General features: G+C 41.6%; 4 protein-coding genes across 11 annotated transcripts in view; 3 read left to right on the forward strand and 1 right to left on the reverse strand.

Annotated features, from left to right (window-relative positions):
* Positions 1-1,748: 1,748 nt before the first annotated feature.
* ME2 (malic enzyme 2) lies at positions 1,749-55,343 on the forward strand. Of its 2 annotated transcripts, XM_079783963.1 has the most exons (17): positions 1,749-2,234; positions 18,826-18,907; positions 20,966-21,085; positions 27,122-27,255; positions 29,098-29,247; positions 31,524-31,599; positions 32,735-32,896; positions 33,214-33,317; positions 35,902-36,011; positions 36,111-36,208; positions 36,497-36,610; positions 41,114-41,228; positions 42,679-42,821; positions 45,193-45,295; positions 47,862-47,932; positions 49,659-49,757; positions 52,306-55,343. In XM_079783963.1, exons 3-17 carry the CDS (start codon positions 20,978-20,980, stop codon positions 52,471-52,473), a joined length of 1,755 nt encoding a protein of 584 aa, XP_079640089.1. In that variant the 5' UTR covers positions 1,749-2,234; positions 18,826-18,907; positions 20,966-20,977; the 3' UTR covers positions 52,474-55,343. The 2 variants fall into 2 exon arrangements, with proteins under 2 accessions (XP_079640089.1, XP_079640088.1); XM_079783962.1 differs by lacking the exon at positions 18,826-18,907 and having other exon boundaries at positions 1,752-2,234; positions 52,306-55,342.
* Positions 55,344-62,866: 7,523 nt separating this feature from the next.
* On the forward strand, positions 62,867-77,571 carry ELAC1 (elaC ribonuclease Z 1). 2 transcript variants are annotated; one of them, XM_079784376.1, is made up of 4 exons: positions 62,867-62,949; positions 68,761-68,925; positions 74,044-74,511; positions 76,160-77,571. In XM_079784376.1, the coding sequence occupies exons 2-4, from the start codon at positions 68,769-68,771 to the stop codon at positions 76,624-76,626; spliced, it is 1,092 nt and encodes a 363-aa protein (XP_079640502.1). In that variant the 5' UTR covers positions 62,867-62,949; positions 68,761-68,768; the 3' UTR covers positions 76,627-77,571. The 2 variants fall into 2 exon arrangements, with proteins under 2 accessions (XP_079640502.1, XP_079640503.1); XM_079784377.1 differs by lacking the exon at positions 62,867-62,949 and adding an exon at positions 67,568-67,881 and having other exon boundaries at positions 68,113-68,925.
* Positions 77,572-98,104: 20,533 nt separating this feature from the next.
* Positions 98,105-99,708, reverse strand: LOC307107308 (ubiquitin-fold modifier 1). Of its 2 annotated transcripts, none has more exons than XM_079784485.1 (3): positions 99,586-99,708; positions 99,331-99,489; positions 98,105-98,782 (listed from the first exon to the last, which is right to left on the reverse strand). In XM_079784485.1, the coding sequence occupies exon 3, from the start codon at positions 98,627-98,629 to the stop codon at positions 98,372-98,374; it is 258 nt and encodes an 85-aa protein (XP_079640611.1). In that variant the 5' UTR covers positions 98,630-98,782; positions 99,331-99,489; positions 99,586-99,708; the 3' UTR covers positions 98,105-98,371. The 2 variants fall into 2 exon arrangements, with proteins under 2 accessions (XP_079640611.1, XP_079640610.1); XM_079784484.1 differs by having other exon boundaries at positions 99,288-99,489.
* Positions 98,803-144,179, forward strand: part of SMAD4 (SMAD family member 4) — a 57,412-nt gene continuing 12,035 nt past the window's right edge. For 3 of the 5 annotated variants that reach the window (XR_013814213.1, XM_079784480.1, XM_079784483.1), the window contains exons 1-10: positions 99,883-100,021; positions 123,722-124,101; positions 124,971-125,145; positions 125,565-125,594; positions 127,498-127,710; positions 131,235-131,354; positions 131,448-131,564; positions 132,985-133,035; positions 141,592-141,775; positions 143,257-143,425. Coding sequence is in view for 4 of the 5 variants with exons in the window: in XM_079784480.1 (XP_079640606.1) it covers positions 123,853-124,101; positions 124,971-125,145; positions 125,565-125,594; positions 127,498-127,710; positions 131,235-131,354; positions 131,448-131,564; positions 132,985-133,035; positions 141,592-141,775; positions 143,257-143,425 (1,308 nt within the window). In the remaining variant the exon portion in view is untranslated. Of the gene's footprint in view, positions 99,121-99,882; positions 100,022-110,647; positions 110,744-123,721; positions 124,102-124,970; positions 125,146-125,564; positions 125,595-127,497; positions 127,711-131,234; positions 131,355-131,447; positions 131,565-132,984; positions 133,036-141,591; positions 141,776-143,256; positions 143,426-144,179 lie in introns of those variants that run through there. The other 2 variants (XM_079784481.1, XM_079784482.1) reach the window with 2 other exon arrangements.

Raw genomic sequence — 144,179 nt, forward strand, 5'->3', positions numbered from 1 at the left:
AATCCACAGAGAACTGGGGGTAGGAAACAGGTACCAGGCTTGGTCCCTGAACAAATCAGACCAACCACCAAAGTGACTAAGAATAACAAGTGAACCCTAGCTGGTTTGGCTTAGTGGATAGAGCGTCGGCCTACGGACTGAACGGTCCCAGGTTCTATTCCAGTCAAGGGCACATGCCCATGCCTGGGTTTCCTGCTGGGTCCCCAGTGGGGGGAGGGAGCATGCAGGAGGCAGTAAATCAACGATTCCCTCTCATTATTGATGTTTCTATCTCTCTCTTCCTCTCCCTTCCTCTCTGAAATCAATAAAAATATATTTTTTAAAATTAAAAAAAAATGAACGGGGTGGACCAGCCAAATAGCAGTGTCTGCCTCCTTGACATTAACAGATATTTCATTTTAGGAAGGAATTGACCTCAATTTAACCAAAATAATTCCCATCCATGATAGCTCTCTACAACCCTTCAACTTGGAATTATTCTAAAGTAGAACAAACTGTCTTTCAAAGACAAAATACTTTTACCTCCATCAATGAAGCCTTTATAATGTAATATTTGAAGTTCCTCATTCAGCTTCCTGCATCCTGACAATTTCTGGCATGCAAGGTTATTGTAGGTCATGCTAATTTATAGGCCCTCTTTAACTGCAGTGGTTATAGCTGCCATACCTATCATTTATCATCTAACTACAGTGTTCACAAACGGGCCCCACCCTTCCATCCGCAGACGGGCAGCGTTGCTCCAGATGTACATAATTGTCAAAGTCTTTAGGACGGGACAAGTCACTTTTCTCTAACTCCACGCAATTTTGTTTTACATTTCCATCGCTTTCAGTTTTCTCATTCCATTTGCCTTGCCTCCTTTTTTATCCTTTACATGTTTATTTTTAAATGATCATCACTATACTTTAAGAGTACACAAATTCAAAGAACTTTTGATAACATTTTCTGAAGAAAAACAGGAGTTAAGAGTAAAGAAATATCTTCCAATATCATAACCGTGGTTGGGTATAGGTGTATGAAGTTATGGTCCCTGCTTTTTTTAATTTTAATGGATTTTGAGAGAGAGAGAGAGAGAGAGAGAGAGAGAGAGAGAGATTTGTTGTTCTACTTATTTATGCATTCATTGGTTGATTCTTGTATGTGCCCTGACACCCCACAGCCCTGGCATATCGGCAGGACGCTCCAACCAACTGAGCTACCTGGCCAGGGCCCAGTTCAAGATGGTAATTTAGTGTCCTATTGCTTTCCTGAGCGAGAACATTGACTATCTGTTTATGGTGTCTGTGATGCTAGGGATCATGTGTCAATCCCCACCGGCCAATAACGGTGCCAGCAGCAGCGGCGCCCGGCGAAGAGGGAGTTCTAGACACACACACACACACACACACACACACACACACACACACACACAGCCCGGGAACAGCCAGCCTTCCTCCCTGCAGAGGCTCCGCACTTCCTGGGTCCCCTCTCCGGCGCCTCTCCATTCCCGGACCTGCATCCACCTCCTAAGTCCTCCATCCTCGCCCGCCCTCCGCCGGCTGTCCAGGGCGGCCCCCAGCTCCCAGCCTTCCTCGCGCCTCCGCCGGCGGGGCTGGGAGACTGGTACCCACCGACCGCGCCGGCCCCGCCCGCGCAGGCGCAGAGCCTCCTCTCGCGCGGCCGCGCAGCCACCACCAGCGACAACCCCACCCCGCCCGCCCTGGGATGCGAGGTCCGCAGCCAGCCAGCCAGCCTCGGATTCTGTCGTCGAGCGACGGGCGTCGCCTGCGTCTCCGGACTCGTCCTCATCTACACGGCCCCCTTCACGTCCCTCGGGACCAAGTCCACAGGGCGCGCGCTGGGCCTCCAAACAGGAACTCGGAGGGTCCCCACGCAGGAAGGTGCTGCGGGGCAGGCACGGAACGCGCGGCCGCCGAGCCCCGAGGCGGAGCCCCGCCCCCCGGGGCCGACGTCCTGCCTCCGCATTGGCCCGCGCGCCCGTCAGTCTCCGCCCATGGGGCCCGCCGGTCCTCCTCCGGGTCCCTCCCGCTCCCGGATCCCGTCCTCTCACGACGTTACTTCAGGGCCAGCCGGCTCCCGGGCTCGCCGCTCCCGCCGCCCCGCACCTGAGCTGGCGCGGCCTGCGTGAGACCCGGCGAAGGGGAGGGCCGGGCCGAGGCTGATCATCGCCCGGGCGGGGCCAGGTCCGCGGCCTCTCTGCCGGCAGCACCACCTGTCGCGGAGCGAGACGTCGGGTAAGGCTCCGGGCGGCACGCGGCGGCGGGCGGCCTGGCGCGGCGGGGCCGGGCTGGGGCTCCGGGAGGCGAGCGGGCGTCGGCCTCCTGCCGCCTGGCCCGGGGAGCCGAGCCTGACCCGCCGCCGGCTTCTGCGCGTGCGGCCGGCGAGGTCCCCGCTTGGCGGTTGGGGAGGCGGGGTACAGGGAAGGGGTTCGCCGAGGGCGGGGGCAGCGGCCCGGTCCGCGGAGCTCTAGTCCGGCCGACCGCCGCTCTTCCCCGGCGCCCGGTTTGGGGGCGTGACTTCCCCGTGTCTCGACTCGCTGGTCCCTGGGCGACCCTCTTCCCGCGCCCGAGGGAGGCCCTGTGGCCTCCAGGACGCGAGCATCGCTCCCTCCTCCCGCGCCCTTTGAAGACCGATGCTGAGACTGCAAACCTCTTTGGCAAAGTGACCTCTTTTTCTGCCGGGGTGAGTTAGGCGGCTGTGTGTGTGTGTGTGTGTGTGTGTGTGTTCATGTTCATGTTCGTGTGTTCGTTCTTCGCTGAAAGGAAGTTTGCTGCAGGCTGGAAAGTTCTAAGATCGGACCGGTTCTGCCCATTCATATGAAATGGCATCTGTGGACCATGGTTGGTCGGCGTTTGACGCTGGTGATAACCATCTCGGCTTGTGTGTGGTCCCATTCGTGGTCTTGGATTTGACTTTCTTGATTCCGAAGATAATTCTAGAAAATATGTGTTGCCCTTTCATGAGAGGCTAATCAAAATAATAAAACCTCAACAGAAGTGCTTCCCTACAGAAGTCATTTCATATCTGGTTTCATAATACTTGCGGCAGTCCCTTCTTTTAGTTTTGCAATTGATGATGGTAACAATAGAAGCACATATTGTTCTCTACCTGAATTGTTTCCGAATTACACTTTGAGGTAGTACTGTTATTCTGTCCAGTTTACAAACGAAGAAACTAAGTGTTAGGAAGGGTTAAGTAACTTGCCCAAGATTACAGGTTTTAAAGGGCAAAACCTGCGTTCAAACCCGGTAATCTAACATAATAGCTCTAGTCCCTACGTAACCCTGTAAAATTAATGGCAATGTTTTACTCAAAAGTTTTTCTCTTTAGTTGCCAAGCATTCTGGAAGGTAGAGAAGATACAGTTGTTTCATGTATACACATAGTTTCGTGTATATATATACATATACTCATTCATCGACACATACATGTAATAGTTACACAAAAGATAAATATATAATCTATTATGAAATTACATACGTGTATATATACATACATATATACACATGCTAGTTATAGTAGTTACACAAAAGATAAATATATAATCTATTGTATAACTACTATAACTAGTTGTTACATGTTGCTATGTTACATGGTTTGCAGAAATACAGAAAAAACAGTTTAACTGTATCTTCTAACATTGGACATTTAAATAATCAACTGTGAGCTCTAATTTTATAACCTATATCTGACAGTTTTATGGTAGTTATAAAGACTTAAAGTTAGACATGGAGACCAGAAATTCTGTTACAACCTTTACCATGCATTAATAGGAAATGTTGGGCTATCCTTTTGTTGACATTCTTCATTCTCTTGAGAATTAAAACATGCTCACTCAATAGTTACTCCTGTGAAAGAACTGCTAATGAATTTCTCCCTTAGAAGGTGTTTATGTATAATGTTTTTGTCTTTTTAAATATAAGAAAACACATTAAAATTTTATAAAGGAAAAACCCATGTATCATTACAGAATTTCTTTTATAAATTAACTCTTATATAAACTAAAATAAATTCTAATTTAATGTTGGTGAATTTCAGAAAAACTTAGTCATATTTTAAAATATAAATAACACTAAAACCTATAGTTTACTAAGGAAAATATTAGAGGAATAAATTCATACTAAATATAAAAATTACATTTGGTTTTATAAACAGGTAGCTATTTTATTAAACGCTCTTTTATTTGAAAATCACCATTTTCATTATATAACTATATTATACCTCCTTTGATCAATATAAACAAATTTCAAAAGCAATGAAAATATTGATTTTCTAGATATTGTTTAGGATGACATTTGATGATGCCTGCATCTGTATGTCATCCAAATTCTCATTCTTGACCTGGGGATTTAATTTGAAATAGTTTAAATAAATATTAACCCTGATTATCCTCATAGCCTCTTTTTTTTTATTGTTTAAAGTATTACACATAGACTTCACATTAGAATATGTTGATGCAGAAACTAACAAGCATTTAGAAAGCACTTCTGACCACCTATTAATAATATTAACAATGATGCTTAGTTAAGAAGTATAGAGCACTTAGAGGGCACTGTGATAAGCATATTACATGGATTACCTAAATTAAATCTTATAAAAGCCCTATTTGGTAGGTCCTGTTGTTTATCAACCCCACTTGAGTGATGAGATTGTAACTTACTCAAGATCACAGAGCTAGCACTGGCAAAGCCAGGATTTAAATCCAGCTGTTTGATCCCAGAGCTTGCTTTTGATGATTGTGCTAGACTGCCTGGATATGGATATTATTGAATAAACCTTCAGGTCAAGTAGTCAAGCTTTTTATGGTAATAAAGCTCTGAAGGTGTTTTATTATCTGATGATGCTTTATATATGTCATCATCACTGCACACCAACTCTGCAAAAGAGTTTTCCATCTCCTATTTTATTGATGAGAAAGTGAGACTTCTAAGTCAGTAGTTCCCAGACTTTTGGACTCCGTGGGCAAGTCAAAAAAAAAGGAAAGTCTGTGTATAGGGGGCTATTAGGACCAGACATAAGATCACAAACCTAATTCTGTTAAGGTTAAGAACCTATTTAAATATTACTACAATCTATCATCCCCATCCTTTCATAAAATAAAGGACATTGTTACCACCAAAAAGGTAGGAAAAGGTAGGAACATCATAATTACCACAGGAAAACAAAGACAAATTTAGTGTTATGAAAAACTATATTACATTGTCCTAGTTTTTCTTATTTGGTCACAGACCAATTCAGAGAGCACCTGGGATTGCCTGAGTGACACAGCTGATTCCAAGCTGGTTATTTGCTGAGTCCAGATTCGGACTCAGGTCTGTCTGACTGCAGAGTTTGTGCTCACTGCAGCAATTCATGACCTCTCTCTAATTTGCATCTCCAGTGTATTGACCTTCTCCTTTCTCCCCTCAGGTAGGGAGGGGGCCAGGGGAGTAGTCTCCAGCAGCCAGTGGCATGGCAGTTTTGGTCCCAGTCCAATTTATAAACAGCACTCAGAGAGTAAGTTCTACTGCTCCCCAGGGCAAGGCACTGGGAATGACACATCAGGGGGAAAACTACAGGTATATCTCAATATCCAAGAAACTCTCAAGTAAGCAGCTTGATTTTACATATTTATTCAGAATGAGAAGTCCCACCATTTTTGGTTTCCTGTTTTTACTTCACTCATTTTTACAGTTCTCTTTTCATCATCTATCCTATCTAATAAAAGAGTAATAATCAAATTGACCATCACTCCAACACATAAGACGGCCACCACAAGATGGCCGGCAGGGGAGGGCACTTGTGAGCAATCAGGCCAGCAGGGGAGGGCAGTTGGGGGCAACCAGGCCTGCAGGGGAGGGCGGTTAGGGGTGACCAGGCCTGCAGGGGAGGGCAGTTGGGGGCAACCAGGCCTGTAGGGGAGGGCAATTAGGGGCATCCAGGCCTGCAGGAGAGGGCAGTTGGGGGGGACCAGGCCTGCAGGGGAGGGCAGTTGGTGGGGACCAGGTCTGCATGGGAGGGCAGTTAGGGGCAACCAGGCCTGCAAGGGAGGGCAGTTAGGGGTGACCAGGCCTGGAGGGGAGGGCAGTTAGGGGCAACCAGGTCTGCAGGGGAGGGCAGTTAGGGGCGACCAGGCCTGCAAGGGAGGGTAGTTAGGGGCAACCAGGTCTGCAGGGGAGGGCAGTTGGGGGGACCAGGCCTGCAGGGGAGGGCAGTTGGAGGCAACCAGGCCTCCAGGGGAGGGCAGTTAGGGGCAACCAGGCCTGCAGGGGAGGGCAGTTGGGGGTGACCAGGCCTGCAGGGGAGGGCAGTTAGGGGCAACCAGGTCTGCAGGGGAGGGCAGTTGGGGAGGGGGGGACCAGGCCTCCAGGGGAGGGCAGTTAGGGGCAACCAGGCCTGCAGGGGAGGGCAGTTGGGGGTGACCAGGCCTGCAGGGGAGGGCAGTTAGGGGCAACCAGGTCTGTAGGGGAGGGCAGTTGGGGAGGGGGGGACCAGGCCTGCAGGGGAGGGCAGTTGGAGGCAACCAGGCCTCCAGGGGAGGGCAGTTAGGGGCAACCAGGCCTACAGGGGAGGGCAGTTGGGGGCGACCAGGCCTGTAGGGGAGGGCAGTTGGTGGTGACCAGGCTGGCAGGGGAGGGCAGTTAGGGGTGACCAGGCCAGCCGTGGAGGGCAGTTAGGGGCAATCGGGCCAGCAGGGGAGCAGTTAGGGATCAATCAGGCTGGCAGAGGAGTGGTTAGGGGGTGATCAGGCTAGCAAGCAGAAGTGGTTAGGGGCAATCAGGCAGGCAGGCAGGCAAGTGGTTGGGAGCCAGCAGTCCTGGATTGTGAGAGGGATGTTCCAGATTGCAGAGGGTGCAAGCTGGGCTGAGGGACACCTCCCCCTGTGCATGAATTTCGTGCACCAGGCCTCTAGTCTATATATATATATATATATATAAGGCTAATATGCTAAGTGTCCGTCTGGGTAATGACATCATATAGCAGCACCCAGCTTCCTCTCCCTAGCAACTAGCCTCCTTGCAGTTTCTTCAGCCCAGGAACATGACTTGCTTTATAGCCAGGTGACAACATTTCACAGTTTAACCAAATGTCTGTGAAGCATTTTCCCGTGCCTCATCTCATTTGATCCTCACAGAAGTCCTGGAGTGGGTAGATAGGAGACTCTGTGGAATTCTGTTTTCTTTTCATTAGCTAGAAAATGGAGATTTAGAAACTTGACCTGACTGAAAAGAAGAATGGTGGACCTTGAAAATGACTTCAGGTTTTCTCACTTCACAGAATATAGTCAAACACTGCTGCAGTTAAATATTTTACCCTTTGTTCTCCCTGCATGATGTACAATAATCTGCTTCGTGTTGATATTTACTGCTGTGTTGCTGACTGTGTGGTTAGTCAGTTCCCTTAACCCTCAAGTTATTCAAGTGTCATCTGTAAGTTTAATAGTGCCGTTAGAACAAGCAGGCATAAACAAAAATAAATAAATAAATAACTTAAAAAAAAATCCCTACCAAAATTCAATCCAAGGACTGAAAGACAGACAAGTGGGCTTAGGACCAGCTGGAGACAAGATGAAATGGGAGAGAGGGGAGTCACACCTAACTCTTATGTTATATAGATACTAGTGGCCCTCTGTTACAATTACCTGTAAGAGAAGTTGGGGTGCTTCACTGAGCTGGAAAAAGTTTAGCTACACCAGAAAGCAGGTCTAATTAAGCAAGTTTATTCTATATCTATAAAAGACTATGTTGACTTGCGCATGCGCAATACATATAAAGCTCTCACTGGCGCCAATCACATGCATGTGTTTCCACTTGTCATTGTCTATCATGAATTTGGTTGATACTTCTATTATAGAGAAAGTGCGAATAGCGATATTAAAATATTTCTTCTAATTAATTTCCTTTCAATGTGCACGCATTCATGCACGGGGCCACTAGTATCTATATAACATAAGAGTTAGGTGTGACTCCCCTCTCTCCCATTTCATCTTGTCTCCAGCTGGTCCTAAGCCCACCTGTCTGTCTTTCAGTCCTTGGATTGAATTTTGGTAGGGATTTTTTTTTAAGTTATTTATTTATTTATTTTTGTTTATGCCTGCTTGTTCTAATGGCACTATTAAACTTACAGATGACACTTGAATAACTTGAGGGTTAAGGGAACTGACTAACCACACAGTCAATATCCATATATAACTCAAGTCAGCCCTCCACATAAACAGGTTCTCAACCATGAGTCAGAAATATAGTTGACCCTTGAACAACGTAGATTTGAACTATGTGGGTCCATTTATACACAGATTTAAATCCATCATGGATTTAGGTGTGTTATTCAAGCATCAACTATACTTTTATATTTTACTGTTTACCACTTAGTAATAAAATAATAATTTGAGTGGTATAACACTACTTTTTAAATCTTTAGAATACTTTTTTGCATATCTTTCATTTGATCATCACAATTATGAGGTAGATTTGACAGATAGTGTTATCTTTATTATACAGGCTAAATTCAGTATTTGATAGAAGCAAAATTTTAAGCAGAGCTGAAAATAGATTTCATATATCAGAATGTTGATTTTAAGTTAACTACGTAAAGAAAATACTGCTTTTCCCTACTCACAAATGCAATTCTTCTGGCCACCAAATGTGTTTTTCCCACATCCAGCAATTCTCCAGTTCTCAGCAGACACTGACAAGGGTATGCTACAATTTAACTGCATTCTGTCACTGTCTGTCTGGAGATAGCCTCACTTTCTACAAGTTAAGGGCTCAGTCCCAAAAGATTGCCCGCACTGCAGATGCCATTCGCAAGTCCTAAGTTGTGATCTATACTTCAGACCAGCCACTTACAAACCAGGGCTTCCCACAACACCCTCCTCAGATTGGATAATTTGCTAAAATGGCTTAGAGAACTCAGGGATACATTTTACTTATGTTTACCAGTTTATTATAAAAGGGTACAACTGTTAACCTAAAAATAAAAGGCCAAAGTGAAAGGCAACAAACATTTATTTGATCCAAATGACTAGTTATTTAGGAAGCACTGATTCAAGTAGAAACCGAAATAGTGTTCCAATTAGGAGGCGAAGACAAGGGGTATTTGTGAGAAAGGGAAGGGCAACAATTACATAAAGAAGGAAGGACTTTCTATCGATGCAGGTAAGCTAACATAGTGATGCTAATTCTAAAGAATGTCTTTAATTTTCAGTTCATTAGTCATAAAGTTTGCTCTTGTTATCTGTACAAACAGTTGTTTGGGATACAGTTCTGCTTTAGGCTCAGTCCAAAGGTTATTTTGCCCAGTTTTAACACTCTAATGTTTGAAGAGTAAGACATGCAAGGCAGTTCCTCTGGAGTGGCAGCACCGACTCCATTTTTAAAGTGGTTCCATTTATATTTTTCACATTTTCCCCTTTTGATCAGTTCTTTCCTTGAAAGCATCATTGATCAGTCATTGGAAAGCAACACTGATTAGTTATTAAAAGCATCGTTGGTCCCTCATTGCCAGGAAGGCTCATTCCTAGTATGTCATGTTTCACATAGGAGGGAAAGTGGTTTTCTTAGGAGCCTTGAGCCACATCTGAGCAATAAGGGCACCAGAACTAAAGGTTTTACTGTCATGTTCCTTTCAGGTCAAATATCTATCATTTCTTGAGGTTTCTCATATAATGTCTCATAGGTCTTAGTGATCATCTCAGAATGTTGAGCAAACCATTACCTGAGTGGTGCATCAAGCTATACAAAACAAGATTTTATAACAAAATAATTCCTATAATGACAAATGAAATGTTAGGTCAGGAGGCAATACCTCAAGGCAGCCAGCTAAGGATATCAAAAAATCATGAGGTTCTGTATTTACCATTTGACTTGTGCCGGATTTTATCTAGTTCCATCTGTATTTCACCAGATGTTTATTCAAGTTCTACTAGGTGTACCAGTTAATAATGCGGACTTTTTTCAATAGGTGGAGTTACACATATGTTGATATATATGCGATTTGATATGTATGCTATTTTGTTGTATTGACAACAAGCTTCAAAACTTCATATGTCAAATTTGCTGAAGGTTAACATCAGATATTTTTACGCTTAAAAATGTCGAATTTCATGCGAAAAAAAGAGCTTTTGCGGGAAATTTTAATTCATTATTTTGAAGAAAAGTGCTGCTAAATACTTCAGGAAGTTTATGGTGAACATGCTCCACCTCAAGATACTTGTGAATACTGGTTTAAATGCTTTAAAAGTGATGATTTCGATGTGAAAGACAAAGAACGCCCAGGTCAACCGAAAAAGTTTGAAGACCAACAATTACAAGCATTATTGGATGAAGATGCGTGTCAAACTCAAAATCAACTTGCAGAAAGATTAAACATTGCTCAGCAAACAATTTCTGATCATTTACAAGCAATGGGAAAGATTTTAAAGGAAAGAAAATGGGTACCACATCAACTGAACAAAAGACAAATGGAAAACCGAAAAGTCATCAGTAAAATGTTGCTTCAATGGCACGAAAGTCTTTTTTGCATCAAATCATGCCTGGCGATGAAAAGTGAATTTATTTTGAGAATCCCAAACGCACAAAATCATGGGTTGATCCAGGTCAACCATCAACATCAACTGCAAGGCCAAATTGCTTCGGAAAGAAGACAGTGCTCTGCGTTTGGTGGGATCAGGAAGGTGTGGTATATGATGAGCTTCTAAAACCAGGTGAAACTGTTAATACTGATCGCTGCTGACAACAAATAATCAATTTGAACCCCGCTTTGATCGTGAAATGACCAAAATGTGCCAGAAGACACGGCAAAGTAATTTTGCTTCATGATGATGCACCATCACACACTTCAAAACCAGTTAAAGACACATTAAAAGATCTTGCCTGGGAAGTATTAACCCACCCGCTGTATTCACCAGACCTTGCTCCTTCAGATTACCACTAGTTCTGATCGATGGCACACGCACTTTCTGAGCAGCACTTCAAAACATACAAAGAAGTGGAAAATTGGGTCTCTGAATGGTTTGCGTCAAAACGAGAAAAGTTCTATTGGAATTACCTGAAAGATAGGGGAAATGTATAGCTAGCGATGGACATTACTTTGAATAAAGCAGTTTTGATGTTTCTCTTGAAATTATTGTGTTTTCTTTGATTACAAAATCTGCCATTATTAACCGGTACACCTAGTATAAGAGTTATTAACAACAAAGCAAACCCCACCTTGTTCAGCTGGGATATGGTCAAGAGCAATTCTGTTATCTAACACAAGTGTAAGATAATTTAATGGTATTTCTAGTAGGCTTTTACTTTGGTGATAGCTCCAGCAAATTCCTGTAAGGTTTATGATAAAGTTTCTAATTGTGTACTCATTCATTGCAATGCCTGCCTAAAGAAAAAGTTTTCTTCCCAATCTGGCACCTTTCCTGGGATTAACATTGCCAGACATTGAACACCCTTGACAATGTTTACCACCATCTGCATGTTTTTACTTGTTAACTAGGTTTAAAGGTAATGCCCAATGTTGAGTTATCTTTGCAGGTAGAAATATAAGGGAAAAAAGGAAACAGTAACTATTATGGTAAATGCTTTCCCTCTCGTATTATTTGTAAGATAGAGAGGAAATAAATTAAGGAAAAATGAAGGTGTAGATCCAGAATTTTGGGTTAGCTGCCACAACAGATATTGTTTCCATCACTTCCTAGTAATTTTTAATTTCAAATCTTCTGTTGGTTCAACAGTCCAATTAGGTACAAGGGATTTTTGTTTTGTTTTTAATTCTCACCCAAGGATGTACTTAGAGGAAGGGAGAGAGAAACATTGATCGGTTGCCTTCCATATGTTACTCTGACCAGGATTGAACCCCACTGCAACCCAGGTATGTGCCTTGACTGGGAATTGAACCAGCAGCCTTTTGAGTGCGTAGGGTGTGCTCAACCAACTGGTTGGGCTGCAAAGGCTTTCTTTAAATGGGAAACGTGAATCCAAGAGTCTACATCTGTAGACATGGCCTCACACAGATTAGTTAAGAGTGTACCTAATATGGTCCTTTCCATCTTGCTGGTAAAGAGTCCTTATGAAGTTGTCTTTTCCAGTTGTAAAATATTGTGTTTAATTTCATTTCCTTCAATTAAATGGATATCAAAAGCAGAGAATGCTGAATGCAAAAGTTGATGTGGTAAGGTTTTTGTGAATTCTGTAAATAAGGTACTAGACCGGTTTTCCCCAATTAGGCTTCCCTAAGTCAGTCTTTGTTCCTTAAGGCTGTCTAATCATGTCTGGAAGTATTCATGTTTTTCTAAAAAAAAAAAAATACCATGAGCCTTGGTAATATATCCATTGTTTCCAATTGTGTCCTGTTGCAAGGAGAACAGGTTCTTAATGAGCTTACATATTGAACTATGACAGTGGGAATACACATTTATGAAGAAATCCCCAATTCTGGAGGGATCAGGTAGGGAGGAAAAGATAAATGTTTCAATTCTGCTTATCCTATATAATAAAAGCCTAATATGCTAAGTGTCCAGTCATCCAGTCGTCTGTTCAACCAATCAAAGCGTAATATGCTAATGATATGCTAAGGCCTCTCAACCACTCGCTATGACGTGCACTGACCACAAGGGGGCAGACGCTCCAAGTGGTAGGTTAGCTTGCTGCTGGGGTCCGGCCAATTGGGACTGAGAGAGACTGGCCGGACACACCCTGGAGCCCTCCCACGGTCCTTACCCGGCTGGCCAACCTCCTGCGTCCCTCCCCAGTCCCAATCATGCACCGGTGGGATCCCTCGGCCTGGCCTGTGCCCTCTTGCAATCCAGGAACCCTTGGGGGATGTCAGAGAGCCAGTTTTGGCCTGATCCTGCAGGCCAGGCCCAGGGACACCACTGGTGCACGAATTCGTGCACTGGGCCTCTAATACCAAATTGCTGTATGTCTTAGGTAGTTTAGGAGAAAAAAAATTTCTTTATATCTGGAAAACAAAGATTAAAAAAAAAAACAGTAATAATTTCAAATAAAGTCATGGATATTATAATTATCCTTAAGTTCATTCAGTCCCATATTCTTATTGATCTTGATCCTTTTGTTAGCAGTTTTACGAATCCAGTTTTTCCTTAGTGTTCTACAGTCCTCACCCAGTTTAAAAATATGATCTGAATTGACAAAACAATTTGCTTTTCTCTGCAATACACCATTTTAAGATATCAGCTAGAATTATAAATGAAAAAGTTGTATCAGGACATTGTGGATTTTTAGACATTTTGTATAATTTTTAGAACAATAACAATAATTTCCCCTTAGTAAAAAACAGGAAGAAGGGAGGGAGGAAGGAAGGTAAGAGGGAAGAGAGTGAGAGAGAGAGTGGGGAAAGGGAGACAGATAGATCTTTTTTGAAATGGTGCAGGGATCCTTCTGAAAAAGTTTTTTCTGGTTAAGAAAAATACTCTAATTTTTGAATTTGTTAAACATACAAGTTTTAAAACATTTGATCAAGTAGGATCATAGGTTACTGTGAAACAATACTTAATTATCATGATGACAAAGAATACAGACAATACAGAAAGTTAAATAGTTGTTAGCAAAATTTTGCTTTTTTAAAAATATATTTTTATTGATTTCAGAGAGGAAGGGGGAGAGAGAGAGAGAAACCTCAATGATGAGAGAGAATCATGGATTGGCTGCCTCCTGCTCGATCCTCCTACTGGGGATCGAGCCCACAACCAAGGAACATGCCCTTGGGCAAATTTTGCTTTTTTAATATTAAGACTTGGTTTACCTAAGCAATCAAAGATCTGATGATAGAGAGCAATAACATACTAGTTGTACAGGAAGACTTTGTCCTTTCAGCAGATGAAATAACATTGAGTTTTAATTTTATGTAGGTACACAGTTGATATTAAAGCTTATAATACAGCCAAAGCCGGTGTGGCTCAGTGGATGGAGCATTGGTCTGCGGACTGGAAGGTCCCAGGTTCGATTCCGGTCAAGGGCATGTACATTGGTTGCGGGCACATCCCCCGGTGGGGGGTGTGCAGGAGGCAGCTGGTCAATGTCTCTCTCTCATCGATGTTTCTAGCTCTCTATCCCTCTTCCTTCCTCTCTGTGAAAAATCAATAAAATATATTTTTTTAAAAATAAAACTTATAATACATTCCAGCTTGATCATACACAAAATTTTCTTTCTCAAGATTTCTTTTCACAGCCCTAGCTGGTTTGGCTCAGTGGATAGAGCATCAGCCTGTGAACTGAAAGGTCCCAGGTTCGATTCTGGTCAAGGGCACATGCCTGGGTTGTGGGCTCGATACCCAGTGGGGGACTTGCAGGAGGCAGCCGATCCATGATTCTCTCTCATCATGGATGTTTCTGTCTCTCTCTCCCTCTTCCTTCCTTTCTGAAATCAATAAAAATATATTAAAAAATAAAATAAAAACAGCTTCTTACTCTCTTGCTGAAGCAGTGCCTCAACCCTGGCTGGTCAAGGCTTAAAAAAATAATAATAATTTTTTTTTCACATACCTACAACTTTCCTCGTGATTCCCTATATATGCATTTCCATATTTACCTTCTATAACTGAAAACATGTATTCTACTTTCCTGGTATTCCAAGTTGTTTCCCTTATTATTCCTAGTATTTTTTTTTTAACCTCACCTGAGGATATTTTTTCCATTTATTTATTTATTTATTTATTTATTTATTTATTTATTTAAGAGAGAGACTGGGGGGTGGGGGGAGAGAGAAACATTGATGTAAGAGAGATCCATCTATTGGTTGCCTCCTGTAATACTTTCAACAATAACTTTTTTTTTTTTTTTAAGTCTCAAGTCACCAAAAAATTCAAGGAAACTAGTTCTGAGCATCAACAGTTACTTGAAGTCCAAAAGAATAGCTGTATTACCAAGGCTTTGACTGAAATGGTATTGCAGGTCAAATCTGATGGCCAGCCATTGGCTTTGAGAGTTCAGTCTGAGATTCCTTATGAAAGGGTCCAGAAAGCAGTGTTCGAAAGAGATTATATGATCAGTCACTATTTTTGCTGCACTTATATTAACTAATTAAGCCAAGTTTAATGCAGACAAATTAGTTTTACTGTGATTATCTTTGGTTTTAAAAAAAGGAATTCTAGAGAAAAAAATAATGTTGGTACCTTTGTAGATACTAGTTTCTAGTCCCGTTGATTGTCTTTGAGGTTTTGTTATATACCTTTAAACTGGGCTGGATCCTGCCTTCTCCTTTCCTCAAATATCTGGCTATGACTGGCTCCAAAGTGCACTCCAGACAGTGGAATTATCCTGCTCCCAGTAATCATAGTAATCACCCCAGCACACTGTAGTCTCTCAGAGGCTTTAAGTGCATGTTCTCAGTGGCTCACCACCAAACAGATGATCTTCCTAAGCCTGGAACATCAAAAAAGAAATGAAGAGAATAACCAACTTAAAAATGAACCTGAAAAAAAAGAAAAGCAAGGGATGCACTGAAAAACAAAAATAGACAAAGTCCTATCTTTATGAAGTTTAGTCTAATTTTAAAGCCAGATATTAATTAATGATACAAAAATATAAAAATTATAATTATTTATAATAAAATAGTTTTCTATGAAAATTTAAAGTAGGAGGTTAGGTAAGGTTTCCTGGAGAAGTGAAAGCAGAAGCAAGATTTAAAGATTAGGTGGGTGGAGAGGAAGAGGAGGGTTAAGGGGTGTCCTTGCAAATAAAAGTTGTGAAAAGGCCTTTGTCTGCTTTGAAGATTAAGTAAAGGAACTGAAACAATGATAATATGGCATCAAATTATGTTACTATATAAGGCTAGAGATGTAGGTCAAAGCTAGGTCACAAAAGGTTTTTGAGGGCCTTGTTCGAGGTCTTGATCTTTATTAATTGGAATAAATCTGACTAATGGGAATCCATTGAAGAAGAAAAAAAAAAATGAACCTGAAGTCATGATCTGCGAATACCATAGAGAATCAGAAAAGAAAAAAAAAAATCACACAGGATCAGTAAAAGCTGTGAGAACTACAGAATAGTGGTAGCTGAGAGTGTGCAAATGCCTTAAGTTTTAATCACATCTCTCAGGCTGAGACTCTGAGCAAAATGGGTGAAATTGTTTAAATAAATAAATAGACAGATACAAAATAGAGTCACTTGTCCCCAGAACAGCAAATCAAGATTTTATTGTAGTTTCAATCTCTCCCAGGTTTGTGACCTTTAACCAGTCAATATGGCATTTCCTGATTAGGACTACTGAGGTGATCTGCATTATAGACCCCCTGCCCTTTCCCCAAAGGAAGGTGACTGACTTGCTTGTCCCATCCCCTTTTAGCCTTTAGAAACTTTGTGCTTCCTACAGCTCCTCAGAGATTTTTTTTGTTTGCTGGGTGGGATGCTGCCTGCTTGGTGAATCCTATCTAATAAAAGAGTAATATGGTAATTGACCATCACTCTGCAACGCCCACAGCCAATCAGGAGGGAATATGCAAATTAGCGGGACAAAGATGGCAGCAGCCATGGAGCCAGTTGGAGCAGGCAGGAGGTTTGGGTCACCCCCGGCGATGGAGGAAGCCAAGTTCTCACCTGCCTGGGCCGGCCACTGAATGAGGGGCCTATGGGCGGCAGCCACAGAGCAGGCCAGAGCGAGCGGGAGGCTTGGGTCGCCCTCTGGTGATAGAGGAAGCTTGGCTTTCTCTGTCGCCAGGGGGCAACCCAAGCTTCCCGCCCGCCTGGCCAGCTGCTGAAGGAGGGGCCTGTGAGCGGCAGCCACAGAGCCGGCCTGAGCGCACTGGAGGCTTGGGTCGCCCGGGCTAGCCGCTGAGGGAGGGGCCTGCAAATGACCCTCAGCCCCTCACCCAGGCTGGCCACACCTCCCCAGCAGGGACCCTCACCCCATGGGGGCGTGGCTGGCCTGCAAACTGTCCCAGCCCCTCGCCCAGGCCGGCACCGTCCCCAGTGGGGACCCTCACCCCAATGGGGGCATGGCCAGCATGCAAACCACCACAGACCCCTCTTCCAGGCTGCCCCGCCCCCCAAGGGAACCCCCACCCTGATCCGGGACACCCTTCAGGGCAAACCAACCGGCCCCCACCCGAGCACCAGGCCTCTATCTATACTAATAATCTATACTAATAAAAGGGTAATATGCTAATTAGACTGGGAGTCCTTCCAGATGTTCTTCTGGACAAAGCCTTGGTGGTGGGGCCAAGATAGAGGCTGTTAGGGGCCAAGAAGGGAGGGCAGTTGTGGGTGATCAGGCCAGGATGGGATGGCAGTTGGGGGTGATCAGGCCGGTGGGGGGGGGGCTGTTGGGGGTGATCGGGCCGGCGGGAGGGGCAGTTGGGGGCAAGCAGGCTGTCAGTGGGGTTCAGTTGGGGGTCATCAGGCCGGTGGGGGGGCAGTTGGGGGTAATCAAGTCTGCAGGGCGGGCAGTTGGGGGCGAGCAGGCCGGCGGGGGGGGGGGGGCAGTTGGGGGTGAGCAGGCCGGCAGGCAGAGTGGTTAGGGGCAATCAGGCAGGTAGGCAGGTGATCGGTTAGGAACCAGCAGTCCCGGATTGCAGGAGGAATGTCCGACTGCTGGTTTAGCCACTAGTCATTTAATAAAGTCAGAGTCTTCAAATTTACTCTGTTGAATTTTTGTTTTTTTAACATGTCCATCATGACATTAACATTTTTTTAAGAAAAGCAGTTATGTCTCATCAAATATATTTGACATATAACACTGTAAATTTAAGGTGTACATGTTAATTTAATACACTTACATATTATAATATGATTGCCATTGTAGCAATAATTAGCTCCTCTATCACTGCATAATTATCATTTCATTTTGGTGGTTGGCATAATTAAGTTGTAGTCTTTTAGCAAGTTTGACTATTATACTACAATATTATTGTCTATATTCACTATACTCTGTTAGATCTCTATAACTTACTTGCTACTTGTTGCAAGTTTGTACCCTTAAACCTCACCCCCATCCCCATTTCTTGTGATTCTTGATGTGCTTATGATTTCTTGGTTTTGTGGCCTTATTTAGGTACCACATTTATGTGAAGTATCTAGAATAGTTAAGTCCATAAAGATAGAAAGCAGATTGGTGTTGCAGGCACTGGAGGAGGGAGGAAAACTGCTTAAATGGATAGGTGTTTCCTTCTGGGATGATGAAAATATTTTGGAACTAGATAGAGGTGGTGGTTGCACAACATTATAGATTTTCTAGATCCCTTTGAATCATTCACTTCAAAATGGTTATTTTTATGTTATGTGAATTTCACCTAAAAATTAACTTTAAAAAATCCCAGGGTGTAAATGGTTTTGCTACATTCCCATATACAGACCACAGATTTCTCAGCAAGTAGAAATTTCATTAAAAAACATATTGTATGACAATTGCAGTGATTTCTAATGATTAAAATAATAAATATGAATTGCAAATTGATTTTTGGTGGTAGAATTGATATGCAGAAGAATCTATTATATTCCCATCATTAAATATTTAAAGTTTAATGTATTATGTACAGTTTTCCACTTTGAAAAATTCCCATGTTTGGGATGGATGTGAAAAGACAAAAATCCAATTTGAATGAATTTTTAATATTAAATAACAGGTTTTCTAAGAACAGAAAATTTAGTTAATTACATTTAAACATTAACTACGGTAGGTTAAAATTCTAAGTCAAGGTAAGAATCTGGATAGCTTCTCTTCCTCTGAATGTGTATAGTCCAGGTTTTCCTATTATTTACTTTTCACCTTCAAGCTAAACTCCCACATGGAACTCACTTCACTGTTTACTAAATGTTACCTTGTTTCTTTCCTTTTAAAAAAAATTTTAATTCTCACCTGAGTATATATTTTTATTGATTTTATTGATTTGAGACAGAGAGAATCATTGATGTGAGGAAGAAATCTCACTTGGTTACCTCCTGTACGTGCCCCAACTGGAGATCGAACTTGAAACCTAGGTATGTGCTCTGACCAGGAATCTAACAACCATTTTGTATACAGATGATGCTCCAACCAACTGAGCCACCTGGCCAGTGCTACCTTGTTCCTTAACCTCTCAATTCCTTTCTCTCATAAGTGGGAGATACATACCTTGCCACACTTGTGTGGATTAGAAGAAGGTCAAATGTTTAGCACACTATAATAGATACCTAAGAGTAGCGATGATTATCCAAGTATTTAAGAGTCTTGTCAGGAAAAGTAAGTCTCGGCCTTTACCATAATATTACTCTTGCAACCATTACAGTCTATAGAAACATAAATGTATTTTGAAAAATAGTTTTCACATGTATAAAGTTAAGCTTTCTAAATCTGTTTTTGAAAACTGAACTACATGCAGTTCTATAATATGTCTCTCAGCCGTGGTTTATAGTGGAACCTCAGTTCTCAAACTTAATTCGTTCCAGAATGCTGCTTGAGAAGCAATTTGTTTGAAAACCTAATCATTTTCTTCATTAGAAAATATTCACAGCACAATTTCCTGAGATGCTAACAATGCAAGGTTTAGTGGTAAACTGATTCATATTCTTGAATTCTCTCCTTTGTCACCTGCGTGATGCTGGACTTATCATACAGGTATCAACAAGAATACTAAAGCTTATTACGGGTTATTAAGTTGAGAACTGAAGTTTTGTTTGACAACTGAGACATTTTTTCCATGAACAACTTGGTCGAGAACTGAATTATTTGAGACTAGAAGCCCGGTGCACGAAATTCGTGCACGGCGGGGGGTTGTCCCTCAGCCCAGCCTGTACCCTCTCCAATCTGGGACTCCTGGAGGGATGTCCGACTGCCCGTTTAGGCCCAATCCTGGTGGGATCGGGCCTAAACGGGCAGTCGGACATCCCTCTCACAATCCAGGACTGCTGGCTCCCAACTGCTTGCCTGCCTGCCTGCCTTCCTGATTGCCCCTAACCACTTCTGCCTGCCAGCCTGATCACCCCCTAACCACTCTGCTGCCAGCCTGGTTGATGCTTAACTGCTCCCCTGCCAGCCTGTTTGCCCCCAACTTCCCTCCTCTGCCAGCCTGGTCACCCCTAACTGCCCTCTCCTTCAGGGTTGATCACCTCCAACTTCCCTCCCTTGCAAGCCTGGTCCCTCACAACTGCCCTCCCTTGCAAGCCTGGTCCCTCACAACTGCCCTCCCTTGAGGCCGGGTCCCTCACAACTGCCCTCCCTTGCAGGCCGGGTGCCTCCCAACTGCCCTCTCCTGCTGGCCATCTTGTGGTGGCCATCTTGTGTCCACATGGGGGCAGGATCTTTGACCACATGGGGGCAGCTATATTGTGTGTTGCAGTGATGATCAATCTGCATAGTACTCTTTTATTAGATAGGATAGAGGCCTGGTGCATGGGTGGGGGCCAGCTGGTTTGCCCTGAAGGGTGTCACAGATAAGGGTGGGGGTTCCCTTGGGGTGGGGGGCGGCCTGAGCGAGGGGCCTGTGGTGGTTTGCAGGCCGGCCACGCCCCCTGCCAACCCAAGGGGAGGCCCTGGTATCTGGAATTTATTTTCCTTCTACAATTGAAACTTTGTAGCCTGGAGCGGAGCCAAGCCTGGGGCTCCGGCAGCCATTTCTGTGGCAGTTAATTCACCTTCTACAATTGAAACTTTGTAGCCTTAAGCGGGTGAGCCCAGCCAGGGTGTGCAGAAAGCTTTGCTTCCCCTGTTGCCGGCGGCAACCCTGGCCTGCTCTCTCAAGCTCCATTCTGCCGCCATTTGTTTGAATTTGTTTACCTTCTATAATTGAAACTTTGTAGCTTGAGTGGAGGCTTAGGCCTGCAACGGCTATGGAAAGTTTGGCTTCCTCTGTTACCTGGGAAACCTTGCTCTCTGTGGCTGTAGCCATCTTGGATTGGGGTTAATTTGCATACTTGCCCTGATTGGCTGGTGGGCGTGACTTGGCTGGTGGGCGTGGCTTATGTAGCGGAGTGATGGTTAATTTGCATATTACCATTTTATTAGAGAGGATGGGAGATGTTGGAGAACTGAAGTCTGACTGTTTGCTTTGTTTTTCTCAGGTGAAAGAAAAGATGTTGTCCCGGTTAAGAGTCGTTGCCACTCCTTGTTCTCTGGCATGCCGGCATGTACACACAAAAGAGAAAGGCAAACCACTCATGTTGAATCCAAGAACAAACAAGGTTAGTAACATGACTAGTGACATACCTTGTCTCTTGTCCCAATAACAGTTTGATTTTATATATTTTAGACTGATAAAGTGAAACTTTTCTGTTTTGTAGCTTTACAATAAAACTATTCGGAGGTATTTGCTTTTTCTGCATGAACTTTTCACTTTTCTCCATAAGGCAAGAATCATGGCTGCGTTATACCTCTCAACTCACAACTTCTACCACCAGGAAAGGACTGGCTATTTCCTAGTTCTAGCTCAGAAAAACCCACAGAATAGCAGTCCAGCCAGGACTTTTGACCAGATGTGGGATATTTAGATTTACCCAGTTTAGATCAAGTACTCATCCTGGACCAATCAGATGGGCCCTTGGAAAATGGGGTCAAATTGTAAAATGAAATTTCATGCTGCCACACCTTCGCACAGCTTTTTGGACACAAATCATTACACGCAAGTGATTGTGCCCATTAATCACACTGCTGCTTCAAAAGACAGAGACCTCTGACTCCCTTTACATTCTTGGGGCAGAAGTGATGGGCAATATTGAGATCTAGTTGTGACTTTATTCCTTATCCATGCTGGGTTCAGTGGACATTGCCTCCATATTTTAGGAACAATTGTAAGTAAATGAAATAGTAAATAAATGTAATTCTGGAATGAGATTTTTTACAGGAAGCTTACAAGAGGATACATGGGTTTATTGCAATATATGAAATTTACCTTTCGAGAATGGTGCGTTCGTATTAAGGTGTCATTTATTTTAAAACAGTAAGAAATTTGCCAGTCCCATTTGTTTTCTTTTATGGGGTGGGGGGACAATAATTGGATAGTATGATTTGAAGCTTTTGGGGCCTACAGAGGGGGATTTGACTAAGGGTCACACAGAGCACTTTATCTTTGCATTTTTGGTACCTGGCTAGAATGAAAATTGAGCAAGCAGTTAGTGAAGTAAATGAAGCTTAATGAGGAATATTCTAATCCTCTCTTGTTTCTGTCGCGTCTCCACAAATCTTACTTGTTCTTCAAGATGCAACTCATTGAAAACCCAGTTCTGCAGAGCCTTTGCACACCCCACGGACTGGGATAACTGCTCCCTTCTCTAACCCATGTAGCAGTGTCTGTCTTCCTCTTCCTGTGCAAGTCATCTGGATGTCGGCTTTGTGCTTCTTCTCATGTCTTAAGCTGCTGTTGAAATAATTGATAGTATTTACATTTTCATGACTTCGTATTTTTTACCTATATTTCTGGTTCCTCTTGAGCAAGGACCGTTTAAAAATTCTTTGTATCTTTTATAATTTCATGGGCATAGTAAACATTTGATAAATATGTTGGTTTTCTCTTATTATAGAAACTATATAAACCTACTTTGTGGGGGTTGTAAGAAATTTATAAAGTATGTTGCAGGGAATGAATTTTAAGGAGGAAGATAGTCTAAATCAGTGGTTCTCAACCTTTCTAATGCCGTAACCCTTTAATACAGTTCCTCATGTTGTGGTGACCCCCAACCATAAAATAATTTTCGTTGCTACTTCATAACTGTAATTTTGCTACTGTTAATGAATCGTAATGTAAATATCTGTGTTTTCCGATGGTCTTAGGCTCTACAGCAGCAGTTCTCAACCTGCGACCCACAGGTTGAGAACCGCTAGCAGGGTTGCCTAAGACCATCGGAAAAAGGATATTTACATTACGATTCATAACAGTAGCAAAATTACAGTTATGAAGTAGCAACGAAAATAATTTTATGGTTGGGGGTCACCACAACATGAGGAACTGTATTAAAGGGTCGCGGCATTAGAAAGGTTGAGAACCACTGGTAAAGAAAATAAATTCTAATACTCTAGCCTTTTGAAATCTCTACGATGGAATAGCATCTGTATGGTTACCTCATTGAAGGACCACCCACTTCTGGAAATCTCGTAAGCATCAGGAAGAGATTTTTGTTGTGGTTTTATATTTAAGGAGGAACATAGACTAGTGATTCCTATTTTGAGGGTCATGAACTCCTTGGGGACTTACCACGTAAAGAAGTCAGGTTCATGCTTCAAACCTTGTAGTCTAAATGACTTTTTAAATGTTTGTAAGTACTGTTTTAAGAGTATGTTTTGGCTGTGATTAATAAGCTAGTAATTAAAGGCAATACTGAATTCTTAATCCTTTTTATTATTTTATTGTTGAGAGTTATTACAGATGTCCCCTGTTTTCTCCCTTTTTTGCCCCCCTCCACCAAATGTATGTCTGTAATCACTGTCTTCTTAAGGTATACCTGTTATTATTTCTGTAAAACTTTTTATTATGGTAAATTAAACATAATTTAAAAATGTGCAATTCGGTGACATTAAGTACATTCAGTATTGTGCATATGTTAACCACTATCAATTTCCAAAACTTTTTACTACCAAAATGGAAACCCAGTACACATTAAGCAGCCCTCCCCTACTTCCCCCTTCCCTCCTTAGCCCTGGTAACCACTACTTATTTTCTGTTTGTATGAATTTGAATATGAAATTTTTAATATTTTTTTAGAAGTCCTTCTACTTTAAAGGATTGGACATCATTATGGTGCAGACTAGATGCTAATTTGAGCTCTGCCATTTACTAGCCAGGAAACTTAGGAAAGTCATTTAAACCTCTCTAAGTTTCAGTTTTCTCACCTAAATAATGTAGTAATAATAGCATTTTGAAACATTTAAAGGGCTGTACAAGTGTACGGTTGGATTTCTCCTCTCCCCGTGCTCATTTGACTCACCTTCCTATTTTTAATTTTTTTTAATTGAGCTCTGCATCTTTTCCTCTGGGAAGTTTTCACTTCCTAATTTGTTTCTGGAGCTTTGGTTTTATGGTTCTCAGTTTTGAGGATTTTTGTTTCTTTTAATTTCCTGAGCTAGTTCTTTGAGAAAAACTAAATATTTATTGTGATTCTTACTTTTACACAAATAATGTTATGACAAATAAAAAAAGGAAAATCATATTTCTACCACGCTAACATATCATCTTTTTTTATTTTGCCATGATCCTCTTAAAGTTACTTTTAAAACTGTAGTATGCAGTTTTGCAGGCCATTTTCCAGCACTTTGAACATGTCAGGCACTGCCTTATGGCTGTCATGGTTTCTGGTAAGAAACTAGCTTGTATGATGCATATAAGCCTAACCAATGGACACAGACACCAGGGGGATGAGGGCGTGAGTGTGTGTGTGTGGGGGGGGGGGGGAAGGATGGTAATGGGCGGATAAGGACACATGTATTACCTTAATCCAGGCGTCCTCAAACTATGGCCCGAGGGCCACATGAGGTGTTTTTTTACTTCAAAATAAGATATGTGCAGTGTGCATAGGAATTTGTTCATAGTTTTTTTTTTTAACTATAGTCCGGCCCTCCAACGGTCTGAGGGACAGTGAACTGGCCCCCTGTTTAAAAAGTTTGAGGACCCCTGCCTTAATCAATAAAGAAAGGGAAAAAAAGAAACTAGCTGTTTCTCTTCCTGGGGATTCCCTGTATGCCTACTGAGTCTTTCCTGCTTTCAGTTTTCTCTTTTTGTGTTTGTCTTTTGACAGTTTGATGTGTGTAGGTGTAGATCTCTGAATTTTTGAGATGTTGAGCTTCTTGGATATGTGGGTTAATGTTTCTGATCAAATTTGAAACGTTTTTAGCCCATTATTTCTTAGATATTCTTTTTCTCCCCTGGCTTTCTGGGACTCGTGTTTTTCAAATGTTGGCACTCTTGATGGTATCCCGGTCTCTGAGGCTCTGTTCATATTTAATCATTATGTGTGTATGTTTTTTCTCAGACTGGATAATCTCAGTTGATCTGTCTTAAAATTTGTTGATTCTTTCATCTGTTAGACTCTAGCCCCTCTAGTGAATTAAAAAATATGTATTTTATTGATGTCAGAGAGGAAGGGAGAGGGAGAGAGAAATAAAAACCGATCAATATGAGAGAGAATCATTGATCGGCTGCCTCCTGCATGCCCCCTACTGGGGATTGAGCCGAAGCCTGGGCATGTGCCCTGACTGGGGATCTAACCATGACCACCTGGTTCAGATGCTCAACCACTGAGCCATACCGGCCGGGCCCTCAAGTGAATTTTTAAATTTCAGTTATTGTACTTTCAACTCCAGAATTTGTTTAGTTCCTTTTTTATATTTTCTGTCTCTTTACTGACATTCTCAATAAGTCTTCCATTATTTGCCAAGTGGCTCTGTGTAACATGTTGGGGCATTGGCTTCAGGACTCAGCCAAGGTGTTTACAACTCTGTCTCAGCCCTCACTTTCTGCGTACGCAGAGCCTCAAGGTTAGCCAGAGGTGGAGTTTCGAGCCTTCTTGAGTCTTTCCTGGGCATGAAAACAGTTCATGCACATGCCTGCTAGATGCTCAGGAATAAGTCCAAGGTTTTCAAAGCTCCTCCATAGGCATCGAGCTCCTCAGCTTGCCCTTTTTTTACTTTTTGGTTAGTCTGTTGTTTGCCTCATCTGTTTACTCCCAACTTAGGGAGTTGCCATGTTATATAATTGCCTCTTATTGTTTTTAACAAGCTCTTCTGAGGAAAAGGCTATTCACACTGGATGAGCTCCAAATCAAGTCAAATAAAGGCAGTCTTGCAAAAGGTTTCTTCCAGGGAACCACCTGACAGGTCAAAGAATGACAGAGCCCTGGAGTTTTAGAAAAATCTAACCCCTTCCATCCTCCAGTGGCTGCCAGGCTCTGGTTTTCAAAGTGATTATTACACAGTGATTGCTATTTTCTTTTTTTTTTTAAGGTTATTACTTTTAAAAATATATGTTTTATTGATTTTTAGAGAGAGAGGAAGGGAGAGAGATAGAAACATCGATGAGAAACATCATTGATCGGCTGCCTCCTGCACGCCCCCTACTGGGGATGGAGCCTGCAACCAGGGCATGTGCCCTGACTAGGAGTCCTACTGGTGACCTCTTGTTCCTGGGTCAGTGCTTAACCATTGAGCCACACTGGCCAGGCAGTGATTGCTATTTTCGAGGCTGCTGTGGAGTTGGTGAGGAGAGAGTGAATAAGGCAAGTTAAAAAGGCACGAAGCTTGCTAGTCTTGATGAAATTCAGCAGTTTTTCTTGAATAAATGCTCGCTATAGTTAAAGTCTTTGGTTTATTTCCAGAAATCTGAGGAAGTTTATTCTGATCAGTTGTCCAGTGTTCTTATTGCTTTTTATGGAGGAAATGACTTTTGGAAGTCCTTTCTCTGGCATTTTCACTGGCATCACTTTTGATTCAAAGAATTTAACCCATAGCTAAATACCAGAAATTGCAAAAGTTTTCTTAGGACATAGGTTAATTTTTTCTTAAGTATCATTTCTTCCTTCCTCCTTCTACTCAGCCTCACTCCTTTCTAGTTGGGGTAGCCTGTCTTACCAGCTTGTTTTATGTTCTTTCAAACCATATTTTGTTGATTTCATTTCTAATGTATGATGCATCTGTGTATATGTACTTTATGGGGGTTTTCTAAATAATGCAGTTTACAGTAAGTGTGTTTTGATGTGCAACTTGCCTTTTTTTTTCTCTCTCTTAACTGCGTGTCTGGGAGATCTTTCTATGACACACACAGATATACATTTAAGTGTGATGGTATTTCATGATATTGAAATACTATGGGTTCCCTAACTGTTCCATAATTGATGGTGTTTTAATTTATAATAGACAAAAGAGCTTGAAATAGTGCTAGAACAAATCTCTTTGTATATGCCTCTTTATGTGTGAATATTTATCTAGCATGGCTGTCTAGAGTAGAATTGCATTATTGTCGAGTATGTGTATTTAAAATGTTAAGATTACTTTAAAATTGTCTTCCCCAAAGCCTAAATAAGTTTACATTTCCAGCATGTATGTGAGAGTAACTGTTTTATCACACCCTCTCCAATACTAGATATGACCAATCTTACACATTTTTGACAGTCTGGGCAAAAATATCTCACTGATTTTAAAATATATATATGTTTAAATTACATTTTCTGGGACATCACTACTGCTACCCCAGTAAGTAATAATTTTTAATCTTTTTTTACTCCTTTTTTTTTTAGGGAATGGCATTTACATTACGAGAACGACAAATGCTTGGTCTTCAAGGACTTCTACCTCCCAAAATAGAGACACAAGATATTCAAGCCTTGCGATTCCATAGAAATGTGAAAAAATTAAGTTGCCCTTTGGAAAAGTAAGAATTGCTTAGATGTTTAGTTTTTATTGATGTTATGATGAGGAAAATTGGGAGTATTGTGGTTATGGCATGAGAAACATACAGTCTCATAATGAAGCTTGTGTTGTAGTCCATTCCTGTTATTTTTATAATGATAATGTATTTTTCATTGCAGTGAATGCTTCACTTGTTTTCCCTATTGTAAAATTTAGGGAGAAGGGGGTCCTACTATATGGTGACAGGAGATCTGATTTTGGGTGGTGGGCACACGGTGCATTATACAGATCTTGTAACATAGAAACCCACACCTGAAACCTGTATATTCATGTTAACCAATGTCACCCCAATAAATTTAATAAAAAATAAATAACCCCCAATGAAATATCCTTTTAAAGAGTCGCAGAAATCAGTTTTTTATGCTCAAAATCACAGAGCATTTCAGGTTTGAATGGAATATTAGAAGCAAAGCTATCATCTAATTTTCATCCATTCTATTCAATAACTTTTATTGATCATCTACTTTGTGTGTGCCACTATACTGGCCACTGAGGATATAAAGTGGGTAATATTCAATCCAGGACACTTTAGGGAATGAAAAAGAGGAGTAACTGAACCTGGCCGAGGCAAACTGAAATGTATGTCCTCTACAATAATGCACAACCCTTCCTTCTAGGAGCTCATCAGTAGATGGTTGTGTTTATGTCTGAACCACGCCAGACGGGCAACATTTCTGCTTTTTATTTCATATTCAGTCATTATAGCTCAATTGTTAGTTTTCTTCCCTGTGTTGAGAAGAAATCTCCTTCCCTTTAATATCTACCTATTGGTATTATTTCTGCCCATGGTAACTATATAGAAAATATTACTCCTCTTCTTTTTTTTTCTTTCTTTGCCTTGTCTGCAAGGAACTCAAATTATAAGAGAAAGTTTATTTAGAAAGTCACAGAGGTAAAAAAAAAAAAAATTTAAAAAAAAAAAAGGTGAGCCAGCTGGGCTGAATGGGCTCAGAAAGGAGTTACAGAGACAAAAAAATGGGCCCTAGGAAAAGGAAAGGCAGAGAGAATATACCTGTGGGAAGAAGAGGAGAGTGGTGGGTGTGCTCCAAAGAGAGAGAGAGCTTGCCCTGGGGAAAGAAGAGGGTGGGGAAAGGCATGGGCTTGCTCAAGAGAGAGAAAGAGCACGTTTATTATTCCTCTTCTAAATGGAATCTGTCCTCCCTGTTTATTCACTGAAAATTAGCACATCAGTTATATTCCACATACTTGGCTAGTGCCTGGAATTGTGGAAGTTTATAAAGTGATAGTCCCTAACTCATTATCTCATATAGCCTGGAGGGAAGACAGAAAGTGGAGTGAGAGTTACAGAAAAGGAGTAGGTTGTTTTGGGACCTAAAAACAGGAAACCTAATGTGACTATATGTGTCATGGGGATTGGGAACGGGCAGAAAAGGAACCGAGAGAGCCTTCCACCCTGAGCTGCTTTCGGAGAGCATGAGTATAGGACTGGGCATGAGTATAGGGTGTTCCAGGCAAAGGGGGCCTCGTAAGTAGCAACTCCCAGGTCAGAGCTGTGATGCATTGAGTAGCTGCAGTAAATCCATTATGAAGATAAGGGTGAGAAGTATTGGAGGTCTTGAGAACTATTTTAGGAGCTTAAACCTACTTAACCATTTTTGGAGCTTAAGCCTATTTAATTTTTGTTCATTTTTACTCCTGGGTGTTAAATAATGATAATTTACGGATTTGCTTTCGGGGAGGGAATTGGTCCTCAATTTTAGATGGCTACATTTACCTTTCAGAGGACAAAACTTGGAATGTATTACTGGCTTATGTAGATATTATTTACTCTGCTTAATTTCAGATACATCTATATAATGGGAATACAAGAAAGAAATGAGAAGTTGTTTTATAGAATACTGCAAGATGATATCGAAAACCTGTTGCCAATTGTATATACACCAACAGTTGGTCTTGCCTGCTCCCAATATGGACACATCTTTAGGAGACCTAAGTAAGGCTTATTTTTAAAAATATATTTGAAAATGATTAGTATGTAGGAGAAATATCACTCCATGACACTTACTACATTTCTGTTTTATTTGTTGCAGTCTTATCTCAACCACATTTCTCACCTCACAAAAGCTTAATTTGGACAAAAAGGGATTAATAAAAACCCAACACATTCGTTTCTTCCATTTTTGTAGAAATAGTATCATTCTTTCTAAACTTTCTTTAAATTATTATTGTTGGAGGAACTGTGCTTTGTTGTACCAAAAGGAAAGGTACTCTTTTTTTTTTTTTTTTTTCATAGTAGCAGATTCTCCAGAATTATCATTAATGTTTTTGACAATCTGGCCAAATTAAAAGATTGATTCTCATTTTTTTATCAGTTTTCATTTCTGTCATTTGTTGTTTTTATGGACGTTTATAAAGTTTTAATTTCACATAGTTCCAGCAAGCTCCAGTTATTTTAAATGGAAAAAGACTGGAATGGGTATTGACTCAGGTCTTTGAATAAGTGACCTTATCCCTCTGAATCTGTTTTCTCATCATAAAATAGTGATGCCTGTACCTACCAGAGAGCAGCTGGGAAGGTCAGATGAGGAAACTGGTGTGACTGCCAGCTGTTTGTAAACTTCTAAGCATTATATAAATGCTATTTTTACTTAATTTGAGTTTTCTTGTCTTGTTCTTCTGATCTATTATTTTCCTCAATCCTTGTATGTCTCCCATGTCTTACGCCAACTCTTCTCCTTTTAATTCCCAAGAGTCTGAAGAAAAAGAGAAAGGTCTGGAAGTCTGAATTTAACGAATATCATGGGTGGTGGTGGTCAGGTATTACTGGAAGACTCTGAGACCACTGTTCTATGTGCTGCCATCAGTGTGTCTGAAACATTCCTGTGATGGTATCCAGCTGTTCAGCTCTTTGACAGTTTCTTTTTCATGTAGAACAGTGGTTCTCAATGCAGATTAAAGAGCAAAGGGGAACATAAAAAATACTGATTCCTGGGCCCCCCTGGCGGAGATCCTGATTCATTTAGTCTAGAGTTGGACCCAAGTGTTGGCGTTTCATAAAAGCTCCTGGTGTGATTCTAATGTGCGCCAGAGATGAGAACTGGCGTGAAACATAAGGAGCATGGCTTCTGGATGAGGGCGGATACTGTGTCATTTTTGTAGTGTACTGCTGCAGTGGCTTTTTGTTTGCTTTTTACATAGAGGATGGTCAGTAAATCTGATCTAAACTCCACGCCAGTTAAATCAGAATTCATGGGGGCATTTTTAAAAAGCTCATCAAATGATTCTATTATGCAGTTATGGTTGAGAAACTGTTGAACTAAACTGATTTGAGCTAGGATAGTAAAGCCAAAAGTAAGATACCAATGAGAAAGTTAGTTATAAGAATCAGTTTAAAGGCACTTGAAACGTGTTGGACCTCATCTCTGCCTGCCCTATTTTCTAGAACCTGTGTTTTGGTTTTGGTTTCTTTCCCTCCCCTCCCCTTCCCTTCCCTCTTCTTCTTTTTTTTTTTTTTTTAATATATCTTTATTGATTTCAGAGAGAAAAGGAGAGGGAAAGAGATAGAAACATCAATGATGAGAAAGAATCATTGATTGGCTGCCTCCTGCACGTCCCCCAATGGAGATCAAGTCCGAAATCCAGGCATGTGCCCTCGACCGGAATCGAACCCGGGACCCTTCAGTCCGCGGGCTGATGCTCTATCCACTGAGCCAAACCAGCCAGGGCATGCTCTCTTCCTTTTTTGAAGTCTGGATTCATTATCTCAGTTGGATAGCAGTATACTGTGTGTTTACTAGTAAAATAACTTCACTTTTTCCTAATGCCTCAAGGATAATGTCTTTTATATGAAACCACTGTACTTCTCTTCCTTCCTGTTCCTTCACATTTCAATTTTTTTCAGTTCAGTGAGTTTTAGCAGTAGTATATTATGCTCTTCTCCATTGGTGGTTTATTTTTATATTGCTTTTTACTGGAGGTATATTGGGTTTATTTGAAAATGATACGTGGATGTATTTCTTCTTGTGTAAAATGATCACATAATTTAATAATAATCTTTGTGGCAACTACTATGTGAGCAATGTAATTACAGTTTGAAGTAGTTGAAAATGTTTGAAAATAAACCAGTGTGATTTAGCTAAATCTGCTTGGAAATTATACTGTGTCTTGATGTTTTATTAAAATACCTAAATATTCCAGTTATGAACAAAGACTTAGAAAAAAAAACAAAAAACTGTTGTGAAATGCAAAGGTGTTTTTGTTCTGTTGCAGGGGATTATTTATTTCAATCTCAGACAGAGGTCATGTTAGATCAATTGTGGATAACTGGCCAGAAAATCATGTTAAGGTACTAATAGCACAACCTTCCTTTTCACAATGCTATTTCTTTCCTTGTAACTTACCTCTAAATTTCCAAGAACAGTTTTTCATTGTTGCTCTGATTTATTTTGCACTTATATACATGCAGATTTAGTGCTCTGAGGAGATCATGATAGCAATAGCTACAAAATGGGTAACTGGTATAAACTTTGACTTTGGGAAAGAAATTGGAGCTAGTACACAAGGTGAGCTTGCTCACTGTCGATACCACTGGTGTCTCCTGCCTTCTCTTTATTTCTTTTCTATTTCAATTAGTATTAATGTTCCTATTTTATTTAATATTAACCAAGTAATCATACCAAATTATTAAAATAATATAAAACTTTTATTTGGTGGGTAGTGGGGAGGATTCATTATGTCTTTTTTCTTCTAAATCTAAGATAGATTTAGATCTTTAAGCAAATATAAAACTCTTAAAGTTTCAAATTTAGCAAATGTATTGGTCAATCTGTCTGCCTTTCATAAAATAATAAAACCTAATGACTTAGATCTTCTGTTAGGTTTTAGTATTTACTACATGCAGTAATCTTACTTGCTTTTATTACCTTTTCCTCACCAAAATAATATTTGATGAATAATCATTAGTTCTAATGATCTAAAGAAAATTTGGTCAGATCATTAAATTCACTATATTATCTTAAAATCTTGTGGGTAGGTATATTTTTTATTCTAGATCTTTTTCTCTTTCATCATTGCTAAGATTTTTCTTGTTTGGCCTAGATTATTTCGTTGGAGTAGCATGTTTATTTCTAAACTCTAATTTTTCTGTTATGGTTAATCTCTTTATCAGAAATTTGTTCTCTTTCCCTGTTTAGTCTTTGTGAGGCATTTAGTTGATCCTCCCGTCAGAAGCATTATGTTCCTAAACCAAAGATAGGAAGTCAAATCTAGTTAGTGCTCTTTTTGACGTCTACATTCTAGAAATACTAGAATTTTAAATATGCTTGGTTGGTTTACTTTGGAAGATAGTCAAGAAGCAATTTAATTTTTAAAGTGAGTTTAAAAATATCAAGAAAATCTTTTTAAAATGTTTTTCTTTAATGTCCCCCCCTTTTTTTTAACCACTTTTAATTAATTATTATAATTCTTTTTTTGTAATTAAGGCTGTTGTGGTGACTGATGGCGAGAGAATTCTGGGTCTTGGCGATCTGGGCGTCTATGGAATGGGAATTCCAGTAGGAAAACTTTGCTTGTATACAGCTTGTGCAGGGATACGGCCTGACAAGTGCCTGCCTGTGTGCATTGATGTAGGAACTGATAATCCAGTGAGTAAAACCATTTCCCCCGTCCGACCCTCCTTCCATATTAAAAAATATTTTTTATTACATTCCTCTTTTGAAGATAATAGAAGAAGGGAAATTCTTTGACTAGATGTTAGTCTTTGTCTCAAACTCCGCTTTTAATATTTATACAAATAATAGTAAATTAGCCTATTAAAAGTGTCTTGAAGTAGGGCAGGGCAGTAAGGTTTAAAAAAAACTATACTAATAATTTATTTTGCAATTATTGTTTTAAAAAATATGTTTAATATTTTTAATATGTAACAAAATAATTTTATTTTTACATTTGGTCTATTTTATAGGCACTGTTAAAAGATCCATTTTACATGGGCTTATATCAGAAACGAGATCGATCACAACGTTATGATGATCTGATTGATGAGTTTATGAAGGCCATTACTGACAGGTATTTTTTAAGTTTGAGTATATAATAGCATCTTTAATTAAAGAAAAAAGAAATCAGTTTTGTTTTGTTCACCTCATAAAGATAGGTAGGAGATTAAATTTTGAGAACTTTGGTTCTTTCCTGCTGATCAGATGTGCTGATACATGGTGATAACCTACCCACTCTGCCTTGCTTTCCCTGAGTTGTCCAATATATTTTTTTGTTGTTGTTAATCCTCACTTGAGAATATGTTCCCATTAATTTTTAGAGAGTGGAAGAGAGGGAAGGAGGGGAAAACAGATGGGGGAGAGAGAAACATCGGTGTGAGAGAGAGACACACACACACGGCCCCAAGTGGGGCCTGGGATTGAACCTACAATCCAGGTATGACCCCTTGACTGGGGATCGAACCCGTGACCCTTCATGGTGAAGGGCAGTACTCTAACCACTGAGCAACATCGGCCAAGGCAAGTCTGACATCTTGAGGGAAGTCTGCACTCACTGCTCCTATCAGAACCTCACTGTCGAGTTCTTTCAGCCCTTGGCATCACGCTCCTTTCCCCATTCTGGTGAAACTCCTGTGCCGCTTTCATGTTTTAAATTCCCTGACCATTTGGTCCTCTCTGTCCACCTGTCTGCAGCATCTCACCAGGTTTTGCAATCCTCGAAATTCCCTCGTCCCTTGACTACCAAGATTTTCCTAACTTGGTCTTTCAACCACCTTTTTCTCTCTTTAGTTATCTTCATTGGTTCTTGCTCGTTTTTATTACATGTGAATGAGTACATGGTAAGCTATAAACTTTATGCATGTGACTCCTCCCCCCATGAAAACCCATCTATGCAGTCCCACCTCCCTCTGAGGCCTGTATTTCTAACACCTGGAATTCTCCATCCAGACATTCTGTTGCTCTTTCATATTCGTGTCCAAAACAACTCCTTCCCATTCCAAACTGCTTATTATCTTCTATGTATTCAGCCTCTATTAATGGCAGTAACCTTCACCCTATTGCCAAACCTTTAAACTTGGTGTTATCTTTGACTCTTCTCCTTCTCCAGTCCTCAAATCCAGTTGGTGGTACCACTCAGATGCCTCAGAAATAGATCTCCTCTCCCATTGCTACAGTCTTTCTGCAGATTCTCATCTCTCTTCCGGGTTTTTCTAAACCATTTTCCAATTTCTCTCCTTTCCAGCTCTTCTCCACATTACCACCAGATTAAATTTTTTTAAAACATGTACTTCATTATGTCATTCTTTTGCTTGAAATCTCTAATTGGTTTTCTATTGACATAGGGTAAAGTCTAAACTCTTTACTTTTATGACAGAGTCCAAACTCTTTACATTTATGACCTAGCCCTACCCTGCCTTTTAAATTACTGGTACATAGAAGAAATTTAAAAATTAAAAAATTTTCAGTCAAAGTTGACACATCTAAAAAAAACTAAACTTTTCATTATCTTAGAAATTGCCATCTCCCCTACTTTTCTATCTTAGACAGTCAAATGATCCAGGTTGCCTTGGCATTTTAACAAACTTCCCTCCTTAATTCCCAGTTGGCCTCATCATCAAGTTCTGTTAGTTTATTCTAATGTCTCATAATCGTCCTTTTTACTTCCTATGGCTTCTGCTTCCGATCTTTTGGTCCTCATGCTAGAGCAGCCTCCTCGCTGCTTCTCCTGGCTTTCTCATTTCTCCCCACACCACTCTGTGCTGCACATTAATGGCAGGTGCATCATTCCTAAAGGGAGTTGTACATGAATTCTCTCCTTCTCTAAATCCTTCACTGATTCTGCACCAGATACAGAATGAAGTCCCCATTCCCTAATTGCCATGCAAGATCCTCCTTTATCTGGCCCAACTCACCTTAACCAATTTCTCCCTTATCTTTTCATATAAAACCAGACTGTTGAAAATTTAGAGTCACCAAAATATATCTTGCTTTTCTTCCTACCTTTTGACTTTCTGTTCTTCTTTAGTCACACCTCCTTTTTAAACCTTCCCTTATTATCCCATCTCACCAAGATGATTGACATCTTTTTCTGAATGCTCATGAACTCATGCTATATTAGCCTCCTAATCTTGAGTGCTTCAATTATACATAATTTAAAATAATAGTTGTTTAAAAAATAGCAGACATTGTGCTAAAACTTTACATTTGTTATTTCATTTAATCTTCTCGATTATTTTCTAACCTTTTATGTATATACTTCCTGTGTTGCTATTTAACTGTTAATGTAATGAGTATACATAGCTAATATTATACATTTGAGATTCAGAAACAAAATCTCTCTTTTTTTAAGAAGTTATTTGTTGCATTTATGTGCTGGGCACCCTTATAGGCACTTGGAAATAGTTTATGCAGATTGATATCCCATAGGCTCACCCTGGTACTACGTTCATTTTAAGCACCCTGTAAATTTTTTTTAAATCTATGAGAAATAGATTTCTACATTTTGAGTCTAGTCTTTCACAGACTTTGAAAATGGCCATATGGCCTTAAATGAACTAACATCATATTTTGTAATGCTATTATAAGGAAGATTAGACAGGAAAACTGTTTAGTAGTGGCTTTTCAACACAACCATTATGTGTTTTGCTGTTTTTTAGGTATGGACGGAACACACTTATTCAGTTTGAAGACTTTGGAAATCATAATGCATTCAGGTTCTTGAGAAAATATCGAGAAAAATACTGTACCTTCAATGATGATATTCAAGGTAAAGCAAAAAGAGAACTTTGGGATTTTAATTTCTATTTCTTAAATCCTTTTTATATGACCACTTTTTTATTTTTAAGCATCTTTATTTTTCTTGTAGGGACAGCTTCAGTAGCTCTCGCAGGTCTTCTTGCAGCACAAAAAGTTGTTGGTAAATCACTCTCAGAACACAAAATCTTATTTCTTGGAGCAGGAGAGGTAAGTTTCTGTAAGCTATTTTGAATTTAAAACCAACACTCATCTTTAGATTTGGAAAATGGGGCATAATGAGCTTATAATTTTGAGATAGATGAGATCTTTGTAATTCAAAATTTCTGTTGTAAAGTAGGTAATTTAAAATATGCTTAGAGAATATCACAAAGAATCAGCTTGTGTGTGATTTGTAAGGGAAGAATAAACCAAATACTCCTCATAACAAAACATTATAATTCAAGCATTGCATCATATTCTCGTGTTTACTTTTTGAATTTTTGTTCTGTTTGACAGGCTGCTCTTGGAATTGCAAATCTTATAGTTATGGCTATGGTAGAAAGTGGCCTCCCAGAAGAAGAGGCACAAAAGAAAATTTGGATGTTTGACAAGTTTGGTTTATTATTTAAGGTAAGGTATTTAAAACTTGGAGAAGCAAACAATGTTGTTATAATGATATTTTTAGTTTGATTTTTAAAACATTATCAATTTTTTAAAATTTATATCTCACTCAACTATCCAAATTGTACTAATTGGGGATCTTACAGTATGTTCTCAACAGAAATCCTCCAGTCTAAAACTTTTGTCTTTTATAAAGACTCTTGCTTCGTATTCAGATCATAGTGTCTGTGTTGGCATCAGACTTACTCCTTCCTCGATTTCCAGACTCTTAAGAGATCAAATAATCATGCAAATAATACTGTACTTGACCCTTCTAAGACTAGGTTTTTAATTGGAACTCAGACTATTCTAATTAAATTGTTAGCAGGACATCTGATATTTGAACAAAATTCGTTAACCCTTTGGTGGTCATAATCCTCTTAGCAAACTAATAGAAATATATGGACCCTCTCCCCAGAAAAAGGCACTTTTTTTTTTTTACTACTTAAAAAAAGTAATTTTTAATTGTTTTTAGGGGGGAGGCATCAATTTGTTGTTCCACTTATTAATGCATTCATTGGTTATTTCTTGTATGTACCCTGACTGGGGATCCAACCTGCACATAATCTTGGTATGTCAGGATGATGCTCTAACCACCTGGCTATTCAGCCAGGGCAAGGCATATATATTCTTAAGGCCAATTCATGGATAATGAAGAGCTTCTATCTGAGATTGATTTAGTGTCCTTTGACATGCCTGCCTTCCTAGCGTTGATTGTCATTTTATTAGCTTAAGAAATGCCTTATGGCTTATATCTGTAACACATTGAAATGTAGGTAAACTATATCATAATTGAACCTATCCCTACACAGTATTGTACTTTTGCCTTGTATAATGATATAGCAGTTATTTGTCATTTACATCTTTGGAGCAAACTTATCTCAATGTACTTTGCTCCAATTCTGTAATCTTTTCTTCTTAACTAGTACCAATATTCTATTAGTACATTTTATCAAAAGATAAAATGAAAAAGTGTGTGAGTAAAAAATCTTGAGTGGTTTAATTATACATAATAAAATAATAGTTGTTTAAAAATATACCAGACATTGTGCTAAAACTTTACATTTATTATTTTATTTAATCTCAAAAACCATATGAAGCCCAGCCTATATGGCTCAGTGGTTGAGCATTGACCTATGAACCAGGAGGTCACGGTTAGATTCCTGGTCAGGGCACCTGCCCGGTTGCGGCTCAATCCCCAGTGGGGGCTGTGGATTGATGATTCTCTCTCATCATTGATGTTTCTATCTCTCCCTTTCTCTTCCTCTCTGAAATGAGTAAAACTGTATATTTAAAAACAAAACAACAAAAAAAACCACTTCCCTAGCCAGTTTGGCTCAGTGGCTAGAGCGTTGGCCCACGGACTGAAGGATCCCGGGTTTGTTTCCAGTGAAGGGCATGTACCTTGGTTGCAAGCTCGATCCCTGGCCTTTTTCAGGGTGCGTGTGGGTGGCAACATTGATGTTTCTCCCTGTCTCTCCCCCTCCTTTCTAGTCTCTTTAGAAATCAATGGAAAAATATCCTCCAGTGAGAATTAACAAAAGAAAACAAACCTGTGGAACTTTACAAATGAGGAAACTGAGGGTTAGAAAGGTCAGATGACTTTTTCAAGGACATCAGCTTATAAGTGATGGAATTAGGATTCGTACCCAAGTAGCCTATGAAGCCTGTGCTCTTAACCATTCAACTAAGTTCCCTCTCAAGTAAACTGTAACTGCTATGTTAGCTTGTATATAAGATGCAAGGATTATAAGACATACTTCTGGAAAGCTATTGGGAGGATATGTAGTTTTACTGGTACACAGTAGATGGATGTTTCTTTTTGTGATGTTGGTTTTCACAAATGTGATTATCATATTTGTAACTAGTGGCCCATGTAGAAAAGAAATTAAATTAGAAGAAATATTTTAATATTGCTATTCGTCCTTTCTCTATAATAGAAGTGTCAACCAAATTCACAATTGACAATGACAGGTCAAAACACAGGAGTGCGATTGGCACCAGCGAGAGCTTTATATGTATTGCACATTCGCAAATCAACTTAGCCATATATATATATATATAGAATAAACTTGCTTAATTAGACCTGCTTTCCGATTTAGCTAAACTTTTTCCAGCCCAGTGAAGCACCCCAACTTCTCTTTCAGGTAATTGTCAGCAACACAGCAGTAAATGTCAACACAAAGCAGATTATTATTGTAGATCACGCAGGGAGGACAAAGGGTAAAATATTTAACTGCAGCAGTGTTTGATTATATTCTGCACAGTAAGAAAACCTGAAGTCATTTTTAAGGTCCACCATTTCTTTCTTCTTTTCAGTCAGGTCAAGTTTGTAAACTTTCTAAATCTCCATTTTCTGGCTAATGAAAATAGGATTCCACAAAGTCTCCTATCTACCTACTTCAGGACTTCTGTGAGGATCAAATGAGATGAGGCATGGGAAAATGCTTCACAGACATTTGGTTAAAGTGTGAAATGTTTGCACCTGGCTATAAAGCAAGTCATGTTCCTGGGCTGAAGAACTGCAAGGAGGCTAGTTGCTAGGGAGAAGAAGCTGGGTGTTGCTCCATGACGTCATTACCCAGGCAGACACTTGGCATATTAGCCTTTATATATAGATTAGAGGCCTGGTGCACAAAATTCGTGCACCAGGTGGGAGGTCCTTCAGCCCGGCCTGCACCCTCTCGCAGTCCGGGAGCCCAGCAATTGATCGCCCCGCAGAGGGAGGCCCCGCCCACCACCGCTGGCCGGGTAGCCTGGGCCTCCCTCTTTGGGGCAGTCACAGAGCCCACTGGCCAGTGGCCTGGGCCTCCCTCTGCGGGGCGATCGTGGGGCGATGGCGGGGCCCCCCAACCAATCACATCACACCCGCCTTGGCTACGGCAGTCAGTGCTGGGTCGCCACAACACCCACGACCCAGGAGGGACCGAGAGGTCAGCAGTTCAGCCCGCTCACCAGTCCCCGCCCACCCGAGCCTGCTGCGCGCGCAGCCTGGCATTTGGTCGACCATTCGGTCGTTTTGGACATTACGGACTCTGGCTCTTTATATATTAGGATGAGTCAGCTCTAGAATGCATATAGTATTGGTTAGCACAGTGAGAAGCCCCTCCTGTTCATCTGCAGGTTCAGAGTGTATTTTCCTTTTAGTCTGTTACGTCGCTTGCCCTAATGATTTTAGGCTTCCAGTCTCTCCTGGTGTCCCTAACGCTGCCCTCCTTGTTGAGACTGTCCTGTTGAACCACTGTAGTGGAGAGCTGTGTTTCTCCTGGAGACAGACACAGCATAGGAAGCCATTATTCTGAGGACCTCCACCTGGTGAGGCTGTGTCTCAGCCCTTTCGTTCACTTCCCAGCCAGCTGGCAGTGCTGTGCAGATATTCCCAGCCCTGCTGGTTTTTATCTGGGTTATTCTGGAGCTCTGATGGAAACATTTGCAGGGGATATCTTCTCTTTTGCCAAAGTCAAGGTACGGATTTCTCAGCCTGGCTAGATTTTCATCCATGTTTTGCCTGCTTTAAATCATTGAGAAACGTTTCATTGTTTTCATTTGTCACGGGTGCCTCTCCTGGCTTTGTGGCACTGCTAAGAATTTGACACTACTAAGGGTTTTAAGTGGGGACTTGGGGAGTAAAGCCTGTTTCTTCAGTCAGCCATCTTGAACCAGAAGTCTCTGTTCCTCTTGTTTCTGAAGTCTTGGGAGTCCAGGTACAATTCTGAAATTCTAAAAGCTCTGCATCCATTTAGTAACATCTGACTGACCTGAACTTCCCTGGTAACAAAACCAGAGAGGTCATTTGTAGTCTTCACCTTTTGTGCTTGGCATGACTTTTCTTTTTTAATCCTCACCCAAGGAGTGAGGATATTTTTTCCATTGACTTTTAGAGGGAGTAGAAGGAAGGGAGCTGGAGAAAGAGAGACAGAGAGCAAATCATCGATGTGAGAGACATGGATTGGTGTTCTGCCACACTGCCCTGACCAGGGGTGGGAATCGAACCTGCAACCCATGTATGTGCCCTTGACTGGGAATCGAACCTGCGAAACCACACAGGTCAGGGCGTGGTGTGACTTCATAAATTTTGTTCAGTTGTGGAGTACCCCTTGGGAGGCATTTGTAATATTTTATATATTGATTGCCATAATACATTTCTAAAATACGAAAAATTCTGAATTCCAAACTGCATCTAGCCCAGAAAAGGGATTGTCGGACTTGTACCATATTGAATTTAGGAGGACTTCACAAGTAAATGAGCTGTTAGAGGGATTACAGTTTCTGGTTATAAGGAGATTGGATTTATGTTTTATATTGGGGTTTATGGACACTGTGAAGATAGAATTAGAAGATTTGGGTTGAAGAGAAAAGTAAATGAAAATACATTCCTATTGTAGAAGCAATATGTGACTCATAATGATGTCTTTTCACTTAATCCTCAATAAGCATTTACCAAAAATACTGTATTTTTATGTAATAATTCAGGGGCGGAAAGCTAGAATAGACAGTCATCAGGAATCATTTGCGCACTCAGCCCCAGAGAGCATACCTGATACTTTTGAAGATGCAGTAAAGATACTTAAACCTTCAGCTATAATTGGTAAGTAAAGTTGTTGCAGATTATTCTCTTACTTAACTGTTTCTTGCCAGTCATAACTTACATGCAGGATTACTAAAAAAGAAATGGTAGATTTTACCTAGCTTTCTGCATATATGATGTTTTTCATTATAGCGCTTTTTAAAAACATATATTTTATTGATTTTTTTTACAGAGAGGAAGGGAGAGGGATAGAGAGCTAGAAACATCGATGAGAGAGAAACATCGACCAGCTGCCTCCTGCACATCCTCTACCGGGGATGTGCCCACAACCAAGGTACATGCCCTTGACCGGAATCAAACCTGGGACCTTTCAGTCCGCAGGCTGACGCTCTATCCACTGAGCCAAACCGGTTTCGGCAATAATAGCTTTTTGATTACAGTGTGTAATGAAAGTTCAGTTAATGTATATTGCTTGTATTTTTAAGTGTAGAAGCTGTGGGATTTTTCACACTTTATTTTTAGAGTTGGTATAACTGTTGGGCTCAAAACTTAAAAAGACCAAGGTCATTTGACACACTGTACCAAGAAAATCCTATGCAGAGTCCAAGATTTTCATTGGCAACAAAGCTGAAAGCATTTGGTACCTTTTGAGTCAGGCATTGCATAGCTGACATGCAACTATGACAACATGGCATTAAGTTCACAGCAGAAAATGTAACAGTCTTTAAAAGGGGAACTATTTTCTTTCCAATGTAGCTATAAGATTTTGAATCTATCATTTTCTTTTAATTGTATCTATTTCATGTACGAGCCCTATTGAATGCTAAATAGCCACAAACAGTAAGTGTCTATGGACAGGAAAATATGTCTTTTTAGCTTCTTCATTGATTAGAACTCATCAGTAAAATCATACAGTATGTCTTTTTGTGACTGGTTTATTTCACTTAGCATATTATCCTCAAGGTTCATACATGTTGTAGCAATTTTTAATTAGACATAATGATGGAGATAATCTTATACTCCCCCCCACACACACACAATTTACTATGTCTGGGGTGGACAATAAATATTTTAAGTGGAAACTTAGCATTTTATTGTTTTTCTTTTCAGATTTGAAATTGTATTCGTATAACATTATTTCAGCAATGCAAAATCCATCTTTGTAACAAGAGTTCACCTATGCTTTTGTTATGTTAAACCTGTTGTAGAAATGCTGTTTATAAGAATTTCTTTTAGCCCAGCCAGTGTGGCTTAGCAGTTGAGCATGGACCTATGAACCGGAGGTCACTCACTGTTCGATTCCCAGTCAGGCCATGTGCCCCGGTTGTCGGCTCAATCCCCAGTGTGGGGCAGGCAGGAGGCAGCTAATCAATGAATCTCTCTCATCATTGATGTTTCTATCTCTCCCTCTCCCTTCCTCTCTGAAATCAATAAAAATATATTTTAAAAAAAAGCATTGCTTTATTTTACCTGTAATGAAGTTGGCTGTTTTTCCCCTTATTTATTTCAGGAGTTGCAGGAGCTGGCCGGCTTTTCACTTCTGGTGTAATCAAAACCATGGCTGATATCAACGAAAGGCCTATAATCTTTGCATTAAGTAATCCTACAACAATGGCCGAGTGTACAGCTGAAGAAGCATATACACTTACAGAGGTATTAATCAATAATAATTTAATGAATTAGTTATGTCTTATTTTCCCTCTATTACCCTGTTGGTTACACGTTTTTGCATAATTTTTATGGTTACTCTGGAGATTACAACATACTTCCACGGATCATCAAATTCTGGTATTAATTATTGCTTGTAACAATTCTGGAAAGTAATTACCTCATAATTCTATTTTTTAATACCTTTATGCCTTTTGTGCTGTTTTACATTTTTTAAAATATATTTTTATTGATTTCAGAGAGGAAGGGAGAGGGAGAGAGAGATAAAAACATCATTGATGAGAGAGAATCATTGATCGGCTGACTCCTGCACGTACCCACGAGCCTGCAACCCGGCCATGTTGCCCTGACCGGAAATTGAACTATAACCTCCTGGTTCATAGGTCGATGCTCATCCATCAGCCAGATGAGATAAAACATGTTTCACAATATTTATAACTTTGAAACTGCTATATCTTTTTTAAAAATTATTTTTTAAAAGCATTGCATCATAGTTTAATTTTATGTGATTTCTTAGTGTTACATAAAATAATGACATATTTATGTATTTGCAGTCACCTCTTAAATTTTTAGTTCCTTTGTTTTCAGTGGAGAGATGTCTTAGCGTTACTCTAACACCCTTGACGTTTAGTGAGAAAGCAGCAGTTTCTTGTAGAACAGAGAATAGGTCAGCTTGGGCCTCAGAATGACAGTACTGTTACCATTAAGAACTGGCCACATTTAAGCAATAGGTAGAATATGACGGGGGAAGAACAGATGGTTTGGAGAAGATGAACTGCTGTAGAATCTCACCATTCTAGAGAACGTTCCCAAGATCTTTCTAAATCTCCAAATTTATTGGTATCATGTGAATATAACACATTCCCCATAAAGTACTATATTGTATAATCTGCTTTATGAAGCTATTAAAATTAATGGTGCCCCTGTAATTATTATTATACACACTAGAGGCCCAGTGCACGAAATCGCATTTTTTTAGTATCATGGCACATATAAACTAATTACTGAAAGTCTGCAGCATACCAAAAATATATTTTTTGCTGATCTGACAAAAATAATAAGTATAATTTTGATTCATTCACACTGGGCAGCTATTGTTGTGTTGTGGCTATTATCATTTTTTGCTCTTTGTCTTATTTTTTTGCCAGAGAAAGGTGGGGGTGGTGGTATTTGTTGGGGGGATTTTATATATAAAGGACTTCATTTTATAAATTAATGTTTAGATGCTCTTCAATTTCACAGGCATTTACTTGTCTTAGAAATACAGATTGTACCAATAACATTTGCTATATACTATTATAGAACACTAGAGGCTCGGTGCACAGGTGGGGTCCAGCTGGCCCGCTCTGATCAGGCCGATTGGGCTGGGCCTGCGGGGGGAGGGGTCATGGGAGGTTCGCCAGATGGCCCTGCCCCCCATAGGGAGATGGGGCAATCAGGGGTGGGCCAGCCAGGGGGAGGGGCCGTGGGCAGTTGGCCGGCCAGCCTGCCCCCCTGGTCGAAATCCTGGTTGAACTCCCAGTCAAGGGGAGAGTTTGCACACCAAACAAGTCAGTCCAAGACTAATGACATGGCAATCGGCTGCTAAAATATTTGCTGCTAGTATTAGTGGAGAGAATGGTACGCCTGCACATAAGGCACATAAGGGAAATGAATGCAACACGATTATAGTAATCAGTCATTAGCGAACGTTGTAGTTCGTTATTAATAATTATGTATTGTAAAAAAAAAAGTTACAAAATTTTTATTAAAATGTTTCTTACATACCGTTATATTGGCTGGGCCGCAAAAATATTTGTTGTGGGCCACGTGCCGTTTTGCCACAAGTTTGACATGCTTGTTTTAAAGAGTACTTGAAAATATCTAAGCCTTCGTTTTCTCGTTTTATTTTATCAGTGAAATCAAGATAATGATAACCTCTAAGGTTTTCATGCAGGCTAAGTTCACTGAGTTAACACAGAGAGCCCCTGGTACCGAGACAGCAGATGTACAGTAAATGGTAGCAGTTCAATTTTTGATGTTTTCCCCTTCATTCACAGATGTTTACATAAATCTTTAATATTTTGGGATGGTATTTATTGGCCCTCTACATGTTTAAATTTTTTTTTAAGGAAATGGAAGGTGTAAGGTTTTTGAAAAATTATTAATGGACATTTTTCAACTTTAGAATGTATGCATAAAACACACTTCATTCTAATAAAAATTAAGTGACAGGATTATGTTATATAGTAAATTATTTCTGCTTGCAAATAACATGTTGGTCTGCTTTGCTGTAGGATTTAATCTTGTTTGAGTTTGCCTCTATTTCCTAAGCCACAGGAAGTAACAAGGTCAAGGCCGTTTCGTTTCTTCCCAGGGAAGGTGTTTGTTTGCCAGCGGCAGTCCTTTCGAGCCGGTGAAGCTGAGTGATGGGCGAGTGTTCACGCCAGGCCAAGGCAACAATGCGTATATTTTTCCAGGTAAATGCCACCATTATTTACGTTTTAGAGTAATAATTAATGACACATAAATACTTCAGAAATTCTGTAGAATTTAAGATTAAAATGAACAATGGAATTTACAGGATTTTGGTATGAATGCACAGGGAAACTCAAGAAATTCAGCAGATCCAACTTGCTCTATTTCCTCTGAAAATGTGTTTATTCATACAGGGGTGGGCAAAAGTAGGCTTACAGTTGTAATACAGATAAATAATTCAACAATTACAGTTGTGAGTATGCGAAACATAGTTTATTCTTGTATTATTAATTATTTTATTATTTTCCATATAAGCAACTGTAAACCTGCTTTTGTCCCACCCATATAAGAAAACAGTCATTTTTGCCCCAAACATTTAAATAACTGCATTAAATGTAGATGGACCAGTTACTCTTCTTTAAAATTTTCTATATTTTCCAGAGGCTGGATTAAAATAAGGAAGCTATTAACCATCTGATCTTCCCGTCCTCCCCACTCTATTGGGGAAGTCTTTGAATAGTTTAAAACAAAACCTCTAGACTTTGAGACAAAAGACATAGTTGAGGACAGAGGTGTCAGAAAGTGGGATATTAAAAGCAAGATCATAGTGACAGTCAGAGTAGGCAGGCCCCATCCTTGGGTTTATAGCTGCCAATTATTTTTAGTTACGAACCCTTGCATATGAGAAACAGTCAAAGATTACTGCCTGGCTCGCATGGCTCAGTGGTTGAGCATCGACCTATGATCCCGGAGGTCATGGTTCCATTCCCAGTCAGGCACATGCCCGGGTTGTGGACTCCATCCCAGGCAGGGCATGCAGGAGGCAACCAGTCAGTGATTCTCATCATTGATGTTTCTATCTCTCTCCCCCTCTCCCTTCCTCTCTCTATGAAATCAATAAAATAGATATATATTTTAAAAGATTACTAGTCCTATTTGGGAAGAAGGAAAATTAAAAACTATCAATATCATTATGGAGACAAATGATTGCATCTCTGAAACAAGACTTATTTTTTTTAATTAAAAAACAAAAATAAGGTCTTCAAAATGAAAATTTTAGTAGCAGAAGGATTAGATGAAGAAGTTGAGGAAGTCACCTAGAAATAGAGCAAAGAACAGAGATAGAAATAGAGGAGAGGATTAGAGGAATAGTCCAGGAGGTACAAGAGCAGAAAATAGAAATTTTAGGAAGAGAGCACAGGAACACGGGTGGAAGGGCATTATCCAAAGCTTTATGAACATTTCCCCAAATGGAAAGACTCAGGTTTCCAGATACAAAGGGCCTGCCCACTGTGTGCCAAACACCTCAGTGAAAATGATGCACCTCACTGCATATCATGAAATTACAGAACATTAGCTACACACACAAAAATATCCTATATACTTCCAGAGAGGAAGTAAAAAGATAATCACTGAAATCACATTGGCACTGGATCATCACCAATAATGTGGGAAGGTTATTTCTAAACTACAATGCTAAACTCAAACTATCAAAGTGGAAAGTAGGAAAAGAAAAACAAAGAAAAAGAAAGAGATGGTTGAGGAATGTAAGAATTCAATGTAAGATTTCAAAAAATATACCTCCCATGCACTGTTTTTCAGAAAACTATAGGAGAATATATCCTATCAAAAAGAGGTAATAACAAAAAACTAGGAAGAAGTGGGATTTAGGAAATAAACTCAACTTAGAAGCAAAGAGAATCCCGATGATAGAGGGATTTTCCAGCATGACAACTCCATATCAAGTGGATTGCAGCCAGATCAGATTTATTCTAAAGGATGAAATTAGAGACTGCATGCGGTAGCTGAAATATTAGAAGAAAATTTAGACAAGTGAATGGATGTTTTGGCATGAAACTATTTCAAATTCCAAAAAAACACTAAAGTCAAGAAAAAAATATGATAGTAACTTGAGGGAAAACAAAGTTATGCAGAAGAGGAAAAGTAGTCATGATACAGTGTTAATGGATAGCTCAGCTGTGAATAGCATTTATGAAGTCATGGTAAACACTAAATGTTCATTCAATCAAAATGATGGGAAGAAGAGAAAAGGCTGGAAATGTGACAGAAAGCTAACTTATTTCCCACAGGAAGGAGTCAGTGATATTTAAAACTCAGAAGTCAGTCAGAACTATAAGCAAGCTGTTTAAGAGTGAGAGAAATGAATATTGAAACAATCAGCTAAAAGAATTGCAAGTAGTTGTCTCTATAGAGCAAGAAATGGAGGGTTAGAGGTCTGTGGAAATAGTGTTTTTTTGTAACAAGTGTCGATAAATTGTATGCATTTGTAATTTTGATAAATGTAAAAACAATATTGGGGAAAACTATTTGATATTTTCTAAAATATTTTTTCTAGTAAATAAGAATTATAGTGGTTAATAAAGATCATTGGATTGTAACTCTCAGATTTCTGTGTGTGTTTTTCTTGGCTGCTTGGGGTTTTTCTGGAGGTGGGTATTCAGAGGGGATGGCTTGCCATTCACTTGCTTTAAATCTGGGAATTTATTTGGCTCCTTTCACAATTTGAAAAGTAGCCTTACTAAATAAACTGTTTAAACTGTATTCTAGGAGTGGCTTTAGCTGTTATTCTCTGTCACACCCGGCATATTAGTGACCATGTTTTCCTAGAAGCTGCAAAGGTAATTATTTTTAACTAGAGGCTCAGTACATGAAATTCGTGCACGGGGGGTGGGGTGTCCCTCAGCCCAGCCTGCACCCTTTCCAATCTGGGACCCCTCGAGGGATGTCCTACCAGGATCGGGCCTAAACGGGCAGTCGGACATCCCTCTCACAATCCAGGACTGCTGGCTCCCAACTGCTCGCCTACCTACCTTCCTGATTGCCCCTAACCACTCCCCTGCCAGCCTGATTGATGCCTAACTGCTTCCCTGCCAGCCTGATTGCCCCTAACTGCCCTCCCCTGCCAACCTGGTCCCCCCTAACTGCCCTCCCCTGTAGGCCTGGTCCCCCCCAACTGCCCTCCCCTGCTGACCCAGTCACCCCTAACTGCCCTCACCTGCCAGCCTCATTGCCCCTAACTGCTCTCCCCTGCTGGTCTGGTCCCCCCCCCTCCAACTGTCCTCCCCTGCAGGCCTATTCCTCCCCCCCCCCCCCCCCGCCCAACTGCTCTCCCCTGCAGGCCCGGTCGCCCCCAACTTCCCTCCCCTGGAGGCCTGGTCACCCCCAACTTCCCTCCTGTAGGCTTGATCGACCCCAACTGCCCTCCCTTGCAGACCTGGTCCCCACCAACTGCTCTCCCCTGCAGGCCTGTGTCCCCCCCCCCCCCCCCAACTGCCCTTCCCTGCAGGCCCAGTCGCCCCCAACTTCCTTCCCCTGCAGGCCTGGTCACCCCCAACTTCCCTCCCCTGCTGGCCATCTTGTGGCAGCCATCTTATGTCCACATGGGGGCAGCTATCTTGTGTGTTGGAGTAACAGTCAATTTGCATATTATTCTTTTATTAGATAGGATATTGTTTAGTTATTTTATAAAGGATGAATTATAAAGATTAAAAGCAGAAAGAAAAAGAATGAGTTAAATCTGACTTATGAATGTAAAGGAAGTTACTCATCCATTGCTCTTTTGATTTGCCCATCTACTTTTGCATAAAATTATTTTTTAGCATGATTTTTCAAATGTGTGATCGTAAGCTATGAATCCTTTCATATTTATAACTCATCTACTATACCTGTATTATATGTATCTGAAAGTAACATATTGTGACATAAAATATAACTCCTTGTGAGTTTGTAATGACATATATTTTATTGTGACATAAAATATAACTCCTTGTGAGTTTTTAATGACAATTACAGATTTATTTGGAATAATTGCAATACCAGTTATTGGCAGTATGAGTTTTGAAGAACTCACATTAATACAGATATTTATGTATTTTCTTTTTTTAAAAATATATTTTATTGATTTTTTACACAGAGGAAGGGAGACAGATAGTTAGAAACATCGATTAGCTGCCTCCTGTACACCTCCTACTGGAGATGTGCCCGCAACCAAGGTACATGCCCTTGACCGGAATCGAACCTGGGACCCTGCAGTCCGCAGGCCAGCGCTCTATCCACTGAGCCAAACGGGTTAGGGCTATGTCTGTTTTCATAGTGGCTGTTGTAATTATGCCAAACTCTGTATGTTAAGTAGAATATATTAATAAGTCTTTAAATCTGGTTATTTCTTTATTGTTTAGTAGTGAACAGTTTTAATTTCTGCAGTAGTTTAAGTGTATTCCTGCTAGAAATAGGAGAATTATATTATTTGTATTTCTGCTCCTCAACCCTTTCTATGTTTCATTAGGTCTTTATTATTCTGTGTTATTTAAACAAACAAACGTACAGTTCTATTTTTCTCTTTAGGCACTGACAAGTCAATTGACGGATAAAGAGCTAGCTCAAGGGAGACTTTATCCCCCTTTTTCCAATATTCAGGAAGTTTCCATTAACATTGCTATTAAAGTAAGTAATAGTTTATACCTCTTCACATAAATTTTAATAGAATTTTCTTATGTAAGTAACACAAGTTTATTAGAGAAAAGTTTGAAACATTTAGAGAGCGCAAAGAAGAAATTTTAGTTCACCCATATTCTACCAGAATATAACCCACATTATTATTTTGGGTTTGTTGCCTTCTAATTTTTTTTCTTCCCAAACTCATACATATATAAGCACACACATGCCCAGTCATCAGTACCTATTTTTATAATTGGGTTGTCACTGCACTTTTTCCCACTTAATGTATTATAAGTCTTTTCCCATGTAAATCAATAATAATTCTCTCTTTGTTATTATGTCAGAATTAGTTTAACCATTTCTCCTTGGACATTTAAGTGTTTTTCATTTTGGTAGAAATAAGTCTTTATGTGCATTTGTGATTGTTTTTCCTTAAGATAAATTTCTAATTATAAGGATGAACGGTGTTAACATGCTAAGGCTACTGATTCATATTGCCAAATATTTCTTCAGAAAAAAGTACTGATTTACATAGTACCTATTAGATATGAGTGTATTTGTTTTCCCACACCTTTGCCCATACTTAGAATTATTATTTTTAAATCTTATATATTTAATAGATGAAAATTATCTTATTTTTATTTAAAGCACTTATTTTATTATTAGATTGAAGAATACTTTGTGTTTAGTGAGCAATCATACTTTTTTGTGAAATACCTATTCATGGCCTGTGCTTGTTTGTATGTTAAATGTCTTTCTACTTTTTTTTAAATATATTTTTATTGATTTCAGAGAGGAAGGAAGGGGGAGAGAGATAGAAACATCAATGATGAGAGAGAATCATTGATTGGCTACCTCCTGCACACCTCACACTGGGGATCAAGCCTGCAACCCAGGCACGTGCCCTGACCAGGAATCAAATCATGACCTCCTGGTTCTTAGGTCTACACTCACCACTGAGCCACGCCAGGCAGCTCTTTCCACTTTCTGATACTGACTTATGAGAGCTCTTTATTAAGGACTAGAGGCTGGATGCACAAAATTCAGGCAAGGGTCTCAGCCCTCGCAGTCCCAGCTGCCCCGGCCGACCCTCTCAGCCCCGGCTTCATCCGGAAGGTCTTCTGGACGGTCATTCTGTTATTTGTTCTAATTAGCATATTAGCCCTTTATTATATAGGAATAGAGGCCCGCTGCATGAAAATTCATGCATTGGAGGGGGTCCCTCAGCCCGGCCTGCCCCCTCTCACAGTCTGGGAGCCCTCAGGGGTGGGAGGCCACCCGGTGATCAGGGGAAGGTGACGCCCCCCTCACTGCCAGCAGCGCAAGCCTCAGCCCGCCCTGGTTACCTGAGCCTTGAGCAGCCCTGGGCAGCTGGGCAGCCACCATCTGAGGCTTGCCTGTACCTCGGGCATCGGCTGGGCAACTGCCATCCAAGGCTTGTCCGCGCCTTGGGTGTCGGCTGAGCAGCCGCCATCCGAGGCTTGCCTGTGCCTCAGGCTGGCCCTGGGAAGCTGGGGGACTGAAGGGACTGGGAGACTCCGGAGGCAGGTGTGCAGCATGGCTTGCCCTGCCTGGAGGCAGGCCCAGCCGTGCCATGGGCCTGCCTCCCTGGCAGAGCTGAGGGAACTGGGCGCCACCATCTTGTGGCTGTGGGTGCCTCCATCTTTGAGGGTGTGGCAGTCAATTAGCATATTCCTTTTTTATTGGCTGTGGGTGTCGCCATCTTTGTGAGGGTGTGATGGTCAATTAGCATATTCCCTCTTTATTAGATAGGATAGTGATCCTTCTATTTGCTGTGGTTCAGGTGTCCCATTGTCAATTATTCTAAACTTAGAATTGTTTTATGTACCATTTTTCAAAAGCTTTTTCATGAAATTATCTGTTAATTTATACATTGTTTCTCATCTTTATAAGTGTTAATGCCTTCTCCCACTCCAAAATTATATAAATATCTACCTGTGTTTTCTAATAACATAAAACTTTTTAATCACACAGGTTTATTTTAGTATATGTTGTGAGACAGAGAAACTTTTTTTTCTGAGTAGTAACCAGTTGTTTCGCCAACAGTTGATCGAGAATACTGCTTTTATTAGCATACAATTTTTTAATCTGTTACTGGGAATCTGTTCCTAATCATATTTATCTATCATTATGCACTGTTTTAGTTACTATATTATGTATAAAGTATATTATTTGATACTATGTATTTTCTGTCATTATGGTTTTTCAGTATTGTCTGTTCTCAACTCTTTATTCTTTTGGATGAATTTTTATATCAGTTCTTTGAGTTTAAACAAAACCCTGCAACTATGTATACAACTATGTCATATTTATAAGTTAAATAGGTAAAATTGAGTCTTTCAGTATTGACTCATCCCCATTTAGTATCTCTCTCCACTCAAGGTTTTTTGGGTTTAAGTCTTTCAATATACTTCTGTTGTTTTCTTCACCTGAATGTGGCATGACTCTTATTATTTTCCTAGATACTTAAAATTGTTTGTAAATAAGATTCCTCGCTGGTCATTTCTGTTATATATTCTTATTTACTTTTCAGGTTACAGAATACCTGTATGCTAATAAAATGGCTTTCCGATACCCAGAACCTGAGGACAAGGCCAAGTATGTTAGAGAAAGAATATGGCGAAGTGAATATGACTCCATGCTGCCAGATATGTATGAATGGCCAGAATCTGGAATAAGCCCTCCCGCGCTACCAGAATAGACGCACCTACCAATAAATACTGTCTGTGCTTCAGGGAACCCCTTTTTTCAGACAAAAATATAATGTTCTCAAATTTATGGGGATTTTTTTCTGTGTTTTATTGTCCCCCACTGCTTTGCCAGACTTATTTTTCCCATGAATCTACACTTCTGTGTGGGTAGATGTGTCGACTACATTGTTAATGCCCACTGGCACCCTGCCACCAAATAGCCATAATGCTTTCATTCTGATTTGTAGCTCATACGACATCAAAGAGATGTTAAAAATGTATTTTAAATGTCTTCACCTGTGCTCTTGATCACACTTGCCCAAGTATTTGCTATTTACTATTCTCTATATATATAAAACCCTAAGCGACCGAACAACCAGTCAACTGGTTGCTATGCCATGCACTTACCACCAGGGACATATGCTCAACACAGGAGCTGCCCCCTGGTGGTCAGTGCGCTCCCACAGCCAACCTCCCATGGCCCCTCCCCCTGGCCGGCCAACCTCCCACAGCCCCTCCCTCTGGCCAACCTCCTACAGCCCCGATCACCGGCCAGGCCAAGGGACCCCACCTGTGCACGAATTTGTGCACCTGGCCTCTAGTAGGTAATAATTTCTCACCGAGCTCTTTTGAGGGCTACTAATATACTAACTGACTTCTGTGGAGATGAGTACACAGTATGAGGAAAAGGCCAAATTTAACCAAATTCTAAGAACAAATTGTCTATCTAAACTTTTTTTATTTCTTCTTCATGCTCTGAAATTCCTTTCCAGTATATAGAGCTAGAGAAATATGAAAAATATACCCTATTATTTATTTCCTAAAACTAAATTAAGGCTTAACTATAACATTGTAAGAGAGAAATGGGAAACTACTGCTGCTTTTAGACAAATAAAAAAATAGTCATTGAGCCTGTAATAATGTCAACATTAAAACATTTAATTTAAAAAGTCATTGTTTTTAACAGTGTATAAAAATCATAGTGTAACTTTTATTTAATAAAGGAAATAACTTCAATTTAATTGCTTCAATTATGCTATTTTATTGCTCAGGTAGAAATTTAGCTTTGCTTATTATGAAAAACATATTTTCATCTTAATTTCTAGATGATTCTAAGGAGAGGGGTATAGGATGCATAAATTATGATTAACATCATGACTTTTAACAAATTAGTCAGATGTTTCACATCTAAATGAGTCATATTTAACTGAAGAAGTCACACCCCTCTTCTAATAGTGATGCTCTACTTGAGATAATTTTGGAATATTCCTACGAGACATTCCTTTGAATATCATTAGTGACAATTCTTTCTCCATTAAAAATGAATTTAATTTTTTGAAGCCATCAAAATTAATTTAGAGCTAAGTGGGATAAATAAGGTAGGTGTTCAGACCATTTTTAATAGTCCATTTTCAATCCAGTAAAATGGATAATAATTGACTAGTGAGACCAGTTTTTTTCTGTGGCTTACAAATTGGAGAGTTCTAAAGGAAAATCCAGAATCATCTTAAGAAGTAGTAGTATGTCTATATATGTGCCTAACACAGTTGCTTTGAAGAAACTAAATTTTTAAATGCTCATTCTACAGTATTACTGCAAAAAATTATTCACAGCTACTTATCAGCATGCACATTATTTGACATTTCTCCACAGTCCTTGATATGGTAAATATAATATTCTGTAGAGAAAAAAGGGCTTTGTATTTATTTTCATATTTTCCTCTACCTATAGCCAGAGATTAATTCACACTAATTTTGAGTAAATTCTTCATTTTAAGAATGCTCAAAATGGCTTTGCCATTTGAAGTATGGGGAAATGCAGTTACTTAATTTGTTTAACAGATGAGTAAAGTCGGAAGTCTGTTACATAAATCTGTTTCATAAAATAAGCTACTAGGTCACAATTTGTTTCTTTTAATTAAATATGAAAGGTTTATGTTTTTCATATTACCTTTGTCAAAACACAATCACTCCCAAAAATATTCTCTGAAATCTTGATTTTAGTTTAACTTTATAAATATTATTACAAACCTGATTTGTGCTTGCCGAAGGTATGAACATATGCTGAATTTTACTTAGTAATTTGATAAGATGTTCACTTATTAATATGTCTAGTACAGGCCTCATGGGAATTATCAGTATTTCAAGGAAGAAAAACAAGGCCAAATAGCATATTGCTTTTTTAAATAAGAGAAATCTTATATGTATATATTTTTAAAGCTACTTAATTCTCGTTATGTATTAATTAGCAACCAGTATTTTTAAATAAGTATCAGATGTAAAGTAATGAAACCACTTTTAATATTAAAGCTAAGAAAATAGAGGCAAGAATTCTCATCATGGTGGGAGGGGGTGGCATAATGGCATCAAATTAGAAAATAAGCTGAAACATTTTATTTCTGTGGAAACATTTACCTAGGAAGGAGGTCATTGTTTTGAAAAACAGGAATGGAGAGTCATTTTAATGCTTTTGAGTAAAGAAGAAATTCTGTAGATTAGTCTGTCAGAAATGATTAAATAGGAAAAAGTGGCGATGCGTTTTTCTAACCTGGTAGTATCACCTGTGGTGTGAAACAAATTGGATAAATAGTGAGGGTGCGGTTTATTGACTACAATGGGAAAAGCATTAAAGACTCTGGTTAAAACATTTCTGAAGGGTGGATTCTTACCAGAAAGTTGCCTCTGAGTCACTGTGAAGCTTCTTTAAAATGCAGAAGCCTTTGTCCCCTCCTCCAGGCCCCTGGACCCCCTGGACAGAGTCGTGGCAGGTGTATTCTCAGCACACACTTCCCCTGTCCTCCCTGCCACTGCCTTAAAGCAGGTGTCTGAGTCTCCAGGAGAGCTGACCCATTGCTCCTGAGGATGCCCTGGGCCTGGGCCGGGGGCGGGGGGCGGGGGGGTGGCGCGGAGATTCTGCACTTTTGACAAGCTCCCTGGTGATGCCCGGTGATGCCCGTGCTGCTGATACAGAGAAGGCCTGAATGGCATTGCTCCAGAGTCCTGGGTGGTGTGCATTTTGAGTTCAGTGCTCACAGAGTATTACTGCACATGAAAAAGATAACAAATTATGTTCTTACAAAGAATTGGTTCCATTTCTGTTATGTATAGTTTTTACAGGATGTTTATAAGAGCAAAAAATTGATACAGAACTTTTAAACAGATTTTTCTAAAAATGCATAACTTGATTACTGTTTAATTTCAAATTGTTGATTTTAAATGTAATTACTAAAACCTAGCAACCAGTTTTCATTTATAAAAGATTAGCTATCAAATGAATCTTTGTTTCTCCTCTATTTTTGGTTGTCTCATGCTATGACTTAACCCTATCCTTTGTCTTTTCTTTCTCTAAATTATCAGCATCTGGAGAAATAAGATTCTGTATTCTCCTTTGCAAAGGAATTACTAGCAAATTAATACCAACACGTAATCATTATTAAGGGTTGTGGAGCATTATTTACTGCTCTCAGATAACTAAGAAAGTCCTAAGGGGATGGTAGGTCGAGGCCGGTTTGGCTCAGTGGATGGAGCATCGGCTTGCGGACTGGAAGGTCCCGGGTTCGATTCCGGTCAAGGGCATGTACCTTGGTTGCGGGCACATCCCCGGTGGGGGGGCGTGCAGGAGGCGGCTGGTCGATGTTTCTCTCTCATTGATGTTTCTGGCTCTCTATCCCTCTCCCTTTCTCTGTGTAAAAAATCAATAAAATATTTTTAAAAAAAACACAAAGGGGATGGCAGGGGAGTATGAAAAGCCTTGCTTTAGAAAAAAAATACTTCATCCAAATGCTTCTCTAGCTTTTTTCCTAAACCCATCCAGTATCCCTCAAAGATAATTTCTTCATACAGTTGAACTGCTCTCGTGTTCTGTTGAATTCACCAAAACGGAATCATCTCTGTTGAGCATACATAATACTTGAGAACATTAATATAAATCTCAAGGCTCTCTACGAGGGTTCTATTTAAAGGGACTGTCCTAAAGAATGAAGTAGAACCAATGTCATATATCCTTCCCAGACAGGATCACACCTGTTCCGGTGCAGGCACATTGTGACTTCATAGAAAGCCACATTCTATTTGGCTCTCGACTGATTTGTGATTTGCAATTTGATGTGCATCTAAACATTAAATGAAAGAAATCCTCTACAGACAAGCTAAATATTTAATATTTAAAATAGTCAAGATAATTCAACTGCAGAAAATCTACCCCTCATCAGAAGTGAGGATGAGATGTTTCCATTAAACAACGAAAAAACTCAATGCTTTTGTTTCAAATTTTAATAAATTCAACTGGGCCTAATTAGGACATGACTCTTAGTGCCTCATTCCCTTTATCCTTGCCAGGAGTTACTCAGATAAACTAGTGAGTAGATATTAAAACAATATTTTCCTTTCTTGGACAAGGAAAATTGTGCTTCTCAAAGAGAAAAGTAAGCCAGTGTATGATTCAAAAGGTGTTCATAGTTCAGTTGCATAAAGCATACAAATGAAGGTAAATGACTTTTGGATGCTTTGCATCTGCAACAGATTTTTGCCAATAAACTTTCATATGATTATTTAATCTTGCTTTTTTCAAATAAATACTTGCCACTTTGCTGTTTGGGAAGTTATCCCCACATTCAGCATACTTTTTAACGTTTTAAGACTACGGAGAAATCTATTCCCCAGTTTTCAGTAGGTTGTAGAAAAATTGTTTTTCCTTTCCTAATTTTAAGTGTTTATTCTAGCAAATCATTGATTCCTATGTAACCATTGAAATATCACCAACATGTTAGGTATGCAGTTAGCGGGTAATGATAAAATACATTTTATGAATAGCACCTACTCTGTGCCGGGCATTGTCCTAAGTATCCTACATGCACCATTATATTTAATCTTCACGGTCACCTCTGTCACCCCACCTGTTCTAGAGAGGCCTCCCGGCCAGGCTCCCCAGGGCAAGTGGCAGAGCACAGGCTTAGCCTTGGCCCCTCTCAGGGAAGACGGGCCCCTGCGCTGGAGGACTTTATCTGAATCTTACGTCCTTATCTTCAACAATTGTTATTTCAGATGACAGTCGTCACCTATTCCTTCTTCTTATTTATTTTATTTTATTGGTAATCCTCTCCTGAGGATATTTTTCCCATTGATTTTTCAGAGAGGGTGGAAAGGAGGGGAAGAGACAGAGAAACATTGATGTGTCTGGTTGCCTCCCACACACGTCCTGACCAGGACCCGGGGTCAAACGTACAACCGAGGAACGTGCCCACAAGCCTTCAGTCTGAGGGCCAACACTAACCACTGAGCAGCCAGGCTATTCTTATAAGATTAGTCTTAGGTCTTTTTAATGCGATTTACCAGTTCATTTGATTTTTACTTTGTTCCCATTTATAACTCAAACACAATATAAACATTAGTCTTCAGCACTTTAGGTATCGGATGGTAACATAAAAGATGTGGTTTTGAATATGATAAATTACAACAGATTCTCAGTAGCCAGTTCACGAACATCTTTTGATTTGGTCATCTTCACAGAACCACCAACTGCTATCATTTTTGGGCAAATTGGTTTCAAGAATCTGCCAATGTCAATGTGAATTTGAATTGTAAGGTTTATTTTAAATGATATCTATTGTAAATATATATATAAAACTATATATATAACTTATATATATAAATATATATATATTTAAATATATATATATAAAACTTCTTTATTAAAAGGCGAGAACAGAAAGTAGTAACATGTGTATGTGTGGAATTAAGAATTTCTGAAGAGACCAATTTTAGCTAAATATTTGACCAAGTAAAATTTTTGCCTAAGGATTTATTATCTAATGACCTTTAAAAGTAACTGAACTTAAAACCATATTTTTGCAATTGATATTGTGTTCCTTTTGATAACATACCCAGCATTAAAGATTGACTTCAAGGAAACCACAAGTTGCAAAAGTCACTGCTTAGCCTTTCTTACCTTTATATTTAAGATAAAGAGCCCAGCCGGTGTTGCTCAGTGGTTGAGTGTTGACCTCTGAACCAGGAGGTCACTGTTCGATTCCTGGTCAGGGCACATGCCTGGGTTTCGGCTCAACCCCCAGTGGGGGGTGTGCAGGAGGTAGCTGATCAATGATTCTCTCTCATCATTGATGTTTCTATCTCTCCCTCTCCCTTCCTCTCTGAAATTAATAAAAAAATATATTTTTTTAAAAAGATAAAGAGATGGGATAGTCTTGCTGTAATTGCTTATGGGAATGCTAGTTAAGGGGAATGCCTGTGTAGAGTATATTATACCAGATCAACTTGTTACATGTGGTTCCAAGAATCAGTCTAAACACTTCATAATGATGTGAATTGTTTTTTCCCTTTTGTGATATATTGTAATGAGATGTGTGTATTTTCTTAATAAAATTTTCCTATACATAAAAAATGCATTATGACTTTGTTTTTATTTTTTTCAACTGTTTAAAATATGACTTTTTTTGTGGTTTTTTTTTCTTTTTATTGAATTTATTGGGGTGACTGGTTAATAAAATTATATAGATTTCAGGTGTACAATTCTATAATACATCATCTGTATGTTGTATTATGTGTTCACCATCCCATGACCTTGTTTTTAAAGGTATTATTAAACCCTAAAACAGACACACACACACACACACACACACACACACCTCCCAGACTATTTGACGCCATGGGAATATGTTGTTAGACTTAAATTCATAAGTGGAGCACTAGTCGAGTTCCTCATCTTTTTATCTCCTTTTGTTCAGCTTCCTTCTCTATTTCTCTCCTTATTTAATCATAGCAGTAAGGGAATTACTTCTCACCTCTTCTCCCCACGCCCAGCACATACATATTCCAAGACCCTAATTATTAGAAGACTAAATCAGAAAGTACTCAGCATCACCTATGAAGCCGACCTGCCAAAAAATAGACCCTGAATCAGAACAGGCCACTAGATCTAAGTCCCATGTGGTGGAAACACAGAGGACAGAGGAACATGTTAAATGATACTCTGGGGGTGCCATCAGCCGGTTTGGGAAATTCTACAGAACAAATGAATGACCCAGTTTCTCCCACAAATAAATGGCAAGAAAAAAGAGGAAGAAAAAAACCATTAAGCTTAAAAAGAGACTTCGGCCAAATGCAATGTGTAATCCTTTGAATCCTAATTCAAACAAACCAACTACATATGAAATATTTGGGGATAATTAGGGAAATTTGAACTGGTATTAATAAGGATGTCATAATAAATTAGATAGCAAAGAATTATTAACTTTCAGGTGAGGTAACAGTGTAATTAAGTTTTTTAAAGAACATTTTAGTTTTTAAATTTTTATATTTTAACTAGGAGCCCGTTGCACGAAGTTTCGTGCAATAGACTTTTCCTTCACCTGGCTGCCGGCACCAGTTATCCACCAGCAGCAGTTTTCCTCTGGCCACCCGCCGATCAGAGCGCCTCCTGCCAGCACGATCGGCCACCCGGAGAGGAACTCCGATCGGGAGGCGCTCCGATCGGCGGGTGGCAAGAGGAAAACTGCTGCTGGCGGAAAACTGGTGCCGGCAGCCACGCAATCGGCCACCCCGAGTGCCGCCACCAGCGTCTTCCTTCCACAGCCACGGCCTAAGCAGCGCTGGCCAAGTTTAAGCCGGCGGGAGGAGCGGGGGGCAGCCAGCCAATCGGCCACCCTGAGTCCCGCCCCCCGCGCCTCCAGCCGGCCCAATCGTGGGCGTAGCGGAGTGATGGTAATTTTCATATTACCATTTTATTAGGTACTAGAAGCCCAGTGCATGATTTAATCATGCACGTGTAAGCTGTCTGTCAGCTGGTCGGCAGCTCTGAAGTCCCTGGGCCCCTAGGGCGAGGCGGGGCGGGGGCGTGGTCCTCCTGCGGCAGGAGCCCAGGCCGGGATCTTGCCTTTGCCTCCCACCCAGGAAGGCTGGGGCCGCCGCCACGTGCTCCTGCGGCCCAACTGCCGCCAGACTCCTCCCCGGGGAGCCGCGCCGCCCGCCCACCGCCCGCCGCCTCCAAACCTCCAAAACGCCAGCTCGGCTCGCTGCCCCAGAGGCCTGTCTGTGCCTCAGCACAGCCATGGCGCAGACGCTGAGCTCGCCTCACCGCTGGCAACGCGAGCTCAGTGCCCTGCCAGCCCAATCACCACCCCAGCCACCCGAGTCCCGCCCCCTGTGTCACCCGCTGGCCCAATCATGGGCGTAGCGGAGTGATGGTAATTTAAATATTACCTTTTTATTATGTAAGATGATGATTTTCTGACTTGAATAAATAGGATTCAAAAGTTATGAGTTGAGAGCCCTGGCCGGTGTGTATCAGTGGAAAGCAACCGATCGACGTTTCTCTTTCTCTCCCTCTCCCTTTGTCTCTCTCTAAAACCAATAAAGTTATGAGTTGATCAGGTAAATTTGAACAGTGACTGGATTTGATGCTATTATTGTATTTTTATAATATTATAGTTGTATTTTTTAAGTCTTATCTTTTCTACTTATGTACTGGACTGCTTACCATCATTGTGTAGTGATGAAATTTTAAAAAAGAAAGGATCCTTAAATACTTACAGAATTATTTCTGGATAAAATGATATTGTACCTGGAATTTGCTTTAAAATAATCCAGGGTTTTGTTGCTTTTGGAGGTGCATGGATTATAGGTAAAAGATGGACCAGATGTTACTAACTGTTGAAGGTGAGTGATGGTTATACCTAACGGTTCACTCAACATTTTCTCAACTTTTGTATATGTATAAAATTTCCCATAATGGAAAATTTTAAAAGCGAACAAAATGTTCTACCCACTATTCTCTAAAAATGCAATAACCTCTAAGGAGTTGTAGGAAGCTTTGATGGGTGGGCAGGAACAAGCCATGAACCTCCGGAATGGACAGGTTTATGGAAGGCATTGCTGTGGGGAACCCCAACTGAGCTGCGATCGAAGAGCTAGCTGGAGAGTGATCTAGACTTTTTGAGCATTTCTTGGCTAAGCAAAGATCAGGATAACTACAGTTCAAGTTTTTTGCTACGTCCCATGTTTAATACGATGCTAAATCAGCCTCAATGTGACCAATCCACCTTATTTTTCCATTACTACAACATTAAGTCTCAACCATTCTACAAGACCCAGCTCAAGTGCTACCTTTCTTAACTAATCTCATGGCTAGTGGTCCTCCTTTTTCCATATTCTTATCACTTCTTTGGCTTGTCATTTGTCCCCTGATATTTTTAGTTGTTTCCTGATAACAGTTTTCCCCAATCTCAGTGTATGCTCCTAAAACCAGGGGCTATGACGTATTTTTAAAATACTCTCAGTATCAAAATAATACTATCCACAAAGTCGGAGCTCAATTAATACTCGAAGAAACAAAGACTTTGAAGAGGCCACAAAGTGGATTACTTAATCGTTTATTGAGCAAAGCAGTGGGATGGGGTGAGGTGATGTGAGAGAGAGGGGCCAGTTTTGTGTTTTTTTTCCAGAGAGGGAGGAAGCGGGGGGGGGGGGGGGGGGGAGAGAGAAACATCAATGATGAGAGAGAATCATTGATCGCCTGCCTCCCGCAGGCCCCCCACTGGGGATCGAGCCCGCCACCCAGGCATGTGCCCCTGACCGGAATCAAACCCCGGACCCTTCAGCCCGCAGGCCGATGCTCTATCCACTGAGCCACACCAGCCAGGGCAGGGGTCAGTGTTCTTGATCCCGCTCCCTGATAGTTCCAAAACACCCCGCACACAGAGCTCCTCTACTGCTTATATTTGGCTACTGCATGCTTGGACCACCTCGCGTCTGTCGAGCAAAAACCAGCGCATCTGGCACTGCCTGGGGGCTTGGAATGCTTTTTCCAAATGCTGGGGTTTAACCAGAATGAGGTTGGACCCCCAGTGCTCTGCATCCCCCTGGGCTTCCGCAGGCTGGGTGGTACCCGAGAGAACACGCCCGCGATGCTGCCGGCGAGGGCGGCACGGGTTGAAGCGGGCACCCCCGGGGTCTTGGGATGGGCAGGTGGAGAGCGGGCCGAGGTGCATGGTCCACAGCAAGGCCGACGTGACCCCGGACTCGGAGCACAGTGCTCTTTCCTCTTCGGGCGCCTCCAGGTTCGGTGGCTGAGAGATTCGTCCCAACGAAAGAAGAGGAATTACACAAAGCAGTGCACGAGCAAAGCAGCGGGGACAACGCTCTGGTTTGAAAAGATGACACAGAAAACAAAACAAAACAAAACAAAACAAACCAGAACAGGAAACGTTTTCACTCGTGGCGCCCTGGTCCTCACGGGTTCCCGCCACCATCCGGCCCAGCGCACCGGTGCGGGACCCGCCGGGGGCCCGGGGAGGTGTCCGAGCCGCCCCCGCGGAAGGGCCGGGCGGACGCCACCGAGCGCGGACCTCCGGGCGTCCTAGAGCGGCCGCGCGGACCAGCCGGCGGCGCACTTCCGCCCGCGCCGTCGCCGCCCGCGGACCGCCGGCCTCGCTGCGGGCCTGCGCCTCCCGCGGCTCCCCGGGCCGGGCGTGGGTGAGTGCGGCCGGGCGCGCCGGAGGGGGTCGGGCAGGGTCTGCGCCGCCGCGGCCTCCCGCGCGGCCGGGCGCGCGCGTTTCCTCCCGCCTCGCGGCCCGGGCCCCGCGCCCCGCCCCAGGCCCGAGCGCGCCTCGTCCAGCGCCGGGGGCGGGAGCCGCCTCGGCCCGCGCTCCTGCCGCCGCCCACCCGTCCTGGGGGGACCCTGACACCGACTCGGAAGGGGACCCGGCCCGCGCACGGGGAGACCTGGCCTCCGGCCCGGCTCCGCCCTGGCCACGCCCCTGCCTCCCTGGCCCCGCTCCGTCTCCCCTAAATCAGGGGCTGGCGCGCCTGCCCCGCCTGCGCCGCGGGGTCGCCGGGGGGCGCCGCCCGGGAAGCCGCCCGCCTGCTCAGGCCCCGGAAGCGCCGGGCGGCCGTGCGGGCGGCCGGGCCGAGAGCCGCCGGGCCGGGGCGAGGCGCTGTCCTGGGTGCGTCCCCGGCGGATGTGCACTCGGTCCCGGGAGGGTCCCGTCAGGGGAAAGCAGGCGGCTGGGGTTTTCTGTCCCAAGAAGATGGGGACCAAATCTGGTTTGGTTCCTTTTCGTTACTGGTGTCTAGAAGGAATGCTCCATGGCACAGAACATGCACCATTGAGTACATAAAAATCGGATGCTTCCCGACCTCGTAGACGGGTTTTGAGGAGTTGGTTTGTTATTAGCTGGTTTGTGACTTTTTATTATGGAAACTTTCAAACATACGAAAATAAGGTAGTGTACTGAATTCCCAGCTCATGATCAGCCTGGTTTTATTTATTACCCTCACCCCAGTGGGTTATTTAAAGCAAATCGAAATGCGCCATTGCATCCGTTAAATACTTGCTTATGTTTATAAAACACAACTCCTTTTTTATTTTTTTAATATGTTTTTATTGATGTCAGGAAGGGAGAGGGAGAGGGAGAGAAACATCAATGATGAGAGAGAATCATTGATCAGCTGCCTCCTGCATGCCCCTACTGGGGATGGAGCCATGTGCCCTGACCTGAATCGAACTGAGCCACGCTGGCTGGGTTCAACTCCTTTTTTAAAAAACATAAAGCCGTTATTAACCTAATAAGCATTTCATTTTATCATCTATCCAGTCAGTATTCACATTTTCCCAATTCTCCTTTTCCCCACCCATTATCCGTTTCTCCAAATCAAGATCCAAACATCTCTTACGTCTTTTAGTTTCTTTATCCCCTCCATCCTTATTACCCCCTCCCCCTGGAATTTACTTGTTGAAGAAATCAAATCATTTGTCCTGTGAAGTTTCCTACATTCTGGATTTGGCTTTTTCCCTCCCTGTGGGGTCCTTTAGTTAACTGGTATTTCGATTCCAGACTTAGAGGATTCAGGTTCTACTTTTTGGCAAGAAAACCTGGTAGGGTTTCTGTGTCCTTCATGTGGCATCACATCAGGAGTTAGATAAGGTCTTGTCTGTCTGTCGGTGTTAAGATTAATGGGCACTTCTGTACAAAGTGCACAACAGGGTGCCCTGGCTGGGTGGCTCAGGTGGTTGGAGCGTCCCATCCCCAAAAGGTTGTGGATTCGATCCTCTCTAAATCAATAAGCATATCTTCAGTGAGGATTTAAAAAAATAACAAACTGTACCACAGGGTGACTAAATAATTGACCAGGGGATTACAGAAGGATGCCAGCTAGTAACTGCCGAAGGAATGAGAGAATACCACCTTTTGGCAACCCCTAATGAAATAATGGATTCTGGCAGTGATCATTAGTGCCTGTTAACATCAGAAAAAGAGACAGCCAGACAGTGTGTATTTCCTGGTGGAAGTGTCCAGTACACTTACCAGATATTCTTGGATGATGGGTAGGGATACCGATGAAATAAGATTGACCATGAATTAGTTGATAATTATTGAAGCTTGGCGATGGGTGTGTGGCACTACAGTACACTAATCTCTACTTTTGTGTGTGTGTTTGACATTTTTTCATAAAAGGTTTTTAAAAAATTGACTAGTGTGTGAGTTCAAGTCAGCTGATCCACCCATTATAGTTCTGTTCTTCATTATCCTCTCATTAAGTGGTTCTCAAATCTGACTGCACATTAGAATCTCAGGGGAAGCATTTTTTTTTTAAATACTAAAACACATATCTCACTTGCAGAATTTCCTGTTTAATTGTCCTGGGATGAAGCCCAATCATTGATGTTTTAAAAGCTGATTCTAATAAGCTCCAGGGTTATATACCACTGGCCTAGATCCATCATTTTTAGGGATTGCAAAGTGATTATATTCTATTATTCCTCCTGCATTTATTAGCTTTTAATGTTTTTTTAACTTTCTTTTTGTTTATTCTTATCTGTCTTGCAAACTGCAATCCAATAGGAAACCTCTGCAGATTAAACTACTTAATTATCAGTGAAGGTTTGATCTTGGAAGTGAAAGTGTGGAGTAGCATATGGAAGGGACACTAGCAGTACCTAAAGGCTTGTGTGTGGGGTAGAGAGATGTACCATCTGTGTGTGTAAGGTGTGTGTGTGAAGGGGGTGGGGGAAAGTTGGGGGAGCAGACTGTATCCCCAATGGAAAGGAAGATTAGGTGAATTGTAGTTTGAAAAGCATGTTCAGCCATATGACACATTTTTTAAAAATAATCACTTTTAAAGAAATATATATAAAAGCCTAATATGCAAAGTGTCCCCTCGGGAGTTTGACCAACCAGGACTTGGATCGCTTGCTATGACGTGCACTGACCACCAGGGGGCGTCGCAGAATAAAGGAAGGCCCCAGTCGGCAGCTGGGGAAGGGAGGCCCCAGCCAACAGCTGCTAGTGACCCTACCCGTGCTCGAATTTTGTGCACTGGGCCTCTAATTATATATAAAATAAATTAAATGCTGTTTATTACAACTAAAAAATCAAGTCAAAAAGATTTAAAAGAAAAAATAATCTCTTCCCCTCTCCATTTTAGTCACCCCTGGTATTAACAATATGGTGTGTATCCTCCACACCAGACTTTCTCTGTCTCATATAAATGTGGGGGTTTTGGACATTGTTATGAAAATGAGATCATACCATAGCCATCTGTAAGTTTTCTCACTGTCATCCCTCTAGGACAAGAGTTACAGACCTGACTTAGCTACAGAACAAATAGTTCATGGCATGACTGTATAATAAAATATTCAGTTGTTTCCCTATTGATTTTTTTTCAGGTTGCTTCCAAATTTTAGCCACCTTAAAAGTACCACAATAAACATCATTATACATAAATCCTTTATTTCTGTAGGGTAGATTCTCAAAAATGGGAGTGCTGGGTTAATGTGTTGTTATTAACAGCATCATTATTATTGGTAATATATATTGCCACATTACTCTCCCAAAACATAATAGCAGTTCACACCCACCACTAGTAACATATGAATGCCAATCTTGTTCTGGTTAGCACAGGCTAGCATTAATATTTGCCAGTGGATGTGGGGGAAATGGTGTTCGTTTCTTTAATTTGTATTTCCTCTACCTGGAGATGGAACACTTTTCATGCTTATTGGTTGCTTAGATTTCTTCTGTGGATTTCCTGTATATATCCATTTATCTGTTGTATCAGTTTTTTGGTTTGAGTTTTTGTTTGTGTATTTTGTCTATCAGATGTTTGGTATTTTGAATTTGTTTCAAGGGGCATTAACTCTTTATCATACAGTGTACGTAGTTTTCTCCAGGTGCCTTTTTTAATTTTTTTTATTTTTGTCCTTTGAGTCTTGATATATGAAAGTTTATATGTAGTGAAAACGTCTACTTTTTTAAAAAATTTCTGAATTTCCTGTCTTGCTAAAAAGTGCTTTCCCAATCCCCAAATTATATACATGTTCTCCTAATATTTTAAAACATATTTTATTGGACCTCTTACATTTAAATTTCTAAACCTCGTGGAATATATTTTTATATGCAGTGCAAAGTGAATATCTTGCTTTACTTTTTTCTGCAAAAATAGCCATTTATATCAGTGCTGCTTAATAAATGTCACCCTTTTTATACTTTTGTTACATATTGATTCCCATAAATTCCTAGATTTATTTTAGACTATTCCTTCTCTTTCACCTCTATTTTTTTGTGCCAATATTATTCTCTTCATTATAGTATACCCACTTACCTAGTATAGTAAGTATAATATCTAGAAAGGTAATTCGCTACTTACTGTTTTATGTAATTTTCTTGCCCGTTCTCAGACATTATTTTCTTCCATCTTTTGATTGTTTTTTGTCCCAAGATTACTGTCACTGGAAGTCTGACAGAATTTGATTAAATATATCTATACTAATTATGAAAAAATGAACATTTCTGTGATACTAAGTCTTATTAAGGGACCTAATATGCATCTGGGACTTTTAGAGCCTGTTTTTTTCCTGTTATTAATAGTGACTTTATAAGTTTTTTCTTTCTTGTGAATGAGATCTTTCCCATTTCTATTTTTATCTGGTTATTGCTAAGACTGAGAGAAGTTATTGACAATTTTGTATATTTATCCAGCTCTTTATCAGATGTTCTTATCTTAGTATTTTTTCTTAAAATGATGTTGTTGTTGTTTTTGCTCCCAGCCCTCAGTATGGATGACCTATGATTATTTATGTACAAGTTTGAGTTTATTCTCATTTATTCTATTTGATGCACATCTCCCATCACAGAAGTATAGCAGCGATGGCAGATGTGCCCAGAAACAGTGAAAAGAAAAAGAGATGCCAGGAGTTGGCAGAAATCGACACACTCAGCAGGTTATTGCTGATCACCTATAGCAGCACCCCAGATCCTGACCAGTGATGGACCCTGTTACTTAGAGTGAGGCCTTCACTCGCGTTACTATACTGCTGCGGAGCAGCGATTAGCAACCTTTTTCATCTCATGGTATACAAACTAATTACTAAAATTCTGCGGCACACCAAAAAATACGTTTTTTGCTGTTTTAATAAAAAAAAAAAATAGGTATAGCCATAACCGGTTTGGCTCAGTGGATAGAGCATCGGCCTGCGGACTGAAAGGTCCCAGGTTCGATTCCGGTCAAGGGCATGTACCTTGGTTGCGGGCACATCCCCAGTGGGGGGATTGCAGGAGGCAGCTGATCGATGTTTCTCTCTCATCGATGTTTCTAACTCTCTATCCCTCTCCCTTCCTCTCTGTAAAAATCAATAAGATATATTTTTTAAAAACAGATATAATTTTGATTCATTCACACTGGATGGCTATTGTTGTGTTGGCTGTGGTCATTTTTTTTATTTGACAATCTGAGGGGAAAGAGGTCAATACCCCTGACTGAATAGGTATTGCATGTTTTAAAAATGCTTGCGGCACACCAGTGTGCTACGGCGCACTGGTTGAAAATGCTGTAGAGCATTGCTGTATTTATGATCATTCAGAGAAAGGGCTCATCACGATGGGCACCAGGCATACCACTTAGTAAATGTAACTAAATCCCCTGTCAGAACCTCAAATACGGTGGTGATTGCTGTTTAGTGTTTATTAGGACTTTAAAAAAAGTACAGAGTTCCTATATATTCCCTACTCCTCTCCCCTGTTGTTAACATCTTGCAGTAGTATGGTAGGTTTGTTACCGTTGATGAGCCAACATCGATACATTATTATTAACTAAAGTTTACATTAGGGTTCATTCACTCCGAGTGTGCATTCTGTGGGTTTTGACCAACGTATAACGATGACGTCTGTCTCTCTGCATCATGCATAGAATAGTTCCTCTGCCCTAAATAACAGTCTCTCGGGAACCCGTTTTTGGTGATTTTGAGCAGTGATGTGAAATAACCCCAAGGTGATCTTTCCATTGCAGGGTAGAAGATGTCTATGGATGTGACGTTTCTGGGGACAGGCGCAGCATACCCATCCCCAACCCGGGGTGCCTCTGCTCTGGTTCTTCGGTGTGAGGGCGAGTGCTGGCTCTTTGACTGTGGGGAGGGAACCCAGACGCAGCTTATGAAAAGCCAGCTTAAAGCAGGTCAGTGTGCATTCAGCTATCTCATTAAGAGCATCTTGGTTCTGCCTCATCTTCCTGGCTTTCCTTGGGCCTCTGCCTGGAAAGCCCTCAGGCATCTGGTACACCCACTGAACGTTCTTCATTTATTTATGTGCTGTCATTCTTCCTGTAAGTTTTGAGAGCAAAGATTTATAGAGGCTCAGAGTAGAGGATGCAGTGAGATACGTGAGGCTTATTAGATGGACGCTGCCCAAGCAAAAGAACGGTGTGTGTACTCACTTCTTTCCGCCAGGAGATGTAGGTCTCCTGAGAGAATGCAAAGGCAGTAGATGTACAGAGGAGGGAGACACTCTTCCCACTCGGTTATGGGGGTAGGCATTTTGGAGGGTGACTTGTGAGCTGTTGAAGGAAGAGGAGGGATTCCCTGGGCTGGAGAGGAGAAGGGCATTTCAGCCAGAGGGAGTGGAGTGAGCAAGGCCCAGCAGCAGGGAAACCCGGGCACACCGATGAAAAGCCTTAGTCAGAGTCAGACCTGCGTTCCAGTCCCAGCTGTAACTCAGCTTGGGATCTTTTATGGGGATAAAAACTTGTACTGAAGAAGGCATGTTATGAGAATTATCTATAATAATAAAAGTATAACATGCTAATTAGACCAGATGTCCTTCCTGACGACCTTCCGGATGAAACCAGAGCTGTGAGGGAAACCCCGGTCCCAGGTGCCTGCCAGCAGCCGGAGGGAAGCCCGGGCCCCGGGTGCCAGAGGGAAGTCAGTGCCGGCAGCCGGGGGAAGGGAGGCCTACTCTTGCACCAGTTTCGTGCATCGGGCCTCCAGTGTTAATAATCCCTCTTCTGCGTGGTTATCTTCTCATCAGTTAACTGTTAGCTCAAATGCCATTTCCTCAGAGGCTTTTCCTGAATCTCTATAGTTAATTAGTTCCTCTCGCCCCAGGCATTCTACAGGCTTGTCCTATTTTTATTAACTTCTTAACATCATCAGTATCTAACATGATGTTATTTAAATCATTGTTTTATGTGCACTATCGCCCTGTACTAAGCTTAGTGGTCACTTATGTTCTTTGTAGACGCCTAGTAAATATTTGTTCAATAAAAGCATGAATAACATGTTCAGTACTTCGTGCAGTGCCTCTCTCTTATTAGGTCTTGACAAATGGTGATTATTGAGGTTACTTTCCCTATGACTCAACAGAGTGCATGGCATTGGATGCCTAAAAGCAAGAGAGTTCTAGCATCCAACGATCATCCATAGTGGAAACTGACATGCAAGCAGTCATAATGTAATGTGATAAGGAGAATAATGGAGGTGTTTTCTAAGTCCTTTTGGCGTACAGAGGAGGGGTACACTAACTATCTGTGTGTTTAGAGATCATTCCAGAGATGGTAACAGTTGAGCTAGGATCTAAGAGAAGTTTCTCTAGGGAGACAAGTAGGGCTAGACATTCAAGTTACAAATAACTAAGTGAGCAACTAGTAAGGAAGTTTCCAGACATGTTTGGGGAATATTAAGCCATCCAGAGCATTGAGTCCTTGGCTAAGATAGAAGAGAGATAAGAATGCTGAAAGTAAGTGCGGGCAGACTGTGAAGTCTTCTGTGGTATGCTAAAGTATTTGGACTTTGCCATTCTCTTGGCAAAAAGGAACAATTTAAGGTTTTTAGGCAGGGGTGACATGGTCTGATTTGTGTTTTAGGACAGAGTTTTCCTATGGCAGAAAGTGAATAGCATCAGAGAGATCAGTTTCAAGGCAATTGCATTCATCTGAGAGAAGATGAGAATGTTGAAGCAGGAAGGAGGAATAGGGATGAAGAGACACTTAATCTAAGGGGTACTTGTAGAGCCAACAGGAAGTGGTGACTGATTAAATATCTAGAGTGTGAAGAAGTGAGGAATTATTACAAGTTACAGATGGCTTTGTCCTGGACCTGGGTGTCATGAAAAGAGCAGTTGGAGGAATGAACTAATGAATATCGCTTGGGACATGTTCAACCCCAGTTATACATTGCCTTGTACTGAAGCCCCGAGGTGACGGCAGGTACTGTGCTTTATGTCCCTTGGGTCTCCCAGGTGTTCTTCTGTGAACACTCTAGGGTAGGCACAGACCAGAGTGGAGGCTGTCATATGTAACTGTTCAGAGAGCAGGGGTTGATGGGCAAGGTGATTAAAATAGAAAGAAGAAACTGTTTAAGTGTGCGTATTAGAGGTTTGGGTATGGGGATAAGTCTTTCCTTTTTACTTAATGCTGCATCATTTATCTAATGCTGCAAAACAGATTACACATTTAGTGTCCTATTTGCATTTACTATCTTATAGTTTCTGTGGGTTAGAGAGTTAGGGCCTGGGTTATCTGGGTTTTTTGCTTCAGGGTCTCACTAAGCTGCAGTCTTATAATTGGCTGAGGCCGAGGCTGAGGCTGAGATCTCATCAGAGGCTCAAGTGGGGAAGAATCTGCTTCAGAACTCACTCAGGCTGTTGGCAGAATCCTTACAGTTGTAGGACCAAGGCTTCCCACAGCTCCTAGAGGCCTCCTGGTCACGTGGGTTTGTGCTTCATGTAGCTTAGAGTAGTACCAGCAAAGGAGAAAGAAACTCAAGAGGAAATCTACAAGCAATATGGAGTCTTAAAACATAATGAAATCACATTGTATCTCTGGGTCATATTTTACTGGTTAGAAGCCAATCACAGGTCCCATCCACACTCAAGGGGAGGGACTTATAGAACACCAGGAAGTTATTGGTTTCTCTCGGTAACACAATATGGGCCTATCGGTATTTGATTCATTGAAACCCTTTAAGCTTGTACTACCTCCTGGGGTAATAATATTTTATGAGTTTCATAAGGACGTACTTTGTATTTATCTAAATATACGTCTTTCAAGCTTCCATGGTCCTAATATGCAAGCATCTGATTAACAAGTATAGGTTTGCCATGTCCATTTCTGTCCTAATAGTAAAGACTGAGCTTAGCCTTCTTTTTTTTTCCCTTAAAAATAATATTTAAAAGTAAACATGCTCATTGTAAAAATTCAAACAAAGCAGAAAAGTGTAAATAAGAAGAGCCTAGCCCTGGCCAGTATGGCTCAGTTGGTTGTATGTCATCCAGTGCAGCAGGAAGTTGCTGGTTCGATTCCCGGTCAAGGGCACATGCCCAGGTTACCAGCTCGATCCCCAGCAGCGGGTATATAGGAGGCAGCCAATTGATGTTGCTTCTCTCTGTCCCTCTCCCTTCCTCTCTCTAAAAATCAATAAACTATTCCTTAAAAAATACAAAAAAACAAACAAACAAAAAAGAAAAGCCTAAGACTGCATCTCATAAGTAAATTTCTGTACCTGTAGATAAGGTAACAGTGTAGGTATAGTGTGTGTGTATAATTTTGCATAAATTGAATCACTATACTTCCTGTAATCTGCTTTTTTTCAACTGAACAACATATACGAGGACTATATTGCAGACATTTCCAAGGGCAGTAGGTATAACTGCATCATCACTGAGAGGATGCTTAGTATTCCACTCCTATATGGATGACATATTCCCTTGTACTTTCTTGTTCTTGGGTAAAAGAGAACTCATGCATTTTTCTTTCTTCATTTGATAGCTTCCTCCTACCTTTGATAATGGTGGTTGCCATTCCTTATCCCTTTAAAATCAAGTTTCTTGAAAAATGAAATGTTTGTCTTCCCTGAAACTGATAACTGGGAAGCAGTTTTTTACTTACTTCTTTTGACTCGATTACTTTGGGTTCGCAAGTTGTTTTGGTGCTCGGTTTGCTCTGTTTGGTCGTAGATCGGTAGAGGCCCGGAGCGTCTGAGGCGGCACTCCTGAGGTCAGCGTGGGTCGGGACTCAGCACCATAGTAGTTCTCTTGTCTGCAGAGGCCTCGGGTCCACTGTGAGTGCCCTGGCATCCTGGACAGCGGAAAGGGGGGATGCCAGGGTTCTAAAAGACAGCACAAACAGGACTGAAAGAGAAAAAAGAAGCAGCAAATGGAGGGGTTCTGGAGGTTCAAAATCTGCCTGTACCCAACCTGTTGGTCTTAGCCACGGGCCTGGGCTCGGTGCCGTGACTGGAAGACTCGCTTGGAGCACTTCTGCCTTGGTATCACAGGACAAATCACGTGATAGTAAACTATTCCTGTTCTTGTATGGCGTCAATAAACATCTGTTCCTTTATGGTAGCACATGTTTGAAAGAGGTGGGCCATGAACTCAGACCAGAGCCTCCGTTACATTAAACATGTGTTTTTGTGATTGTTACTTTTAAAATACTTTGTGCATCTCAAAAAAATGCTAATTTGGCATCCTGCCACATACCAGCAGTAAATTCAATTTACCTTTAGGTAAATCGAGTTATAACCTAAGCCAGTATGCACTGAAAAAGCTGTTGTGTTAGTTCAGAGTGAAGGGAAGAGATGGGCCCATGTACCTTGGCATAAATAACACCGGCTCTGCCCTCTGAGCTGCATTCTAGTGTCTGTTGCCCACCTCCCCTCTCATTCTTTACCCCCTTGCTCTCTGACATCCCTCTCTCTTCCTTGCCTCTGCCTCCCTCATCATCTTCCTTTTCCTCCTCCCCCATCAACCTCACTCAGACAAGCAGGCTATGACCAGGTTAGTTAACCTCTGTCCAGTGTAGAGAGTCCTTAAAAGGCAGTTTTGTGTTCAGGCACTGGTCCAGTTGATCGAAGCCGGAGAACTTGTTTTGCTGGAAATACATATTTGCTATTCTCAGAGGGAGCAGTAGGGGGCAGTGTAACTGTCAGATGCTTTTGGCACCTGAAGGCTATCTAGTTACTTAAGTGAATTATTTTGGTACACTTCCTTATTGCAACTTTTTTTTTTTTTTTGTAAAAGGATATATAGGAAAATACTCTGAAAACTGTAGCACTATGTAATTTGAAGCTGTTTTATGAAAAAGTCTTACTAAAACCATCTAATAAAAGAAAGCCTGTCTTTCTTGCTTCTGGAATCATGTAGAAAAAATATTTAAAAGTAAATTTATAGCGATAAGTAAAACTCTAAATTCATTTTACTGCTTTCTGTGTAAGTTGTTATGTTTCTTTCAAGTACCTTTGTATGGATCTTTACTTCTGAAAAATTCCCCATTTTATTTTTTCCCCTCAATCGAAAGGGAGAATTACCAAGATCTTCATCACACATCTTCATGGAGACCATTTCTTTGGCCTTCCTGGCCTCCTCTGCACCATCAGCCTGCAGAGTGGCTCCACGCTCACCAAGCAGCCCATTGAGATCTATGGCCCCGCAGGCCTTCGGGACTTCATCTGGCGAACCATGGAACTCTCTCACACGGAGCTGGTCTTCCCGTACGTGGTCCATGAGCTGGTGCCTACAGCAGATCAGTGTCCTACAGAAGAACTGAGAGAATTTGCACATGTGGGTAGAGCAGACAGCTCTCCCAAAGAGGGACAAGGAAGGACTATCCTGTTAGACTCGGAAGAAAACTCATACCTTCTGGTCGATGACGAACAGTTTGTTGTAAAAGCGTTTCGCCTCTTTCACCGAATCCCCTCCTTTGGGTTTTCCGTGGTGGAGAAGAAGCGCCCCGGGAAACTCAACGCACAGAAACTGAAAGACCTCGGTAAGTGTTTTTCTTCTCTTCTCGTCAGTCAAGCTGGTGTCAACTGAAGCTCTGGGAAGTGTTATCGCAACCTTCCTTTCCTGTCTCCCAGGCCTAAAACTGACATTTTCTCCACTTATTTCCTTTACCCAAAGTTTGCTTATTAAGGGAGATTCCTGGCACCAAAAGGTGCTATGCAGAGCGAAACCCAAGTGTATATGTTAATCCTTCCCCCTGCTGCTCCCCGATGCGCATTCTTAGTGTGGCTTCTCTTCAGCTTACACTGTCTTGCTTGGCAGGGCAGTGGTTGTTGTCTTAGGTCCAGGCTTCTGTTTTTTCACGTCTCTCTTAAAAGATGTTTTCAGTGACACCTTTGCCTTGAGAACTTTGCCATACCTTAATCTTCGACTGCAGCCACTTACTCTCAGGGTTTTCCTTTTCTGCCTGATTAGGTTAATGTGGTGTTCAGTATCCTTTGCCTCACCATTTTATGAACCTGGGTTCATCACGGTAGAATACAGGTGCACACAGCTAGGCCTGGGGCCCATCCGAGGCTCCCGACCTCCTGCCTGCGAGGCCTTCCTGCCTGGGGGTCTGCAGCGTCTCCAGAAGCCGTGTCCAGGCACGTCGTGCCTCCAGCATCTCTGCCTTCCTTGGCATGGCCAGTGCAGGGCCTCTGAAAGCATGATGGTGTCTTTTGTATGTTTGTTCTTTATTTACTCAACCTCTTCTTTCATTCCCAACTAAAACAAAATGCGAAATAATGAGGAAAGATAACTTAGGCCAAAGGTATTTTTATTATCTAAAAACCTGTGGGAATCCTATATAATAAAAGGCTAATATGCAAATCGACGGAACAGCAGAACAACCAGTCACTATGACATGCACTGACCACCAGGGGGGCAGACGCTCAATGCAGGAGCTGCCCCATGGTGGTCAGTGCACTCCCACAGGGGGAGCACCGCTCAGCCAGGGGGAGCGAGCCTAAGCCAGCAATCGGACATCCAGCAAGGGCTCCCAAACTGTGAGAGGGCGCAGGCTGGGCTGAGGGCCCCCCCCCTCTGCCCCAGTGCATGAATTTTATGCACAGGGCCTCTAGTATTCTTATAATGGGAAACTTTAAACATAATCTACGTTGGAATTAGTAAGCACTTTCTGTTGGTTTGTAGGTATTATCCAGAGTGCTAATCAGATACTAGTCTAGATTAATATGAGACTTCAGCCCTGTTTGGTAAAGGTGGAACCGTCACTACATATGAAGAAGATTATTTTATTAAGCTATTCAGTATATAGATATCGTGTCATTATTTAAATGGGCTCTTAGATTTTGCCCAAAGATGATCTTATTAAATAAAGCACTCTTCGAAACTGGTACTCCCATGCACAGCAGAGCATCGGGGCTGTTATCTTGACTAATAATATTGCAGTGGGACTTAGCTTAAAACTTATGTGCTTGGGAAATGTTTTAAGTGCTATGGCATTGCCAACACGGAACTTTTAACAAAGTGTAAATATTCCAGTTTTCCACAAATAGTAAAATATTTATACAAATTATGGAAAAAAATAGATGCCTTTTCCATTTGCTATTTGCTTTGCTGGTAAAACAGACTCTCGTAACAAGTCATAAATTCCATTCCCCTGATGTGATGTTATCTGCCTCCATCACTAGGTGTTCCGCCAGGTCCTGCCTATGGGAAGCTGAAAAACGGAATTTCTGTTGTTCTAGAAAATGGAGTTACAATTTCTCCCCAAGATGTCTTAAAAAAGCCTATTGTTGGAAGAAAAATCTGCATTTTGGGTGACTGCTCCGGGGTTGTGGGCGACGGAGGCGTGAAGCTGTGCTTTGAAGCAGACCTGTTGATCCATGAAGCGACCCTGGATGACGCCCAGATGGACAAAGCAAAGGAGCACGGCCACAGCACGCCACAGATGGCAGCAGCGTTTGCCAAGCTGTGCCAAGCAAAGAGGCTTGTTCTGACTCACTTCAGTCAGAGGTACAAACCAGTCGCCTTGGCCAGAGAAGGAGAAACAGATGGGATTGTAGAACTAAAAAAGCAGGCTGAATCAGTGTTCGATTTCCAAGAAGTGACTCTAGCAGAAGATTTTATGGTGATTGGCATTCCAATCAAGAAGTGAAGCCAGCGTTCCTGAATACATACCGACATGTCCGTGAATATGTTACTGAACCAACAAAGTTTGTTGTTGTTGTTTTGGTCTAAAATTATTTGGGTCCCAATAATCCTAAAAATGATGGAGTGTCATTGCTGAACTGATTCAGCAGTGAGAGGGAGCAAGTGTTTTTTAATAAATCACTTTAAAAATAAAACAAAAGCTAGCATCCTTTTTAAAGTGCAATTTGACAAAATGATAGCCTCTTCAGTGTACTTCAGGTTTTGGGATGCTGCCTCAGATGCACCCCATGCAGTCCTGGGCTTAGCTTCTGCCCAGCTTTATTGCTGTTATTGGCAAAGTGCACAAGGCTTGGCCCTCTTGGCTAAAAATGGCATTGTGGCAGTTTGTGTTGAATCTGTTCATGTTATTAACAGGATGGAAGTATAATGAGACATTGGACATGCAGGATTGAAGCCGGCATGTTGAATCTTGAATTCTTGGCTAGAGTACTGACTGCAGGGCCAGGCTGGGTGTTTATCCTTTAATTAATGTGTTATTGAACTTTCCTGTTTGCTCTGAACGTGTGGCCCTCAGCTCAGGCGATGCCACTCCCCTAGATGGAGTTTTGAAATTGTGGGGATATTTCTTGTCAAAATGACTGGCCGGTGTTTTTCAGTGGTTAAGAGTGTTGGCCTGCAAACCGAAGGGTCTCAGGTTCGATTCCTGGCCCCAGTTGGGGTGCGTGCAGGAGGCAACCTGTCGATGTGTCTCTCTCAATCAGTGTTCCTCTCTCTCTCTCCCTCCCTTTCTTCCACTCTCTCAATGGAAAAAATATCCTCAGGTGAGGATTAACAACAACAAAAAAGAAATGACCTGGAGGTGGGGGGAGAGTACTACTGATATTTAGCAAGTAGGAGCTAGGGATGCTAGATTCTGTAAAGTTTGGGTCAGCTATGTACAGTGAAGAATTATCTCACCCCAAAATACAAATTGCAGGCCTGTTGAGATACATAGCAAATTAAAACTTAGGCTCCCAATGTGAATATACTATACTTTATCAAAATTCATGACATAATGAATTGAACTACTAGGTAAATCATAATCTACAACAAATCCTAAAGAACTAGCTAAGTGAGTTGGAATGTAATATCAAATATTATTCGACAGAAATGAGCCATGAGCTGGAACTTACGAATGTGGAGGTAAAGAAATGATACCTATTCAACTGCATTTAATTTACATATTCCTATTAATAATTCTTTGAGCACATTTTTAATAAATGTCCTTTCTAGAATAGCTTTTCCTTCTCACCTGCCTTCTACCTCCTTTCTGCCTTGGGGTATCTGACTCATTAGACCCCAATATTTCTCAAAATGTGTTATATGGAAAGTTAATCTCAAGTACTGGTTCATTCAAAAGGGTTCCCTAATCAAATCAGTTTGGGAAACCCTTTATGCTATGTGTTCCTGTGGGAGTGTCCTAATGCCCTTTGCTATATATATATATATATTTTTAATATATTTTATTGGTTTTTACAGAGAGGAAGGGAGAGGGATAGAGAGTTAGAAACATCAATGAAAGAGTAACATCGACCAGCTGCCTCTTGCACACCCCCTATTGGGGATGTGCCTGCAACCAAGGTACATGCCCTTGACCGGAATCAAACCTGGGACCCTTGAGTCCGCAGGCTGACGCTCTATCCACTGAGCCAAACCAGTTAGGGCAGCCCTTTGCTATATTAAAAACAGTACTGCTTGAGTGTCAAAGAGACCTGATTTCAGGGTCCCATTTTGTACCTTACGGTGGAACCTGTGTGGTCTGGAGCAGATTACTTACTCTCTCTGAGCTTCCGCTTCCTCATCTCTAAAATAGGATCCTGCCCCACAGGATCATTGCGAAGATTAAATGAGACAGTGCGTAAAAGGAGCACAGCACCTTGCTTCATGGTGTTGAGATGTCTTGCAGTACAGGGCTGTCAACTCCATTGAACCCCCTTCTCAGTCCTATTTCATCGCATACTATCTATTTCCATCTCAAGAACTCAGAGAGTTTTATAGTACACTAGAGGCCCAGTGCACGAAAATTCATGCACTGGGGGCGGGGAGGGGCAGTCCCTCAGCCTGGCCTGTGCCCTCTCGCAGTCTGGGAGCCTAAGCCGCAGTCTGGCCTCCCTCTGTGGGAGGCGACTGGGTGGGCCGATTAGGGGATGGCACTAGACAGGGAGCGGCCCCCCAACCCGCCCCCATCGCCCTTCTGCTGCCGGTTGCCGCTGCCCCCCCCCCCCCATTGCTGTCCCCTCCCTCTGCCTGCTGGCATGCACCTTGGCTGGCCTAGAGCCGCCTGCTCGTCAGCCCCGACCTCCCCCCCTCTTCTCCCCCTCCCCCCCCCCCCCCCCCCCCGCCAACCATCACCACCAGTAGTTCTGCCGTTTGGTTGATTTGCATATTACTCTTTTATTATATAGGGTATTTAGAAGTATTGTGATGGTGTATACTATTAAATTCCTTTGAGTTCTGGGGCTTCTCTAGTAAAAATTTTTGACTCCTGGATTGAAAAATTTTTGGTTCTGGAGTCCTTAGCGTAGTGATAAGATGGTCTAGTAACTCAGCATCTCAGTCATTCTGAAGCCATCTTCACAACAGCCTGATTCTGCCCCACTCTAGGCTGCCGGCCAGGCAAAGTACCAGAGTTTGACCAGGCTTAAAGTGAAACTTGGTTCCTGAACTCTTTTCAATCAAGCGTTTATTAGACACTTACTGTGTGATCAAACCTGTACAGCAGGGAATGGCTAATACTAGTACCTCCGCTGTATGGAGCTCTTGAGGGTAAAGACTGTATCTTAGTCACCTCTACATTCTCAGGAACACCCACCCATAGCAAGCACCCAGAAATGTTTATCGAAAGAAATGAGGTCTTGATATCATGAATGTGCAAACTTAAAGTTAAGGTCTGTGCCTAGTCCATTTCATTACTGTACTTGTTCAAAAATTTTTAAATACCTGGTTTGGTGGTGCCCCGTTCACTGAGTACCAACTAAATGCCAGGCTTTCCTGTGTTGGGACAGGGTAACTCCAGGTGACATGTGGACACAGAATGATGGACATATTCTCCGGATTAAAAGCTGTTATATCCAGGATAACAAGGAAGTTGAGGAGGGTGCCCAAGTTTATCCAAAGAGAAAAAATATTTTGACTCCTAAATAAAGCTAGCAGAGAAACACTTGCTCAGATGTCAGCGTGCTAATTATATACGCAGCAGACTTGGCAGGTACAAAGATTAAATTCGCCCACAAAAAAGTAAAAGGGGAAAGGCAAGGGATCAAGTTTCCAGCTAAATAAATCCCCCTGCCACTTCCAGAAACTGTGCAGGCACCTCAGGTAGAGCTGAGCCACATTTAGTCCTTCCGTGTCACCAAGATGAGACCAAGGTTATTTTGTCTCAGTGGTTCTCTACATTGTCGTGCCTTCCAGAGGTCATAGGCTTGTCCACATGAGACCATATCTCTGTCAAACATCCTGGACTGGGGGTCGACCTTGTCGAAATCCCCACGTCTGGTTAAGCAGCCTGAATGCTGATCCTCACTGGCTCACCCGGAACCTTGCCACGGAACACGTCTTCATACAGCTAGTCTAGTGCATCCTGGAACACGATAGGTTTCCACCCCATATGCCTTTGCGGAAAGGCAGTATGATCTACGGCAGTGGTCTTCAAACTAGGGTATTTGTACCCCTGGGGATATGCAAAGACTTTTCTGAAGATACATAGGCATTCTTTCCCATGAAATATTTCCTAACGTCGATCTTTCTGGGAACTAGCCTGCTGGTTCCACTGCACAATGCTCCGGTCCAGATGACAAACAGCTGGGATACAAAGAAAGGGATAACTGAAATACTGGTATTGGGGTTGAAACATGAATGATTAGATAAACTCTTTTGCAAGTTGGGTAGTTTCCAATTTGTTGCTTTGAACAAAATTGAAGGAGAATCTAATCAAATCCAGATCAAGGAGTATATCTCATCTGTCTAAAGATAGATTTTTAAAAACATCTTTATTGAGCTATAATTCACATACCATACAATTCAATGGGTTTTCATCTTTTCACAGAGCTGGGCAATCATCGCCACTATCAATTTTAGGACATTTTCATTATCCCCCAAAGAAACCCCATACCCTTTGGCAGTCACTCCCACTTTCCTCCCAAGCTCCCAGCCCTAAGGTATTTTCTACCACTAATCTACTTTCTAGCCACTAATTTACTTTCTGTCTCTATAGATTTGCCTATTCTGGATATTTCATATCAATTGAATCATACAATATGTGGTCCTTTGTGACTGGCTTCTTTCATTTAGCATAATGTTTTCAAGATGTATCCAAGTTGTAGCTTATATCGGTACTTCATTCCTTTTTATGGCCAAATATTCCATTGTATGAATATACCACATGTTTTTATCCATTCATCAGTCAATCCAGTAATAGTTTATTTACAATATACTTATGTTAGGAATGAAAAAGGAGAGATTGCTACAGATCTTATAAATATTAATAAGTTAAAAGAGGATACTATAAGTAACTTTAATTTTAGGTAAAATTACTAAGACAACTTTCTTAAAAGAAAAACACAATTTTCCAGAAGTGACACAAGAAAAAAATGGTGACTATTCAGATTTTCTATTTATTAAAGAAAGTGAATTTGTGATTAAAACTCTTCTAAAAACAAAAACAAACCACCTCCAGGCCCAGATGGTTTTGCTAGTGACTCATTCTAAACAATTAAGGAAGAAATATACCTTTATTCCACAAACACTTCCAGAAAATAGAAAAAGAGGGAACACTTCCCAACTCATTTTATGAGGTCAGTATAACCTTGATGCCAAAACTTAAGGACATTAAAAGAAAGGAAAATTACAGACTAATTTCTCTTATAAAAACCCTAAAGAAAGTAATTAGCAAATTGAATCCAGGAATGTATAAAGAATAAGATATCTTGGAAAAGGGAGTTTATTCCAGGAATGGAAGGTTTGTTTAACATTTGGAAATCAGTATTATATGCCACATTAATATAATTAATGGGGGAAAACTGGTAAAATGATCTTGATAGGTACATTATTGATAAAAACTTATTACTCATTATAAGAACTTTTGCATGTTAAGAACAGGAATGCCCTTAATCTGATAAATATCTGCAAAAAATACAATAAATATTACATATATTTAATAATAAAATGTTGAAAGCTTCCCTCCTGGCATCAGAAACAGACAGGATGCCCACTGAGTACCACTACTATACAACTTTGTTTTTAAAGTCTTAGTGTAATAAGACAAGAAAAATGAATGAAAGGTGTAAGGGTTTAAAAAGAAATAAGACCCTGCCCTGGCCAGATAGCTCAGTTGGTTAGAGTGTCGTTCCAATATATCAAGGTTGTGGGTTCCATTGCTTGGTCCGGGCACATACCAGAATCAATGAATGCATAAATAAGTGGAACAACAAACTGATCTTCCTCTCTTCCTCTCCCTCTCAAGTCATTCAATCAATCAATAAATAAAAGGAATAAAACTGTCATTATTAGCAGATGATATGATTATGTACATAGAAAATCCAAAAGAATAAAGCAGATAACCTAGTTAGGATTAACTAGTGAATTTAGCAAGGTTGCTGGATATTCAATTAGAATAAAGAAAAACAATTTTATTTCTATATTCCAACAACAAACAAATTGAAAAAAAATTTAAATGACACCACTTACAGGAGCATTGAAGCCATCCAAAATTTAGGAATAAATCTGAAGAAAAATATATAAGACCTCTATTGAAAATTTAAAAAAAAAATTGAGGTATATTAAAGAAGACTGAAATATACAGAACAAAATAAATTTGGACAATTTAGCATTGGGAAAATGTCATTTTTTCCCTAAGTTTATCTGTAGTTTCAATGTCAATCAAAAAAGCTCTGCAGGTTTTTATGTGGATTTAGATGAGGAAATTGATAAGCTGTTTCTGAAGTTTATATGGACAGGCAAAGGGCCAAGAATAGCCAGGAAAATCTTGAAAGAACAGCATTAGGAGACGTCACTGCCAGATACAATGTGATATTGTTGTAAGGAATACACAATGGAGTGAAATAAAGTCCTGAAAAAACCCCCACACTTATATAGTATTTTATTTATGACAAATATGAAATTCCTACGCAATAGGGAAAGGATTGTCTTTTCAATAAATGGAGGGTCAATCAGATGTCCATAGTGAAAAATAACTGCCTGGATTCCCACCTTAATACACAAAAATCAGTTTCAGATGGACTTCATATGTCAATGTAAAGATAAGATGGAATCGCTCCTGGACTTGGGGTAGGGGAAGATTTCTTAAACAGACTACAAGGGCTAACAATAGAGAAAACAGATAGTTAAATCGGACATTAAAATTAGGAACTTATATTCATAGAAGATGCTATCAAAAGAGTGAGCAGGCAGGCCGCAGAGTGGTGGAACATATTTGCAATACCTAGAGCTGATGAAGGAGTTGGATCTAGAATTCAACAGTAGTACCACTGCTGTTGCCTCCTCACAAACTACCACAAAATATTAAGAGTTATTGCCTCACCGCTTTGGTAGGTCAGGACTCTGGGCACCACTTTGCTGGGTGCTGCTGGCTCTATTCTCTCACGGGGCTGTAGTCAGGTGCCAGCTAGAGCTGTGGTTACTTCTGAGGGCTCACCTGAGGGGATCCCCTGTCAAGCCTTCTCCTGTGATTGTCGGCAAGCCTTGGTCCCGGCCACATGGACCTCTCCATGGGGCTGCCCCTCGGCATGGCAGTTGGTTTCCCACAGGACCAGCAAGAGAAAGTGAGCGCTCACCACGGAAGCACAGTCTTTTTATAACTTCACCTTGAACGTGACATCCCATTGCTTCTTCCATATTTTATTCATTAGAAGTGAGTCAGTCAGTCCAGCTCTCACTCAAGAGAAAGGGATTATACAAGGGCATACATACCCGGAGGCAGGGGTGATGGGGGGCCATCTTGGAGGCTGCCTACCATAGGAATACAGGCAGAGGCAGGAATAGATGGAAAGAAAGGCAGCCCAGCAGCATAGAGCCCTGGCTTCCATCTCTGGACCTCCTCTGCTGCTTTCTCTTCCTTTAACCCACTAGCTCCCCCGGCACCTTCTAACACATCTCTTCCTGTTTTAACAAATGCCAGCTGGGTTCCTGTCACTCACAGTTAAACGTCCTCACAGCCCCTGGCCTGGTCACTGAGGATGCAATGATGACTTGGACACTATGCCTAACCTCAAGTTGCTTACAGCCTCCAGAGAGAGACAAGAGGGGAAAGAGGTGACTCCCAGTGCAGTGTGGGCAGACAGAAAGGGTGCAGGACTTGGCCAAACCAGGCTCTGACACATCTCTCACGGCATTGGTCAGCTTCCTTAAGTTCTTATGACCATCATATTCAAAATAATATTGCCCACGATCAAACCAATATGTACCAATTGAGCACCTATTATACGCAAGGCTCAGCATAAGACCTGTGATACAGACCTGTGGGACATTCTAAGAGGGGTAGGCGTACTACTAGAAAATAATAAAGAACACCTGGTAAACATAAAGTGGAGTCATGGGGACCACCTATTCCTGTCTGTGTCTTTCTAGGAGAGCACTTCAGCATGGAGACTAAGAGCATGGGCTTTAGAACCCCGGCTCTGTCACTGGCCATGTGACCACTGGCGATGTGACCTTGGGCAAAGTCACTTAATCTCTGTGAGACCCAGTGTCCTCCTCTGTAAACTGGATAGTATAACAGCATGTATTTCACAGAGTGGTTAGGAAGATTAAATGAGTTGATATGAATAAAGCACTTAGAATAGTGCTTGGCACATAGTAAGTCCTCAATAGATGTTAGCAAACAATATTATGTCTAAACTAGAGGCCCAATGCACAAAATTGCAGGGTCCCTAGGCCTGGCTGGCAATCAGGGCCAATCTGTGGGGTGACCGGCAGGGTGATTAGAGGGCCCCTACTGGCATCTGCCTTGGCCAGCCTGGCGCCGCCCACTCCAGTGGGGCAATCCAGGGCTGGCACCAGCCCCACCCCCCAATCGCCCTGCCACTGGTTGCCTCCCTCTGCAGGGTGAATAGCAGGGCGATTTGGGCCCCCCCCCCACTGGCACCTGCCTTGGCTGGCCTGTGGCCTGTGGCCTGGGGGCAGCTCCTGCATTGAGCGTCTGCTCCCTGGGGCCAGTGCATGTCATAGTAACGGGTCATTCCACCGGTCGTTCGCTGTTTGGTTGATTTGCATATTAGGCTTTTATTATATAGGATTGTATAGATTATAAACTCTTTAAAAGCAGGAGGCCTCGCCTTGTTTGTAGCTCAGCTAACATGTAGAGACCACTCTAGATTTCTCTACTTGCTTGGCTCAGCAGTATTAATTTATTAGCAGATGCAGGCATTGTCTTGCTTGCTGGTTTCTCCATCTGCTCTAAATTTAGTCCTAAATAAAGACAGCTGTGGGGGTGGAGGAGTTTTCAGAGCTCTCCTGTCCAAATACGTTGGGATTTTTGTTTTGTTCAAAAGCTGTAATCCAAAGAGAGTTTAGCAGCATCTGCTGAAGACCATTTTTAGGCACGATTTGCAGAAATTTGTAGCATCTATTTACATTGTTATGTGCATCCATACTTTGAGTCTTCACCATTTGCATCTAGTAATATCCTAACTGATGTTCCAGATTTGATGCTCTTCTGTATATAAGCCTGCATAATTCCTGACTGAATATAATGTATGGATATTAAATAAATTTACTTATAAAAAGCAATTCACTTTTTCAATCTTGGTAAGTGGAATAGTCACAATCCCACAATCCCAGGTTTGAATAAAGGTCCCTGCTCAAATGTTAGTTCCTCAGACAACCTTCCTTATTACCCTATCCTAAATAGTATTCCACCTCCTCTTCACATCTAATCCCTCTCTATGGTCCTTTTTAAAATAGCACTTATTACTGTTTAATGCTTTATTATTTGTTTGGGTCCATGTTCATTGTCTGTATCACCTACTAAGAATGTAAACTCTTCAAGGGCAAGGAATTTGACTCATACACCACTTTACCCCTATCTAGAACAGTGCCTGACAAAGAGCAGGTATTGAAAATTTTGTTGGATAATAGAATTTTCACTTAACTCTCAGGGAAAAAAATGTTAAACAAGTGCGATGATACCAACTTTTATAGATGAAGTAACCAAAGCTGACAAAGGCCCCGTCACTTCTTTCCCAGAAGCACCCGGTGCGGGAGTCAGGGTTTGCACACTTGTCCCTCGGACCTTGAAGCCCACCCATCTTCTCCAGCTCTACGCCACTGTCTTCTAATGAAGCAGGATGTGAACACACAAGACAGTAGGAAAGCAAGGATGAGACCAGCTGGGATGGAGTCATTGGTAGGAGGAGGCTTGGGCCTCGTGGGTGGGATGAGAGAGATTTGGAATGGTGGAGGCGGGAGGGAGCGCCAGCCTCGGACCTGAGCCGGCTTGTGCACTGTGGCCTTTTCCTCGGTGAGGAATCAGTTCCAGTTTGCCCCTGCGGGAGCAGCGGTGATGGAGGGCAGGGCCTTTGGGTGTCAGGATGCCAGTCAGGACCAGAATTCTAACTACCTGTATAGCCTCAGTTACCTGTGTGCTGGGGAAGGCAGATGGGCATCCAGGCTGGAGAGGGGCTTCTGAGCCAGGGCATCTTTCTTAGCGAGAGTCAGTGTCATTGGTAAACCAGGTAGGAGCTGACCCCCAAACCAGCTTCCCTAGAAGGGAGCAGGGAGGGGAACAGCCACCACCACCAGTGGCCTCAGGGGCCTGTGGCCCAGAGACTGTTGGGTTCTCATGTCCTGGATGATGAAATGTGCTTGCACGGATGCCCAGGTACCCAAGTGTTGGAGGAGGCTCGCTTGGCGCCAGCACGTTTTAGGAGCAGATCCTGCAGGTCTGCGAGGGGCTGGCTCTGCCAGGGGTAAGCTGTTGGCACAGGCGAGGGAGCACCCGGGGCAGGAAGTGCTGGAAGTGTTGGGAGAATGGGAAGGCAGCAGTTGGGTGCAGTTGGGCGGCAATGCCGGGGAAGAGAGAGTCAGCAGGGAACGGGAAGAAGCAGAAGCAGAAGCAGAGAGGGGGCCGCCCCTGGGAGAAAGGGAGAGGAAAATCTCAGAGCTGCAATGTCCTGGGAGCCTCAGGGAAGCCCGGGCTCTGCTGGCACCTTTTCCTGGAGGAGGGGCCGGAAGAAGCTGAGCGCTGGAACCAGCCAGGCTTTTCCTTGGCATAGCCCTCCAGAGATGTGAGCGATGAGCTGCTCAAATGCGCACAGCATCCCTCTCCTTCAAATGCCTCATTCCTACCTCCAAGGGTGGCACTTGATTATCCTGGAATCTTTTATTTTTTTAAATATATTTTTATTGATTTCAGAGAGGAAGAGAGAGAGAGAGAAACATACATGATGAGACAGAACCATTAATCAGCTGCCTCCTGCACGTTGCCTACCGGGGACCAAGCCTACAACCTGGGCATGTGCCCTTGACCTTCAGTTTATAGACCGACACTCTATCCACTGAGCCAAATGGGCTAGGGCTCCTTGAATCTTAAAAACAAACAAACAAACAAACAAAAACCACTAGTGACTCATTTTGGTTCAAAGTAAAGTGAGCTGTTTTCCTCAAAGTCTCCCAAGAAAAATGCTTTAAAAATAAGAAAATGTTTTGGTAAAGTTAAGGGAAGATATTTTCCCCCTAAGAATTGAAAACAAAGAACATTTCACACAAATATTCATTATAAAACTTTTTTTTGTCACTAAAATTATGTCATGACACAAATGCCAACTCTGTCTTGTTAAAAATGTTTTGTGTTGTTTGCTTTTGATGAAATCCTCATTTCCAGCAAGCCCTGCCTGCAATGTTCCAGCTTGTGCCTGTGACACCCACCGAGTGAGACTGTTAGATGCCAAGTTCCCTTGTTGGACGAAAAAGTGTCTAGGTTTGGAGTCTCCTGGGGGAAGGGAAAGACTGAGTGAATTATTACTGTTTCCGTTAATGTTCCTCACCTTTCAATTCCTCACTCGACCCTCAAGTAGGGCACTCAGTAGGCTCACTCTGCATGTTTATTCAATGAAAGGATGTTTGGAAAAAGGAAGCGGAACATCTCATTGAAAAGCATTTGAGGTGCATAGAATCACCTGGGCAGCCATTGGTTCCCCACAGCACCCACCCTTGGTTCTGATTGGTTGGTTCCTATGCCAGTCAGCGTCAAACTGTGGACTGTCTCCTGAGTCACTTAGTGTTCCTTCCCATTATTCCTCTTCCCCCAAATTTTGAACTTTAGGCCCTGGAGGTCTGGGCCCTCGAGGCTAGGACCTTGTCTCTGGAACTCCTGTCCAGGGGCCAGCAGTATCCGCCTCACCTGGGAGCTCATGTGAAATGTGGACCCTCCGGCCCCATCTCAGATCCACAGAATCAGAATCTGCATTTTAACAAGATCCCCACGTGGTCTGTGAGCTGTTAAATGGAGAAACACTGCTCTCATGCGCCTGGGCCACCGCCTTCCTGAGGCACCTGGGCAGGGGCCCTCCTCCACCCTGGCCTCAGGGTGTAGCTATCTGGGTGGCTGGGCAGCTCCACACCAAACGCGGTGTCGATGGTGTAGACGGCTGGAGACGGCAGAGGGTCCAGGTTCCAGCTCTGCTGCTAAAGGAACCTCTTCACATTGACAAGTGACTTAAAATTTTTTATATTCAATTTTACAGAAAACGTGCAAGAACAGTACAAGGAACTTCTATATACCCATTGTATACCCCAGATTCACCCATGGTTAACATTTTGGCACATATGCTTTAGCATCCTCTCTCTCTCCCAACATATTACTATTTCAGTACTATTGGAGGGTTAGTTGTATACACGGGTTTGCTTTTCCCTTAACACTTGGGTGCGGACTTCCGAAGAACAAGGACCACCACTCCAAGGCCAGATCCAGGGGAGGCAAGCAAGGCCTGAGGGTAAAATGGCCCCGTGAGGGCTTCCTTAAATCTCGCACCCTAGGAGCCTTGCTTGCCGAACCCCAGTCCTGGCCCTGTACACTACAATGATCAAATCAGGAAATCGAACATTGATTCAATACTATTATCGAATCTACTGTCCCTATTTCAGTTTTGTCAGTTGTCCCAATAACGTCCTTTTGAGTTTTTCCGTACCCAGTTTGGGGTCCTGCATACCATTTATTGTCATGGCTTCTGAAGCTCCTTCAACCTGGAGCAGCTCCTCCGTCGCCCTCTGTCTTTCAGGACATGGACATTTTTGAAAAATACAGACCAGTTTTTTATAGAAAGTCCCTCAGTAGGGGGACAACTTATTCTTAATCTCCGTTTCATCACTTTTAGAATGAGAATAATCCCTGCTTCATGTTGAATCAAATAAGACATGTAATAGACTTGACATATGGCAGGTATAGGAGAATGAGAAAGTAGCTAACTGATTAGATGCTGTCGGTACCATGCCAAGTGCTTTCCATGCATTATCTCACCGAGACCTTCCGACAGCTCTGTGACATAGGCTCTATTTTACTGACACCCATTTCCCAGATGGAGAAATGGAGACTCTGAGTACTCGGTCCAAGGTCTCATAGCTAGCAAGGAGGGAAACGGAGACCTGAAACAAGTCAGTCTGCCTCCAAGAACTATTTGCTTAGTAACCATGCTAGTGATGTTTATCTGACATGTAATTTTAAAAAATATATATATTTTATTGATTTTTTACAGAGAGGAAGGGAGAGGGAGAGAGAGTTAGAAACATCGATGAGAGAGAAACATCGATCAGCTGCTTCCTGTACACCCCCTACTGGGGATGTGCCCGCAACCAAGGTACTGGAATCGAACCTGGGACCCTTGAGTCCGCAGGCCGATGCTCTGTCCACTGAACCAAACCAGTCAGGGCTGACATGTAAATTTTTAACATAAAATTTACATAACGTGGAACTCGCCATTCTAATCATTTTATTTCACCCAGCTTTATGGAGATATAATTGACATATAACATTGTGTAAGTTTAAGGTGTACAACATGAAGATTCTATACATGTATGTAATACAAAATGATCACCATTATAAGGTTAGTTAACACATCCACCACCTCACATCATTATAGTTTCTTTTATTATGGTGAGAACATTTAATACGTATTCTCTTAGCAACTTTTTTTAAAAAAATGTATTTTATTGTTGAAAGTATTACAGATGTCCTTTCCCCCCTCCCACATCGTCTCCCTCCACTCCACACCCACCCCTCTCAGGCCTTCACCATACTATTGTCCGTGTCCAAGGGCTATGCATATATGCATAAAAGTTCCCTGGTTAATCACTCCCCACCTACCCTACCCCCGCTTTCCCTCTGAGCCTCATCGGTCAGCAACTTTCAAGTATATACTACAGCGTTGCTAACTATAGTCACCATGCTGTATATTGATCCCCAGAACTTATTCACTTTATAACTGGAAATGTGTACCCTTTACCAACATCTCCCCATTTTCCCCACCCCCATCCTCTGGCAACTATCACTTTGTTTCTATGAGTTTTAACCATTTTAAAGTAGACAGTTCAATGGTACACTGACAATGTTGTACAACCATCAGAACCATCTAATTCCAGAACATTGGCATCACCCAGAAGAGAACCCTATGTCTCCCAATTCCCCTTTCTCCTACCCCCTGACACCACTAATCTGCTTTCTGTTTCTATGGATTTGCATATACACACAATGGAATACTACTGAACAGTAATAAAAAGGAACCAACTACTGATACACACAATAACATTTTGGATTTCAAAAATATCATGCTGAGTGAACGAATCCAGATGCCAAAAAAAACTCCGTACTGTAAGATTCCATTGTGGTTTCCCATGAAATTCTAGAAAAAACAAAACCTTAGTAATAGGAAGCATGTCAGTGATTCCTGGAGCCAGGAGTATGGGGGTGGGGATGGACTGCAAAGGTGCACAGGGAACATTCTGGAGTGATAGAAATGTTTTAAAACTTAATTGTGGCACCCATTGTGCTGTAGGCGGTTAGACAGACATGAGCAGAGCAAGGACGATGGGCCAGGTGTAGAAGGTCAAGCCTTACACGCCTAGCAATGGACAATCAGTTATAGGGTGGGACCTCATCCCCCTGGGTGACTCCCCACCCCACCACTAGTGTATCACTGGTCGTGCAGTTTGGACCCCCTGACCTTTCCTCCCTAGAGAGAACATCTGGGCCTCAGTTGTATTTCAGCTCCAGGCCCAGAGCTGACATCAGCACCAGCTGCAGTGAATAATGTCCCCAAAGGCCAATCAATCAGCGAAGGCCACAACCCTGAAAGGACACACTTGGAAAACTGCTGAATATTCTATTAAGATCTTCCCCTGGGACCTCCCCTAAAATCTCCACCCTTGAAACCCTTAGGGTGGAGGACCGCGTGGGCTGTCCCTCCCAGGAGCACGCCCATGCCTTTCCCTTCCCTTCCCCTCCCCAAGCACGTTACCACCAGCTTCCTCACTCCCAAGCTCCCAGGGTGCTTCCTTTGCCTCCACCACTTGTTGGCTGAGCCCATTTCTTCTGGAATGACTGCTTCTACCTCTGTCATTCACCCAATCAATGTCCTCTTACAGTTTGGGTCTTGGTTCTGAATTCTTTCCTAGCCAGAACCCAAGTACCGAGGTTGCCGAACCCAGGTTTGGTCTGACCCCACGGGTCACACACAACTAGTGCCTGCCACCTACAACAGTTGCATGACATATACATTTACCCAAACTAATCTTACTCTCTACTTTAAAAAGTTTATAAATGTAAATTATGCCTCAATAACACTGTTTAAAAACAAACACACACATCTGTCCCTCAATGGAGTTCAAATCATCAGTATGTCTTCCTTCACAGTTGGGCCTCAAATCTATCTTCCCCGCCTCATCTCTCTCCTCTCGCCTCCATGTGTTCATTCAACAAACATTCTCACACCTGCTGTGTGCAAGGCCCAGTGTCAGGCACCCAGAGAAAGTGAGGAAAGAGAATGTCTGTCCTCAGGGGACTCACTGCCTAGTCTGGGAGCAGCAAGGACACTGACCCCAACAAACAGCAGGGATCCTAGAGGATCACTGGGTCTTGAAGGAGAGGAATAGGAATATACATTCTAGTCACTTTGAATTTCAAGTCTGAGTCAAGTTTCAATTTAATTTTTCAATAGGTAATACATTTACATAATTCGAAAAGAAAAGAAGTTATACATTGAAAAATTTCCTCTCACCCATCCCCTATCTGCCCAGTTCCCACCAATCCCCATATAAGAAAATACAACATACTCATTCTGGACCTTGCATGTTAAATATAGCATAACGTACACATTGTTCTGCAGTAAACCTTGGAGATTTGGACATATGGTTACAGCAAAAAGTTTCACTCTATTTTATAGTTACACTAGAGGCCCGATGCACAAAGATTTGTGCAAGAATGGGCCTTCCTTCCCCTGGCTGCCGGCAGCACCTTCGCTCTAGCAGGAGCTGCCTTTCCACCTTCCCATGCTGCCCATAGGCCCGGAGAGGCTGGGGTGGTGCGGAACACCTGCATTGTTGCCATGGTGATGACTAAGCATCCTGCCCTGCCCCACCCCCGGCTGCTCAGCGCCTGTGTTTGCAAATTAACTTACCATCTTTGTTGGGTTAATTTGCATACTCACTCCTGATTGGCTGGTGGGCATCGTGAGGGTATGGTCAATTAGCATGTTACTCTTTTATTAGGTAGATAGTGTTCCATTGTATGGATGTGCCATCATTTATTTATCCAATCTCCTTTTGGTAAACACTTGAGTTGTTTCTGATAGTCTGTTATGGTAAACAATGCTGTAATGTGTAATCTCATATAGGTGGTATTTTATGTTTTATTTTGTTTATGGCAAATTTTATTATTATTATTTCTTTATAATAATTTATTATTATTTCTTTATATTTTACACATCCCACAAATATGCCAACCACTCTCATATCTTTAGGCTGTTTTCTGTGCCTTGAAAGTCCCCACTGAGTCCTTTTCTACTGGCAAACTCCTACTCTACCTCAGGATCCAGCTCAACGGCTTCTTTCTTGTGAAGCCTCCTGAATTCCCTCAGGCAAGATGGGGCTGCTCCTTCTCTGTCCTCTTCCAGTACCCCATCCCCACATCCTCAGGATTGTTGGTTAACACTTCCCCTTCCCTCCTCAGTCTGGGAGCTACTCAAGAGCTCGTGCTACCATAGATGTGTTCCAGAGACCCTTAGTACTTGGCATCTGGTAAGTATGACGTGAAATGCTCATTGTGTGGTTAGAGCGGACCAGGGGGTGCTGTGCGGCCCCCGCCCCTCAGGTTCAGCTGCCTCCCGGCCTTTGCCAACAGAGGACTGACCCCAGACAAAGGTGGGCTGCGATTTCCCTTCCACCCACCGAATTCCTTCCTGCCCGACGCCACCCCTTTCCCCCCTTGGGATTCTGGCCACCACAGCTGCCCTTGCGGCCTGTGCTGGATCTGGCATGAATAGCAGCTATTACAGCGTTTTAGAAAATAAATAACGAAATGAAGTGAAATGGAATACCTCCACCCATCTTCTCTCTTCCTCATCAAGTCTTTGGCCTCCTCCGAAACGGAGAGAACAAATCACTGGGTAGTCGAATGCACAGCAGTCGCCCTCAAACATAACTTGGGACGCTGTGAGGCAAAGGAGGTGACAGTTCACTCTAGCACTTTCAGGAGTGTGGGAAACGCGGATACTGTTCAGGTGGATCGATGCTCAGTGATTTTTAAGGGCAACTTGAATTGTTTTTAAAAACATGGGGTTAATTCTAAAATGTCAGGATGCTTACACATGCCTGGAGCGGTCAATTGCTAGGTTGTTTTCATGTCATATATTATTCTGTTACAGTACTTCCTGGGGGGGGGGGGGGGGACATGCTGGAGGTGAGTACTTTCTCCACCTCTGGGAGGAAGAGGTGAAAACCCTGTATGCTCCTCACTCGGGGGGGGGGGGGGGGGGGGGGAAGGGCGGGAGGGGGGAGCTTCCTTTTGCAGGAGGCGGAACCAGCAATAAAAGAATAAAAGCAAAAGAGAAAGCAGCTTTCAAGGCTCTGCCTGCCCAGATAGAGGCGGATACAGGAGTTGAGATGTTTCTCCTGAAGTCTCAGGAAAGGGGAGCTTAGCTCCGGTGGAGTGCTGGGGGACTGGCCTTCCGAAATTCTTGCTTGCTTACCTCCTCAAAGAAATGGGAGAAACTCTGTTTCTTCGTGTACTTTCAAAGGTCAGATCGAAAATGTTCCATCATCGTTTTAAATAATGGCAAAGCTTGTTATTTCTGGCACATTACAAGTATTGGCATTTTAAAATAAGATTCTTACATCATTTTCTAAGTGTATCCAAGGGAATCTAAATATCATAATGCATCTATCATCTGTTTTAAAAATACATGAACAAGCTTTTCTTTAAAATAAATTTTACCTCATTCTTTTTTCCCTTATCATGCCCCTGAACATTTTAATATAAGACTTTAGGCTGGAAAGTTTTATTGATCAGCCTATCATATTTCCCTACAAAAAAATGAAAATTTTTAACTCATCCTTATTTTATTATTGATACAATTTTGAATATCTAATTGCTTTAAACAACATAAAATATTACAAATTTTGATAAACTATTAAAATTAAAGCATATATATTTTTAAAATCCTCACCAGAGGACACATTTATTGATTTTTAAAGAGATAGAGGAAGGAAGAGAGAAAGAGATAGAGAGACAGAGAGAGAGAGAGAGGGAGAGAAAGGAACAGAGAAATATCGATGTGAGAGAGAAACATCGATATGTTGTCTCCCATATGCACCCCTATCGGGGATTGAATCCACAACCTAGGTATGTACCCTGACCAGGACTTGAACCCGAAAACAATTGGTATATGGCATGATGCTCCCAACAACTGACCCCCCTCCCCGCCTCCCTGGCCAGGGAAAATCTATGCTGGGATGGGTTTAAGAGAGGATGTAAGAACCTCTCACTCAAAAGCCTAAAATATGCCACATGTAACCTCGTGTGTTGTTATGAGTTGATTATATGTGTATGTAGTCTTACTGTATTTGGCATGTTTATAAACTTGATATAAATGTATCACATGGCATGTATTGTGCTGCGACAGAATGGGAGAAGTAGAGTCAGAAAGTATAGAAAACTCTTTTAGAAGTTTCGTTGCAAAGGAAGCAGAGAAATGGGGCAGTAGCTGAGAGTGGAAGTGAAGATTTTTGTAAGATTGGAGAAATAACAGCTACTGTAAGCTTGTGGGGGTGACCCCAGCAGAGAGGGGAACATGGATAACATAGAAGAGAGGGTGTAATTGCCAGAGTGAAGGTGATGATCTTGATTAGGCAAGGCAAGATTGGGATCTATTGCCTTAGCCGAGGGACTGGCTTCAGCGAGGAGCTTGGAAAGCTCACCCTGAACTGGAGGGAAAGGCGAAGAAGAGGTTCTAGATGCTGGTTTGTGACTAGGGTAGATGAGGTGGTGGGGACACTGTGCAAGTTTTCATCTCATTGCGTCAATTTTCTCCATGAAATAGAAAGCCAGGTCATTAACGGAGAATGATGACTCAGGGGAAGAGGGTAGGTTAGAGGACAGAAAAGGTATGAAATCCGGAAGAATGGTGGAGGGAAGTAGGATTCATGAGCAGCGCTAAGGGCCCACTTGAAGTTCCCACTGATGAAATGAAAGTGAAACTAGTCGGTGTGATTGTGTTTTTCTGTAGCCACATTCGGGTGCATGGGTGCTGGCCTGGAGTAGGTGGAGAGCTGGCCTGAATTCAGGACTGTGGTTTTGCCCAGGAAGCAGGACAAAGGGGGAGGCGAGTCTGGGGGTTGAGAGTGTGTGCCCGGAAATGATGGTAATAATTGGCTGTGGTAAGAATGGGAGAAAGTGGATATGTGGGCTGAAGAACTGTTGGAGTTAGAGTGCTACAGGGAAATGAGGAACTATGAGGAGGTGTTCGGAGCGTGATATGTTTGAAATTGTGAGTATGAAGAAGTTGCAGAGCTTGGTAAGGTTCCTGTGATTATGCCCATGGGAGCAAGTGGCTGAATTAGAGTAGGACAAGATTCTTGGAGGAGAAGGCAAGGAACTGAGAGGTGGGGGTAATGAGAAAACCATCTTAGTACATATTCTAACCACCTAGGATTAAGACAGAAGTGGCATTGGAGTGACTGATGGAGCACATGGTGAAAAAATGAAGGGGCATGAGAATAAGATGAGGAGTACTGGGTAACAAGATTTAAAGCTGCAGGTTCATAGAGAGGAGAGAGGGGATGGTCTGGAAGCAATGTTGAGGAGCAAGGACACCTACCTCACCTCCAGGCACAGGCTCAGGTGCTTATGGGTGAAAATACAGTGGCTACTACTTGAGAGGGAGAAGGGGAAGCAGTGTCCCAGAGGGAAGTCAGGTTTCCTTTAGCGAGAAGGTGAAGGGAACCTGAAGAAAAATTCTGAGGTTGAGCTCCTAGGGGTTGCCATTTGCATAACTAAATGGGTGTGGTGGATAGACTCGAAGGTGGCCCCTAGGATCCTCATCTCCTGGTGTTCATGCTTTGTGTAGTCTTCCTTGAGTGGGGATGGGACTTGGGATTTGCTTCTGGCCAATCAAGTCATGGCAAAGGTGTCAGGATATATGTGATTACGTGTAAATGATTATGTTACATAAGGTTGTAACCAATGTCTTACACCGAGACTGGCCCCCTTGCTGGCTTTGAAGATGCCAGCTGCCATATTGTAAGCTTCCCTATGGAGAGGGTCACATGTCCCAGAACTGGGGGAGCCAACAGCCAGGTAGAGATGAAGGCCCGCGGGTCCTGCGGCCTGCAGGGAACTGAATGCCGCCAACAACCCGGTGAGCTTGGAAGCGGATCCTTTCCCAGGCGAGCATCACGATGTGATCTTACAGAGGACCCAGAAAAGCCATGTGTGGACTCCGGACCCACAGAAGCTGTGAGCCAATACATTGGTGTTGTGTTGAAGCTGCGGTGCTATCCAGCAAGGTTAACTAACACAACAAGGTTAACTAGTACAGATGGGAATGGAAGAAGTTTAGTTATAGCAATGTTATTCAATTATTTTAACCCCAACTGAGGTGTATTGTCTAAGAATCCCATGTTGATCTATTACTAATTTTGTTGATAACAATGAAGTGAGACTTACAAGCGAATTTATGACCCTTTTATTCAGGTAGCTTCCTTTCTCAGCACAGACACCAACTCCTGAACTGTCCCTTTGAATTACCCTGGAGGTCTTTACTTGTTGGGGCAATGCACCTTCGTAAGGGTGAGGCTTTTGACTTTTTTCTAAGGTGGGAGAAAGACAGTTTTAAAGGGGGCTGCTGTCTTCAGGTGCTTTCTGAAGCTGAGAAATCTCAGAAAATAGTACAGATTGCAGAGGAAGATCTGGAAATGAATTCCCTTAAAACTAGTCTTGGAAAGTCTTCACAGACCCAGGGGTAAGGGAACACCGGCCAAGAGGACAGTTTTAGAGGCTTTCTGGTAGAAAAGGGTGGATGATGGCTATGATGGCAAGAACAGCATGGGGCTAAGGGGTGGGCACTGTGTGAAAGGCAGGAGGGGAATAGAGAGTTTCAGGGCCATATGACTTAATAGATGACTTTCTTATTTTTCAGCAATGGATGCTTCCACTTTTTCCAATTACAAGTATTGGATTCTGCAAGAACATAGTTAAAACTATTTGGTGAGGGATATAAATCTTACACATGGGAACTAGATAAGAAAATTCAATCTTTGGCCCTCTGATATTAAAATTTATATGAACACATGAAGCTTGAAACTTAAAAAAATATCTAACTGTAGAAAATTACAGTTAAGTATTCATGGATGTCTGTATCCTTTATCATAAGCACTATATAATTAAGATTTCAACTACTTTTGAGTCTGCAAGTCAGATCCTGTCAAGTAACCTGCCATGTATGATCCAATCCTTATAAAATTTTAAAGATTCAATAAATTTAATCTTCCAAATGTTCTCAGAAGGAATTCTCAGAAGCAACCTTCAGTAATAAAACACAGTTGGATAATTCATTTACCCAAAATGAACTAGCTGTGCATACTGTGAGGTAGCAATGAAAGACTAAGATCTTCTGTAAAAATGGTACCCTCAATGCATAAGCATTCTCTCTTCACAGGAAGAGTGGGAGTAACAAAGAAAAGAGTCATCTTTCATTATTTCATCAACTGTTGGCATTTTCATAGTATTTTTTTTTTTTTTTTTTTTGCTCTGTGCTGGGCTATTTTTTATTTTATTTTTTAAAATTAAATCTTTACTGTTAAAAGTATTACATATGTTCCCCTTCCCCCTCATTAGCTCCTTCTAACCCCCTCTCCCCCCAGGCCTTCACCACCCTATTGTCTGTGTCCATGGGTTATGCATATATGCATACAAGTTCTTTGGTTGATTAAATGCTTGATTTCAGTTCTACAACAGCAATATCAATATTTATTTATTGAAATATGTTTTTATTGATTTTAGAGATAGAGGAAGAGAGGAGAGAAACATCGATGAGGGAGGAACATCCATTGGGGATCACGCCCCGAAAGCGGGGCAGGTGCCCTGACTGACTGGGATTCAAACTGGCGACCTCTTGGTGCATGGTCCCATCCTCAACCAACTGAGCCACACCAGCTGGGCCATACCAACATTTATTTTGAAAGGTATATTTATCTTTAAGTAGAGGGCATTAACAACTTCCAACCCGATCTCTAGGAATGATTCGCAGTTCCGAACCATGCTTCAGGAAAACATTTCCGGCAGTCTGCGCAGGATTTATTCCTATTCCATCATTGGTAATAATGGCACTTGTGGCTGCAGGAACTTTAAACTCTTCTGCTGCAAACTTTAAGACTGCTGTGAAAGGTGTACTTTCAGGGACACTGAGTACTTTGTACGGCAGCCGCGGGTCGGACGTCAGGGTGATCTTAAAGGAAACCTTGGACATGGTGGAGCCGGCCTGGGCAGAGACGCCGCAGCCCGGAGCAGTCCCACTTCCGCCGTCCCACTTCCGCCGAGGTAAGGCCTCCTGCACACTCAGCAACAGATGGCTTTAGCGCTTGCTAATGGGTCTCGGTGGAACTCCCCACAGAAGTATTTCCTGGTTGGTGAAAAGGAAAAAATAGTATGTAGTTTCTGAAACTTTGTAAATGTCAAAGAAATGCGCGCTTCTTGTAAAAAATTCCAAGTAAAACAAGTATGAAGTCAAACACGCAGAGTTTAGGCCTTCCCCTACCCCACGGGCACCTGGTTAACAGGTGTGCCGTAGGTCCCCAAAGGTTCCTTCCAGCCCTGCCGTTCCGCCTCAGTCCCTCCCAACAAGGACCACCGACTGGTGGAAACCCGGCCAGCTCTCCCGCGAGCCATTTCTCCACTGTCTTGTGCGTTTCTTTCGCCCAGTTGCTGTCCTGCGGCCCCATATGGGAGAGCCCCGCGAAGGTAAGCGCCTCTGGATCTAGTGACCCAGGGCAGGGGGGAAAGGGGGGAAGGTGCCGCCATCATCGGCTTCTTCCCAAAGTAAACTGCTAGCAGCGGAAGTCTAATTTCTGTGCCCCCGGAGGTCCCCCCAGACAAGGCCCGACTGGTCGCTATTTATAAACACTTACTGGACGCCCCTGTCCGCCGAGCTCTCCCGCGCCTCGTGGGTACCTTTTTGCGAAGAGATGCCACTTGCTCTTGCGATCATTCCCTCCACGCAGCCTCCCTCGCCCACCTCGGAGGGGCAGCGCCTCCCTGCAGGGCCGGGTCGCAGGCCGCCACTCGGTCGGGCCGCGGCGGGCTGGCTGGCTGGCTCTCCTCCGCGGGCGCCTGCGCAGAGCGACCTCTCGTCACCGCGGGCGGGAGGCGGGGGCCGCCGGGAGAAAGGAGAGCTGCGGGGGGGAAAGGGCCAAACCCTGAAATTACCCGGATGTGGTCTCCGCGCGCGCATGCTCAGTGTCCTCCCGACAAGTTGGCAGCGGCACCTCGGCCCTGGTCGTCGTCGCCGCTGCGGTAACGGAGCGGCTCGGGTGGCGGAGCCCGCGCTCGCGCCCGCCCGCTCTCGTCCGGAGGCCCTTCCCGCCCTGGCCTCGGCTCCGCGGCCGCTCAGGGGACGGGAGCGGGTGAGGGGAGCCGGGCGCCCCCGCGAGAGAGGCCCCCGCGGCGGGGGCGGCCCGGGAGCTCGAGGCGGCCCGGCTCGCGCGGGCAGCGGCGCGGCGCCGAGGAGGGGCGGCCTGGCCCGGACGCCTCGGGGCGGGGGCCGAGGAGGGCTCCGGGCCGCCGGGGGGAGCGACGGGCCCGGCGCCCTCGCGGACGAGCCCCGGCGGGAGAGCGGACCGCCCTCGCCATCGCCGGAGTCCAGGTAACGCGCCATGTCCCCTCCCCTCTTTCCCCCGGCCGAGCCCGCGCACCCCTCCCGCGGCTTCCCCGCCCGGGGCGGGCTCCCGGCGGCGGCGGCGGCGGCGGCGGGGAGCGCGCGGGAGGCCGGCGGTCCGCGCGGGGAGCGAGCGCGGTCTCTGGTCCGGCCGGGCCAGGGGCCCTCCGGCGGGTCGGGCCGGCCGGGCCGCGGCGCCTCGCGTCCCTCGGGCCCGGCGTCGGTCCTCCGGGCCCCAGCTCCCTGCGCAGTCGGTCGCAGGACCGAGTTAAACTCGGGGCCGGAGTCCGGGCCGCGGCCGCTCCTCTTTGTTGTGTGGCGGAGTTCCCCGGCCCGCCCGGCTGGAGTGCAGGGTTGCCTTCGCTGTCTAAATGCAACTTGGACATGGTTTGTCTTCATTTCTTTTCGCAAGCAGTTTGTTTTCTCTTCGTCCCTTCTCTTCTCTCCCTGGTTGTGCCATCCTAGCGTCTGTCCCGGCTTTGATTTATGTACTTTTTGGGTATCGTGGGTGATGGCTTGCAGGAAACAATCTTGGCACCTCACCCAACCACCCCCACTCCCGCCCAGCCCCTAATTAAGGGGAAAAAAAAAAAAGACATCGTTTACCTTATTGCTAGGGCTACACGTCCTGGGTGTGAAATTGGGGGAGGGTGGAGGGCAGTGGCTCCATCACTTACCCCCAAACCAGATTTTCAGAGAAATGGGCGCATTCCGTTAACTTGAAAGGTTTCTTTGCGAGGATGGAGAGAGGTTTTGAAAGGCCTCTTGAAGATGGATGGCTCTTTTCACCCCTGAGAATCCTAGTGATTTTTAAAAGTGAATATATTTGTTTCTTACTCATTTATTTTGAATGTAGTTTCTTTTAAAAAGTAGATTTTTATTGATTGCAGAGAGGAAGGGAGAGGGAGAGAGGGATAGAAATATCAGTGATAAGAGAGAATCACCATCCTTCGGCTGCCTCCTGCACGACTCCCACCGGGGCCCGAGCCCCCCACCCGGGCATGGCCCTGACCGGGACTCGAACCCTGTGACCTCCTGGTTCTAGGCTGCCGCTCAACCACTGAGCCACGCTGGCCGGGCTGACTTGAGTTCTGAATGCCTTTAGTTTTTGCACTTTTATACTTTAAGGTGAAACTGCCGGTTGTTTAGGAATAATAAGTATACTGGTAAGGTAATGTGGAATTATTTACATTTGAATTGACTTTCTAAAGGCCTGTAATCTTGACTAATTTTTATTTAACAACCTTTGACTTTTGACAGAATTAGCATCCTTTTAGTCTCCGTAGCGGTTTGATTATTCGGGTACCTTAGTAGAAAATGCATACTTTCAAAAGTACATATTTTCGTACAGTAATGTGATTTGGAACATTGTATTTGAATAATTTTTATTGTAGATTTTATAAATTGCCTTTGCCATGTTGAACCGAGTCTAAATATATTTCAGTTGAAAATACAGCATACGAAATTCTAGTGTGTAACTTTTCTGCTGAGGATTTAATTTTCTCTTTTGGAAAGCTAGTACATGACATTTCAAGTTCTAAATGATTGATATAATTAACATTTAGAAATATGATTCCTTATTAATGTTTCTTTGATAATGTCATGATTTTTTTTTTAAATTGGGTTTATTACAGAACAAATGTAATGCAGGCTGGCCAAGCATTTACTAGTAAGATTTGGAATATCTTTAGGTCTAACAGTGGTGATGAGTTATGTAGGTTTAAGTTGTTGGAGTTAAAACTAAAAGCTTTCTAGACAAAATTGATATACCATTTTGTGAGTGTATTAATAGAAGTGGCCTTTTCTTTGCTTTCCAGGTTTTTGGGAAAGGTTGCATCTTCTTTAATGTTTGAAGTGGGAGTGCCTGAGTAGAAACTTCCCTGTTCAGCGAAATGCCTTCATTTTAAATCTTGAGCTTAGGAAAAAATACTTTAAATCGGTTTCAGGTTTAATGAAAATTTCTTCTGAGAAAGTCACTTTGAATTTTTTCAGAATAAGTTTTATATGGATCATTGACCAAATGTCTCTGCTGCTTGAAGGAATTCTGCTTATACTAGGAAGCAGCAAATCTTGGTAAAAACCTGTACTTCACTTTCTTAAACTACACTTTAGTTTAGCCATATCTCCATTTGTGTGTGAATTCTTTATTCTGCATTTCCTTTCAGATTCCATGCCCTCTCACCCCCACCCCCCCAATTAAAGAGCAAGTATAAAACTTAATTTATGCTGTGCAGTCACACTCCAGCTCTCCAGTTTGGAAGCTGTTTTTTTCTGAGTGAGCTGGTGTTATAGTAACATCATTAGACACTATGCTAATTGAGCTGTGAATTGCTGAGGCTTCTACTAGGGCAGTTAACCCTATAGGATCTGCTCTGTTCATTATATTTAAAATGTATATTTATTTAAATTATTTATTTATTTCTTTTAGAGAGAGAAAAAGTGACAGGGAGGGAGAGAGAGGGAGAGATAGAAACATCATTGATTAGACTCATCGATGGGCTGCCTCCTGCATGCCCCCTGCTGGGGATGGAGCGGCAACCCGGACATGAGCCCAGACCCGGAATCCAAAAGTGACCTTCTGGTTCATAGAGCGGTGCTCAACCATTGGGCCACACCGGCTGAACTTATGAAGTGATTTTAAAGTGAATGGTTTTTTAAACATCTTATGTTAGCCATTTCAGTGCTCATTGTACATGTTGGATTTTCTTTTCTTTTTTTTCTAGAAGATTGTGTAGTTAGGCAGTTATGTTTTCTGTTTTTTTGTTTTGTTTTTGCTTAAGTGGTGATTAATGGTGACTCAGATAATGGTTAATCATGTATAAAACTAATTAGTTTCAGTGATTTTATTATTTCCTACACTAAATGAAAGGAGCTAGGTGAGCATAACACACTCAATTTTGTTAAATTATTAAATTTGGGGCTTTTTGCTCAACAGTTGATAAGGATTCAATTGTTTTCAAAAGAGAAGTTCAAACAGTTGAAAATTTTGTCTAGATAGTCATTTGAGTGACTTTCAGTTTGATACTGTTTACATCATAATATGCCAAAACATATGCTTGATAATGGGTCAGATTTAGAATTTTTGGAATTCTTTTCTTGTTCTAAAATGTGTAATTTTGGTGATGAGAAATGTGGCTGAATTTCTGTTTCTCGGGAACAAGGTATTTTCGATTGTGTCACTTTGACACTATTACATGGTGTGATTGGCATCCAGGAAAATTTATTTTAACCATGAGAGTGGATAAAAATGAGGGTAGTGCTTACTAGTAAAACTAGGATAATAAGTGATCAGAATCTTATAATTTTAAGTCTTTTTAAAAAAATGTTTTTATTGATTTTTAGAGAGGGATAGAGAGATAGAGAGGAACATCATGGTTTGGCTGCCTCCTGCATGCTCCTTACTGGGGATCCAAGCCCGCAACCTGGGCATGCTCTCTGACCCAGAATTGAACTGCTGACCTCTTAGTTCCTGGGTGGACGTTCAACCGCTGAGCCACACTGGCTGGGCTACTTTAAGTCTTGATTATTTGCTACTGCAAATCACATCATAGGTAAGATACAGTAGAAAGCTACCAGAGGCTGATGGTAATGAATATCTATTATTGCATCTTAATTTCAGTTTTGGTGATAAATGTAAATGCCTTTAAACTCAAGAACTATACTTTATTGTTTATATTTTAAATGAGAATTCTTAGCAGTCTGGAAAATTTATAACTGTGGGGTTCATCTTTTTTTTTTTTTAATCCTCACCAGAGGATATTTTTTTCCCATTGATTTCTAGAGTTAGTGGAAGGGAGGGGTGGGGGGTGGAGAGAAACATTGACATGAGAGAGACAAATCGATTGGTTGCCTCCCGCACATGCTTCTACAGGGGCTGGGGACCCTGCAACCGAAAATTGAACCCGAGACCTTTCAGTCTGTGGGCCAACATTCTAATCACTGGGCAAACTAGACAGGGCTGGGGTTCATTTTTTTATGTTTTTCTTCAGCTCCCAGTGTTTAGGATAGTGGTTCTCAATCTTGGCTGCTCTTTGAAATCCCTTTACAAACCTTGATAGCTGGATCCCATCCCCAGAAATTGTGATTCAGTTGGCTTGGGTGTAGCCAGGTGAGAGTTCTGAAGTGGTTGAATTATTAGGGTCCTCTAACTTCTAAAACATTTTTGTTTATTGATTGCTTTGAGAGAGAGAGAGACAGACCCACAGACAGACAGACATCAGTTTGTTGTTCCACTGATGCATTCATTGGTTGCTTCTTGTATGTGACACCTGACCGGAGATCAAACCTGAAACTTTGGCAGATGGGTGTGACATTCTAACTGGCTGAGCTACCCGGCCAGGGCAGGGTCCTCGATAACTTTATTTTTTTAACTTTCACTTGTGTCAGCTTTACACTCTAATACATTGATATACATACGCACAATGTAATCATCTCACATCTAACTTAATGGGTCCCTTGAAGATATTGCCTCATATGTTTTGCTTCCAAGTCTGTCCCCTTCATCTCTCCTTCTCTCCCCTATTTTCTACTTTTCATTGTTCAATTCATTTGAACTGTCTGGTAGCAAATTTTAGGATGCTGCATTTCCCGCGATGAGCGGTTGGTATGTCATCACTATTCTAACTAGGAGGTTTATCTTTTAAAGCATTCTAAAATGCTTACTTGGCTCCTTTTAGAGACTGTTTAGGTGCCAAAGTTAGCATTTAAACTCCCAAAGGAACTTGGTCTTTATAGGGGTAATCTGTTTGGAAACCATAAAATTTTCTAGACACCAAATAGTCACTTGAATGGTTCCTGAGATGCATGTTGCGTTGATTTAGCTTTTGCTGTCAGGGTTTAACTTGAATACTGTGAGAAAGTTGCCCAACAAGCCCAACTAGTTGGTAGTTCTTTATAGATCATTTGTGCGGGTAGCTTCAGTTCTCCATCTATATCACCTGAAGCACCCGTCTAAGACCAGTTGCATCTCTGTCTCTGGAAGAGCTACTTAAAAAAGTAAAACAAAATATTATTTTCTTCCCTTACCATACCTCATTTCAACACACACGGAGTCAGAATTGGGAATAGAGTAGAGGGGGCATGGGAATCTGTACTACAAAGAAAGTACCTCTTGATTTTAAAGGCTTTGGATATTTTAGTATGCTTATCCTATTGCTTCATTTGTTTTAATACAGTACAAACTTTATTTTACAATCATTAGTGCACTGGAACAATTTACTTAAAATTCATCACCCCCAATTTGCATGTTCAGAATGTAAATCTTATTTATAATTTGAATAAAAGGACTGCTACTGAATATTTGTCTTTGTAGTAAGGTATGACTTCTGTATCTTAATGTGGATGAATGTATATGAACTTCAGCGTCTTTTTCAAGTCAAAATATATTTCTAAATGGAAAACTGAGTTAAGGATATTTATTCACTAATGGTATTCAAGCATTTGATAACAATAGGTGACCAGTCATTGTAATTGAATCATCTGGTGGAAGGATGACTAGAAGTAGTACACAATGGGGTAAGATAAACCAGTTGAAGGAACAATCTTATGTATATGGATATGCAGCTGGCTAATAGTAAAGTGACATAACATCTGTGTAATTAGTCTTTTAATCAGTTGCATATATTCATGATATTGTATTTTGTTTCACTGTCTTTTTTGGTAATTTGTAATTTGTAAAGTGAAATGTGTAGATTAGTGTAGACTAGATTAGTGCCTTATAAAACTGACACCTCAGACTCTTAGAGTGCTTTTTGAAGGTAGGGCTCCACTCTTTATATATATTTAATAGGGCTAGGCCAGTGGTCGGCAAACTGCGAGCCGCGGTTTGCCGTTCTGTTGACTAATGAGTTTACCAACCACTGACCTAGACTCTCGATTCCAATAATTACAGGCTATTGTTGTTCCTTGTGATTAAGCCCCTATCCCAGTGGTCGGCCAAACTCATTAGTCAACAGAGTGGCAAACCGTGGCTCGCGAGCCACATGTGGCTCTTTGACCCCTTGAGTGTGGCTCTTCCACAAAATACCACGGCCTGGGTGAGTCTATTTTGAAGAAGTGGCGTTAGAAGAAGTTTAAGTTTAAAAAATTTGGCTCTCAAAAGAAATTTCAGTCATTGTACTGTTGATATTTGGCTCTGTTGACTAATGAGTTTGCCGACCACTGGCTAGGCTAATCTGCTAGGTATTCTGATACAGCCCTTTTTGAAAGCATAATCTAGATGACTTGATGGTCTTCTTCATTTAAAAGGTTTTATGAAGAGTATTTTTCAGTTATCAGTTATTAAAATACGAGAGGCCCAGTGCACGAATTTGTGCACGGGTGGGGTCCCTCGGCCTGGGCGGCGATTGGGGCCGATGGGCACAGTGGGAGGTTGGCCGGCTGGGGGCCACGGGAGGTTGGCTGTGGGAGGGCACTGACCACCAGAGGGCAACTCCTGCGCTGAGCATCTGCCCCCTGGTGGTCAATGCGCATCATAGTGACCAGTCGTTAGGTCACTTAGGCTTTTATATATATAGACTAGGGGCCCGGTGCACGAAGATTTGTGCACAAGGGGTGGGTCCCTCAGCCTGACCTGCACCCTCTCTAATCTGAGAGCCCTCAGGGGAGCCCTTTCCAATCCAGGAGTTTCTGTCTGTCTTTGCAATCATACGAGCGAATTGTCTGAGACCCCAACCCAGTTTGGTTTGTTGCTCACAGAATAATAGAGGCATTTTTTTTTCTTTGCTTCATTGGTGGAGATTTCCTGGAAGTTTTAGGATATCTTCCCTTTAATTTTTCCTAGACACTCTGATTTTACTTATGTCTCTCACCTTTGCTTTTCCTCCATCCCCCACCGCAACAGTAACTTGCTCTAGGCTCGCTTTGCTCTAGTGTCTAGGAGATCCGTCTGCCACCAGAACTATGATTCCCAGCATTCCTGGTGCTCCCCGCACTCTGGGCTTCTGCTTCCAGTCCTGTGGCTGCCACCAGAACTATTCCCAGAATTCCTGCTGCTCCCCGCGCTCCCTTCCTGCTCTGTCTCTGTCCCATGGCCTCCTGCTCTGCCAAGTCCTCCAAGCCACCAGCTCTCCCTCTCTGCTCTCCGTCTGGCGGCTTGGGGAGCCAAGTTCCCCAAGCCACTCCACTCTCCACCCGGCGCCTGTGTATGCAAATTAACCCACCATCTTTGTTGGGTTAATTTGCATACTCCTGATTGGCTGGTGAGCGTAGTGGAGGTACGGTCAATTTACATGTTTCTCTTTTATTGTATAGGATACTTTAGTTTCCAGTGTTTTAAAACAATGTTCCCCACAGTGCGATCCATAGACTCCAGGTGGGGGCGGTCCCCATGACCCTTTTCTGTTAGGACGTTCATGAAGTCAAAATTATTTTCATAATGAAACAAATGTTGTGCCAGCAACCAAGGTACATGCCCTTGACCGGAATCGAACCTGGGACCCTTCAGTCCACAGGCTGACGCTCTATCCACTGAGCCAAACCGGTTAGGGCAGGGGTGTTTGTTTTTTGATCAAACAATGTCTTGTTTAACTTATTTGTAAATCACCTTAATAAAAGTCTTTTTTTTCACTTGACAATAATTTTGTTCCAGAAACTCTACATGTGTTGTAAAATAGATTTTCTAATAACAGAATTTCAAATCTTTGTAAGCTGAAAAATGTATCTGCCATCCAGTCAGTTGATATTTAAGAAACTATTTGCTTGTCAGGTGTTATACTAGGGTAGTAATAGTATCATGCAAAATTGCATGGAATGAAAATTTCATGCAAAAATGTGCTTCATAGTGATATAAAATGATAAATGAAGGGTATTTCAAAGTAAGCACACCATACTTGACTTTCAATATGTAAAATTTACTTCAGGATTCTTATGGTCTTAGAAGTATGTACCAGACATAAAATTTTATAGCATACACTGTATGTTGGTAAAATTTATTTTGTTTATGAGAATATCTTTAAGACTCAAAGGGCACATAGGCATACATGTCAATTAATTAGAATATTCATTGAGGAAATATACTAGAAAAAGTCTCTGCACCTTAAGTTCTTTGTGACTTTCAGTAGCTCATATGTAGCAAGCAAAATGTGTTGGATATTATGAAAAAAATTATCTGAAGAAGAATAAATAACTTTAGAATTCCACCCAAAAACAAACAAACAAACAAAAACAAATGTTAACTTGCCTTTTTACCATGTGGGCATTGCATTGCTGGTGAAGAAGCAATAGTGGGTAAACTGCGGGCACCTTAGCATGAATCAAGGTAGTGGCAGCAAACTATATGAATCTTTATTGTGTTCTTCACAGCCAAACACACACGTTAAGCATTAGAAAAAAATGCCAGTTTCACTTAGGAGTATCCTTGGTGAAGCAGTAAAAGTTTTAACATTTAAAATCTCTCTCCTGAAGTGCATATCTTTTTAATACTCAGTGTGATTAAATAAAAGCTAGCATAGCCTACTTCTGCACTTTGAAGTAAAGATTCATCTCTGGGAAAAGCACTAGTGTGATTGAGGTGCAAGTTAAACTAGCTGTTTTTTTTTTTTTTATATAAAGACTTTTTAATTGACTTTTTAGAAACAGAGAAACATCAATGTGAAAGCAAAACATTGATAGGCTGCCCCTTGCACAGGCCTCACCGGGGATCATGTCCAAAACCTGGGCATGTGCCCTGACCAGGAATTGAACCGGCAACCTTTCAGTGCACGGGAGGAGGCCCATCCAACTGAGCCACACTGGCCAGGGCTAACCTAGGTGCTTTTTAATAGGACACTACTTTTATTTTTACATAAAAGAATGACTTATATATAAACCACAGTTACACACTTTTGATATTTGGCAGGTATTTCTTGAAAATGAATGAAGAGCCTGGCCAGTGTGCTCAGTGGTTGAGAGTTGACCCATGCACTCAGGTTCGATTCCTAGCCAGGGCACATTACCTGGGTTTGGGGCTGGATCCCCAGTAGGGGGCATGCAGAGGCCAGCCAGTCAATGTTGATGTTTCTCATTGATGTTTCTCTCTCTCTTCCTCTCCCTTCCTCTCTTTCTAAAATCAATAAAAACATATATATAAAAAAACTTCCTCTTGTGCCCATCTTAAAAAAAAGGAAAGAAAGAAAATGAGTGAACAAATTGGTGGTGCTATTAAGGTATGTGATTAAAATACATAAAATCTTTCAACATTTGGAAGATCTATATAACTCATTAAACTAATATTTTCCCAGATGACCAATGCATGATGTTACAAAATTATGCATGGGTAAGGAGGTCCATTCAAAATACATTATAGACCAATGGATTTTTATATAGCAGAGCCAAGAAATTCATTGATGTGGATTCAGATTTCACGTTGCAATTAACATTAAGAATTGCCATTTGTTGCACTTGGTGTTGAATAAAAATTGAATATCCATTATCTTAAAAGGCCATTAAAATACTCCTCTCATTTCTAATTAGTTATCTATGTGAGGCACATTTTCTTCATATACTTTAACCAAAACAACATGTCATAACGGATTGCTGTAGAAGCAGATGAGAGTCCAGAAAAATGTTAATTTTTAAATAAGATTATTTAAAGTGAAGCTAGTATACCAATATGATGTTTATTTTAATTTTCATTGAAATTGTTGGGGTGACATTGATTCATAAAATTATATAGGTTTCAGGTGTACTATTCTATAGTGCGGCATCTGTATATTGTATTGTGTGTACACCACCCAAAGTCAGGTCTCCTTCCAACACCATTTATTGCCCCTTTACCCTCTTCTACCTCCCCCAGCCCCTTTCCCTCTGGCAATCACCATAGTGTTGCAGTATGATACTTAAATCTAAGACCTATGGGTAAACAAGCACACTTCTAAATTTGTTTCTTATAGTTCATCTTAAAAGTTATCACAAAAGCATTCTGATTGTATTATTCCCATCCCAGGGTTTTAAATCATTAATACCTGTCTATAATCCTTTGTGCTTTTGAAAGGTTTTCTTTTGATGACCCTCAACTCTTGGATGTTCCTCTGTTTAGAATCTAGGCTTCAGCTTGTGCTACAGGCTGTTGAACTAAATCTGTAGATTCTTTTTTCTTGCTTTTAAGCCTATGATTAGAATTTCTTCCTAGTGATATTTCACCAGGTTAGACTTTTTTTCTTGTTAACTTAAACACTTTTCTCATATATTTCTGTATTAATTGTTTATTGATCATTAATCAAAATACCTATAACTATAGAAAATATACTTGTATGTTTGTTCCATATATAATACAGCTGATAATTCAAAAGTAAACAGACATCTGAGAAATAAAAACATACCAGTGTTCATTAATTAAAGTTTATGAACTCCATAGAGCCCTTCAGGCAAGCAATCAGCCTTTTTATTTTTAGAGAGTAACTTAATTAGCTTGGAGTTGCTGTTAGACCCCTATGGTCAACATCAGGTGACACATTATGATTAAAACAAGGCTAGAGACAAAATACACAATAGGTAGATAGAAAAAAGAACAAACCTTTGTCCCTTTTAGTGACTTTCTACCTCCCATTACCACTGTCACCATGGGATTGTTTGTTCTATTACAATTCTGTCTAGGAAATGGGTCATCTTTTGAAAAAATGTTTTTATTGATTTCAGAGAAGAAAGGAGAGATAGACACATCAGTGATGAGAGGGAATCATCCATCGGCTGCCTCCTGCACACCCCCCACTGAGGATTGAGCCCACAACCCGGGTATGTGCCCTGACAGGGAATTGAACTGGTAACCTGGTGCATAGGTTGATGCTCAACCACTGAGCCACACCAGCCGGGCAATGGGTCATCTTTTGACTGTCCCTTCTTTTCATCCCTTATACTTAGGTGATTAAAATATCTAGTCTGTTCTACTTAGAACTTCCTTGGTTCCCCCCTTTGTTTTCCTTGCCCATACCTCTAGTCTAGGCCCTATTACTCTTCTGATTACTGTTTCCTAACTAGTTCTCTGTTTCACTTTCTAAAGCTATTCTCCATCTTCTTACTATAGTTTTCTTTCTAATAGATATCTAATGTTATTATTTCTTCCCCTCTTTCCTATCATGGACTTACTCTAGACAAAATATCTTATTCTTATTCCTTTGCTTTTCCCTATGATTTTCTTTTAGCCTGGCAAATTCTAATTCACATGTGGTAGTCATTGGTATTATTCCACCAATAATCACTCTGATGGCTCTCTTCTGTCTTGCACTTCTCTGTCTCCCACCCCAACCTTGAAACTAGGCATGGTTCAGTGCTTCTCAGCCTTGCAGAATGGACATTTTGGGCTGGATAAATTTTTGTTGTAGGGAGCTGCCCTTGCATTGTAGGATGTTTGGCAGCAGCCCTGGCTTTTACCTGCTAGATGCCAGTAATCTTCTGCCTCTCACTTCGCCATTCCAGTTGTGAAAATCAAAAATGTCTCTAGATATTGCCAAATGACCCTGAGGGACAAAGTTGCTCTGATTGAGAACCACTGGCATGGCCATATGACTTTGGCCAGTCAAATGTGAGCAGAAGGGATGGTCAGCCTTTGAAAGACAGTGCATGAATTATGCTATCTCTTCCCCTGCCATTTAAGGACATATGTAGAGATGGAGTCTTTGTTAGCTTAATCCCTGAGAGATAACAATGAGCAGTGCTCCCAGTTTATGCAGAAAATACACCTGTGATTTAAGCTACTGATATTTTGGGGTTGGTTATCACTGCAACATAGGATAGCCTAGCCTGACTGATACATCATGCTAAGATCTAGTTTACCTGTGGACTTTCCATGCTTTCTCATGTATAGTCCCAATTCACTTTAACACCTACCTCTTTTAGCATCTATTACTTAAGAGTAATATATTTGGATCTTCTGTATCTGTGGTTATCAGTGGAGTAAATACTGCTCCTTAAGTGATATGGATATTAGTGGGAGGAGCTTTGGTGGGTAGGGGCTAGGGATGCCATCTTGCAATGTGAAGGATTTTGAAGAATTATGTTGCATCCCACAACACTTTCAGATGCCCCAGAAATTCATGTAGGAGGAAACATATAATTAACCTAGAATGCAGCTCCATCTTAATATGTACTCAATTTTTCAGAAATGAAGTTCTGAATTAATTTGGTTTCTTTAAAAAAAGAAAAATATATCCTATATAATAAAGATGTAATATGCAAATGGTCGTTACACCGTGAAGCATAACGATCGACCACGTAGCGACTGGATCATGGATCAGCAGGAAGGTGGGACAGCGAGCTACAAGCGGGCGGCGGAAAGCTACAGGAGGGGGCAGGGCAGTAAGCTTTGTGGGGGGGGGCGCGGAGGGAGCTACAGGAGGGCGGCAATGAGCTACTGGCTACAAGCGGGCAGTGGAGAGCTACAGGAGTGGGCAGGGCAGCAAGCTATGAGGGGGTTTGGGGGGAGCTACAGGAGAGTGGGGAGCGGGTGGAGAGCTACTGGAGGGCGGCAGCAAGCTACTGGTGAGCTACTGGTGCACGGATTCGTGTGCAGGGCTACTAGTGTATGTATATTTTAGAGAGAAAGGGAGAAGGAGAGATAGAAGCATCCTACCTAATAATAGACAAATATGCAAATTGACCATACCTTCGCTATGCCCGCAATTGGCCAGGAAGCGCTGGGGGGCGGGACTCGGGGTGGCCGATTGTGCCGGCCAGACGCTGAGCTCGCGTCGCCAGCGGGGGCTCGAGCTCAGCGTCTGCGCCATGGCTGTGCTGCGGCACAGAAGGGGCCTCTGGGGCAGCGAGCTCACGTCCCACCGCGGACCATCAAAAGCGTGGGAGCTGGGTGCCTGTCTGCTCCGGCACCAGGCCTTTCAGAAGCCTCCGGCGGGGCGGAGGCTTCTGAAAGGCCTGGTGCACCAGCGGACAGGTACCCAGCTCCCCCGCGATCGAAAGCAAAAGCGTGGGAGCTGGGTGCCTGTCCACTCAGGCACCAGCAATCAAAAGCAAAAACGTGGGAGCTGGGTGCCTGTCTGCTCAGGCACCAGGCTCCCCCGCGATCGAAAGCAAAAGTGTGGGAGCTGGGAGCCTGTCCGCTCAGGCACCAGCGATCAAAAGCAAAAGTGTGGGAGCTGGGTGCCTGTCCGCTCAGGCACCAGGCCTTTCAGAAGCCTCCCCCGCGCTGGAGGCTTCTGAAAGGCCTGGTGCACCAGCGGACAGGCACCCAGCTCCCCCGTGATCGAAAGCGAAAGTGTGTAGGGGACCCTACACGTGCATGATTCAATCATGCACTGGGCCTCTAGTCAATGATAAGAGAGAATCATTTACTGGCTGCCTCCTGCATGCCCCCTGCTGGGGATCAAGCCTGCATACTGGGCATGTGCCTTGACCAGGAATCGAACCATGACCTCCTGGCTCCTGGGTTGATGCTCAACCACTGAGTCACGCTGGACAGGCTCTTAATTTGGTTTCTTAATTGAAGTTGTTTTGTTTGGGACTTTATCAGGAGTTCACCATTTTGGAAAATCCATGTCACCAACTTTATCACTGTGCTATTTAAGTTGCCAAAACAAAACACCTGTAGTTGTCATATTTATGATGATTCTACATATAAGTGCAAGCATCTATCATTTTTATTATATTATCTAAATTTATTGATATGCTGGAACATTTTTGTTAATATACATACTTTATTATATATTAACTAGAGGCCCAGTGCACACGAAATTGTGCGCGGTTAGGGTCCCTAGGCCTAGCCTGGCCTCCATTGCATGGCTTCTGTCGCCCTTCGACGCTACGTGAAGCTCCCCGCCCCGGGAAGCTCTGTGATGCTTGCGGCCCCTCGACTGCTCCGGGAGGCTCCCCCCCGCCCCTTGACTGCTCCTCGAAGCTTGCTGCCGCCCCGCAAAGCTTGCCCCTGGACGCTCGCGAAACTCCCCCGCCCTACGACTGCTTCTCGAAAATTGCTGCCGCCTGGGTGACTGCTCCGCTAAGCTCATGGCCAGCCTGCCACCTCCGCTCAACAGTCCCCAGTCCCGCCCCGCCGCCAGCCCCGCCTCATGGTGAGCGGCTTGGGGGCTGGGAGAGAGGGGGGACCGAGAGGTGCTCAATGCACTTCATGGTGACCTGTCGCCAGTTCGGTTGTGACGCCACCTAGCTCTTTATATACATTAGGATCTTTTTCTCCTTTAACAATTATGGCATTGTTAAAATTTTTTAAATATGTCAAATAGGTTAGAATTGTTTCAAGAATGCTAATGGTGATATAAATTATTTGTTACAAAATGAGATGTTGGTCTGATAGAGTTGAGAACTTTTTCATTATGTGCTGCTTGTTTTGTATCTGTAGTGATTTGCACATAGTAGGTAGATACAGTGTTGGATTGGTCAATTTGTGGTTTCAGATTGTTTTTATGTACATTGTTGCATTTGATTACCATAGCAAGTCTGTAAAGTTAGCAAGGCATGTATTTTTCCCATTTTATAGATGAGAGACTTGAAGGAGATGTTAACTTGCTTCAGTCATGCTGCTAGAGTTTTAATTAGAACATATAATTTTATTTATACCAACTAGTGCCCTTGTCTACATCATTAAGTATCACTCTTTTTTTAATATATTTTATTGATGTTTTTACAGAGAGGAAGGGAGAGGGATAGAGAGTTAGAAACATTGATCAGCTGCCTCCTGCACGCCCCCTACTGGGGATGTGCCTGCCACTGAGGTACATGCCCTTGACCGGAATCGAACCTGGGACCCTTGAGTCTGCAGGCCGATGCTCTATCCACTGAGCCAAACCGGTCAGGGCTACGTATCACTCTTTAAAGAATTATAATGTAGAGTTATTTAATGTAGGAAAACATCTGTACACCCCTGCTATTATTTCTTATACAAGGAACTTTTTAATAATGTTTTAGGAACTTGTCATAGGAATACAACAAAGACATACACATGAAAAAGCTCTGTTTAAGAAAGCAAAGATATTTTCATTAGTTTTCAAAGATATGTGCAATTAAAACAGTTTTTGAGATACCATTAGGCCCAAAGATAACCTAGGTTTTAGAAATGATAACATCTGATGGTGAGATTATGTTGAAATAGTTATACTCAAACACTTTCAAATTGGTACAAATCTTTTGGAATGTAATATCAGAACATGAGTTTAACAGCAAAGTGTTTGCACTATTCAAAATTATTGCAAGGAAATGCCACAGAACAAAAAGCTATAGTCAACCCACAAACTTTTACCTGGTATATATTAGGAACTGCATGGTGCTGGGAATTTTTAAGATGAGAAAGTGTTGCTGCTTTCTTGAACTTCTAGATTTGTGGTAACAGAGTGTGAGACAAATACATAATCAACTAACTATAATACTGTGTGTTTTAATTGGGGTATGTTTCAGATTTTCGGTAGGGATCAAGTAATATACAGGGAACATACAGTAAACAGACCAGGGAAGTAATTCTCCTCTAGGATTGGGAGGAGAAGAGATAGTGCATTAGGGTGTGGTCCTGGAAAAACTGAGATATTTAAATGGCACTTGAAGGATGGCTAGGACTTACCAAGTGGATAAAATGGGACGGAGTGTTTTACACTGAAGAAAAGCATGAGAAAGAATCTAAAAGCACATACAGAAATGCATTGATCTGATAATCAGGAGCACTTAAGTGTCCTAGGAATTGGGTTTATAATAATGAATAAAGCGTATACAGTTGCTGCCCCTAGGGCTTTCAATCTAGAAACTGAAATTGTTATGAGGTGGCATTCAGAGATTTTAACCCTTTGCACTCGCTTGCTTTTTTCTCGATTCCTTTATTCTACTCGGGATTTAATTTTTTAAATACCCCAGATTTTACAAAGCGCGGCAGTAGAATAAAAAACTGGAGTTTCTTTTCATACAAACTTATTTATTTGGATTCTTTTTATATTTCAAATTATTGATACATTCAAAGAGTATAAAAAGAGCTGCTACCGATGCTAACCGTGTCGAGTCACACTCGACATCCGAGTGCAAAAGGTTAAATTGGTGGCACTCTTGGACCAGATTTGAGTTTGAAGGTATATTTTATTTGGCCTACACAGTGGTTTCTTGCTTTTTCTCTTTTTCCCTCCATTTTCCCCACAGATAAATATTGGGAAATACTTAAAAATGAGATTTCACATACAAATGGACATTGAAGATTACCAGCATGGACTAGCATTCCACTGGAAATGCATAGTGGTTACCCATTTTGATGAGCATGCACTTGTACTCCTCTCCATATATTTCTTTACACCTGGAACATTTTATTCATTTACTAGAGGCCCGGGGCACGAAATTCATGCATGGGGGAGGGGGGTCCCCTCAGCCCAGCCTGCACTCTCTCCAATCTGGGACCCCTTGGGGGATGTCCGACTGGGGATCGGGACTAAACTGGCAGTCGGACATCCCTCTCCCAATCTTGACCACTGGCTCCTAATTGCTTACCTGCCTGCCTGCCTGGTCGCCCCTAACTGCCCCCCCCCCCCCCCACTGGCCTGGTCGCCCCTAACTCCCCCCCCCCCACCAACCTGGTCACCCCTTACTGCCCCCTCCTGCCGACCTGGTTGCCCCTAACTGCCCCCCTCTGCTGGCCTGGTTGCTCCAACTGCCCCCCACACCAGCCTACTCACCCCTCACTGTCCCCCCACCAGCCTAATCGCCTCCAACTGCCCCCCCGCCGCTGGCCTGGTCGCCCCCAACTGCCCCCCCTGCCAGCCTGGTCGCCCCTCATGGCCCCCCTGCCTGCCTGGTCGCCCCACGCAGCCTGCTGTTTAAGTCATTTGGTCATCCCTCACTAACCCCCCTGCCGGCCTGGTCATAGGCAGTTCAGAGTAATGATGTTAAAAATGTTCAACAGTATAAAAGAAGATATTCTAATAAAGAACTAATATGCTAATGGTCATCATGCTATAATGACCGATCATCAGGAGGCTGAGTGCACAGCAGGCACACGCGGGTGGGCGGGAACTTGACACTGTGTCCTTCGGGACAAAGCCACAGTGGCTGCCTGAGGCTCAGGCAAGCCACGGATGGTGGCTACTGCAGCCCAGAGCCAGCCTGAGGCTCAGGCAACGAGGGCCGGGCCGGGGCTCAGGCAAACCATGGTGGCTGCGAGGGCCGAGCAGTGGCAGCTGGCAGTGGCAGCAGCAGAGGCGTGATGGGGGTGTCGCCTTCCCCTGATCACCCGGTCGCCTCTTGCAGAGGGAGGCCAGAGGCAGCAGCAGCGAGGGTGTGATGGGGGTGGTGCCTTCCTCTGATAGGCCGTGAGGAGTGGGCCTAAGCTGTCAGTAGGACATCCCCTCAGGGTTCCCAGACTGTGAGACGGGGCAGGCCGGGTTGAGGGACCCCCCCTTCAGTGCATGAATTTTCGTGCACCGGGCCTCTAGTAGTAACTATGAAAGAAGAACAGTCTGAGATAAAGAATGACGTAACAACAAATAAAGAACACATTGGAAGAAAGACACAGCAGATTAGGGGAAGTTGAGGATCGAATAAGTGAATTAGAAGACAGAGTTGAAAATATCATTCAATTAGAGAACCAGAAAGCAAAAACAATTAAAAAACAGGAGGACAGCTTAAGGGAGCTGTGAGACAATGTGAAAAGTAACAATATTAGAATAGTAGGTGTGACAGAAGAGGCAGAAAGGGAGAAAGGAATAGAGATGGTGTTTGAAGAAATAATGGTAGAAAACTTCCCTAACCTGGTAAAGGAAAAAGTCACACAAGTCCAGGAGACACAGAGAACACCAAACAAGAAAAACCCAAACAGACCCATGCCCAGACACATCATAACTAAAATGCCAAAAATTAAAGACAAAGAGAGAATCTTAAAGGCAGCAAGAGAAAAGAAAACTGTTACTATATCCAGCAAGGCTATCATTCAAAATAGACGGTCAAATAAAGAGCTTCCCAGACCAAAAAAAAAGGCCAAAGGAGTTCACCACCACCAAGCCAGCATTACAAGAAATGCTAAAGGGATTGCTGATAAGAAGAAACAGAAAGAAACCTAGTCATACAGAATTAAAATGGCTATAAATAAGTACCTCTCAATAATAACCCTAAATGTAAATGGATTAAATGCTCCAATCAAAAGGTGTAGGGTAGCTGAATGGCTACAAAAACATGACCCAACTACTAGTATATGCTGTCTACAAGAGACCCACCCCAAAACAAAAGACACACACAGGATGAAAGTGAAGAGTTGGGGAAAAAATTTTCCAAGCAAATGGGAAAGAAAACACACACACACACACACACACACACACACACACACACACACACAAAACTGGAGTAGCAATACTCATATCTGGCAAAATAGACTTTAAAATCATCATGCTGAGCTAAATAACCCAGTCGGAGAAAGATAAATATCATACGATCTCATTTGTGGAATATAATGAACAACATAAACTGATGAACAAAAATAGAGCCAGAGGGGGAAAATATACTATAATATAATAGAAGTAATCCTGTTATTTGCAGATTTTTAATATTTCCTATAACTTTTGTGATATCATACTATGTTAGTACCGTTTTGGTAATATTATTATACTTAAAATTGGTTTATTCTTGAAATATTAGTGTATATTGCATATAATATATGTAAGATCATTTTTCTTGATATATTAATGTTTATTGCATGTAACATATTTATAAGATCGTTTTGCTTGAAATGTTAAGGTTTATTGCGTGTAACATATTTAAAACCTTTTTATTTAAATAAAATGAAAGGAGGAGATTGATAGAAATGACTAAGGTAAAGAATTATGTAACTTTGTGAGAGAATGTGGCGGTAATGAAAGAGAGAGGGAAGTCAAAGATGATTTACCAAGCTTTTCCAGTGTTGGTAATTGAATAGAATTAATGATTTAGAAATAAAGGTTATCAGAAGAGGAACAGATTTTGGTATAGACTGCTGAGTTAGTTTTACTTATTTGGTGTTGGGGTGAATTTTTAAAGATTCAAGTAAAGAGCAAAGGAAAATAAAAGTGAAATAAGCATGGAATGCAACAACCTCTATACTAATAAAAGCCTAGGTGGTCCTCGCGTATGACGTCGTCACAAGATGGTCGCGCGCACAGCGGAGGCGGGGCCCGGCGGCTGCTCCGTGTGGTGAGACCTGGGGGTCCCGCGGCTCTGCACGGCGTGGGGAGGCTGGTCCTGGCATCTCCACCGCCTCATGTGGAGGAGGCAGGTCCCGGTAGTGGAGGCAGGTCATGGCAGGGGAGGGCAGTTGTGGGCAATCAGGCTGGCAGGGGAGTGGTCGGGGTGATCAGGCTGGCAGGCAGAAGTGTTTAGGGGCAATCAGGCAGGCAGGCATGCCAGCAGTTAGGAGCTAGTGGTCCCGGATTGTGAGATGGATGTCCAACTGCCGGTTTAGGCCCAATCCCATGCAAGTCAGGCCTAAATTGGCAGTCAGACATTCCCCGAGGGGTCCCAGATTAGAGAGAGTGCAGGCTGGGCTGAGGGGCACCTCCCCCTCCATGCACGAATTTCGTGTACCGGGCCTCTAGTTAACCAATAAAGAAAAACAACTCAGCATTCAAAGTGTAGCCTACACTCCAGCTTTATGTCATTTATTCTTTGACTGTTGGCCTTTTCGTATTCCATGTTGGAACTTGAACTCAGATAAGTTACTTTAGTTTTGTACATATAAATATAGATTCTTCATTAATATTTATTTTCTACTAGAGGCCCGGTGCACGAAAATCGTCCACAGGTAGGGTCCCTAGGCCTGGCCAGCAATCAGCGCCTATTGGGGCCTTCCAACTGCTGGCTGGGGCCTTCCTTCGTTCCACGCCACCCCCTGGTGATCAGCACAAGTCATAGCTAGCGATCGAACTCCTGGTCGAACTCCCAAGGGGACACTTTGCATATTAGCCTTTTATATATAAAGACATTTTAGTTTTTTTAAAAAAAACAATTGCCCTGGCCTGTGTGGGTAAGTTGGTTGAGCATTGTCCCATGCACATCCCATGATGGTGTTATGGGTTTAATCTCCCGTAGGGGGTGTGCAGGAGGCAGCTGATCATGTTTCTCTCTCATTGATGTTTCTCTCTTCCTTCCTCTCTCTCTAAAATGTCAATTAAAAAACAATTGAAAAAGAAGAAAAGAATTTACCCTGTTGCTTTCACAGGTTAAAACTTTTGAGGAATTCAGTGTCGTTTTTTAAAAATATTTTTTAATTCTTATCCAAGGATGTGTGTGTGTTGATTGACTTCAGGGAGAGGAAGGGAGAGAGAGGTAGAAACATCAATGAGAGAGAAACATTGATCAGCTGCCCCCTGCACATCCCCTGCTGGGGATTGAGCCCACAACTTGGGCATGTACCCTGACTGGGAATTGAACCAGTGACCTCCTGGTGCATGGGATGATACTCAACCAACTGAGCCACACTAGCTGGGCCAAGAATATGTTTTTATTGATTTTTAGAGAGAGAGAGGAAGCAACAGTGGGAAGGAGAGAGGGAGAAAAGGGGGGAGGGAAAGAGCGAGAGGGAGAAAGAGAAAGAGAAAAAGAGAGAAACATCAGTGTGAGAAGGAAAACATTGATGGGTTGCTTCTCTTATGCTCCCCAACCAGGATTGAACTTGTGACCTAGGTATGTGCCCTGACTGGGAATTGAACCCACAACCTTTTGGTGTACTGGACGGTGCTCCAACCAACTGAGCCTCCTGGCCAGGGCTCAGTGGTCTTTTCTTCTTTTTTAATAACTTTATTGAGATATAATTTACAAACTATAAAATTCACCCTTTTAAAGTATACATGTCAGTGGTTTTCACTAGAATGATAGAGCTGTGCATCACCGCTATCAATTTTAGAACATTATCATTTCCCCCAAAAGCTACTTCATACCCATTAGCAGTCACTCCTCACTCCTCTTCGCCATAGCCTCTGGCAACCACTGGTCTACTTTTTGTTTTTATGGATTTGCCTATTCTGGATAGTTCATGTAAATTAGGTTATATAATATGTGACCATTGTGACTGACTTCTTTCATTTAGCATGTTTTATAGGTTCATCCATGTTGTAGCATGTACCAGTACTTAATTCCTTTTTATGACTCAACTGGAGGCCCGGTGCACAAAATTTGTGCGCTGGTATGGTCCCTAGGCCTGGCCTGCAATTAGGGCCATCTTCCCCAGCTACCTGCAGCTGGCTTCGCCACCCACCCCTGTTACCCGTTCGCCATCGGGTGATCGGAGCCTGCCGGCTGCGGGGAGAAACCAAGAGGTCAGCTGTTCCACCCCACTCGCCGGCCCTGCCCCCGCCCCACCCTCCCCCCCCCCCACTGCCACCCACCCCGGTTCCCCGTTCGTCATCGGGTGATCGGAGCCTGATGGCCAGGGGAAGGGACCAAGAGGTTGGCCATTCTCGCCCGCTTGCCGGCCCTGCCCCCACTGTGGATTGCCCTCTGTGTGTGGAGCGACTGGTGGGGTTGGGGGCCTTGGCCTGGCGCCACCCCTGTCCCCCACCACCCACCCCCAGTTTCCTGTTCGCCACTGGGTGATCAGAGCCTGCCAGCCGGAGAAAGGGACTGAGAAGTGGTCAGTGCGCCTCATAGTGACTGGTCGAGCAGTTGTTCTGGTCGTTCCGCCGTTACGGTCAATTAGCATATTACCCTTTTAAAATATATATATATATTTTTTATTGCTTTTTTTTACAGAGAGGAAGGGAGAGGGATAGAGAGCTAGAAACATTGATGAGAGAGAAACATCAATCAGCTACCTCCTGCACACCCTACTGGGGATGTGCCCGCAACCAAGGTACATGCCCTTGACCGGAACTGAACCCGGGACCCTTCAGTCTGCAGGCCGATGCTCTATCCAGTGAGCCAAACCGGTCAGGGCTCCCTTTTAATAAAATATAGAATGGAGGCCCGGTGCACGGGTGGGGCCTGGCTGGCCTGTCCTGATGGTGGTCCCGGATCGGGGTGGGGTTCCCGCTGGGGGGTGAGGGGCCGGGGATGGTTTGCAGGCTGGCCATGCCCCTGATCTGGGTGGGGTTCCTACTGGGGGGCGGGAATGGCCAGGCAAGGGGCCGTGGTTGTTCTGGTCTCTGGTGGTTCTGGTCGTTATACTCATTTATACATTTATCAGATGATGGACATTTGGGTTGTATTTACTTTTTGGACATTATGAATGATGTTGCTATGAACATTTATGTACAGGTTTTGTGTGGACATAGGTTTTCAGTAATCTTGGGTGGAATTGCTGGGTCATAGGGTAATTCTTTGTTTAACATTTTGTGGAATTGGCAGATAACTTTCCAAAAGTGGCTGCACCATTTTGCAACCATACTAGCAATGTATGAGAGTTTGATTTTCTCCACTCCCTTACCAGTACTTATTGTATATCCTTTTCGAAAAAATCTTTTCTAGCTCAAGTTATTTTTTAAATTATTCTTTTTAAATCTTTATTTTTGAAAGATTTATGTCCCCCTTTCCTCCCCATTGATCCCTTCTGGTCCACCCTTGCCCCTTGCTCCAGGCCTTCACTACCCTATTGCTTGTATTTATCTATCATTAAAAAAAAATGTTTTAGTGAGTTTATTGGGGTAACATTGGTTAATAAAATTATAGGATTCAAGCATACAGTTCTATAATACAGTATCTGTATATTGTATTATGTGTTCATCACCCAAAGTCAGGTGTCCTTTCATCACCATTTATCCCTCCTTTACCCTCTTTTACTTTCCCTCATCTCACTTTCCCTCTGGTAATCACTGTTGTCTGTGTCCATGAATTTTTTTTTAATCTCATCACCTTTTTCACCTAGCCCTCTTCCCTCTGATAGCTTGTCGGTCTGTTTTCCATATCTGTTAGTCTGTTTCTATTTTGTTTATTAGATTCTGTAGTGAAAGACAAATCATATGGTATTTGTCTTTCTCTGTATATCCTTTTGATTTATTCAACCTAGTGGGTGTGAAGTGGTGTCTCCTTGTGGTTTTGATTTGCATTTCCCTTAATGATTAACGATTGAGCATTTTTCATGTGCTTACGGCCATGCTTTGTAGAAATTAGTTTTAGAATCCTTTGCCCATGTAAAAGTTTTTATCTTTTTATTGTTGTCAGTAGTATCTTTGAACAAAGATGGGTGTTATACACTGATAAACGGCATTTGTATTAGGTTACAGTGAATTTTTCATGTGTGTTAGTGATGGACTATTAGGTTTAACTAGTTGTTTATCTATTATGAATATTTTTAAGTGCTGGCCTTCCTAAGTATTTCTTTTTTTAAAAGTCCTAAGATTTTACTTTATGGTGACTAGTACAGTCAATAAGGCTTGATTGAACATGCCTCTATAATAATGAGAAGGATTAACTTTAATATTTTTGGAATGTCAAAAACAGCAACATTTTAATTAAGTCATTAAAAAATCTAAGCATCAATTTATTTTTTAAATCTTTATTGATTTCAGAGAGGAAGGGAGAAGGAGAGAGAAATAGAAACATCAATGATGAGAGAGAATCATTGATCGGCTGCCTCCTGCATGCCCCTCCTGGGGATTGAGCCTGCAACCTAGGCATGTGCCCTTGACCGGAATCGAATCCGGGACCCTACAGTACACAGGCCGACCCTCTCTATCCACTGAGCCAAACCAGCTAGGGCTAAGCACCAAATTTTAATTATGTGCATTGAATCTTTGACTTAACTGGAGTAATTCCATCTTTCCCAAGTTGAATTTACTTTGTAAACTGTGTTCTAATATCTGTCTTCTTTTTTTTTTTTTTAAGGTCATCCTGAATACCACATGTCTTAACAATTTTCCTTGTGACATTAGCCAGTGTTTTTCACTGCCTCCAAAATATCAAAATTGCTCTGGAAATTGGAGACATACTTGACTTGGAAGAAATAACCTTAACAAATGGACAATATGTCTATTACAAATACACCAACAAGTAATGATGCCTGTCTGAGCATTGTACATAGTTTGATGTGCCATAGACAAGGTGGAGAGAGTGAAACATTTGCAAAAAGAGCAATTGAAAGTTTGGTAAAGAAGCTGAAGGAGAAAAAAGATGAATTGGATTCGTTAATAACAGCCATTACTACAAATGGAGCTCATCCTAGTAAATGTGTTACCATACAGAGAACATTGGATGGAAGGCTTCAGGTTAGTCTTGTACTTTAGTTTTTATATATCTTCTGTAGTGGCAGATTAAAAAAGAAATTCTCGTTTCCTTTCAGTTTCTTTGGGATACTTTAATTCTTGCCCCATCTCTTTAGCTATTATACAGCCTGTACCAATACCCACTATGGGAATATATGAAAGAATATGTATTCCATATAATAAAGACATTTTTTAAATTGTTTAATGTTTTGACTAAAAAGTTAAATGTAGAAAATTTGGAACATAAAAATAAAAGGCAGAAGAAAACCCATACCTTTAGCATTTTGGTATTCATTCTTGTTGCTTTTTATGTTTTTTTTCCTTTTTGGTATTACATGCACATTTTTGAAACCTGAGTTATACTTGTGGTCTTTTAAAAATAATTTAGAAATCTGATAATGTATGTTTGGTACTTTTATATAAAAAACAATCTAGAAGAATTCAAGGATATCTTTAAAACTTAAGTTAAAAAGCTTATATTTGACAAATTTTCTTTACCTTTTATTTTAACTGGTCACATTTTTTTCATGTAGAACTACATAATATATCTCCTGTCCTTAATATTTTTAAAGGAACATGTCATTAGATTTAACATTTTTATTTCTAGATTTTATGCATAATTTCCACAACAAAGCCATACTTTCTTTGCATTTTAAAACCCGAGCACAGGCCTTGAAATCATACCTAAGCTCCCTGCTTTGTGACCATGGCCAAGTAAGTTATTTTGAGCTTTAGTTTTTTCATTTATGAAATGGAGATTAAAAAACTGACTTTATAGGATTGTAAGGATTAACTGAGAACACGTATAAAGTGCCTTGTTCAATGTATGATGCATAACTGATGTTCAATAAATGGTGGTTTCTTTTTCCTAGGTGGCAGGCCGGAAAGGATTTCCTCATGTGATCTATGCCCGTCTCTGGAGGTGGCCTGATCTTCACAAAAATGAACTAAAACATGTTAAATATTGTCAGTATGCATTTGACTTAAAGTGTGATAGTGTCTGTGTGAATCCATATCACTATGAACGAGTTGTATCACCTGGAATTGGTAAGTAAACTTTGCTTTTTTCCTTAGAAGCACAAAGGGATAACATCTCAATAGTGTTTTAATTTTTCTAAGTTAAATTATAAATTTGGAGGTGGCCCAGGACTTCAACTAAAGTTAAAGAAACAGACATTCTTAATGAAATATAAATATTTACATTTCAACTTTGGAACACATTTGAATTTTGATTGCTAAAACTAAATAATTGGTATTTTGCCCGTTTAGAATATTGTTTTGGAAAATAAGATGGAAAGCATGATAGAGTTGAATATTTCATGTATTATGATAGCATTTATTCTTGAAATGGTTCATGAAGTTTTAACTTTGGCTTATATTTACATTTAGTAATTTAAAATATAATGGAAAACATTTGCATGGTAATGATTAATGTTTCATTTTCTTTTCCCTTTTTAAAAATGAAGATCTCTCAGGATTAACATTGCAGAGTAATGGTAAGTAACCTATTTCTTGTAACTTTCTCTGTGTTTTTTTTTTTATTCAGTCTCCTCTATTTTTCATTTACTTAGAAATTGTAGATTCTGGTAACATTTACCAGAAAAAGTCTTGCCCCTTTGGAAATGTAGGTTTTGGGGGTTGCATGCATCAGTGTTTAAAACTGGGTTTAAATAAGCTGTTGGTGCTTTTATTTGAACTGCTGCTTATGAACTAAAGTAGTATAAAAATATAATAGGGAATCATAAATCATACAAAGGAAGAATATTTTTTGAATTGGTTAAAACTGGTTATTTTGGAAGAAAATCTAACAGAGCTGGTTTAAATGGATATAAATACCTGTAATGTTTGGTAATTTGGAATCTTGTATAACATTAAAAAATACCAGTATTCTAATTTTTCTTCATTTCAGCCTAACTTATTTTTATGAATGATAGGTAATTTTAAGAATGATTTACAACTATATATATAAATATTTTTTCAGTCTTGTTACAGGGCACTTTATATGCTGATCACAGAGGATCTAGTCCAGTGGTCGGCAAACTCATTAGTCAACAGAGCGGCAAGCCGCAGTTTGCCGACCACTGATCTAGTCCTATTTTAAAAAGGAGAAAGTGTTTTGAGGTGGGGAAATGCAACAAATGGGTGTGTGTGTTCTTTGTTGTTGTTTTTTTTAGTGTAATAATGGGAGAACAGAGATCTGTTAAAACTTTAGCTCTGTTATTTAGAACATGTTAATAAACTCAAAATTCTAAGAACTAATTAATTTGCAGAGAAACTCTGGTGAAGAGCCACTGTCACCTTAAAAAGGTGTGCCATTGTTCTGGAGGGAAGTTAGTGGCTCAGTTCCTCTTCTGTTGCAGAATCTTAGAGGTGGGTCAGAAATATCTTCTGACCTTAAACAAAATTTAGGAAGACCCTGAAAGTCCACTTGTTTTTATTCTCCCCTTTTTTTTGTGTGTGTGCCATTAGTAACAGAAGAATACTCTAGTGCCTTTTGGTACTTGTTAATGGTTATTAGGTTTCTTCAAACAATTGGTTGGTAATAGAAGCTGTTGTGATGGTCTGGGAAGGGACCCAGATTGGTTAAAGCCCTGTCGCCATAGATATTGATACCATGTCACTTCCCATCATCACCATTCTCCATCCATATTTTTTGGAGAATTAAAGCATTTAGCTCAAGGGGTGTTAGGGGTTGGGAAACTGTAGTGATAGCTATATTAGAATCTCCTTGGGGGGTGCTTTTGAGGGGTTCCAGTTCTGAAGACTCTACACTCTTTCCCTATCCTAAAATACTGCTGTTATTGAGTACCATTATTTGGGTTGGGTTTCTAGAAGGGAATTTCAGTTTGATTTAGCATTTAGGATTTTTCTGTCTGGTCATAAACCTTAAGGGATATTCAGTATACTTTACTTTCAAAGACTATGTTACTTAATAATTCTAGATCCTGGAATTGGATAGCTATCAGATCTGACTCATAATTCTACTGTGTATGAAATTAGCCAAAAGATAATAGCTTAGTGCTCAATCTCAATTTGGTTTCATCTGGATAAATAGTTTCCCCAGCCATTTGGTTTTTATCTGCCTCATGTTATATATTTAAGGGGATTATTATTATTTCTAAGTTAACTAAGGGCTACCTCTTCAGAACCATTGCTGGAAGTTGTTGGAATATAGTCTCGCTTCAAATTTCAAGGGGTCAGTCAAATTGATTGATAAAGTATATCTGATGCCACTACCTCTAAATAAATAGCTTTTGCTGATAAAGTAGTATGCTTTTCAAATATTATAAAAAACTCTGAATTATTTACACTATTATTAATTTTAGGTATTATTATAAGATTTTTTTTCTAGGAATAGAAGCTTATAAGATTTTAAGATATGCTTAATTTTCTGTATAGCTCCACCAAGTATGTTGGTGAAGGATGAATATGTACATGACTTTGAGGGACAGCCATCATTATCTACTGAAGGGCATTCAATTCAAACCATCCAGCATCCACCAAGTAATCGTGCATCGACGGAGACATATAGCACCCCGGCTCTGCTAGCTCCAGCTGAGTCTAATGCTTCCAGCACCACCAACTTTCCCAACATTCCTGTGGCTTCCACAAGTGAGTTGTAGAATCCGATGTAGTCAGCAAGTTGAATTTCCTTAACCATTGAATATTTACATATAGTCACTTGGAGGAAAACCCCAAGTAAGTAATAATTAAAAGTACTATGGTATCTTTTTTAAAAATATGTCTTTATTAATTTCAGAGAGAGGAAGGGAGAGGGAGAGAGAGAGAGAAACATCAGTGATGAGAGAGAATCTTTGATGGGCTGCCTCCTGCACACCCACTACTAAGGATCAAGCCCGCAACGGGCATGTGCCTTGACCAGGAATCAAACCATGACTTTCTGGTTTATAGGTCATTGCTCAACCACTGAGCAATACTGGCTGGGCTGTACTATGGTATCTTTCATTGGTAAATAGATATTGAATAGGTTGTTGGGTTGGTCCTGGAAAATATGGTTTGTAGTTTATTTAAACATTTTTATGTTGATGTATAGTCACTTGGAAATTAAGTAATGACTTTGATTACAATACTGATTTAAATTAGTGGTCTAATTTGTACTTATCTACTATTACATGCAGAAGTAAGAAGCTTCTTGAGCTTTCAGATACTTTTTAGAGAAATAGTTAAGTAGTTAACAAGTTGTTTTAAACCAACATGTTTATAAAAATCTGTGGTAATGGAATTGCGAGCTTTCCTTTAATCAGTGTTCTTCTTTTGATTTATCTGGCAGACTATTGCTTTATAATAGTCATCTCAGTCTCCCATTGTGCAAACTTAGAAGAAGGGATCTTGACAGACTAATATTCCTCAAGATAAATGTTAAGTATTTTAGTTGATTTTGAAATAAAGCTAAATTCTACATAAGCTAACGCTGTGTTTTTTCAAGTAAGAAGTCTATTTCAAAAAGGTTTTCCCCATAATAGAGGTGCCACCTTCTCTGGCAAAGGGCTGTTAGGTTCAACTTTTCTTGGGGCCTGATGAAGGCAATAATGACCTGGTTCTGTTACTGTTATTTATTTTTACAGTCACAAATGTCTGGACAATTTGCTGCTTGGAATAGCTTTGTAAAATTAATCACAGAGCAGGTTGTTGGCATGTATATGTTATTTGCACCTGGTTGCTAAGGAGATTGTATCTAAGTCCACATCAGCACTAGATGTTAATAGATTTGGACTGATACTTTGTTGGCCCCTACCAAAGGGAGCATTATTCTGTTTACTTTAATATCAGATCAGATTCAATATATAAATTTGACCTTTAGAATAAATGGAGAACTGATTTATATAATTGAGTTTTTGAGTAAAGCATACCAACTTTCCCCCTCTTTAATTCATTTTACCTCTTCAAAGCAGTATCTTTTGGATTTGCTACATGAGATGAATACTTAGATACAGTGTTTATGTGAAAACATGTGAGGATATAACCACTTGGTGTTTCTGTTCTCTCTCGTACATATATATATGTATGATATATATATATATATATATATATATATATATATATATATATATATATATATGTATGTATAAAAGAGGTCCGGTGCATGGATTCGTGCACATCCAAAGGAAATTAATTAGAAGGTGGCTGGCGGGGCAGGACTGGGCGAGATGTGCTGGACACGCCCTGGAGCCAACCTCCCGCAGTCTCTCCCCAGCCAGCGACACCTGGGGCAGTGCTGGAGCTCGAAGGGCATCGGCCGAAACCAGCAGTCCAACATCCCCCAAGGGGTCCTGGAGTGTGAGAGGGCACTCTGCAAAGTTGCTGTCGCTTAGCAGCTCCTGCGTTGAGTGTCTGCCCCCTAGTGGTCAGTTCGCATCATACCTACTGGCTGGTCAGCCAGTCAGCCAGTTGGCCGGTCACTTATCCTTTTATATATATAGATATTTTTTTGTTTTTAATGATTTCAGAGAGGAAGGGAGAGGGAGAGGTAGAAACATCAGTGATGAGAGAACCATTGATTGGCTGCTGCCGCAGTCTTTTCGCAGCAAGGTTTCAGGAATCTGGAGAAGGGCTGCACATAAATGAATAGAGACTAGACAAGAAATACAAATTTGGAAGGCATTAGGGGAGCCAGGTGGAGGCCTCACCCTCTAGTGAAGTGGGCTCCAGGCACAGGGCTTTTTATTTACTTGAAAATACATTGGCCCTTTAGGAATGCAAACAGGCATATCAAAGGTAAAGTTTGGTAAACAGGAAAAGATTATCAGGTAAGGGAAAAGGCCTACAGCTATTCAGCAGCAGGTAATAATATGCAGATTTTCAGCCCTGCTGAAAATGTCCATCAGCCTTCTGATGAGCTTCTCACATTTATTGTGCTAACTAGTGCTCTTAGCCTCCAGCAGGCTGCCTCCTGTATGCCCCACACTAGGATCGAGCCCGCTACCTAGGCATATGCCCTGACTGGGAATCGAATCATGACCTCCTGGTTCATAGGTTGACACTCAACCACTGAGCCACACCAGCCAGGCTATCTACTCTTTATTTACCAGTTTGGGAACATAGTTGACAAAGAGAATGGGTAGTGATGGAGAATTAAAGAATGTGCTTTACAGCTTAGATTAGTGCTAGAGCACAGCTACTAACCTCTGTTGATAGTATCTTGGAGGTTGAAATTGCGTGCCTTTGTTGATGCCTGCTAAAGTGACTTCATTTTAAACTGGGGCTGAGTCCTATAAAGATTAGACAATAATTATGGCATTTCAGTGCTTTAGAAATGAGACAAACAGTTGACTTAATGCTTGCTTAAAGAAATCAAGATTTTTTCCCCACTTAAAAAAAAAAAAAAGACCTTAAAAATGTAGGCCAGTAAGGAATATCATAGAATGGTTTTTAATTGAATAGAAGCCAGAGGAAGCTTAGTCTTCTTTGTTACATACAGAGAGGGCAACTAGTTTCCTGTAATTTCAGGAGTGTGATAATGTTCTTGGAAAGAGATGATTCTTGGTTTTTAAAAGTACATGAAAAAATTTCAAAGAAGACTGATAGTCTGATAGTTTTTTTTAAGAACTAGCAATCATACTATAACAGTTAAACAGTGGAGCTTGAAATTTTTTTTATTTATTTTCTCACCTTATCCATCACATTTCATTTAAAATATTTGCCTGATCTGCTTTTCTCTTATCAAACCCTAGCATTCTATTATTACCAGTACCAGAGCTGATAATAATGAACTTTCCAGTCTTCAACATTTACTTAAGCCTGGACTTTTGGAGTCCTAATCAGAAAGGTCCAGAGCTGAATGGAGTGGCCGGGGTGAACTGATACGCTTCTGAAGAAGTTAATGTGGTAGGCTAGACATATAGTGGGATTTTTCTGGCATTTGAAGAATATTGTGAAGAAATAGGCCACTAAAATTAGCTAGCCATTACTTAAGATACAATGATTTTGAACTTCTTCAAGTTAAGGTTTGCCTTTATAGAGGACTTTAGGATTTTTTATTTGATAGGCCATGAATGAGTTCATTTTTGCTCATTTTTATAGTTGTGACTGTCATGTAATTTGGTCCTTCAGTTACTTATAAAACCATAGGATTGCATCTATAAATGTGCCATCTTAATGTCTTCTTGTTCCTCTAGGTCAGCCTGCCAGTATACTGGCAGGCAGCCATAGTGAAGGATTGTTGCAGATAGCTTCAGGGCCTCAGCCAGGACAGCAGCAGAATGGATTTACTGGTCAGCCAGCTACTTACCATCATAGTATGTACATGCTTTTTAAAATATTTTAGTAGTTGAGAAGAACTAGGCAGACTTTTTAAGAGCAAATTAATCCATGTGGGCCTTAATTTTTAGACAGCACTACCACCTGGACTGGAAGTAGGACCGCACCATACACACCTAATTTGCCTCACCACCAAAACGGCCATCTTCAGCACCACCCGCCTATGCCGCCCCATCCCGGACATTACTGTAAGCTCTTGTTTTTGTTGTAAGGGCCTTTTCTTTTTGAGGACTTTGGTTTTTTTTCCATTTAAAAACTGTTTTTACATCTTTTATTCATTTTACAATTTAGTTTTATTAAATGATGAGTTTTTCAGTATTTTTTGTAAACATTATTTTTTATAACTGTGTTATCATACCTTTGTTTTAGAGGAGTAATGTTTACCAAATATATTTATTTTTCCGTTGCTAATGTTTCATTAACACCACATTGATTTCCATTCATTTGTTTGTTTGCTTTGTGCATGTTCTTAGATCTCATGTGTATTTGTATATCCACCCCCAAGTTGATTGAAACCCTTTGAGTGTCAAGATCTCAGGGTTTCCCTCACTGTAGTATTTAGCATACCATAGACACTCTGATGTAGAACCTATCATTGCTCTGCAGGCTTGATTGGAAGGGATACCCTACTGATTAACCATAGCTTGTAGTTTCAGGCAGAAGAGGAACTTTGTTCTTTTGACTTAGTAAAATCAATAGTATAAATCTTTCATATGTATTAAATCTTTTTCCCTCTAATATAAGGTTAATAGTCCCAAAGAAAACTTAAAAAAATATAGAAGTGTATAAATAAGAATCCTACTATCCGGAGATATCCACTTGTAATACTTTGTCATGTTTTCCTTCCAGTCATATAAATGGGTATATATAAATTTGGGGGGAGGAGGAGATCATATTGTGTATATTGTTATATCCTGTTTTTGTTTTTTTCCAGTTACATTATTTTTTGATGTCTTAAGAGAATATAGTTTTTAATGGCTGCTGGGCCAGCATAGTGGTTAAGGGTGCTGAATTTGGACCCTTAACTGGCTGTGTGACCTTGGCAAATTATTTAATCTCACTAAGCCTTAAGTGTAACAGTAGTAATTAGTAGTATCTGACCCAGTGTGGTAATAAATAAATGTAATAATTCATATGAGATGTTTAGCACAATGTCTTAACACATAATAATCTCTCAATTATGTTAGCTACTCTTCCATTATGGAAATAGCCTTAATTTAATAAGCCATAAACACTTGTTTTTAGAATGGACCTAACAATTTAAATTATTATTACATATTACATTATAAATTATACTGTATTACATGTTACATGAATAATTTATAATTTACATTAAGTTTTGCATGTACAGCTATTATAAATTGCTTAACAGCACTTGGCATATAGCACTAAATGTTAGCCATTAAATATAAAAGTAATTCAAGAGTATTTGCTTATTATAATTATGAAGTAATGTAAATTAAACTTTTAAGTTCTTAGACATTGCAGAAACTCGATCCAAACAGCTCCTAAGGTATGATAGTTATATTGAAATAAGGTATATTAAAAATTTTAATATTAGTGAACTTTTAATAAATAAAATTGGGATTTCTATTATCTTTTCTTTAGGGCCAGTTCACAATGAGCTTGCATTCCAGCCTCCCATTTCCAATCATCCTGGTAAGTGTATTTTAAAATTGATTCCCTATAATTAGATTTTCTTTATGGTAATAGAAACACATGCACAGCACAAACACACACACACACACACACACACACACACACACACACAGGTTTTAATATAATAACAGTAATTTAAGGTTTAGATAAGTACAGTTCTCATTATAGCATTAGTTAATAGTTTACGAGTAACGGTTATAGTCACACAAATTGTCTCTATATATTTTTTTAACTGTCTCTGAAAGAAAAGTTAAGAGCTGTTTTCAACTAAAATATAAAATACCAAAGTGCTGGTTTTAGCATTGAATACATAAATATTTAGCAGAAGAAACTGGGTTTCAAATAGAACACAATGTAAAATTGTCACTTAAAAAGCTAGGGAAGCCCTAGCCGGTTTGGCTCAGTGGATAGAGCATCGGCCTGTGGACTGAAAGGTCCCAGGTTCGATTTTGGTCAAGGGCACATGCCCAGGTTGCAGGCTCGATCTCCATTGGGGGGCATGCAGGAGGAAGCCGATCAATAATTCTCTCATCATTGATGTTTCTATCTCTCCCTCCCCCTTCCTCTCTGATTAAAAATAATAATAAAAATTAAAAAACAAAAGCTAGGGAAGGATCTGAAGTAGATGCTGAAAAGAAAAATAAGTCACTGTATCTGTCTTAGAAGATTCAGGAATCTCTGGCTAATTGAAATGTAGAAACAGATTAAATTATGCTCAAAAGAGAGCATAGCTAAGTAGATTTTCTCAGTTCATAGTTTGAATATAACTTTTTAAATTATAGAAATGATAAAACAGAAGTTTAGAAGTAAAATACTGAAGGCTTCTTAACATATAAACATAGGATTTTGATTTTTCTTTCCTCTATCCCTTCATAACTTTTTCTTATCATAAAAAGATGCAAAGTATATCATTTCAACTCATCTCCTTAATTTTCACCCTAATTTTAAAAATGTTTTATTATAAAGAATTTCAAACGTACAACAAATACCAAAATAATATGGGAGATACCTCCCTCATTATACTCATCCCTCAGTTTTAGCTATTAACAACTAATGGCTAATCTTGCTTCATTCATATCCCCCTACTTCTCATTCATACCCTCATCTATTATTCTGAAGAAAATCCTATATAGCCATTTATTTATTTTAATATATTTTTATTGATTTCAGAGAAGAAGGAAGAGGGAGAGAGAAATAGAAACGTCAATGATGAGAGAGAATCATCCATCGGCTGCCTCCTGCACATCCTCCACTAGGGATTGAGCCCACATCCTGGGCATGTGCCCCGACCTGGAATTGAACCATGACTTCCTAATTCATAGGTCAGTGCTCAACCACTGAGCCACGCTGGTGGGGCTATGGTCATTTTATATGTAAATACTTTAGGATATATTTCTAAAAAAGATTTTTTAAAAATATGACTATAGTAACCATAATGATTAATTTAAAGGATAACATATAGTTTCTCAAATAGATCTGTATAATTTTATTAAACAATGTTTTAATATTATTTATGTTGGTTCCATTTATTCTTCTGGCTGTTAAACAAAACATTGAGGGTAAGATTTTGATGCTTATAACTCTTCAGTTTAAGAGATTTGAAGAATTTCTGGATCAGAAGGCCAAATTGATTTACACATTAGAGTATGAAAAGCACTTTTACCATGCTCACCAGTAGTAAGTGTGATAGTTTAGTAAATGTGCTGATTTAGGATGCAAATAATATTTATTTTCATTTGGAGAAATATGATTCAAAAAATGTTCAGACATTTTTTAAACATAAGTATTACTTAGTAATTAACTGTAGTGGATTTTCTGTATGTTTGTTTTAAACATTTTTATGGGTCAAGTGGTCTTATCTTTATATACACTAGAGGCAAGGGGCTAAGCCCCTGCCACTGTGGCAGCTGCCTCTGCCTCGGCCCCCACCACCACGGCTTCATCTGGAAGGACGTCTGGTCTAATTAGCATATTATGCTTTTATTATTATAGATTTTTAAAAATATATATTTTTTATTGATTTTTTACAGAGAAGAAGGGAGAGGGATAGAGAGTTAGAAACATCAATGAGAGAGAAACATTGATCAGCTGCCTCCTGCACACCTTCTTCTGGGGATGTGCACGCAGCCAAGGTACATGCTCTTGACTGGAATCGAACCTGGGACCTTTCAGTCCGCAGGCCGACGCTCTATCCACGGAGCCAAACCGGTTAGGGCTATTATTATAGAGTTTTATTGGGACATGTAATTAGTAGAAAAGTACATAAAACATGAATACATACAGTCTAATGAATAACATTAAAGCCAATACCTGTATAACCATCACCCAGATTGTAAAATAAAACATTGCAGCACCCTCTGAAACCTTCCTGCCTCAGGCATTTTGTCTTTCAAAAACTTTTCCTCCCCTACACCAGTGGTAACCACGATCCTGCTTTTTCTAGATATTACTAGAGGCCCGGTGCATGAAATTCGTGCACTTGGGGAGGGGGAGGAGTCCCTCAGCCTGGATTGTGAGAGGGCGCAGGCCAGGCCGAGGGACCCCCACCAGTGCACGATTGGGGCCAGGGAGGGATGCAGGACGTTGGCCAGCTGGGGAGGGACTGTGGGAGGGCTCCAGGGCATATCCAGCCCGTCTCGCTCAGTCCCGATCTGCTGGACCTCAGCAGCAAGCTAACCTACCAGTTGGAGCATCTGCCCCCTGGTGGTCAGTGTACATCATAGCGAGTGGTTGAGCAGCCTTAGCATATCCTATCTAATTAAAGAGTTATATACAATTTGACCGTACCTCCGCTACACACAAGGCACGCCCACCAGACAATCAGGAGCGAGTATGCAAATTAACCCAACCAAGATGGCTGCGGCCATGAAGCTGCAGCAAACAGGAGGCTTGGGTTTCCCTGGCAATGGAGGAAGCCAGGCTTCCCTGCCGCCCTGGCCAGCCTAGGCCTACACTCAAAGCTACAAAGTTTCAATTATAGAAGATAAATAAATCCCAACAAAAATAGCGGCAACCACGGAGCTGGAGAGAGCAGGAGGCTTGAGTTGCCTCCGGCGATGGAAGCCAAGCTCCCACAGCCCTGGCCTGCCTTGGCCTCTGGTACAAAGTTTCAATTATAGAAGATAAATAAATCCCAACAAAAATGGCAGTGGCCACGGAGTAAGCAGGAGGCTTGGCTGCGCCCAAGGCTACGAAGTTTCAATTATAGAAGATAAATCCCAGATACCAGGGCCTCTGCTTGGGTCACTGAGGGGCGTGGCTGGCCTGCAAACCACCACAGGCCCCTCGCCCAGGCCGCCCCACGCCCCAAGGGAACCCCCACCCTGATCTGGGACACCTTTTAGGACAAACCAGCTGGCCCCCACCTGTGCACCAGGCCTCTATCCTATCTAATAAAAGAGTAGTATGCAAATTGACCATCACTCCAACACACAATTTGGCTGCCCCCGTGTGGTCAAAGATGGCGTCCCCCATGTGGACACAAGATGGCCGCGACAAGATGGCCAGCAGGGGAGGGCAGTTGGGAGGGACCAGGTCTGCAAGGGAGGGCAGTTGTGGGTGATCAGGCCAGCAGGGGAGGGCAGTTGGGAGGGACCAGGCCTGCAAGGGAGGGAAGTTAGTGGGGACCCAGGCCTGCAGGGGAGAGCAGTTGTGGGGGACCAGGCCTGCAGGGGAGGGCAGTTAGGGGTGACCAGACCTTCAGGGGAGGGCAGTTAGAGGTGACCAGGCCTGCAGGGGAGGGCAGTTAGGGGCAGTCAGGCTGACAGGGGAGCAAGTTAGGCATCAATCAGGCTGTCAGGGGAGTGGTTAGGGGGTGATCAGGCGGGCAGGCAGAAGCGGTTAGGGGCAATCAGGAAAGCAAGCAGGCAAGCAGTTGGGAGCCAGCAGTCCTGGATTGTGAGAGGGATGTCTGACTGCCCGTTTAGGCCGGATCCTACCTGGATCGGGCCTAAATGGGCAGTCGGACATCCCTTGAGGGGTCCCATATTGGAGAGGGTGCAGGCTAGGCTGAGGGACACACTCCTGCCCCCGTGCATGAATTTCATGCACTGGGCCTCTAGTCATTAGCATATTACGCTTTGATTGGTTGAATGGCCAACAGGATGACTTGACACTTAGCATATTAGGCTTTTATTATGTAGGTTTTTTTTATTTTTTACTCTTTGAAAGTGATGACTGCATCCCTAAACTGTCTAGTATAGTAGTTTGGTTTTACTTGTATTTGAAATTATAGAATTGAAGTAATTGATCAAAATCTTAATTTTGTTTGTGAATAAATATATTGTGATCAGAGGGGAATATCTAGAGATTTAAGAATGAGAATTTTTGCTGGTTTTGAGGCAACATCATTGAGAGTTACTTCAGTGAGAGTTACAACAGTGACTTCTAGCAACTTGGGGGATGGGGTGTGGTGTCAGTCTTCATAAGGCTTAGTGGAAGGTGATCTACAGGAATGAGGGTAATCAGGGCTCTGAAGAAAGACCTACCCTAGATGGAATGGTGGTGTGGGTTTGGGAGTGGTGGCATATATCCTGCAATCGCTTTTGGCCTCATGATAGCTTTACTTCATTCTTCTCAGGCTAGAACCGATGTTGAGGCCTACGAGCTTCTGGTGGTGAGGGAACAGCATTAACGAGTTATGAGCCATGCATCTGTAGCCCTGCCTGGGCAGGGAAGCCTCTGTCTCTGAGTATAGTAGGAAGGGACTCAATGGTGAGGATGATCCTGAAAGGTCTCTTGTCCAAGTGGTTGCAGGAGGGGACCCGCTCTGCCCACACACCTTGAATGGAGTCAGCTGGTTGGAACTCAGAAGCCTGTGAACTCTTTGGCTGTGAATACTAATGGGCCCTAGAGGAGTTTTAACTCACAACCGTTTATTTTCCTCTTGAACTGTTCAAAGAATATTCTAACTGATCTCCGCCCCCCTTTTATTTATTTATTTTTTTTTAGGTGAGGGAAATGGATTGGGTGAATTACAGAGATAGAAGTAATTCCTAGAAGAAAGGGGGTTAGGCAGCAAGTTACAGAGGTAGAGGAGGGGCCCTCGGAGCTTGGGAGTGAGGAAGCTGATGGGAATGGACCTGGGTGGGGAGGGAGAGAGGGGAGGGAAAGGCACAGGTGTGCTCCGGGGAGGGAGAGCGCACTGGGTCCTCCCTCTTAAGCGTTTGAAGGCAGGGATTTTTGGGGAGGTCCCGGGGGAAGATCTTAATAGGATACACAGCAGTTCTTCAGGTGTATCCTTTCAGGGTTGTGGTCTCCAAGGATTGATAGGCGGGCACCAGGGCAGGGGTCATTATTCCATGCAGCTGGTCCTGAGGTCAGCAGTGGCTGGTTTTTTCCTTATCTGGGCCTGGAGCTGAAATACAGGGAGTGATGGCGTCTTCCCAGGCCTGGTCGAGCGGGTATATGCCTTGGAGTCGGGGAGCAGGCAAGTCACGCGGCACCAAATGTGCTGTAGGCTGTGGGAACAGCACGGTGTCTGACCCCTGAGGTCAGACCAAACCTGGGTTCAGCAACCTGGGTACTTGGGTTCTGGCTGGGGTGGGGGTGAGGCAGAGAGAGAGGGCAGGGAAAGGCCTGGGCGTGCACCGAGCGGGGAGAGCACCTGGCTTCCCTATTGAGTAGGCTTCCAGTCATACTGCCCTTCTCCTCAGCATTTAATGCCTACTGCACTCAGCCTCATGCAAGGGTATGTTTACTGGTTGTAGAGAGGGAGGGAGGGAGAGAGAGAGAGAAACATCGATATGAGGGGAAAACTTAGATCAGTTGCGTCTTGTACATGCCTAGAGAGACTAAGGATTGAACCCAAAACTTAGGCCTGTGCCCTGACCCCCAGACCTCTCAGTGTATGACATGCCAACCGAGCCACACTGGCCAGGGCGAGAGGACCTTTATGTGCCATAAAAGATTCACACAGGGCATCTCATTCAGAGCTAAATAATATAAAGAATAATTCATAATGAATCTCTTAGGTGCTTTATCCAAATTTCTAACTTTAAAAAAAGTTAACCAGATTTAAAAATATTTTCTTGAATGACGTGATTTTAGAGATTAAAGATAATACCTTGGAGATGTACATTTTCCATTGTAATTGAACAGCATTTATTTGATAAAGCTGTGCTTTATGTTTCCCCATTACAACACATAATTTAGCTAAGTTCTTACATTGGAAAAAAGTTTCATGTTGTTAACTCAGCCTTTTACAACCTTTTCTCTGGCCAGTAATGAGCACCCAGCTTCGCTAATTTGGGAACAAGAAACAAAATATCAATGGTTGGTACATTGAGCACAGAACAGCCCCACTTCCTTTGAAAGGAGTTGGGGCATTCAGAAAGTGCTCTCTGACTGAGTGATTTCAGCCTGTGCTGATGGTAATGGTGTGAAGCTGCAGGCTTGTCACTTACATGGCCTTTGAAGAGCAAAGAGAGATCCAGAAAGGCCTCATGAACTTAATTCTTCGGACCTGCTCCAGTTTTAAAAGTAAGAATGTTCCCTCTCGTCTGGTGAGCACCTTGGGAGTGGAACAGAAAAGTTCTCACATGCTGTGCTGTATCCCAGCACTGCCAAGGTCCCTGGAACCCGTTCAGATGACCTCTGCCCTCTCTGTCCTCACGGACAGGAACCCCTTCCTCCTGCTTTCTTAGGCCTCATGCCCTCTTCATAACAGATGCTCATTTTTCATTCCTGGATTGTGGTACATCTCCTTCCTAGCCGAGCGGTCAGCTATTCACAGAGTAGCTTCACGTAACATCCCTGTTGGATGGTGTCTGAAATATTAGGGAAACAATCAAAAAACGCTTGGTGACTGGAAAGTAATAAAATAAGGTGTAAATGCAAGTACAGACATTGCAGTTCATGATAACAGTATGTTTTTTTATTTAAACAAGAAGATTTTACAACTCCTTTTCCCCACCCTGAATGGACTCATGAAAAACGTTGCTCACTATGGAACTTTACTTCTAGATAGTGTTCTTCAGTGTGAACTAGGAGAGGCATGTAGTTGCACCTCATTTGTTTACTATCACTGTAAACACTCATGACTTCAGGGCATTGTTTGTAACAAAATTTACTGTTTGGACTCATTGTGTAGAGACCTCTTTTAAGTGCTGTTAGTGGTTTCAGCTGCCAAAGCACGGGTGCTTGATATGTTGGCTTCGATAACCTCTAGTTTAGCTTCAAGCAGCATCCCTGCCAGGTGTTGGCTGAAGCTTCTTGTTCAAAGCAGAATGTGATGTCTTGACTGAAGAAGTGTACTCTAAGGAATAACTTCATAAATATTTCAAAATGGGATTTTTAACAAGGCATTGTATGTCACTAGTTTTCATGTTGCAATGACAATAAAAAATATTTAAAGGAATGTTTGTATTCATGATTAGTTGATTTGATCTGTTTGAGAAAACAAGAATTTTAATTTTTGTATCTTCATGGTCCATTTTATTCTTTATTGGAAAGTATTTTCTTTCTTGGTAATATTTAAAAAATCAATTATATGCATAGAATACATGTTTTGTTTTCTTTTTAAAGAAAATGTGTTTTAAGCATCAGTTATACTTCATTTTAAGATTTTTTTGAGAGGGGGTTGAAAAGATCTATTTTTTATCCTTTCAGATTGTTAAGAGTTTTATTGCTTCAAATCCTAGTCCAGTCAGAGTTCATAAGTGGCACGTTGACGTGCAGATAAGTAATTGGTTAATCAGCAGAAAACTTTACAAACCCAACCAAGTAGTGCCTCCTTTCCCCCTAATCATTCACAGTTATTTTAAATCATTTGTTGTTGTTCAAATGAACACACTAAATCCATCTTCAGTGTTAAAATCATAGTGGTAAACATGACTTGACTTCACTAAGTGATAAAACAAATGACCTTTCAGCCAAGAGATGATTGAGCATTCCCACTCAACAGCAACTATCTAGTTAGAGTGTAATTAACCTTGACTCTGGTCTGAATGAATGGCTGACTAGCTTGGGTCCTTACACTCAATTAGGGAACTAGAAAAATATGCTATGGGTTGATGTTTTCAATAATATTCCCCAGATTATGTGTTAAAGTCAGTGTGTTTTAAAAAGAAAAGTTTAGTCTGCCTTAGTGGTTAGATCATTGTGCAGATACACCATGGCTACAGGTTCGATGCCCTGTCAGGACACATGCAAGAATCAACCAATGAATGCATAAATATAAGAGGAACCACAAATTAGTCTCTCTCTCTCTCTTTCTCTCTCTCAAAATCAAATTTAAAAATTAAAAAAACATATGTGAAATGAAATGGTAAAATAATTTATTTTCTGTCCTGATTACTTTTGTTGTTTGAATTCTCAGTTGACTGGGTCTTTTGAGGTAAGAACCAAATTCCAGATTTTAAAAATGACTAGAGTTTCAAGAATGCTAGGCACTGAGCTGAAAAATAGAAGACATGAAAAATCCTAGATATTTAAAGCATCATCATTTTATCAAATTCTTCTGGGTGCTTTTCAGATTCCTCTTCTGTGCCTTCAGCCTTTATTGTAGGAACAGCTTTGCCTTAGGGAGTGATGTTTGCTCCCCTTTGTCTCTTATAGCTCCTGAGTATTGGTGTTCCATCGCTTACTTTGAAATGGATGTTCAAGTAGGAGAGACATTTAAGGTTCCTTCAAGCTGCCCTATTGTTACTGTTGATGGGTATGTGGACCCTTCTGGAGGAGATCGCTTTTGCTTGGGTCAACTCTCCAATGTCCACAGGACAGAAGCCATTGAGAGAGCAAGGTATTGATTGTAGAGGTATTTAAAAAGTTGAATACACTACATTGTCTTTTAGTCAGTTATATTTCTCAGTGTGGATAATGTGTGTTCCACTAGGAAAAAAGAATAAAGGTCATCTTGAAAATTCAGAATCAGTAAGCATTCCACTTGTATTGTAGATGTTTGTTATTTAAAATATGAAAAAAAATGGTCTTTTTAAAAATTTATTTTTTACATTTATATACAGTTGGTATACAATCTTATCTTGGTCATATCAGTTTCAGGTGTACAATATAGTGACTCGACATTTTTATACCTTACAATATGATCACCCCACTAATTCTAGTAATCAATCATGTCAAGTATCACAATATTATTAACTAAATTCCCCTTCCTCTTTTCACCCATCCCTCTACCCCTTCCTTTCTGGTAACCATCCTGTTGGTCTCTATTTCTAAGAATCTGTTTTTGTTTTTTGTTTTTCAATTCCACATATTAGTGAAATCATAACGATATTTGTCTTTTCTGCCTACTTATTTTACTTATCATAATATCCATGTTGTCAAAAATGACAAGGTTTTATTCTTTTTTGTTGCGGCATAATATTCCATTGTGCCAAAACATGGAATCTTTAAGATTCTTTTGTTTGTAAGTGATGTTCCTGTTTTGAATAGTAACAAGACCATATATTCTACACATCTATTGAAAGGCAATAATATAAAATTAAGGCTCTGCATGTGTTATTTATAATGTTGGGAAACAATGAAAGGGAAGTGGTTGAGTAAATTTTGATAAACTTTTATTTTTATGTAGTCATTAAAATGTTAATAAAATGTTTATATAATCAAATGTAAATGCTTAAGATGAAATATTATAGGAAAACATACACAGTGTTAGGTACTTTGTAATCTCAACTCTAAGAAAATGTGTGTGTGTGTAAATACATAGTCTTGGCTCTATCGCTAGCTGTGTGTCTTCGGCAAATCACCTGGTCCCCAAGCCAGTGCTGTCTAAGAAATGTCTGTGATGAAGGGAATGGTTTGTATGTGTGTTGTCCAGTACTGTAGCCACTAGCCATGTGTAACCTTTGAGCACTTAAGATATAGTCATGTGATTAACTGAATTTTAAAATTATTTTTAATTAAATTAAATTGCCACTTATAGTAGCTAGTGGCTATCAGTTTGGACAGTGTAGCTATAAGCCTTAGTTTAGTCATTTATAAAATACTAATATTTAGGTCATGGAATTGTGAGAGTTCAGTGAGAATTTATGTTAAATATTTCTGACACATACTAACTAAGCATTATATATATGCCCATCATTTTTATATATGAATAAGACATTTAAAAAGGAAGAAATATGCAAAAAATTAACAATGGCGATCTTTTGGTGTGGTGTTACATAAAGTCCTTTTTAAATTCTTTTTAATTTTTCAATATTGGGCATTCTAATGTATTTTTTAATACTTATCAAAATAAAATATCATTTCCTTTTCCTCCCTAAGGTTGCACATAGGCAAAGGTGTACAATTGGAATGTAAAGGTGAAGGCGATGTTTGGGTCAGGTGCCTCAGTGACCATGCAGTCTTCGTACAGAGTTACTACTTAGACAGAGAAGCTGGGCGTGCACCTGGAGATGCTGTTCATAAGATCTACCCAAGTGCGTATATAAAGGTTCGTGGAAGTTCTCCTTAAATACAAGCATTGAGATGGAGGAGGGAAGAGAAAAAAATGTCTTTTTATGTATTAAATCTCAGAAATTATGTTGTTTTTAAAACACATCTTTTGGGGGGCATTTACTGACATGGCTGGTTATCTCGTTTTGTGATTACATTCATGCCCTATTATTTTAGTAGCAAATTTGTTAAACGTTTTAGAGTAATACACAGGCTCTAAAAACATTTGAGTGAAACCACCAAGCATATTCTTTAGTTGAAAACATGTAAGATTTTGGAATTCCATCTTAGCCAGTCTTTAGGATTTTATGACAGGAAATTCTAATGTTAATTGGTTTTTGAATTAAGAATCTGAGAAATGAAAAATTCAACAGTAGGTTTTTTAAAGTTAGTTACTTTGGAATTAAACCAGTTATTTACTCTGTCATTTTTCAAATTAGCCTAAGGTATTTTTTTATTAATTATTACATATTCAACTCATTTTACTTTGATAACAACCACTGCTTGAAAGAGAAATATTGTTGTAATGAGATAGCCTAAATAATGTATGCATATATATTTTGAATATTTTAATGTTAGAGAGAGAGAGAAAGGGCGAGAGAAAGAAGCGTTGATGTGAGAGAGAAACAGATGGGCTGCCTTCCGCAGGTGCCCACCCAGGAATTGAACCCATGCCCCTCCAGGACACAGGATGACGCTCATCCAGCTGAGCCACGCTGGCCAGGGCTTATTTTTTGTTTTTGCTCCCTGTC

This window comes from Cnephaeus nilssonii (assembly GCF_951640355.1).
Source record: "Cnephaeus nilssonii genome assembly, chromosome: 11".
Classification (NCBI taxonomy): domain Eukaryota; kingdom Metazoa; phylum Chordata; class Mammalia; order Chiroptera; family Vespertilionidae; genus Cnephaeus; species Cnephaeus nilssonii.

Coding starts and splice junctions, on each gene's coding strand:
- ME2 (XM_079783963.1), top strand. CDS start 20,978: ATGTTGTCCCGGTTAAGAGTCGTTGCCACTCCTTGTTCTCTGGCATGC. Junction 31,600..32,734: donor GGCCAGAAAATCATGTTAAG/GTACTAATAGCA, acceptor TTTGTAATTAAG/GCTGTTGTGGTGACTGATGG. Junction 36,209..36,496: donor TATTTCTTGGAGCAGGAGAG/GTAAGTTTCTGT, acceptor TCTGTTTGACAG/GCTGCTCTTGGAATTGCAAA.
- ELAC1 (XM_079784376.1), top strand. CDS start 68,769: ATGTCTATGGATGTGACGTTTCTGGGGACAGGCGCAGCATACCCATCC. Junction 68,926..74,043: donor GAAAAGCCAGCTTAAAGCAG/GTCAGTGTGCAT, acceptor CTCAATCGAAAG/GGAGAATTACCAAGATCTTC. Junction 74,512..76,159: donor ACAGAAACTGAAAGACCTCG/GTAAGTGTTTTT, acceptor CTCCATCACTAG/GTGTTCCGCCAGGTCCTGCC.
- LOC307107308 (XM_079784485.1), bottom strand. CDS start 98,629: ATGTCCAAGGTTTCCTTTAAGATCACCCTGACGTCCGACCCGCGGCTG.